The sequence below is a fragment of the Loxodonta africana genome, chromosome 22 (assembly GCF_030014295.1).
Source record: "Loxodonta africana isolate mLoxAfr1 chromosome 22, mLoxAfr1.hap2, whole genome shotgun sequence".
Classification (NCBI taxonomy): domain Eukaryota; kingdom Metazoa; phylum Chordata; class Mammalia; order Proboscidea; family Elephantidae; genus Loxodonta; species Loxodonta africana.
The window spans coordinates 23,864,893-24,009,071 of record NC_087363.1 but is presented as its reverse complement, the minus strand read 5'-3'; the positions used below and the strand labels follow the sequence as shown (position 1 = coordinate 24,009,071).

Sequence of the window (144,179 nt, the reverse complement as noted above, 5' to 3'; positions counted from 1 at the left end):
TCCGGACTCCTATTCAGATAGGGGTTCAGATGCTGGGTCCTAAAGTATCAATGGATATGGGGTCCCCAAAAGTCTGAGAGTCCCAGAGTTAAGCTTTTGGTAGGTCTGGAGTCCTCAGAGTTGGCAGTGAAGGCCCTGGTCTCTTGTGGGCGGTTCCAAGTCTTGGGGTCCCAGTCTCGTGAGTCTGGGGTCTCAGGGTCAGGTTCTCAAACTTCCTGTGTGCTGGAGGTGCCGGCCTCGAGTTCCAGAGGGCCTGGGTTCCCTGGGGTCCCGGGGTCGGTTCCGCGGACCTGTGATGGGGCTCAGTCTCTGGGCTGCTGACGCTGGGCGGAGGAGGGGCACACTCACCTGCAGGCGGCGCAGGTAGGCGGGTGGCACGTAACCCGTCTCGCCGCTGCGCGCTCGCGCCGCCAACCACCAGTGCGCGCTGCTGCGCTCCAGCACCAGGAAGGTCTCGCCCGCGGAGAATGGCAGAGCGTTGGGCTCCGCCGAGCGGAAGGCGTAAAGCGCGCGGTACATGGGGCCGGGCTGGGTCGTGCCGTGCCGGGGTAGGTTAGGTGGCGAAGGTTGCACGGCCAAGACGCCAGGCCCGGAGCGCCCCGCCGCGCCCGCTCCACCCCGCCCCGTGACACCACGCGTGCGCGCGCGCGCCCGCCGCAGCCCCGCCCCAAGAGTGTGTCGACTTACGCGCGGGAGCGCGGCGCCCCCTGGCGGCCCCAAGCGGCGTGGCGCGGCCGGGCTCCAGACTCTGCCGCCCCCTCAGCACCGGACCTCCCGGACCCCCAGCATCCTCCCCTCGAAACCCTGGCCTCCCAGACCCTCTACTCTCTTCTCCCGTTCAAGTTCAGGCGCTTGGCCTTGATAAAACAGCTTTCCCCACGCAGTCCCAACGGCACGCGTACTCGAGCGCGCCTCTGTCGCCCCAGACCCACTAACAGAACAGCGACCTCGACAGGACGGTCCCATTGTTGGATTCAGATGATCCGACATTTGTAGGCCCCGGAGGGGGCCCGGTCTCCTTGGCATCTCTAGGTCTCTGCACCCTTCTTCAACACGTTCTTACTCGGGCCTGCCTCCCGTGGTGGGCAGTAGGGAGAAAGAGCCCGGGAAAGGAGGCTAAAAACAGAAACCAGGTCGGGCCATTCCCAGACTCAAACTTCTTCCATCCTTTTAGGGCCCCTCATCCTCCCTTCAGAGGAGCTCTGGTGGCCCAGTGGTTCAGCGCTTGGCTGCTAACCTAAAGGTTGGTGATTAGAACCCACCAGCGACTCTGTGGGAGAAGGATGTGGCAGTCTGCTTCTCTAAAGATTACAGCCTTGAAAACCCTGGGGCAGTTCTACTCTGTCCTGTAGGGTCGCTATGAGTCAGAATCCACTCGATGGCAACGGGTTTCATTTGTTTGGTATCCTCCCTTCAATCGCTGGCTTCTCACTCTCCCTCTCTATCCTGGAGCCTTTGTGTATTGTTCCCAAGGCCTGGGACACTTCCTCTCCCTCCCTCGTAGCATTCAGTCACTCACCCTTCCTTAACATAGTCATTCTCACATTGTTACTTTATTGCCTTTGTTTTTTCTTCTGAGGGCAGACAGGAGGGCTTATGAAGGGTGGGGAGTGGGGTGCCACATGGCAGGTAGACCATGGTTGGCCAGTCCATATTTCCAGTTGTGTCTTGACCTCCAGGTCTTTGACAGCCCTGGATCTAGAGGGTGTCTGGGGGCCTTCCCTTTGTGTATGTTCAGCCACACTCCCACTGGAAGACTGGGCCCAGGGAGCAGGGGGTGTGAGAATGGCCAGGCTCGTGTATGCAGTTGGCCTGTTTTGGGACACAGTGGCCACAGGCATAGTGGGCCTTAGGGAGGAGGCTCTGGGAAGGTCTGAGACAGAAGCGGCTGGGGAGTAGGGCTGCTAGAACTGGACCACTTAGACCTTGCCCTCTCTGCACAGGGTCTGCGGTCCTCCTCGGGTTACTTACTGGCTCTGTTCAAGACTTACTTACTGGCGGTTCGAGACCTCTCACCACCCTCTCTCCTCCTGGACCTGAGGTAGTTTCTTGAGGGCTTGTGAAGGATGAGATCAGTGTAGCTGCAGCCATGCCCAGAATGGTGTGGTAGCAGGGACAGGTGGTATAGCCAACAGGTGGTATAACCAAGACCACCACCCTGCCCAAACATCCCCTCTCCTTGAGATCCACCCTTCTGGGTCCTTTCACCACAGCCTGGAAGCTACAAGGCCCGAGCATTGGCTCCTGGATATCTCACATCACAATGTCCAGCCAATTAGCAGCTGCTAGAACAGGGGAGCCCTGGTGGCGCAGTGGTTAGGCGCTCCGGCTGCTAAACAGACGACCAGCAGTTTGAATCCACCAGCCGCTCCTTGGAAATCCCATGGGCAGCTCTACTGTCCTCTAGGGTCACTATGACTTGGAACCAACTTGATGGCAACAAGTTATTTTTGTTTGGTACAGCAGGAGCCATTAAAAGCTGAACTTGGGATTTGGAACACCCACTGCCCAACTCTGGCTTAAGGTGCATGGGGCCAGGGGGAGACCTGTATCACGTGGGGTTCTTTGGGTAGAGGGCCCTGGATGCTAAGTCCGAACAGACCTCAGAAGGGTCTAGCTGTTGTGTGTGTAGAGGTGCTTTTTAGGTGACCTCAGGGTACTAGGTTGGGGTACCTCAGGGTGTTGGGTTGAGAGATTAAGGATCAAGCCAAGAGGCTATGAAGTTTTGGGGTCTGGGCGGGGAAGTGGTGGCCAGGAGAACCTTGTGTTCAGCTAGGCATGGGTGGAGATCCCAGCAGGTGGTGAGGCTTCTGAGGGTTGGGGGTAGGAGAGGCTGCCTGCCCCGGCAAGAATGACAGCAGTACTATATACAATTAACAAAAAGATTTGTATTGGAACATTTACACTCAGGGAAGAAAGAGGTATCTGTATCATCAAATGTGGAATGTTGAAGAAATAGTTAAAATAAATAAAGATTCCGAGGGTGGGTGGGGCCTCTGCGGGTCAGCTCCAGGCTGCAGAGGCAACCGCCTGGCCATACTGGCCTCCTCCGCTTCTCCCTGACACAGCACAGCTGTGCCTGGGACATAAAGTCTCTCAGGTGCCGGTGCAGACAGCAGACTCACTCTCCACTTTCCTCGCTTATTTCTGTGACAATGTCTATCAGGCTCTGGAGCCCAAAGATATAGCCAGCGTCCTGTCCCTCATGTACCACGCTGTCCTCGCCATATAGCCTGCAGGTGGTGTGTGCAAAGTCAATCATGCGCACATCCACTGAGCTAGTGCCGATGGGCTTGTAGGCATAGGCACCAGCAGACTCGTCGGCTGACTCCTCTGACAGGTCCTCCAAGTCCTCAGCATCTGAGTCCAGAGCCACCTCCGGCCGCTCCTTACCATCATAGATGACCAGCAGGGAGCTTGAGTAGAAGCGGTAGGATTCCTGTCGCTCTAACACTGCCTTGAGCTCAGCCAGCTTCTTGAGCACAGGGCCCAGGAGCTCTCGGCGCAGGTATCGCCCATTGTGGAAGAACTGGAAAAGTGCCTCCTTGAAGCCCTGCACTGACAGCTTCCGCCCATGATACTTGTTCATAAACATGAGCTGCCCGCTGCCTGCCTGGTACACCTGTGGGAAGAAGACCAGCAGGTCAGGTGCTGAGGGTGGTTTCAGAGCCTGGACACTGGAGATGGCAGAGAGGAAAGGGAGGCAATGTGGCAGCCCTGGATCAGATTCTTTAACTTGTCAAGTACAAAAGCTACACATGAGCCACTGTCCTCCCCGATCACCACCCTCCTGGGATGCAGCCCTCTGATCTGGGCTCCATCACTGTGCACCAGCCCTCTGGCTGGCATGTGGGTCAGTGGTGAGGGCCTAACCCTTTCCTTCCTCCCCACTCATGTCCACAGACTCTCTGGACTTAGCAGCAACAGCAGCCCCACAGGGGATTGTGCAGGTGTGCGTATCTTTTCTAACGAAAAAGTGAGACTAAAGAGTGTGAAACCTAGAATCTTTTGAGAAAACAAGCCTGTCAGGGCAGGGGAGTGGCAGCCACTGGATGCCCTGGTCAGCCCATGCCATGCGCCAGCACACCCCTCACCTGCATGCCACACACGCGCACCCCGATGACTGCAGATGTGCTCTGCTGGCATTTGCGGATCTGGTTGGCTGCCTTCTCCTCTGAAGCATCATCACCATGCTGGCGTGTACCCATCTTGAGGTCCAGGACACAAGGTACCTCATAGCGAGAGGTCAGGTTCTCCAGTAAAATAAATTCTGAGTGGTTAAGGACAATCCCCGCCAAGAGGAAGTGCTGCTATACGGGGACTTGGCACTCCTGGGGCACAATGCCTGCACATAGTGTCCCAAAGAAGCTGGGCCCACAGGGCTTCATGATGGCCAGCTTAAGAGGGCCGCATCAGTCCTACTGTCTCCCAGGGAGGAAACCCAAGGCTGGCTAGAGAACTAAGAGTACCTTCACCTCTCTTCCTGTCCCCTTCCCCCAGGAGACACATAATTCCCTGAACTCAGCCAGGGGTAGGACTAGGTCCAGCAGCATATTGTCCTCAATTACAAACAGAATATCAAATAAGTTCAGTGAATCCCGAAGTACTATATGTGAACTGAAGTATCGGTATGAATTCAGGAAAATACTTTTCTTTAGAATAAATGTGTATTTCCTAGCTGTGTCCACTGAAAAGGCCTAGAAACAATGACGAGGAGGAACACCCCTAACACCCAGACTGTGCCCTTCCCATTTCCCATTAAAAGAAACCAGGGATCCTTACAGAAGGGATTGGCGAGCTACAGTCTATTGCCTGTTGGATACTCTGTAAGCTAGGCATGGTTTTTACATTTTTAAATGGGGGAAAAAAATAAGAAAAATAAAATTTCATGGTACATGAAAATTATATCAAAAATTTCAATGACCATAAATAAAGTATTACTGGAACACAACTATGCTTATTTGCTTATATTACTGTCTATGGCTGCTTTCATGCTACCACAGCAGAGCTGTGGCAGAGACAGTATGGCCTGGAAAGCCTAAAATATTTACTATTTGGCCCTTTACCCAAAAGTCTCCCAAGAGTCTTAGCTCAGATCTGAGGCAGGAAATATACACGACCTTGGGAGCATGTTTTCATACCAGAAAGCAAGATAGCTATCACAGACTACCATGGTTATATCAAAATGACTTAGGAGCCTATCTGAAGAGGCTCTTGCTAGCCTTAGATGGCATGATGTGAGCATCATTAAGGACAACTGCAGTGGACACATTGAATGTATTTAAATCCATGCACTTATAATGATGCTAAAACACTCACTGGTCATCTTTGGATGATGTTGGGAACACTCAGGAAACGCTGGTGGTGTAGTGGTTAAGAGCTACAGCTGCTAACCAAAAGGTCGGCAGTTTGAATCCACCAGGCTCTCCTTGGAAACTCTGTGGGGCAGTTCTATTTTGTCCTATAGGGTCGCTATGAGTCGGAATTGACTTGACGGCTGTGGTGGGTGATGGGTGGTGGGTGGGAACACTCATACTCCAAGTATCTAGTAAATGAAGGAAAGTGAACATTTAACCTACTCTTTCCTATATGGACTATACCTCAGGATAACCACATAGTTGAGGAGGGAAAGCTTCTCTTTACAGGATTCTATAAGGAATGATGGATTCTAATGACTGAAGAATATGACAGAATTAGAAAATCGCCTAATGAAAAATGGAGCTAAGACAATGATGATGCAAAGAGAAAGACAACTAAACACTGTGCTTCTCGCTAGACATGCACAATACCATTTATGAAAGACTGTTGCCCCCACCCCAAAATTAAACTGAATCTGATCAAGCCTTCAGATCCAATTATCAGCTTACTAGAAACACAGGGGACAGAGAAACCACAGGGGTTCAGTCAGCAAAACCCAGACTGTGGGAAACTCTACAACACCTGGTTTTTCTGACATCTCCAAGGAGAAAAAACGAGGCATCTAAAAAGACTTGAATCCTTTGAACTCATGCAACGAGATGAGTGTGAACTTCATTGGGATTCCCATTGAAACAAGCCATCAATAAAAGCATTTATGAGACAATCAGGAAAATGTGGGCACAAACTCAGATACCTGACATTAAAGAATTACTGTCCACTTTCTAAGGAATGATAATATTTGTTTTAAAAATCCTTATTTTTTAATACATGCTGAGGTACACACAGACTTAATAATATACCTGAGCTCTGCTTTAAAAATAATCCAGCTGGGGGGTGCTGGGTGTATACAGATGGCAATGACATGAGACTCATTACATGGGTCATGGGTACTTATGAGTTCAACATTCTAGTCTATTTTTAATGTGTTTATTAAATTTTCCCCTAGTAAAAAAAAAAAAAAAAGTCTTCAATTTTATCTGAGACACATTCCCCTCCGTGTTAGACAATTAAAAAAAAAAAAATCTAAACAAAAGAAGCATAGCTTAATGGGTGAGAGGGAAAAAAGAAGAAGGGCCCTGGTGCTTTCCTCATGCACTGCCCATCTCCTGGTCTGGTGAACCAGGACCTAAACGATAGTCACGCCCCTGGCCTTGGCAGGTGAGCACTGAGCAGGGACCCCTTCAAGAGTCTGACAACAGGGACCAGTCCCTTGCCCTCTTCCTCTAGGCTACCCAGGCTTACCCAATGCAGACTGGCCCCTTCATGAGGTACCCCTCACCTTCCTTACCACCTATACTCCTATGCCAGCCCCCAGCCCTGAAGGAGGGGAGATTTGCCCATGGTTATCACACAGGGTGTCCTGGCACAATCCTAATAGAGAAGGAAAATTGTTACTAAAAAATCTACCTCTCCGGGTTCCAAGAGCCTTCCTCACTATTCCCCCCACACCCCCAAGACAGGGATGCTCTGTGAACAAAGGATACTGTACTGGTTCCGATGTTTCACGTTCTCCTTCATTCGCTGTAACTGTTGCTGGTGACACTTCATGCTCCAAGGGTTAGAGTGTTTAAGCTGTGAACTCACGTTTCCCTTTTTTTCTACACTGTAGTATAAGACTTCAGATTTCTTTAACCATTCAAATTCTTCTTCCAACTTATGGCTATAAAGAGATAAGGATAATAAATCACTATGTTTTATCAACATTAATAATGGCCAAAGAGGTACAAAGGAACTTTCTGGAGTGATGAGAAGTTTGGTATCTTGCTGTGGTGGTATTTATAGTGTATATATCTGCAAAACTCATTAAACTGAATAGCTCAACTGGGTGCATTCTATTGAATGTATATTACACCTCAATAAAGTTTATTTCAAAAAAATAATTAAGGAGGCAGCCCATTGTTTTCTACAGCAAGGAGAGCCTAAGATGCAAGAACAGCCTCTAGCCTCATCTCCCCCACTTTCCCTATGGGCAGACAGGCAGCCTCCACTGCCCTATTTTAGCCAGCACCACCCCAGCTTGTGGTATATCCAGGGTCCTCTGCCTCTGAACGCTGGAGGCTGGGAAAATCTAAATTGAAATTCCATGGGAATAAGTCAACTTGCTTAGCTACATTATAGATACTTCACTGTATATATACTACCTATATTTCACAAGTTCTGCCAAGGTGCAACACTTTGAAGGACCTGTTTTGGCAGACCCCCAAATTTCAGCAAGACTGTTCCATCCTCCGCTATCTCTGAGCAACCTAAGGTACAGGGATGGCTCCTGTCTTGGTCAGTGCTACACTCCAGGACATAGCAGAGGGCCTGGCACAGGGCAGTAACTGAAGGAATGAGCAGCTGAATCTTGTTTACAGCTGTTGCAGCAGCCATTTCCCCAGAATGGAATGATCTAATTAGGGAGGAGCTGGGCAGACATGCCATGTGAGAACAGCCACTGAGTGATGAGGCACCTACTAAGACCATCCTGTGAGTCCTTGGCTCCGGGGGGCCAGGCCCTGACCAAGACCCCTCCCACAGACCCCATGGTCCCCCTCTCAGTCTACACCCACCTCTTCATCTTCTCCTCCTTCCGGTGCTGGCGCACCCAGTCCTTGGGAGTCTTTTCAGTTTCTAGAACATGATGTTTTTTGTTTGTCCATCTTAGGAGCTTACTTTTTGGTTCACAGTCTGAATTGTCTATACTGTCCACAGTTCCATGGTCCCCTTTTAACGGATACGCTATTAAACACAAATTCCTGTCTTCATCTTCTTCAAAGCACACAGACACCACACCTGGAAGGGGGTGAGGAGCAAGCAGACTTTTAATTCTACAGGAAGATGCGTTCTAAATAACATGATTGTAACATTTTTTTTTTTTCTTACCCTGTTCCTTAGTCTCTCTGTTGCCAGAGGCCCCAAACTCATCTGCAAACCTAACAAATATCAAAACAGCTAGAAAAGATGACACCATACAAGACAAGCGATTAGGGAGCAAACATGGTTGAGAGTCTTCCTCTCTGATGCACTCAACAAGGCAAAAGCCAAAGAATTACAAGACACATTTTTCCATCATTGAAAATGTTTATTAATTTTTGTGGAACCCTTCTAATCCTGAGAGAGACGGAAAACATTTGCTCTTTATATCCCTAAAAAGCAATACCAATGGCCTCATGGCTTGCTTTGAAGAAGAGCTGGAAATTCGTGGGGGACACGGATTTGCCTCGGGGGTTAAGAAGCATCCAAGGGGTAAGGGAAGACTGTGCAAGCAAAGCAAAATAAATGGGCAAACAAAACAAACCACACAGCACAAGAGACATCCTAGAAAGGCTTCCCACAGCACCCCCACCTGGGTGGGGGGGTGGGTGTCCCATGCCTTCTGTCCTTCTCCAACATGTCACTTTATTGGTCTTTGCGGTCTCATGTCACAAAAGAAAATGAACACAAGAAGATGGGGTTGGGCAGGGAGCACAGACGCATGGTGGCCTCGAAAGCAGCTCTCCCTCTGGAGTCTCTAGAACCTGCCAGGTGTAATTAAACAGTCTTTGAGGGGGGCTGTCAGGTGGGAGCATTTCAGCAGGTGCCGACGAGTGTGCCCTTACAACCGATTAGCTGAACGCCTTTCCTCCCAGGCCTCTCTGCCTGGGATCACTCAATCTGCTCAGTCCTTGCTGCCTGCCCGCTCCTGCAGGGGAATGCGTTCTCAGAGAGAGACGACACTTCTGAAGTGGCCCCCAGTTCTGGGTGCAGAAGAGCCAGGGTGGGAAATTCAGGGGACCACACTTCCCTGTGGCCATGGGGTAAAGAACCAGGGGAAAAAAGGGGGCAGGGGCTAACAAGGGGCCTTTGGCTTTGTCCTGGAAAAAACAAAGAAGGACCAAGTGAGGGTCCCCAACTCCCCCAGCCCCACCACAAACACACATACACATTCAGACTACAGAGAGAGGTGCCCAGTACATTCCGGCTTTAAAAACCGTTCAACAGTCCCAGAAGAACCTAGTTGTTTCAGAGTCTTTTGTACAACCAGGCAATGCAAATTTAAATTTCCTTAATAGGCTCTTCCTTGATTTATGAAGGATCTGACCCCCACCCCCAGGGAAGGCCACACCATGCCTGTGGCTGCTGATGTTCCCAAAAAACTTATCGTAAAAAGAAAAAGCCACCTTATGTGAATCAAAGGGGTTCTTCAGATAACAATTGCAGGGACATTCTGTGATAGCAAAGGGCTTCAGCTAATCAGCACAGCCTCCCACTCCTGCATTCCATCTGACTCAGTCAACCCTGCTCCCAGCCTACCTAATCACCCGGACTTCTGATTTTCTGTAGGACAAAGCAAAGGCGGCAAGTATTCTGGGTAAAACCCTCCCAAAGTCTTCTCCTGCTGTTCCCCCCACGGGAAACTATGGGTTACTGCCATCAAGAGACACCTGAACATAAAACACATCTACACTTCCACCAAAAACAAACTAAAAACAAATCCACAAAACAGAAGAGAATTGAGCAATCTTACCAGGGCTTGAAAACTGAGGGTGTAAGGTGCTGGGCAGAGGGCCAAGGGTAGGAGGAGGGAAAACACCGTGAGTGGGAGGGGGCGAGGGTTCCCGGAAAGGCTGCGCAGGCCTTCGCAACCCCTTGTGTCTCCTCCGCCTGGCCCGGCACGCTGGGGGCTCACCTTTGTACTGGGGAGTGAATTTGCGCATCTCAGCCGGGAGGGTCTCGTAGAACTGATGCTCTCTCGGGACCAGAGGCTTGCACAGGGTCGTCTCGTTGAAGCGGAGCACGCACGAGTGCCCCCCGACCTGGTGGACAAAGGGCTCCAGCAGGACGCCCTTGGTGCGGGGCTCCACGTCCATGGCCCTGAAGGCTGGGCTCATCCTCCGGGCGCAGGCGGTGGGGAGGCAGCGGAGTCCAGCGGCCAGCGCGTCCTCCGTCTGTCTTCTCTCTGTGTGTCCCTTTGTCTGGCCTCAGCTCCTCAGCTTGCACGGGCCAGGACGCTCTGCCAGAAGCAAACACAGCGACACGGGGGTTGGAAGCGGCCTGGGAACCGCCTTAGAGCTGCTCGCCTCCTCCAGCTGCAGAAAGACAAACAGCCGGTGCACTGGAAGGACCAGGCTTGAAGGACCAGGCTTCGCCCCGCCTCACCTCCAGCAGAAACACAAACACTCGGGGCGGGGCCGGGTGTGGAGAGGCAGGGCCAGTGCTCCAGGGGCACCCAAACAGCCAGCACCTCCCACTATGGCATGAGAAAACTGCCACAGCAAGGAAAAGGCGAAAAAAAAAAAAAAAAGCCACCCATTATTTCGATTAAATCTTGCCACTTTCTATTAAGATTGTCAAGCTTAAGGTGATGATGCCCAAGTCTCTGTTGCTTTTATAAAATACATTTAAATACTGGAAAAACCTGCATAGGTACCATTTACCAAGATTAGCTCACCAAGGCGTCCACACACACCGTCTCAGCCCAAGGCCAAAGACAAGCTCCATTAACCCTATTAGCAGTGGAGCTTGGGCCCAGCTTTAATGATTAACATCTCTATCTAACAATTGATCAGGCTGGCTAATTCGGTTAAAAAGACACACGCTGTTCTACATCAGTATTTTTATCCGTTCTATACTGAGCACCAAAAGCTGGGGCACATTTTCAAAAACAAAGTTGGGCTCCTGGAGCTACACACTGGAACTTAGCAAAGCACACCTCTGCTTGTACCTCTTTTAACCGTTTCAGGGCATGTCAAGCTGTGTTCTGTCACAGGAAAACAGGAAAGACCAGGCTACAAGTTTCTATTAGCACTCCTACAGGGCTTACCACCACCTGGCAGTTTGTGTGTTGCTACAATGCTGAAGCTAGGCCACAAGTATTTCAAATACCAGGAGGGTCACCCATGGTGGACAGGTTCCACTGGAGCTTCCAGACTGACAGGCTAGGAAGAAAGGCCTGGTGATCTACTTCTGAAAATTAGCCAATGAAAACCCTATGGATCACAACAGAATATTGTCCCATGTAAGTGCTGGAAGATGACCCCCTAGGTTGGAAGGTATTCAGAATACACAGTGGATGCAACAATGGACTTGAGCATACCAACAATTGTGAAGATGGTGCAGGACTGGGGAATGTTTTGTTCTGCTGTACACGGGGTCACCAAAAGTCGAAGCCAACTGGACAGCAGCTAACAACAGGGCTTAAACTACATTTTAACTCCTAGGGTTCCCAGAACACTTATGTGAGATGGTGTGGTGAGGATGAGTCTGCTGGAGATGAGCCCTCTGCCCTCTAACATGGGTAAAGATCCTATTATGTGCCATACTCATAGGAATTGATCTCATTTGATCCTAACAGTACTTTCTATGAGGTAGACACTACTCTCCCTGTTGCAAATGATGATGCCAAGATTCTGGGAAGTGAGGAAACTTGTCCAGGGCCATAGACACTAAGCCACAGCTCTCAAGTGAACCCCAATGTGCTGGGTGCCAAGCCTCCCTCCACAGAGCCCCACAGTCTCTGTCACCCCTGCCTTGGTACAGCACTCCTACTATGCACACGAGACATTTAGCTTATCTCATGGTAAAAGTGCTTTCACCATGTATTTATATTTTTCTATTATAAAGTAGCCTCTTTAAAGAGTTTAAACTAGTGTTACTCTTCTTTTCAGAGAGAATCTGATTCTAGGCCTCCATATGACTCAAAGATTAGGAATCAGTAAGTTTTCCTACATACAAAGAGCAGCGAACAAAAGGTCCTGATTTCTCACCTGGCATTGCCTTCTCATCACTACAGACAGAAGCATGTGCTAAGAGTCCCAAGACACAACACAGGCAACTGGCTCCTTAGCACATTCCAGACATTCTGTACCCTATCCAGAAGGTGGAGCTCTGAAATGCCTGGCCACACATGCCCCTTTTGTAGGGCTACAAAGACCAGTTCATGCTAGTCAACTGAAAAAACCTCTTGAGTAAGAGCAATACCAGAAGAAAGCTACTGCTTCATGGTCTGCCTGCCAGTATACCAAAGCACTAGTCAGGTAAAACTATTAAATTGTGAAAGCATGAGATGCTCCTCCCGGTCCAGGTTTTAGAAACACACATTCCAAAGCTTTCACAAAGGTGCAAAGCTGCTTTTGCTATCAGAGCAATGCTAGCAATGATGTGAATCTCCTGTGATCCTCACAGTACTTTCTATGTGGTAGACACTGCTTTCCCTGTTGGAACTTGTTCAAGATTACTTAAATGTACTCAGTTAAGTAGAAAAACACTTCTTTTCAGGTATCTCTTTTACCCACCCCTACCTCCAATCAAAAATCTAAAACAAGACAAAAACTGGTCCTTCATGCCTAAATGGCAGCCCTCTCAGGTCTCCGGGGTGTTCATTAGCTGCTGGGCATGTGGTGGCACCTTGCCACACTCCTCCCCAGCACCCAACTTTAGCAGTCCAATGGATGTCACTCCCTGGGGAAGAATCATCCTCAGTTATAAAGGTAGCACAAATAAGGCTTACTCTTGACCAAACCAAGTCTAATGACAGAGAAACTCCCAAATGTGAGGAAGAATTAGGGAGACAACTGATGAGCCTACAGTTAGGTGGAGCGGGCAAGACGAGTCAGATTCTAGTCCCATTTCTGCCACTCAGTTGCTTGGAGAAAGACTCCAAGTCCCTGGCTCCCTTTGGGTTTCAGTTTTCTGGATTATAAAATAGGGGAAACACGCTTGGAGTAGCTCCCTCCTCTGTGGGTTGTTGGGTAACCAAATCATTGGGTGGTAACCAGTAGATTTTTTTAATCAAATGAGAAAACAGAAAATATCTATGCATTGCACATAGTAAAAAAAAACATTGCTGACAAGTCAATTCCGACTCATAGTGACAGTATAGGACAGAGCAGATCTGCCTCCTAGGGTTTCCAAGGAGAGGCTGGTGGATTTGAACTGCCTACCTTTTGGTCAGCAGCTGGAGCTCTTAACCACTGTGCCACCAGGGCTCCACATATAGTACATAAGTACTATTTTGTGACCATTTCAATTATGTTCATTCTCTCCAATATGAACTCTCAATATGGCTTCACCGTACTATGACATACTTTTCACTTTCGGGGTTGCAGACAAAGAAGTGTAAAAGTTTCTGTTCTAGGGTCCTTTACAGGCCCCATCCCTACAGGAAAATGAAGGACCAATTTCCCAAAGACTATGCAGATTAGCTTCCTCCCCAGGGGCCTAAACCAAGATCAGCAGAAAGAAAAGTCTGGCCCCAAGGCAACTGCTATCCCTGTTCCACCTGCTACTCTCTGTTCCACATGTGGCTTTAACAATGGGATTTCTTACCGGTTTTTAAACATCAGCAGATCCCGGTTTCCCAGGGATCCTGTAGTATTAACAAATGTTGTATAGCCAATGCAATGTGCTGACCCTGTACCTAGGGAGACAGGAAATAACCACAAAATAATGACTTCAGATTTTTTAGCTTTCCGCTTTGCCTAACATTTGTCCACGAAACTAAGAACAGGTAAGGAACACAGAACTTATGCAGATGATCTATCCCAGGACATAGCTTTCCCATACAGTCTCCCCCAAAATTCATCTAATTGGTTTAATGATCCCTTGGAAACAATGTCTTTATGTTCTTAAGTATTGCAAATAAAACACTTATGACTCATGATAGCTCCTGGGCCCTTAGCTCAGTCAGGTCACTGAGAATTTAGATAGTTAATGAAGTACAAATCGGATCCCCTGGGGCCACTTACTCTGCCTCAAGAAAGCCCCTGGGTCAGGCAGCCACAGGGGATGGCTTGAGGCATACTAGCCTGACGGTGAAAAAACAACCCTCACCATCTGTACCTTATCCCCATGAAGCCAAGAGCCACCCCCTAGTCTGTGCCTGGCATCTGCACACATCTGTACATACCACCCACAATCACAGCACCAGGGTCAGTCACCAAGCTGCCAGACACCAGCTTGCCAGGGCTCTCGTGGCTTCTAAAACTCTGATGCAGACCTTCCTCTGTGGTGGCAGGTCCACACACTTTTCTGTTCAGAACGCTTTCCTGCCAGCACTGCCAGAAAGTGGCTACCAGACACTATAGCTCAGGGAGGGACATGAGGCCTGTTCTAATTCTGGGCACCACAATGGCTCTCATCAACGACCAAAGATTAAAAATGATTTGTACAGAAAGTCCTACTTTGGAAACAAACTAAATGTCCAAATATGGGTTAAAGGGTAAATAAAATATGGTACCTCTAGCTGGTAAAGGTTAAAACATCTAAAATAGCATCAACGATATTAAATACTTGGGGAGAAATTTGGAAAACTGTGTACAAACCTGAAAGTGAAAACCACAAAAAACTGTAGAGAAAAAGACCTAAGTGAATGTAGCCACATACTGTGTTCAAGAATCAGAAGACTCAATTTTGTTAACATGTTAATTCTCCCCAGATTGACCTACAGATTCAATGCAATCCCAATGAAAATCCCAGCAGACTTTTTTGGTAGAAATCGACAAGGTAATTACAAAACTTACCTAGAAATACAAAGAGCCTATTAGAATAGCCAACATGATTTTTAAAAAGGAGAACAAATTTGGAGGAGGTACCCTACTGATTTCTAGGCTTATTATAATGCTACATAATTAGGACAGTACAGTATTGGCATGAGAATAAGCATATAGATCAATGAAGCAGAACAGAGTCCAGAAATAGATCCACACTGATCTGACCAATTAATTTTCAACCAAGGCCTGTAGTGGATTGAATTAACCAAATCCACTGCCATGGAGTCAATTCCAACTCACAGTGACCCTATAGGACAGATAAGAACTACTGCACTACAGGGTTTCCAAAGGTGTACTCTTTACGGAAGCAGAGGCACATCTCTCCTGAGGGGTGGCCACTGACCTTTTGGTTGGCAGCCAAGCGCTCCACCGCTGTGCCACCAAGGCTCCTTTGTGGGTTGAATAAACCAAAAAACTAAACCCACTGCCGTCGAGTCGATTCTGACTCATAGCAACCCTATAGGACACAGTCGAACTGCCCCATAGAGTTTCCAAGGAGCGCCTAGCGGATTTGAACTGCTGACCTCTTGGTTAGCAGCCATAGCACTTAACCACTGCACCACCAGGGTTTCCGGATAGAGTCCCCAAAATTCATGCCCACCTAGAACCTCAGAATGTGACTTTATTTGGAATAAGGGTCTTTACAGAAGTAATTAGTTAAGGAACTTGAGATGAAAGCATCCTGGATTTAGGTAGGCCCTAAATCCAATGGCTTGTGTCCCTTTAAGAGAAGACACAGAGAAAGACACACAGAGAAGGCCATATATGAAGATGGAGGCAGAGCTTAGAGTTCTGCTGTCACAAACCAAGGAACGCCAGGGGCCACGAGAAGCTGGAAGAGGCAAGGAAGGGTTCTTCCCTAGAGTCTTCAGAGGAAGCATAGCCTTGCTGACACTTTGATTTCAGACTTCTAGCCTCCAAAACTGTGAGAGAATAAATGCCTGCGGTCTTAAATCATCCAGTTTGTGAAAATTTGTTATGGTAGCCCTAGGAAACTACTAGAGCCACCAAGGCAATTCAGCAGAGAAATAATTGTTTTAAGCAAATATGTTAGAATAACTGGATATTCATATGCAAAAAAGTGAATACTGACTCACCTCACACCCGATACAAAAAGTAACTGGAAATGTAAGACCTAAATATAAGAGCTCAAACTGTAAAACTTCTAGAACAGGAGAAAAATTTTTTAACCATGGTTTTGGCAAAAATTTCTTAGGACACAAAAAATTACAAACTGAAATAAATTGAAACAATGAACTTCATCAAAATTCATTAAAAGAAAAAAAAAAAGACTGCTCTTCAAAGGAAAATGAAAAGGTAAGCCACAGACTGGAAGAAAAATATTTGCAAAACATGTATTTGACAAAGGACTTGTATCTGTGGGAAAAAAAAAAAATTCAAAAAAAAAAAAAAAATCCAACTCAATAATAAGACAAACAACCCAATAAGAAAATGGGCAAAAATCTGAACTGACACTCTACCGAAACCAAACCAAAAACCAAACCCATTGCCATCAAGTCAATTCCGACTCATAGCGACCCTATAGGACAGAGTAGAGCTGTCCCATAAGGTTTCCAAGGAGCGCCTGGTAGATCTGAACTGCCGACCTTCTGGTTAGCAGCCATAGCTCTTAACCAGCACGCCAGCAGGGTTTCCACCCTACCAAAGGAGGTATCTAAATGGCCATGGGAAGCACATAAAAAGACGCTCAACATCATTAATCAGTCTCCTGTTGCAGTCGAGTTGATTCTGACTCATAGTGACCCTATAGGATAGAGCAGAACTGCTCCACAGGGCTTCCAAGACTGTAATCTTTAAGAAAGCAGGCTGCTACATCTTTCTTCAGCAGAGCAGCTAGTGGGTTCGAACCACTGACCTTTTGGTTAGGAGCTGAGCACTTAACCTCTGTGCCACCAAGGCTCCTTTCATTAATTACTATAGAAATACAAATTAAAACCACTGAAGATACCTAGACACCCATCAAACCCACTGCCATGGAGTCAATTCTGACTCATGGCGATCCCATGTGTTACAGAGTAATAAGGTTTTCTTGGCTATAATCTTTATGGAAGCAGTTGCTAGGCCTTTCTTCTGCAGAGTGAGTTTGAACCACCAACCTTTAGGTAAGCAGTAGAGTGAAGACAGTTTACTCAACCCAGGAACCCTAGACACCCACCAGTATGATGCAACTGAACTCTCAAACACTGCTGGTAGGAATGAAAAAAAGAAAAGTACAGCCACTTTGAAACAGTTTGGCAGTTTCTTAAAAAGTTAAACATACACTTACTTAACTATATGACCCAGCAATCCCACTCTTATGAATTTACCTAAGTACATCCTAGGCAACCCTGGTGGCATAGTGGTTAAGAGCTAAGGCTGCTAACCGAAAGGTCAGCAGTTTGAATCTACCAGGCGCTCCCTAGAAACCGTATGGGGCAGTTCTACCCTGTCCTATAGGGTCAATAGGAGTTGGAATCGACTCCATGGCAGGTTGTTTTTTTTTTAAAGTACATCCTATATATGTCCAAAGATGTGCACATGAATATTCACAGCAGCATTATTCACAAGAGCCAAAAAAGGGAAACAATCCAAATGTCCATCAACTGGGTGAACGGATAAACAAATTTTGGTATATCCATACAATGGAATATTATTCAGCAATAAAAAGGAATGTACTGATACATGTGACAACAGAGATGAATCACAAAAGGATTATGCTAAGTAAAATAAGTCAGTAATAAATTACTACATACTGTATGATTCCACTTACATAAAATTCTAGAAAAGGAAAAACTATAGTGGCAGAAAGCAGATAAGCAGTTGTCAGGGGGCACAAGTGGGGGGACATGACTGACTGACAAGCAGCATAAAAGAACTTTATTTGGTGATAGAAATGCCCTATATTGTGACTGGGATGTGACAGCTGACTGTGTACATTTGTCAAAGGTCTTCAAATATAAACTTAAAATTGATGAACCATTGTATTTATAAATTATATTTCAATAAAAGGATTTTTTCTTTACCCTTTTTAATTTACAAATTTCATGAGTATATATTATTATTATAATCAGAGAAGTTTATACTTTAAATGATCATACTGGTCCCAACCCACCTGGAGCAAAGGAGAATGAAGAACATCAAAGACACAAGGAAAATATGAGCCAAAGTGACAGAAGGGGCCATATAAGCCAGAGACTCCATCAGCCTGAGACTGGAACAACTAGATGGTGCCTGGCTACCACCAATGACTGTCCTGACAGGGAACACAACAGAGAGTCCCTGGTGGAGTAGGAGAAAAGTGGGGTACAGAACTCAAATCCTAGTAAAAAGACCAGACTTAATGGTCTGACTGAGACTAGAAGGACCCCAGAAGACATGGCCCCCAGACTCTCTGTTAGCTCAAAACTAAAACCATTCCCCAAGCCAACTCTTCAGACAAACATTAGACTGGACTATAAGAATACTCGTGAGGAGTATGCTTCTTAGCTCAAGTAGATACATGAGACTAAATGGGCAGCTCCTTTCTGGAGGCAAGATGAGAAGCCAGAAAGGGACAGAAGCTGATTAAATGGACACAGGAATCTGGAGTGGAAAGGAAGAATGTCCTGTCACATTATAGGGAGAGCAACTAGGGTCACATAACAATGTACATATAAATTTTTGTATGAGAAACTAACTTGAACTGTAAACTTTCACTTAAAGCACACACACACAAAAAGATCATATTAGCTGATAAATAGCTTCTAAATGCAAATGCACTGGCTGATATTTACCTTCCCATCCATTCTAAATTGGCTTATTTGCCTCACACAGAGCATCCTGAGTCACTCATGCCAAGGTCAGCCTAGATGGTCACCTTGGTCAAAGTAAGGCTTCTTCCTGACTACAGTGAAGGTATCCCCTGATGGCACAGACTTTCAGGGGTCAGCTGTGTTCCTAGATAAATCCATGACACCCACGGCTAATACCAACACATTCTAAAACCATCTGCTCACTCTGAAAGCCTAATTTTTATCAGCTGTCAACACAAGCAGACTTCTATCAGTTGCATGGCTATCTTCTTCTCAATTCTTGTAAAGCCAAAGGAGAAGCATCCTTCACACCAAAATGTGCAGAACAGAACATAAAAGTCTTAAGCCTTTCCCTAAAACTGCCATCCATTAGGAAAGAAAAATCGACATCAAATCTGCTTGCTATCTCTCAAGCATGCCTGGCACATACTACCTCAAGGCCTTTACAGTTATCCTTCCCTCTGCTTGATATACTCTTTTCCCCAGGCATAACCTTGGCTCATTCGCTTTCAGCCCTTTATACAAATATTACCTCTTTAATGCGGTCTCGCTTGGCCACCCTATCTAAAAATGTCACACCTCCCTCTCCACACTCTTCACACCCCTGCTTTTTCTCCTTAGCACTTACCACCATCTAACATACTGTGTTTTGTTGTTTATTGTGTCTTCCCTACCCTACTCCCCACCAGGAAGCAAGCTCCACGAAGTCAGAGGTTTCTGACTACTCTGTTCACTGCTTAGTCTCAGGAGTCCAAAAGAACATCAGCACAGAGTGGGTGTTCTATAGAATGTGCCTCAAATTGCTACTGTACTGTGAGCACCTGCTGCACACAGATCAGCAGAGAACTCAAAAGGCACCACTGCAGGTACCATCCAAACCCAAACCAATTACAGAGTGAGTAGAGTTAACCAAAATGACGCATGCCACACACTTTACAAAACACACAAAGGGGCACTGACTGTGTTTGTTTTGCATTTATTATCATCTGCCTTATCAAGTCTGCATTAAATGGGAAGTATAACTGAAGGATTCTGCACAACACTCACTGGGAACTTGCTGCTGCAGAACATTTTACGTAAACAAAGCCCAAGATCTTAATGTGATGACAACCAACCTCCTGGAAATTCTCTTATAGAAAATCAGGCGAGAAAAGACTGGTCACTGAAGAGCAGACTTTAAAAATGTGGCTATGAGAAGATTAAAATCCTATTATATTTTAAAACAAATATACTAACTGTTGATGTTGGGTGCTGTCAAGTAGGTTCCAACTCATAGCAACCCTATGTACAACAGAACAAAACACTGCCTGGTCCTGTGCCATTCTCATGATCGTTGTTATGCCTGAGCCCTTGTTGCAGCCACTGTCTCAATCTATCTGGTTCAGGATCTTCCTCTTCTCTGCTGACCCTCTACCAAGCATATCCTTCCCAAGGGACTGGTCCCTCCTGACAACATGTCCAAGTACATGGGACAAAGTCTCGCCATCCTCGGTTCTAAAGAACATTCTGATTGCACTTCATCCGAGACAGATTTGCTTGTTCTTCTGGCAGTCCGTGGTTGTAATGGATTAAATTGTGTCCCCCAAAAACATGTGTCAACTTGGTTAGGCCATGATTCCCAGTATTATGCGGCTGTCCTCCATTTTATGATTTTTCTGTGTGTTATAAATCATCATCTCTGCCTGTGGTTAAAGAGGATCAGGGTGGGAGGAAACTCCCTTGCTCAGGTCACATCCCTGATCCAATGTAAAGGGAGTTTCCGCGGGGTGTGGTTTGCACCACCTTTTATCTTACAAGAGATAAAAGGGAAGCAAGCAGAGAGCTGGGGACCTCATACCAAGGAAGCAGTGCTGGGAGCTACGATCGACTCGATGGCACTGGGTTAGTGCTGGGAGCAGAGTGCATCCTTTGGACCCAGGATTCCTGAGTGGAGAAGCTCCTGGTTCAGGGGAAGACTGACATGAAAGACCTTCCTCCAGAGCCGATACAGACAGAGAAAGCCTTCCCCTGGAGGCGACACCCTGAATCTGGACTTCCAGCCTACTAGACTGTAAGAAAACAAATTTCTCTTTTTAAAGCCACCCACTTGTGGTATTTCTGTTACAGCAGCACTAGATGACTAAGACAATGGTATATTCAATATTCTTCGCCAAAACTGTAATTCAAATGCATCAATTATTCTTTGGTCTTCCTTATTCATTGTCCAGCTTTCGCATTCATATGCGGCCATTGAGAACACCATGGCTTCGGTCAGGTACACCTCAGTCCTCAAAGTGACATCTCTGCTTCAGTATTAACTATGACACCAGGGATCCAATATACTAACTAGCATTCAGAAATTCTATGTTGGTGTTGAGTGCAAATCTCAAAGACCCAAGGCTTTCAAGCTGCTGAATGACCACCAAAAGATGAATTATCTCCATGTTTTGCAGGCAAAGCAAAAAAAAAAAAAGCCACGAGGTGGCCCCTGAGTAGAGGTCGGAGGCCTCTTCAACAATGCTGATGGCCTGCCGTCCAGCCTTAACCAAGGTGTCTCAGCAAAATAATAAGATGATGCCAAAGGAAAACAATTTCCTCTCATGGCCTGGACTCCCAGTGAAGCTGGGCAACAAATGAGGCAAAACCCCTAGTAACAAATATACAGGAAGGAGTTTTTTTTTTTTTAATAATAATTTTTATTGTGCTTTAAGTGTAAGTTTACAAATCAAGTCAGTCTCTCACATAAAAACTTACACACACCTTCCTACATACTCCCAATTACTCTCCCCTTAATGAGACAGCCTTCTCTCTCCCTCCACTCTCTCTCATTTCGTGTCCATTTCACTAGCTTCTAACCCCCTCTACACCCTCTCATCTACCCTCCAGGCAGGAGATGATAACATAGTCTCAAGTGTCCACCTGATCCAAGAAACTCACTCCTCATCAACATCCCTCTCCAACCCACTGTCCAATTCATGCCTGAAGAGTTGGCTTCGGGGATGGTTCCTCTCTTGGGCCAAAAGAAGGTCTGGGGGCCATGACTACCAGGGTCCTTCCAGTCTCAGTCAAACCATTAATCTGGTCTTTTGATGAGAATTTGAGGTCTGCATCCCACTGCTCTCCTGCTCCCTCAGGGGTTCTCTGCTGTGTTCCCCGTCAGGGGAGTCATTGGTTGTAGCCAGGCACCATCTAGTCCTTCTGGTCTCAGGATGATGCAGTCTCTGGTTCATGTGGCCCTTTCTGTCTCTTGGGCTCGTAATTACCTTGTGTCCTTCATTTTCCTTTGATTACAGGAAGGAGTTTTAACAAAATAAAGCCAGGAAGGAAAGAGAAATGTTGTCAATCTTTGACTCAGGGAGGTTGCCTTGTGGGAGCACCAAGAACAGCAGCTGACCAGACTGACCCATGTAGGCATATATGGCATGAAACTAGCACTAACCTCAGGAAAACTCCCTCCACTGCTGAATATATCAAGTCCTGGCAGGACACCTCTTAATCCCTCATCAGGAACACACTCACTTCCACAGCCAGCCAAAGGAGAGGAGTGAAACAAAAATTTGCTTGTTTGTTCAATTGTATGATGGACAATTAGGATATCATAAAAAGCGTGCTTATCAATTTTACAGTTTTTAACAATTTGAGAAAACGCTTATGATATACTCTTTAAGTGAAAGACTCAAGATATATGTCATAGATTGAATTATGTTCCCCCTACAAATGTGTGTATTAACTCGGTTGGGCCATGATTCCCAGTATTCTGTGGTTGTCCTCCATTTTGTGATTGTAATTTTAAGTTAAAAAGAATCCAGGTGGGATTGTAACACCCTTTCGAGGTCATATCCCTGATCCAATATAAAGTGAGTTTCTCTGGGGTGTGGCCTGTACCACCTTTTATCTCAAGAGATAAAAGGAAAAGGAAATAGGTAGAGTTGGGAACCTCATACCACCAAGAAAGCAGCGCTGGGAGTGGAGCAAGTACTTTAGACCTGAGGTTCCTGCACTGAGATGCTCCCACACCAAGCGAAGACTGAAAATGAGGACCTTCCTCCAGAACTGAGAGACAGCAAGACTTCCCCCGGAGCTCGTGCTCTAAATACAGAGGTTTACCCTACTGGACTGTGAGAGAATAAACTTCTCTTTGTTAAAGCCATCTACTTGTGGTATTTCTGTTATAGCACCACTAGATAACTAAGACAATACACAATTGTATAATCAATACTGTTGCAACTATGTATGCATATCCAAAGGCCTGCAAAGAAAAACACTAGCAAAAAGTACCTGCTACTACTCACAGTGGTCATGGCTGCCCGCTCCCTTCCAAGGCCCTGCAGTTTCTGCTTAAGAAACTCTGAATGCCACATGTGAAACAAACTTGATAGAAGTGTCCCAAAATTTTTAATTTTCATTGTGCTCTAAATGAAAGTTCATCATCCTTGATGAACTTTCACTTAGAGCACAATAAAAATTAAAAGAAAAAAAATGTTTTTTTAATTTTTATTGTGCTCTTAGTGAAAGTTCATTAAGGACGGCACTGGGTAAGTCAAAGTTTACAAACCAAGTCAGTCTCTCACACAAAAACTTATATACACCTTGCTACACACTCCTTTTTTTTTTTTTTATACACTCCTAGTTGCTTTCCCTCTGAGACAGCATACTCCTTCCCTCCACTCTATTTTTGTGTCCATTCGGCCAGCTTCTACCCCGCTCTGCCCTCTCATCTCTTCTCTAGACAGGATCTGCCCACATAGCCTCATGTGTCTACTTAATCCAAGAAGCTAACTCTTCACCAGTATCATTTTCTATCCCATAGTCCAGTCCAATCCCTATCTGAAGAGCTGGCTTTGGGAATGGTTCCTGTCTCAGGCTAACAGAAGGTCTGGGGACCATGACCTCCAGGGTCCTTCTAGTCTCAGTCAGACCATTAAGTCTGGTCTTTTTATGAGAATTTGAGGTCTGTATCCCACTGTTCTCCTGCTCCCTCAGGGGTTCTCTGTTGTGTTCCCTGCCAGGGCAGTCATCGGTTGTAGCTGGGCACCATCTAGTTATTCTGGTCTCAGGCTGACGTAGTCTCTGGTTTATGTGGCCTTTTCTGTTTCTTGGGCTCATAATTACCTTGTGTCTTAGGTATTCTTCATTCTCCTTTGCTCCAGGTGGGCTGAGACCAATTGATACATCTTAGATGACCACCTGCTAGCGTTTAAGACCCCAGATGCCACCCTCCAAGGTGGGATGCAGAATGTTTTCTTAATAGATTTTATTATGCCAACTGACTTAGATGTCCCCTGAAACCATGGTCCCTAAGCCCCCACCCCTGCTACACTGGCCTTTGGAAGCATTCAGTTTACTCAGGAAACTTCTTTGCTTTTGGTTTAGTCCAGTTGTGCTGACCTCTCCTGTATCGTGTCTTTCCCTTCACCTAAAATTGTTCTTATCTACTATCTAATTAGTGAAAACCCCTCTCCCTCCCTCCCTGCTCTCATAACCATCAAAGAATATTTTCTTCTCTGTTTAAACTATTTTTCAGTTCTTATAATAGTGGTCTCAAACAATATTTGTCCTTTTGCAGCTGCCTAATTTCACTCAGCATGATGCCTTCCAGATTCCTCCACGTTATGAAATGTTTGACGGATTCATCACTGTTCTTTATCGATGTGTAGTACTCCATTGTGTGAATATACCATTCATCCGTTGATATGCACCTTGGTTGCTTGAATCTTTTTGCTATTGTAAACAATGCTGCAATGAACATGGGTATGCATACATCTGTTCGTGTAAAGGCTCTTATTTCTCTAGGATATATTCCAAGGAGTGGGATTGCTGGACCATATGGTAGCTCTATTTCTAGCTTTTTAAGGAAGCGCCAAATTGACTTCTATCTAAAGTGTTTGTACCATTTTACATTCCCACCAGCAGAGTATAAGTGTTCCAGTCTCTCTACAACTTCTCCAACATTTATTATTTTGTGTTTTTTGGATTAATGCCAGCCTTGTTGGGGTGAGATGGAATTTCATTTTAGTTTTGATTTGCATTTCTCTAATGGCTAATGATGGTGAGCATTTCCTCATGTATCTATTAGCTACCTGAATGTAGAAGTGTTCCAAATTTGACAATAATCCTAAAAATTCCCATGACATGATGAGTTGTAAAGCTGAAAGAAACTTTTCTAAATTTTCTACAGAAAAAAGCAGATGAGGATTAACCATCCTAGAGAAGTGACTGTGTGATCTTTCCATTCTCTCTATAGAAAAATTATGAAATTGCTGTCATATAAAAAGGCGGTCAAAATGCTACCCAAAAATGTAGGGAAAAAAGTATTACAGTTGTGCTATTTGTCTTTTTAAAATGTGTGACTTTTTGTGATTTCTTTTTTCAGTATAAACAAACCTTCACTCTTACCTAATTATATTTTAATAATCGTGCATCCTTTTACTTAAATATGATCTTCACATTATATAAACCTGATATACCATGAAAGAAGCTCTGGTGATGCAATGGTTAAGCGCTCAGCTGCTAACCAAAAGGTCAGCCGTCTGAACCCACCAGTGGCTCCGGGGAAGAAAAGACCTGGCAATTGGCTTTCATAAAGATTTAGCCTAGGAAACCCTACGGAGCGATTCTACTCCGTCTTACAGGGTCGCTGTGAGTCGAATTCCACTGGACCACACACAAGAACAGGTGGTTAAGATCATTATTCCCTTCTTTTCAGTTTTCTGAATGTTCCCAACCTAAACTCTGAGCATACGTTACCTTTATAATTGGAAGGGAAAATATCAGGGTGAAAAATAAGAACTCACTGACACAAATAGGAAAAGCAGCTCTTGAAAGTTTGAAATCCAACCACAAACAAATGCTTATTGAACCTATGCTGCGTACTGAGAGCTCCTTCCACAGTGGTGACCCTGGGAAATGGACCACAGGCAAACAAGGAAGGATAACAACCCAACACATCCTGCCCCTAGGCTACATACAAGGCACTGGAAGGTCAGAAGAGGTGACTCTTCAACCTTCAATGACAATGGGATATGACAGAGCCAAAAACAAGAGCTCTTATTTTATTAGGCACTTACTCTTTGCTCTCCCATCAGCCCTCTGGAGTAGATACTGATTATCTCCCTTACTAATGAGCACACTGAAGCACCACAAGGTTACCAAGTTGCCTAGGCCTCATTACAGAAAACAAAAGGTACCTGAGATGAAAGAGTCATTGTTAAGGATGATGGAATCACAGCCCTCGCCTCAACAGAGCTGCAGCTTGGCCAGCTGAGGTGACCACAATGCCACAGCAGGTGCTGGACTGCCAAAGCAGGAGAAGTTACCAGAGGGACAAGACAAAAAAAAAAAACCCCTGCATTGATCTGATACAGATGCCTGGGCTCCAACACCAGGTGTTCATTTTCGCCATCAACAGCATTTTACTCTAGTTTTAATAAAGACGAAAGAAGAAAAGAAAAAAACCACAAGTTATAACTGGAACAATGTCATGAAAGTCATGCAATAATGCAGATCCTTCTCCTAACTCTGAGGGATGAATAAAACAGCAGATTCTGTTCCAAAAATCTAGACATGCTGTTCTCGAAGGGAAATGGCAGCCTCTCAGCTGCTTCTCCTCTCTAGAAACACCAGAATGGCATGAGGATCCTGCATCCTGGGCTTACAGTCCTCCCTGGCCTCCCAATCTAGGCATATCATCTTGACCAACCCGTAACGTCCTCCAGCATGAGCCCTTGGGAGGAGGTTGTAGAGTTCCATGAAGCCCAGCACAGGCTCTACACAGGGCAGGGGCAGCCCAAAGGACCTGAAAACAGACACTTGTGTTCTCATACTCAGAAATGCACACTGAGCAAGAAAAACCCAAACTCTCAGCGATGAGGCTGCAACCAGCCCTACTGTTCTTCCTCCAGATGCACTTGGCTTGAACAGACACTGTGGAAGGACACCTTTCACTGCCTTCCATGTAAAGCCTCTATTTATAATAGAAGAAAAACTGAAAATGTTAAAAAGAATCAACTAATTTAGGAAGAAAGGATCTATCTCAGTAACATGCAAATAGGTGGTTTAACAGTTACTGTTGTACGTTTTTCCTGTCAGGTTGCAAAAACCCATAAAAACGTACATCCTTCGGTCAATCATCTACCCACCTCCCTTCCTCCTCTTTGTTCATTGGTTACTCTGGGCAATTTCTCAGGGAGACAGCCCGATTTTGTTCAGGACCAGAGCCAATCAGAACTAGGTCTACACACCAGCACAGGGCACCCCATAAAAAAAAGCTGAGCTCTGAACTCCGCAAAAGAACTGTGAACTTCCTCATGAGACACATGAGGGAGTCATGGCACTTTATATGGCTTTTCTCGCCACGGTCTTGTAACTCCCACCAAATGAGTGGATGGGACTATGCAGATAAGATGCTTGTGGCCCACCAAGGGGACTGGGCAGCTTGCTAATAATGCAAATAAGGTGCATGGCACCCTTGTGGGGAGTGGGACCATGCAAATAAAGTGTATGGAACCCTAACGAAGGGCTTGGTTAGTTTTACCATCCCACTAGGCTTAAAATGAGCCAACCCAGAGGTAGAAAGGGGGGGCTTGACTAGCACCAAGAAAGAAGAGCAGAGAGCAGACTGCATCCTTTGGACCTGGGATGCCTGTGCTGAGAACCTCCTAGACCCAGGAGACAACAAGAGATAGCAAGAGGCAGAGAAACGGCAGAAAGAGAGGCAGCAAAACCAGGAGCCCGGTATGAAAACGCTGTGGTGGGGCTCGCTAACCCATGGAGCTAGAGAGCTGAGCACCTTAGGGCCGAGCCTTACTGATGGAGCAGGGTGACTCTGGGCAATTATCGGTGGAGCTAAAGAGTTTTGTAATACTTGCCCGAGCAAGGCAGGCTGGGCCAGGCCAGAAAAGGCCAAGACGCTGAGGGCCAGGGAAAGGCCGGCCTGCAGACATGGCCAAGCTGCTGTCCTGACTGAAGAACTGTATCCTGAGTTGTTTCTCATCCTGAATGAAACCTGCTACTTCCCTAATAAATCCCATAATCACAAGCGTTATCAGTGAGTTCTGTGCGGCCATTGCAACGGATTATCGAACCCAGCAGAGACGTAGAGAGGGCCATAGGAGGGACAGTTTGGTGTCAGAATTGGTAAAAAGTTTGGAGAAAGGCATATCCAACCCCCACTTCACAGGAATCAGCTTTGGGCTGATGTTGATCTCGATTCTCTCTCCTTCCCCTCCTGAAGTTAGTGGAGGTCAGATACCCACGTGCCGCCTTTGTTTTTTTTTTTTTGTGTGTGTGCTTTAAATGAAAGTTTGCAATTCAAGGCAGTTTTCATACAAAATCTTACACACATTGTTACGTACCCCTAGTTGCTCTCCCTACAATGTGAAAACATATTCCTTCTCTCTACCCTGTATTTCCAGCGTCCATTCAGCCAACTCCTGTTCCCCTCTGCCTTCTCATCTCGCCTCCAGACAGGAGCTGCCCACATAGTCTCAAGTGTCTACTTGAGCTAAGAACCACACTCCTCACCAGTATCATTTTATGACTTATAGTCCAGTCTAATCTTTGTCTAAGAGTTGGCTTCAGGAATGGTTTTAGTTTTGGGCTAGCAGAGAGTCTGGGGACTATGACCTTTGGGGTCCCTCTAGTCTCAGTCAGACCATTAAGTCTGGTCTTTTTACTAGAATTTGAGATCTGCAACCCACTCTTCTCCTGCTCCATCAGGGATTCTCTGTTGTGTTCGTTGTCAGACGTGCCACCATTTTTTAAAGCACCCCATAAAGAAGCTGAACGTGAACTCCACAGAAGTTTAACATTACTCCCTGCATGTGAGACATGAGCAAAGAGCCATGGACCAGTCCACAGACATCAAGTTTAAAGCACACCTGAACAAATGGACATCAGAATGAAAGCTGGCAGGTTTAGAGCTAGGTTCGTTCTAAGACAAATGCTGCTGCAGCCTCAACACTGAATTTGAGCGACCCGGGATATCAAGCACAGATTGGGGCAGATGAGAATCTGGACAGAAAGGAGAGTTACAGTGAAACTGTATCTCCAATGTTTGTAAGACAAAATAATCTGTTTCTCTTTATAAAACAAGCATTGAAAAGATACAGTATTCCCCCAAAACGCTGAGAAGAGCTCCTAAGCCTATGGGGTGCCTCATTTCTGAGTGTGCAGCTACGGTTGGGGAAAGCTATTGGCCCTGGAGCAGCCCAAACTAAAAGAGGAACACAAGAGTCAAGTAAAGGAACTGGGGTGGGTGGAGCCCTCTAAGAGGCGGGGTTAAGGTACAGCAATGTGGCCTGGGGGACTAAGGGCACACGGCACCCTGGGGCTAGCCTTAGCAAGGCAGCAACCATCCACAAACCCAACCTGGTGGGATGCAGCCCAGGTACCACGTGGGCACATTCTCACAAACTACGTGCAGAAACACCAACACTAGAGACAGGTGTTTTGCTGCCTGGTCTCTATCACATCTTAGCCCATTAAAAGAAAAGTTACTCTTCCTTAGGCTTAGGCTGAACACCCAATTTCTAAAACACATATGAGTGTCCCAAGCAAGGGAAACAGACGCATAAACAACACCAAATGATCTCCCATTTTGGTCAACTATGAGTGTCAGCTAAGTATATTCACAAAAAGAGTTACGGAAAACCCACAATGTGAAGAAAATTTTGTGAGTTCTCCAAGACAGAAAGCAGGTAGAAGAGGCCTGGGCTGACTGCAGCTGCCTCGAGGGGCTTGAGGTAGCAGTTACCGGGGCTCTATCCCCAAGTCACAAGGGTTTCAAGAAAATCCAGTCTTTCGTCCCCAATCCAGAGTGGGATGGACACTTCTGATCGCTGCAGAGTTGCCAGAAGTGAGAAGGAGAACACTAGGGGAAGGGTCCAGCACAGTGAGGGTTCTGTGAACTGCAGGTGTTTGTATTTTATTGGGAGGGGGGTAGGGTGCTATAGGTCCTGACCACATCACTCCAGCAATAGCTACATCTCACTAATATTTAAAATCAAAGCATAACTTTTCTGTTGTGGCCAAGTACTTGTTTCTCCTACTTGTTCTGACCTGGAAACCACATTTAGAAGCTACCATCCTCCCTACCATTTCAGCCTGAACTAAGCGGCAAAAAATTCTTTCTCGTTACTAGAATGTTAACTTTTGGCTACCATGTACTCGTAATGTTGGTGAAGTCAATGGGAGAGGTGACACCCACCTGCCTTCTGTAGTGTACTTCTTACCTGTAAGACTGAATTAGCATAACTTCAATTGGAAAAGAACCCTATTAATGAAATTTTACATTAAAAAATACATATACAACCTTGAAAAGGACTGGAGAAAATATCAAAACAGAAATCTGAATCCAAGGTGCATCTGAGCAGGATATGGGCCATGGCTGGGGCCAATAAACTCATGCTAAATAAGCTGAACCAATTCTTCACCCTCACAAACCACCCATGTGGAAATCCACAATCTGCTGCAGCCTCACTGGCCACAGTGCTACTGCCTGCGGGACACATCCCCACACTGACAGCAGGGTGAGCTGGTAGCATAGGCCGCTTCCCCCTCCATTCTTGGGGCTGGGCGATGGTGGGACTGAATCCATGTGTTTTGGCCCCTGGGTTCTCATTTAATGTCTCTAAAACCAAGTACTGGTGTCCTTTTAAAACATGTCAGCATGAAAGGAGTTTCAGGAAGACTGATGGACCAGTGTGCGTATGTTTGGGCTAATACAGGAGTAGGAGCACCCCATGGCAGAGTGAGCAGTCAAAAGGGTGCCGCTGCCGAGTCTGGGCACAAGGCAACGGCAAGACAGTGATGATGCAACACATACATTTAGAAAAGAGTCGGCCTCACTGATAATGCTGAACATATTTTGCTAACCCTTAAAACTTTTAGCATTTGTGGATATACGGCTGTTTGCTGTATTAGTCTTCACACTTAAAAAAATTCTATTGTGGTAAAATATATATAACAAAAAATTTGCCATTTTAACCATTTTTAAAAGTACAATTCAATGACATTAATTATATTCACCATGCTGTGCAGCCATCGCTGCTATCTATGTCTAAAAGTTTTTCACAGCCCCACAGAGAAACTCACTACCCCTGAGGCAGCCCATTCCCCACTCCCCCTTTCCCAGCCCCTGGTAACCACTAATCTACTTTTACCTCTATGCATCTGCCTATTCTAGATATTTCATGTAAGTGGAATCATACAATATTTGTCCTTTTGTGTCTGACTTATTTCACTCAGCATAATGTTTTCAAGGTCCATCCATGTCCTAGTGTACTTTTTTTAATAATAATAAAAAAGAAAAAACCCGTTGCTGTCGAGTCGACTCCAACTCACAGTGACCCTATAGGTCAGAGAACTGCCCCATAGGGTTGCAAGGAGCACCTGGTGGATTTAAACTGCTGACCTTTTGGTTAGCAGCTGTAGCACTGAACCACTACACCACAACTTACGAATGTTATAATTCATATGAAATAGCAAAAATTACAAGGCTACAAAAACTAAACAAACAGTACTGAAAAACACCGCCTGGCCCCAGAGGCTGCATGGCCCCAGGAGACAGAAAGTGGCCAATGACTTTGCAATCAGACCAGACCTAAGGCACAGAGGTGGCCTTCCCTTGGCCACTGTCTTCTCCTTCAAAACAATGTGAAATTACGAACATGAATTCCAACAGAACAGAAATAATGAGTCCTGTCAAAGGTCAACAGGACCACAAGGACTTTCCGCAAGCCACAGGGCTTTTTGCTCAATTCACCCCTCAGAACAGATGGAGCAGCTCAATATGGGTCCTTAAAAAATCTTTCATGTTATGGGGCACTCTTTCTTAAAAAAAAAAATTTTATTGTGTTTTTGGTGAACATTTATACAGGAAATTAGGTTCTCATTTAACAATTCTATACTATTATTCAGGGACATTGGTTATGTTCTTCACGATATGTCAGCATTCTTGTTATTTCCATTTTGGTTGCTCTGTTTCCATTAATCTAGCTTCCCTATCCCCCCAGCCTTCTTGTCTTTGGTCTAGGGTAAATGTTAACCATTTGGTTTCATCTAGATGATTATTTTGAGGAGCACAGTACTCATGGGTGACATTATTTATTTTATGGGACAATCTGTCATTTGGCTGAAAGGTGGCCTCTGAGAGTGGTTTCACTTCCAAGTTTAAAGACTATCTCAGGGCGATAGTGTTGGGGTTCATCTAGTCTCTACTGCTCCAGTAAGTCTGACCTTTTTTTGTTTTAAACGAATCTGAGTTTTGGCCTACATTTTTCTCCCATTCTATCTGGGACCATCCATTGAGTCCCTGGTCAGAATACGGGGCACTCTTAACAACTTCATTCTAAATAGCACAGCAGCCTTTGGGCCTGAGACTATTTCACTCAGGGCTGGTTTAGAGTGCCCACAATTATCACCTGATGGATTCAGCGAAGACAAAAAAATCTAACACGGATCCTGGAATTATTCCTGGGAATATAACTCAGGAATATATCCGGCACAGGGGTAAATTCTGGATTTTGATATAAACAAGTCCCTTAAACATGACTTTAAAAAGCAACACTGGCAGAACAGAAATTAATAGAGAATTGAAAAAAAAAAATTCAACAAAAAAGTCGGTCCTTTGAAGAAAAAAATCAACAAAATTGACAAATCTTTAGATAGATGACCAAGAAGACAGAAGACTCAAATTATTGAAATTAGGACTCAAAGAGTAGATATTTCTACCAATCTTACAGAAATAAAAGGAATTTTAGGAGAATACTATGAACAATTATACACCAACAAATTAGATGATTTAGATGAAATGGAAAAATTCTTAGGAAGACACAAAGTACCAAAAATAACTCAAGAAGAAACAAAATCGGAAAAACTTATATAACGAGTAAAGAGATTCATTTCATAGGACTGCCATAACATGTACCATAAACTGGGTGGTTTACAACGACAGAAATTTATTGTCTCCAGAAGTTAGAAGTCCAAAACCAAGGTGTCAACAGGACCACGCTTTCTCTGGAATCTGTAGGGGAGAATCCTTCCTTGACTCTTCTACCTTTTGCTGATTGTTGGCAATCTTTGGAGTTCCTTAACTTGTAGATGCATCACTCCAACCTCTACCTCTGTCTTCACATGGCTTTATTCTCTGTGTGTCTATGTTCAAATATTTCTCTTCTTATAAGGACACCAGTCGTATTGTCTTTAGCGCCCACCCTAAATCTTAACTAATTACATCTGCAAAGACCCTATTCCAAATAAGGTCACAGTCACATGTGTGAGGGGTTAGGACTTCAACGTATCTTCTGGAAGGACACAATTTAACTCACAACAATTATTAATCAAAAACTACAAAGAAAACCCCACACCCAGATGGCTTCAGAGATACAGTCTACCAAACATTTAAAGAAATAAAATCAATTCTTCGTAAATTCTTCCCAAAAAGAGAGCAGGTGGGAACACTTCCCAACTTATTTTAGGAGACAATATTAATCTGATACGAAAACCAGACAACGACATCACAAGGAGACAAAACTACAGACTACTATCTCCCATGAACATAGACACAAAAATCCTCAGCAAAATACTTGCAAACCAAATCCAGCAACATATAAAAATCCACCAGGACCATGTGACATTTATCCCAGAAAGGTAAGGTTGGTTTAACATCTGAAAATCAATTAATGTAGTACCCCATATTAATAAAGAAAAACCACATGATCATATCAATAGACACGGAAAAAGCAACACCTCTTCATAATTAAAAACACTTAAACTAAAAATAGGAGAGAGCTTCCTTAACCTGATAAAAGGCATCTACAAAAAAAATCCACAGCTAACATCACACTTACTGGTAAAAGACTGAAATTTTTCCTCCTAAGATTAGGGGAACAAGGATGTCTCCTCTCACCACTTTTAGTTAACACTGTACTAGAGATTCTTGCCAGGGAAATTAGGCAAGGAAAGAAAATAAGAGCCATCCAGATGGGGGGAGGGGGCAGATGTAAAATTATCTCTATTTGCAAATGACATAACCTTGTATGTAGGAAATCCTAAGGAATCCACTAAGAAAACTATTAGAACTAATATCTAGGTTGCAGGATACAAGATCAACATGCAAAAATCAATTGTACGATCTGAATATGTAATGAAGAAAACAATTTCATTCATCATAGCATCAAAAATAAAATTCTTAGGAATGCTTTTTAGAGTTGGCTTGTCAGTACCAGGTTTGTCACGGATTCAACTGTGTCCCCCCTAAATATCTGTCAAATTGGCTATGCCATGATTCCCAGTATTGTGTGACTGTCCACCATTTTGTCATCTCATATGATTTTGCTATGTATTGTAAATCCTATCTCTATGATGTTAATGAGATAGGATTAGAGGCAGTTATGTTAAAAAGGCAGGATTCAATTTACAAGATTAGTTTGTGTCTTCGATTTCAAGGGCAAGCAGAGACATGGAGTGCTAAGGGACGTGCTGCTTAGCCCTTAAAAAAAAAAAAAACTGTGATTTTTCTTTTACTGATTATAAATGTGATAAAATGACCATCATTATTAGTTGAGATCTCTTCAATCCTCCAGATTTTCTTTCATGCATTTTTTTCTATTTTTTTACATAAATCGGATCATGCCTATACATGCTGCTCTGCCATTTTTCCCCCACGAAATTATACGCCTTAGACATCATGCCACCTCTCCACATGTATTATTCCTTTTAAACGCTGCATAATATTCATAGAGGAGTCCCTAGGTGGTGTAAATGATTAAGCACTTCAGCTACTAGCTAAAAGGTTAGAGGTTCAAACCCACCCAGAGGTGCCTCCGAAAGGTCACAGCCTTGAAAACCCTATGGAACAGTTATATTCTGCACACGTGGGGTCATTATCAAAATCGACTGGGCAGCAACTAACAACAATATTCACATATAATCATAATGTATTTACTTCTTTACTGACAGTTTTCTGTGCTGTTTCCAGTTCTCTTTTTGTTACAAACAATAATGCAATGAGCACCCTTCTATTTGTGTTTTCGCGTACTTGTGGAAGTATGCTGGGATAGAGCATATATTAAAAAGGTTGCACCCATTTTCACTCTGACCTATAATGTATGTGAGATACTGCAGATTCTGGAGCAGGGTGGTGACATTTTATCTTAGGAAAATTAACCAGGTGGAGAGAAAAAGGAAAACCCAGCTTCATGGGGGTCCTGAAGGTCACTGCTGCGATGACACGGTCAGAGAGACAGGGGCAGCAGGCACTGTCAGGTGCCATCAAGTCGGTTCTGACTCACAGCGACCCCCTGCACAACAGAATGAAACACTGCCCGGTCCTGCGCCATCCTTACAATCGTTGTTATGCTTGAGCTCATTGTTGCAGCCACTGTGTAAATCCACCCCGTTGAGGGCCTTCCTCTTTTCTGCTGACCCTGTACTTTGCCAAGCATGATGTCCTTCTCCAGGGACTGATCCCTCCTGACAACGTGTCCAAAGTGTGTAAGACGCAGTCTCGGTATCCTTGCTTCTAAGGAGCACTCTGGTAGTAATTCTTCCAAGGCAGATTTGTTCGTTCTTTTGGCAGTCCATGGTATATTCAATTTTTCGCCAGCACCACAATTCAAAGACGTCCGTTCTTCGGTCTTCCTTATTCGCTGTCCAGCTTTCACATGCATATAATATGACTGAAAATACCATGGCTTGGGTCAGGCACACGCACCTTAGTCTTCAAGGCGACACCTTTGCTTTTCAACACTTTAAAGAGGTCCTTTCAGCAGATTTACCCAATGCAATGTGTCGTTTGATTTCTTGACTGCTGCTCCCATGGCTGTCGACTGTGGATCCAAGTAAAATGAGATGGCAGCAGGAGCCAGCATTTATTGGGAGCATTCTCTGTGCTACCAGCCTTCTTTGCCTGTACTAGCTTATTTAAGGAGCAAACAGAGATATAATTCCTGCACATAGAGAAACACGTAAAATGGGGGATTTTGAGAGAAGAAAATCTAAAAATCAAGCTTGTTAGTTTCATACCATAAAAATGCTTTCAGTAGCCTAGCTGCCTCATGAATTTATACTATTTGGATACTTGAAGATGTCAAAAACAAAGGTGGAACGGAAGGAGGCAATACTGCCCTCATTGTCCTGAGCCTGGGAGTTTTCTGGAGGAAGTAGATGATAGCAGGAGCAACCCTGCCAGAGCCACAACCCCTGAAGGCCATCAGGACCAGAACCAAACTGACCTCTCTCTCCATCTGCCCCCAGCCTGGACTTCCTTCTCTCCCTCTTCAGACCCCTACATACCCCTCTCACTAAACTCTTCATACAATCTGAGGGGTAGAGGGTGGCAGCCGTGGACCATATCTTCAGAACCCCTGACTCAGGGAATCAAACTAGAGAGATGAGTCAGATAGCGGGCCTTCATTTATCAGAACAAAGATGTTTTATTCACGAAGTAAGGAAGAGTTAAGAAGAAAAGATACTGAGTTGAGCTGCAGATACTTAAATATAAAGGGATGGTCAAACACTCAAGAAGAAATTTCAGCAGCCAGTTGGGAACAGTGGAATTGAGGTTTGAGTAAATCTAATTTGAAAACAGCTTTAGGAATTACCTACAAATGAAAGACAGAAAACACCCCAAGAATAACGTGCAAAGAACGAAGAGTGTGGGGTCAATGCCTCCATACTGTGAACAGCCTGTGGGCATCTGGCACTACTGTCAGTTTAAGAGGAAGCCTGGAAATTGACACACAGGCAGAACATCCACACATCCCCCACCCCACCCATGGAGGCCAAGGGTAAGGATCCCCTCCCAGTCCCACAGGGAATAACCAGGGCTCAGGCATCTTAGACAACATGGCACAGAGGGAGAAGGGTCCCACATTGTGTACCCCTTTAGGGCCCTGAAAGCCTTTAGGGGCTTGGGGCTCATTTTTTACTCAATCTTGGCAGTTCCTCCTGAACAGCATCACTAAAAAGAAACCCTAAACCACCACCTAGGAGTGACCCTTTCACACTCAGCCACCAGAGTAAAAAGGTATCATGTGCAGGAAGTGATTGGCAAAAGCTAGTATATGGGAAACTACAGGACAAATGACAGCTGGCTCAACAAATTAATTACAAGAAAATAGGGTGAGCAAATAGATATAAATTGAGATAAAAAAACCCACCTCAATGAAATGCAAGTAAGAGCTTATTTGGATCCAGATTCGAAAAAATCAACTATTACTTAAAAAAAAAAAAAAAGAAAAAGATGAGACAATAGGAAACATTTGAGCAACTAATATTTAATTAAATTAAAGTATTATCATTGTGACAAGCAACCCAATCACAAAATGGGCAAAGGACATGAACAGTCACTTCACCAAAGAGGAATTCAGGCAGCCAACAAATACATGAAAAGATGCTCTGGGGATTTATTAGCCAATAGAGAGATGCAAATCAAAACCACAATGTGATACCATCTCACCACTGCAAGAATGGCACTAATCAAAAATTCAGAAAACAATAAACGCTGGTGAGGTTGTGGGGAGACTGGAAATCTCATACACTGCTGGTGGGAATATAAAATGGTACAACCACTATGGAAAACAATATGGCACTTCCTTAAAAAGCTAGAAATACAAATACCACACGATCCAGGAATCCCACTCCTGGGAATATATCCTAAAGAAACAAGAGCCATCACACAAATAGACATATGCATGCTCATGTTCACTGCAACATTATTCACAATAGGGAAAAGATAAAAACAACCCAACCGCTCATCAAAAGATGAACAGATAAACAAATTATGGTACATACACACAATGGACTACTACGAAATGATAACGATGAATCCGGAAACATCTTACAACATGGATGAATCTGGAGGGCATTATGCTAAGTGAAATAAATCAATCAAAAAGGACAAACATTATATACAACCACTACTATAAAAACTCAAGAAAAGAAAAGGTTTACACACAGAAAAAAACAATCTTTGATGGTTATGAGGGGGGTGAAGTGTGGAGGGGAAAACACTAACTAAATAGTAGATAAGTGTTAACTTTGGTGAAGGGAAAGATAATACACAATATAGGGGAAGTCTGCACAACTTGACCAAGGCAAAGGAAGACACTTAGAGGAACACGAGGAAAACAAACTAAAAAGGCAATAAGTATTACAACACATACAACCCTACAACAACAGTAAAAACAAATAACTTGCAAGCAGATACACAGGCAGATACGGATGCTGAACAGGGAGAGACGATAGTACACCCACGTACATATATAGCTTAGGCTGTGGATATTTTTACATATGTATTTGTACGTACAGTGTATATATATATTCACATTTATAACAGAACACAACGGAGGTAGTTATAGAAGCTTCCTAGACACAACCAAGCAACTTGAGAGACCAAGTAACTGGGGCTGAGGGCTAGCGACCACGGTCTCAGGTAACATTTAGGTCAACTGGCATAACAGTCATAAAGAAAATGTTCTACATCCTACTTTGGTGAGTAGCGTTTGGGCTTTTAAAAGCTTGAGAGTGGCCGTCTAAGATACATCTACTAGTTCCACTCTGTTCAGAGCAAAGGAGGATGAAGATAACCAAAGACACAAAGGAAAATATTAGTCCAAAGGACTAATGGACCACATGAACCACAGCCTCCACCAGCCTGAGCCCAGAAGAACTAGATGGCATCTGCCTACCACCTACCACCACCACCGACCGACTGCTCTGACAGGGATCACAATAGAGGGTCCTGGACAGAGTTGAAGAAAAATGTAAAACAAAACTCAAATTCACAAAAAAGACCAGACTTACTGGTCTGACATAGACTGGAGGAATCCAGAGACTATGGCCCCAGGAAACTCTTCTAACTCAGAAGTGAAGCCACTCCCAAAGTCTACCTTTCAGCCAAAAATTAGACAGGCCTATAAAACAAACAGTAACACACAGGAATATGCTTCTTAGATCAATCAAGTATACAAGACTAAATGGGCAACACCTGCCCAAAAACAAAGACAAGAAGTCAGAAAGGGACAGGAAAACTGGATGAATGGACATTGGGACCCTGGAATGGAAAGGGCAGAATGATGACACACTGCGGGGATTGCAACCAATGTTACAAAAGAATCTATGTATAAATTTTTGAATGAAAAACTAATTTGCTCCGTAAACTTTCACCTAAAGCACATTAAAAAAGAAGTATTATCGCTGTTTTTCGGCAGGATAATTGTAGGTATTGTGGCTACCTCCTTCTCTCTTAGAGATGAAAAAAACACTGAAAAAAATGACACTTCTGGGATATGCTTCAAAAAATAATCCAGCTTTTTTTTTTTTTTTTAATAGTATAGACGAGGCAAGTTGGTAACTGCTGAAGCTGCTGATGGGTGACAATCTAAAACCAACTGTATGTCATCTTTGGAGACTGTCTTCCTTCCAACTCTGAGGAGGATGCTGAATTTCAATTTTTTGGGAAAAGTATCTCCCTTGGCCACCAGAATATACTGCAAAACAGTACTACTACTTGTTACTTTTATCACACAGTATGAAAACAGGCAAGATTATAATTTACAAAAAGCATGTACATAAAACATTTACTTACATGCTGTAAAATGTAATCACATAAGAGTCATCACCTGCTCACTTTTTACTATACAAATATGTGTTCAAATTGCTTCTTAAGGTAAGATAACGTCAAGGGAAAAATTCTTCCCTAGCGCATCCTCTTCAAGAGCCAAACAATGGAAAATTTTCACCTTTGAAAGCTGGCCTCAGGGAAGCTCAGGCTCATTCAGTTGCCTGGATACCAGTGACATCTCCAGTGCTTACAGAAGGCTCCAGCACCCTTCTGCAAGGAGACTGGCTGAGGTTTATCACGCAGCGGTTGCTCCTTCCTCACACACTCCACTGCTCAGACACAGGGCTGGTATACAGTGTACCTGTCTGTCACCTACTAAGTCCTGAAGCACAAAAGAAGTTTATTACATCTGCTAAGTTGGCTTCTACAACTATATCAATTCTCATCCACTTGATTTCTAATAATTTCTACAAATTCTACTCTAAAATCACAAAGCAGGTAAAGCAACTGGAACGACACTTCAACTGACTTTCTCTCCAAAGAAAAAAGTTACTAAGTGATCAACTGGCCTACTATGTCAAATATGATAAAGTACTCATTTTGCCAGGTTTCTAAATCAGACTGTGGCTAAAGTTAAAAAACAACACCCAAAACTTCTCTTTAAATACTTAACGCCAGGTTATAGGATACAATTATACAAATCCCACAGCAACAACCTTATGTAAATAAGCATCTGGTTCACTTAAAACGTTATGCTGTCACATGCTAAAAATGCAAATGCAGCAAATACTTTAAATACAAGAAATCATCAAAATTACTGTAATAATGGTCCTTTATAAAAAACATAAAGCTGGTGATCAGCAATATTTTTGTAACCACTTTCCAAAAGTTTCAGTACTTTTTCTTAAAACTTTATTCTTCCAAATAATTTTTTTTTATTCTTGTTTTATGTTCAGTTTGCTACCAAAATGTTTGATTCAAGACAGTGACCAGTTCTATTTCCCCTGGTATTTTAGAGCACTAGATTTTACTGGTTTCTGCATTTTGACAACATTACGACTCATTTTTCGGCTGGTGCAGCTTTCTTACTATATGAGACGTGATAAAATCCTAAAATAAAATAAATCATTCTATGTGAAAGACAAAAGCAGTCTGTAATCAAATGTGAAAGAAGTGAAAGCTCTATCCATGGTGAAAAAGCCACTATAAAAAAGGCGTTCTCTGATCGATCCATTTTAAAACGTTCTTTCTGTAAGGTTAGTAGTTCTCCACCAAACGCCAGATGACGGGTCCAACTGGCATTCAATACCCAAAATGGCTGCACACCTGCGGACCCCAGGTAACAGTACCTAAGGTGATGGGCTGAACCCTCCACCCAAAGACCCTGAGAGAAGCCCCTCTCAATGATCCTGTTCCCCCAAAACTCGGGGGACCTTCTCAATGACTGGAGGGATCCTGTCCCTTCAAAACCCAGCAGCTAACCCCAATGACCCCAGAATATTCTGTCCCTCAGAATATTCTGTCCCTCAAAACTAGGACAGATCTCCTCTTCCCAATAGCCTGGATAAATGCTTCCTCTCCCAAACGACCCAGTGAAATCCGGCCCCACAAAGACCCGGGGATACATCCCTCCCAATAATTCGGGGAGGCCCCCAATGCCCAGAGACCTCACCCCCAAAAGGCCCGGAAAAACTCTCCCTAAAAGCCCCCGGGACAGCAGGGCCACTCGGCCCAACTAGGCTGGCGTTACCTGCGGCCCCGGCCCGCTCCAGCGGCGCTTCCGTCCTATTGTTTCTCTCCCATCAAGATGGCGGCGGTCGTGCCGAGACCCGCCCCCCGCGCCTCGCTCCCGGTGCCCCTCGCTATTGGCTCGCCCGGAGAGCCTCGCTGGCGGACTGGACAGCCCGAAAGGCGCTGTTGCTAGGGCGCAGAGATTCGCTGGAGCAGCTTCCGGAAGGGGCGCGGCCGTATGGGGCGTGGTCAGATGGCAGGGCGGAGCCTCCTCCACACCCTATAGTGTCCGAGGTACTGGGGGCTGGTGGCCGAGATGTCAGGTGAGTAAAAGGGTGGACAGACGGGCTGCGAACCGATGAGTGGACCGCGGGATGCCTCGGGGACAGATGAACCAACCGGCCGTCCGGGTTTGCGTGAGACTGAGAGGTTTCTCCGGGATGCGGAACTTCCAGTGCTAATATTGAGACAAAAACCAAGCCCAGTGCCATCGAGTGGATAACGACTCATAGCGACCCTATAGGACAGAGTAGAACTGCCCCATAGAGTTTCCAAGGAGCGCCTAACGGATTCGAACTGCCGACCCATTGGTTAGCATCTGTAGCACTTAACCACTACGCCACCAGGATTTCCAATAATGAGACAGAGTATTGGATATAGATGGGAAGAAAGATGGACAGAAGAGTGGCTGTAGTCGGTGGACAGAGGAGTGGATGTAGATGGATGGACAGGAGAAGCTGTAGACTGTGGACAGAAGAGTGATGGTACATGAGTAGATAAAGGAATAGTTATATAGACGGGTGGACAGATGACCTGGATGTAGAAGGGTGTACAGCGGAGTGGCTGTAGACTCCTCTGCAGATGGGTGGATAACCCAGTGCTTGACTACGGTCTCACCAAGCTCCATACCACGTGGCTTGTATAAGGCTTATTTGACCTAGGTCCTCTGCTGGCCAAAGGGGCTCCCACCTGAGCAACTGTCAGTGTGGCTGGGAGAAGGAAGAGAGGAGGCAAGTGCTGCTGAGAGTAGACAGAACCTTCTACCTGATCTCCACTCTCTGCACAGGAGGGCAATGTCGAAGCCCTGTGTGCTGGCTGTTTTGCAAAGGTGTGAATTCATGCATGTACTCATTCACTGAACAAATATTTATTGGGCACCTACACTGTGCTGTTAAGGAGCCCTGGTGGTGCAATGGTTAAGCACTCGGCTGCTAACTGAAGGGTTGGCCGTTCTAATCCACCCACCCACCCATTGCATGAGAGCTTTGTGAGGTGTGGATCTGTATTTTATTCATGGGTGTATCCTCAGCACCTAAAACACCAATTAAGCTCCAGAAATACCTATTCACTGACTAGATAAACAGAATGCCAGATAGTAAAATTTTGCCAAAGATAATTCAAATGTAGTTGCAACAATACATCAACAGGGAACTGTCAGAAATTCAAGCCGGATTCAGAAGAGGATGTAGAATGAAAGATATCATTGCTGATGTCAGATGGAATTTGGGTGAAAGCAGAGAATACCAGAAAGATGTTTATCTGTATTTTATTGACTATGAAAAGACATTCAACTGTGCGGATCATAACAAATTATGGATAACATTGCAAAGAATGGGAATTCCAGAACACTTAATTGTGCTCACGAGGAACCTATACATAGACCAAGAGGCAGTTGTTCCAACAGAGCAAGGGGATACTGCATGTTTTAAAATCAGGAAAGGTGTGTGTCAGGGTTGTATCCTTTCACTATACCTATTCAATCTGTATAAAAGAAAAATTTTTTTTTCAATCTGTATACTGAGCATATAATCTGAGAAGCTGGACTATATGAAGAACAGGGCATCAGGATTGGAGAAAGACTCATTAACAACCTGAGTTACGCAGATGACACAATCTTGCCTGCTGAAAGCGAAGAGAACTCGAAGCACTTACTGATGAAGATCAAAGACTACAGCCTTCAGTATGGATTACACCTCAACATAAAGAGGACAAAAATCCTCACAACTGGACCACTAAGCAACATCATGATAAACGGAGAAAAGATTGAAGTTGTCAAGGATTTCATTTTACTTGGATCCACAATCAACAACCATGAAAGCAGCAGTCAAGAAATCAAAAGACGCATTGCATTGTGCCACCAGGGCTCACTAACAATGAAAAAAAAAAAAAAAAACAATGAAAAGACCTACTAAATTCATGGTGTAGTATATAGTCCAGCTTTCAGCTTTCAGTTGAGTCTCTCTCTGGGAATGGTCCTTGGCAGAAAGGCAACCATCTTACCCAAGGTTGACCACCCCACTCACCCTGAAGGCAACTTCATAACCTCCTAGTTACTACCACCCCTACAGAGGTAACCACTATTTTGACTTCTGTTACCAGAGATAAATTTCACCCATTAAAAAATTTCTGGACAGCCTAGTGGAGAAGTTGAGTAGCAGTGGGATATGCAGCTCAGGAGATTGTCGCAGCTGGAGGTATCAATCTGGAGTGAGCAGCAGCATAGAGATGACACCCATGGCCACACTGTTCCAGACCAAATCCCCCAGGAAGGGGGAAAAGAGAGCCCAGTGTAGAATCCTGAGTCACTCCAGCATTTAACCGGAGCCTCAATTAAAGCTGGTAAGAGATGAGAATGACCATGTGAGGATCCAGGCAGAAGAAAACCAGGAAGGCTGGATGTCTCCTGAGAAGAAAGTCTCTGAAGCAGGAAGGAGGAGGAGTCAATGGTGGTGAATCCTGCTGAGATTGGAAAGAGCCAGCACATGCATCAGCTTTGTCTGTGGAAATCACTGAGGACTGCAGGTGTGAGCTGTGACTAGAGTGGGAGGTGAGAAGGGGCATGACAACCACAGGCAAGTCTCAAAGCTTTTGCCATGAAGGGAGCAGTACAACGGGGCAGGAGCTGGAGGAGGGTGTGAGGGCAGAGAAAGAGCCCAGGATTATTAGTATTTTTTTTTTAATTTATTTATTGTGCTTTAGGTGAAAGTTTACAAATCAAGTCAGTCTCATACAAAAAGCCATACACATCCCGCTGTGCACTCCCAGCTGCTCTCCCCTTAATGAGACAACACATTCGTCCTCTGTACCCTGTATTCCCCATGCCCGTTCAACAAGCTCCTGTCTCCCTCTTCCTTCTCATCTCACCACCCGCAGGAGTCGCTCACATAGTCTCATGTGTCTACTTGAGCAACGAAGTTTACTCTTCACCAGCATCATCGTCTATCTTGTAGTCCAGGCCAATCCCTGTTTGTAGAGTTGGTTTCAGGAATGGTTCCAATCTTGAGAGCTCAGGATTTCTGACCTGTCCCTTCTGTTTTCCCCCCAACCACAAAGCGAGGTTACTGTTGAGGGGACAGGGCACAAGAGATCAGAGGACATAGCCAAGTCGAGGGCCAGGCAGGAAGCACCGTGAAAGGGCCTGGTTGGAGGATGGTAAGGAGATCCTAAGTAGAGATCTCACCTCAGGGATGATAGTCCACAAGAGATCATCCAAAGGTGGAGGTGGGGAGAGTGGTGAGAGAAGGTCCAGGGGGAGCCTCAGCATAAGAGATAATAAATGGGGAGTCCAGGCGCCCGTGTTCGGGGGGGTTGGCTGCAGCTTCTCCGTCCTTTATTCTGTCTTCCCACACAGGGCCCTGGCGGAAGATTGAGAACAGTGGCAGTCTTCCTCTCCTGTGGGCCAGGAGGCAGGGGGAGAGTAGTTCTGTGATCAGACATCAGTCTGAATCCCCCCTTCCACTCCTGTTCCTTAAACCCAGATGGCAGCCCACCTGGGCGATTTCGCTCAACCCCCCCACCGCCACCCTACTCTGGCCTGGAGTCCGTCCAGAGCCACCGGTGTTCCAGGGTTGGATGTGCGACCCCGGGTATGCGCTGTTGTCACTCAGAGGGGTGAAGCTTGCTCCGTGTCCCCGCCCCTGAATCCCAGACGACGCCCTCCAGCACCCACAGCCCTGAGACGTGGACCATGCAGGGAGGTGCTTGCTGCGAATTATTCCTAGGATTTTCTTCTAGCACAAAAGGCAGGGAAATTACCAAGAAGAGGGTCCAGCAGAGACAGGGCGGCTCCCAGCAGGTCCAGGACGCTCACATCCTGTCCCCAGCTCGGCTAGGCCTCATAGAGCCGGAGGGGCCGACCGAGAAATTCCTGCTGTGCTGGAAGCCCGCCCGGTCTCATTGGGCCCCACCTTGCCACTCTTAGTATGCCCTTGCCTGCACGCTGTCAACCTGGCCCTCAAACCAGTTCTGGGTTGCTGGGTTAGCCCTCCCTGGTTATGGAGTGTGGGTTATAAAAGCTAGCTTTATCCAACTATCAGATATGAGGTGTGCCCTCCCGGGTTTTCCAGTGTCAGGCCAGCTGTCAGGGAGTGGGGTTCTGCTTTTGCTGCAAACCAGAGATCCGTGACTTGAAGTGAGCCCAAGGGCAAAGACTACACCATCGGCTGAACCCTATGTTGTCCTCTAACCAGCCGCCTGCTGTAGTTGGGCCTGTGCCCAGCCCAGGCAAGTAAGGGACCAGGGCTGGAATCCCTCTGGGCTACCGCCGAACCCGTGGGCAAAGCGAAGAGCAGCGGTGTTGGGCGCTCTTCCACAAGTCAGCCAGGATCCTCCCTTACGGAGGGATAAGCCAGTGCCCAGGAAGAGGGCTCCAACCCATCCTCCACTGGCTGGCTTCAGCGAGGTGCTGCAAACCCGGTGGACCCACCTCGAATTCCGAGAGGTGGGGCTGTAGGAGCGGCGCGGGGGTGCCCTGAGCTCGGAGTGTGGGAACCACTTGCCCTCTGTTCCACCGAGCCAGGCCCTAGTGGAGAGAGAGCTCTGGCTCCCAGCTGCAAGGGCCTCGGATCCCTGGAGAACAGCCCCTCCTCATCGGGGAACAGCCTGCCCCCTGCCACCTGAAGTGGCAAACTGCAGCACCGCTCACGCGCGGTCCCCACGAACTCCTGGGCTTGACGCGCTCCCAGGCCATGGAGAGAAGCCTCTTCCCGGGCCGCCCAGCAGGCTCAGCATCAGGGCCCCAACTGCTCCAGCTACCCGGGCTTTGCGCACACCAGGCACGGGAGTGTGGAGGTGTAATGCAGGTGTCACCTCATGCCCAAGCCAGCAGTTTTAGAATGAAAATGTCCAGTTTTAAACATGCTTGGGCGTTAAGCTGGAAAATGCTTGTGGTGGTTCTGGACTTCAGCTCTTCCTCCTTTTTACATTTGCTACCCAAGAAACAACTGCATACCCTTGCCAGCTGGTTCTGGGGGTTCGAAGACCTGGCCAGCAAGGAGATTGCTGGATTCTTGCTTCCAGCAGAGGAAAGTACACAGCAGAGTCTGGCTGGTCCATAGGAGCAGTTTTACCCCTTGGCTCAGTTCACTTCTGCAGAGGGCTGAAAGGGTGGGCCCAGGGCCAAGAAGGACACGGGATATTTGGCTGGTACCATTTGTTTCCACTGCCTTCCCCAAAAGTTGAATGGAGAATGCTTTTTCTTTTACCTGTCAGGATGGCAAAGAGTTAGGTTGTGCTGGTTTTCCTAGCGTCTGGGGTAGTTCCCAGTCACACTCCAGTCTGGCCAGCCTCCAGACCTGGGGTCTCCATGTGGGCTTCACACTGACTTTATATACTCAAAGACAAGCCAGATAACTAGTTTTATAGAATAAAAAGAAGTGCCCATGGGATCAAGGATCCTCGTTGGGAAGAAGTGAAAGGCGGAGGGGTAGAAACGTTACACAAAACACACACCTTCAGAAAAAATTGATTCTTAGCACCGTCATCACAGGAAACAACCTCGATCAGAAAAGGCATCTCTGGCCAACCTTCATTGTGATGTTTAGAATGATTATCATGAAGACAATTTTTGAGGAGTCCCTACCTGGGGGGAGTCCTCCTTCAAATCATAAATCTAGGCCTTCTCTTTCCACAGCTCCTCCAGGATGTTTTGTAACCAGAATCTCATGATGGGAGTTAGAGTAGTGAGGGGCATCACATCATTGTGTGTCCAGACCACTCACTTTACAAAAAGGCAATGGCATCCCAGAGAAAAACAGAGAAGAGCAGCATGACCAAGGACAATGACAGCACTGAGAGCATAATTATCCCTGAAAGGGGAGTCTGGGGCTGCTGTCTACTGAGTCCAGAAATGTAAACTCCATCAGCACTAGAGGAAAGGCCCAGGAATCCCCTGGCAGACTTCAGCACCATTACTGTTGCTAGATTCTGGGGTTTAAACAACATTGTCAGGAATGTCTACAACTGGTCATTAGGGTTTGTTCAATGAATAAACAAACTAAGTCAGACCAAATTTCTGATATTCTAATTTGGAACCTGGATAATGCTTCTGTTCATTTCCTAGTGCCAATGTAGCAAGGTACCACAAACTGGGTGGCTTAAAACAACATAAATTTATTTTCTCATGCTTCTGGAGGCCACAAGTCCGTATTCAGGACACTGGCAGGGCCAGGCTCTTTCAGAAGGCTCTAGAGGAAGATCTTCCCTTGTTTATTCCAGCTACTGGTAGCTCCAATCTCTACCTCCTTCTTCACATGACTGTCTTCCCTCTGTTTCTCTATTTCTGTATCTCTTCTTATGAGGACACTAGATTAGATCAAAGTTCACCCTATGCCAGTATCATCTCATGTTAACTAATTACACCTGCAAAGATGCTCTTTCCAAATAAGGTCATTCACAGGTACTGGGAGTTAGGACTTTAATTTATCTTCTTTGGGGACACAAATCAACCCACAAAAATAGTCATGTAACATTTATAACTGATTAGTCAGTATGTTCCTGGACAACATTCTGAATTTTATCTGGATATCCAAACGTAATCAGTTAATAGTACGTATTGTTGGCCATTAATCTGTGAGAGGGCATTTGTAGAGGATGGGTAAAAGATGGCAAAATTCGAACTTAGCACGATGCCCTGTGAAATGATCCCAATTTCCTTAGCCACATTACAAATAATACCGTTTTAATTCTGTTAGAAAATAAAGTGATTCACCAAGATCAATGAGGATATATTCAAGTAACGTTAATAGGACTAATTTTTGGCTTCCTGTTAGAACATACAGAAAGCAAAGTCTTCACGCATTCCCTCTTAAAGGCTGAGACGGGATGATATGATCTTGACATTGTCCTGGAACTTTTTTTGGGGGAAAACATACACAACAAAATCTACTCCCATTTGACAGTTTCTAGACATAATAATCAGTGACATTGATTACATTCTTCACATTGTGTCAACATTCTAGTTATTTCTGTTCTAGTTGTTTCACCTCCATTTACTTAATCTCCCTGACTCCCAACTTTCTCTTCTATGCTTTAAAATAGCTGCTGACCCTTTGGTCTTATTTAGGTAATTTTTTTTTTTTCTTAAATGCAATACTCAAGGGTGGCAATCTTATTCTTTGGGCTAAACTGTTACTTTATTTATTTTTAAAATATTGTGTTTTCCGTGAGAGTTTACACAGCAAATTAGATCCCCATTTAACAATTTTTACACAAATCATTCAGTGACGTCAGTTACATATTTCACAATGTAATCATTCTCATTAATTCCATTCTGGTTGTTTCCAGTAATCTGGTTTCCCTGTACTCTTACCTTCTCATACCTGCTTTAGGGTAATTGTTGCCATTTGGTCTCATATAGATGATTTTTTAAAGGAGTGCAGTACTCACTGGTTATATTCTTTATTTTATGAGCCACTCTGTTATTTAGCTAAAAGGTACCCTCAGGATAGTTTCAGTTCAAGGTTTAAAGAATATCTCAGGGCAATAATCCCAGGAGTCCTCCAGTCTCAACTGGTCCAGTAAGTTTGGACTTTTTAAGAATTTGAGTTCTGTTCTACTTTTTCTCCCATTTTATCAGGATGGATCTACTGTGGCCGTGATTAGAATGGTGGGTAGTAGTAGCCAGACACTGTCTAGTTCTTCTGGTCTTAGGGTAGATGAGGCTGTGGTTCATGTAGATTATTAGTCCTGTAGACGAGTTTCTTCTCTGAGTCTTTGGCTTCCTTCTTTTTCTTTTGCTGCGGAGGAGTAGAGACCAACAATTATATCTAAGATGGCTGCTCACAAGCTTTTAAGACCCCAGACACTACTCATCAAACTAGGATATAGAACATAAACTTTTGAACTATATTATGCCATTTGACCAAATTGTCCCAGGAGACTATGGTCCTAAGCCTTCAAACCCAGAAAACCAAACTCATGAAGTATTTGGTTATGTCTAAGAAATATCGGTAACCGTTCCCCCATGTGCTTTATTATATATATGAATATATGTGCATGCACACACATGCCTTTTTAAACATATACATACAGATATGTCTACGTGTGTATATATATATACACACACACACCCATATACACATATTTTACCTACATATATAACCACACACATTTTCTTTTGGTTGTTGTTGGTGTTGTTGCAAAATTATACGTCTTATTTTTTACCAAAAATGACCTTTTCTCTTGTGTATTTCTTCTTGTTTAAATTGTGCATTAGATGAAAGTTTACAGAGCAAATTAGATTCCCATTCGATACATAAAGGGTTTCATGGCCTTGGTTTCATTCCCCACAATGTGTCAGCACTCTCCCCATTTCCACCCTGGGCTCCCCATTTTCTTTTGTCCTGATTTTCTACCCTCTCCTGCCTTCTCATCTTTGCTTTTGGGCAAATATCGCCCTTTTGATCTGGTATAATTCATTATTCTAAGGAGCACGTTTCTCTCAGGTGTTATTGTTTATTTTATGGGCTTGTCTATTGTTTGGCTAGAAGGAAGGTGGTCTCCGGGAATGGCTTCAGTTTCAGGTCAGAAGGGTGTCTTAGGGCCATAGTCTTGGGCATTCCTCCAGTCTCTGTCAGACCAGTAAATCTGATCTTTTTTGTGAATTTGATTTTTTGTTCTGCGTTTTTTCCTGCTCTATTCGGGACCCTCTGTTGTGATCCTAGTCAGAGCAGTCGGCAGTGGTAGCTGGGCACCATCTAGTTCTTCCGATCTTAGGGTCATGTAGGCTGTGGTTCATGTAGTCCGTTAGTCCTTTGGACTAATTGCTTCCTTGAGTCTTTGGTTTTCTTCACTCTTCTTTGCTCTGGATGGGAAAAGGCCAATAGTTGTATCTTAGTTGGCTGCTTACAAGTTTTTAAGACCCCAGACACTACTCACCAAAGCAGGATGCAGAACACATTTTTTATGAACTATGCTGTGACAATTGACACAGATGTCCCCCAAGTCTATGGTCCTTTGCCTTTGAGCCTAGGAGGTATTTGGTTATGTCTAAGAGGTTTCCCTGACCCTGTCTCTTGTGTGCTTTATTGTCTATATAAATATATGAGGAGCACCTACAGGCACGTATACAGAAACATCCACCACCAAACCTGTATCTGCTGGGGGGTGTGCTCCCTTACACCCTTCCACACCTCTTGGTAAATCTATCTACCTATGTATCCATCTGTAAATTATTACTTGTTAATACTATTGTTGCAGGATTGTCTATGCTATAGTAGTGTCATGGATTGAATTGTATCCCCCAAAAATGTGTATCAACTTGGCTAGGCCATGATTCCCAGTATTATAATTGTCCACCATTTTGTCATCTGATGTGATTTTCCCGTGTTGTAAATTCTATCTCTGTGATGTTGATCAGAAACCCGGTTGAATTAGTGGTTAAGTGCTATGGCTGCTAACTAAAAGATCAGCAGTTTGAATCCACCAAGCACTCCTTGGAGACTCTATGGGGCAGCTCTACTCTGTCCTATAGGGTCGCTATGAGTCAGAATCGACTGGAAGGCAATAGTTTTGGTTTTTATGATGTTGATGAGGTGGGATTAGCAGCAGTTATGTTAATGAGGCAGGACTCAATCTATAAGATTAGGTTATGTCTTAAGTCAATCTCTTTTGGAATATAAAAAGACAGAAGCGAGCAGAGAGACAGGGGGACCTCATACGACCAAGAAACAAGAGCCAGGAGAATAGCCTGTCCTTTGGACCCAGGGTCCCTGTGCTGAGAAGCTCCTTGACCAGGGAAGATTGATGACAAGGACCTTCCTCCAGGGCCAACAGAGAAAGCCTCCCCTGAAGTTGGAAACAGACTTCTAGTTTCGTAGACTGTGAGAGAATAAATTTCTCTTTGTTGAAGCCATCTACTTCTGATATTTCTGTTACAGCAGCAATAGATAACTAAGGTAAGTACTTACCATAAAAAAAAAAGAAGTTGCCCTTTATTCCTGTGTTGCTGTTGGAGTCTTCTTTTGGCTTGTTATGTTGTGCCGACTTCTCCCATGTTGAGTATTACTGTTCCCTTCACCAGTATCTTCTCTTTGGTAACCCCCCCCCACACTATCTCTGGTAACCACCAAAAAATGTTTCTTTTTTTCTGTGTGTAAACATTTTGTTGTTACAATAGTCTCATATAATATTTGTTCTTTTGTGATTTACTTATTTCACTCAGCATAATGTCCTCCAAATTCATCCATGTTGTGAAATGTTTCGCAGATTCATTATTGTTGCGTAGTATTCTATTGTGTGAATGTACCACAGTTTGTTAATCCATTCATCTGCTGATGGACACTTAGGTTGTTTCCATCTTTTTGCTATTGTGAATAATGGTGCAATGAACGTGGGTGTGCATATGTCTATTCATGTCACAGCTTTTATTTCTTTAGGGTATATACCTAGGAGTGGGTTTGCTGGATCATATGGTATTTCTATTTCTAGCATTTTGAGGAAGCACCATACCATTTCCCATAGTGATTATAGCATTTTACATTCCCACCAGCAGTGTATAAGAGTTCCAATCTTCCCACAACCTTGCCAACATTTTATTCATCAGCACCAGTAATATAGGAGTGAGGTTGTATCTCATCATAGTTTTGATCTGCATCTAATTGCTAATGATCGCATTTCTTCATGTGTTAGCTGCCTGAATGTCTTCTTTGGTGAAGTGTCTGTTCATATCCTTTGCCCATTTTTAAACTGGGTTGTCTTTTTATTGTGGAGGTGTTGAAGTTTTCTATAAATTTTAGAGATTAGACCCTTGTTGGATATATTGTAGCCAAAAAATTTTTCCCAATCCATAGGTTCCCTTTTTACTCTTTGGAGAAGTCTTGTTGAGCATAAATGTTTATCTAGTTCATCTTCTGCTGTGTGTGCATTTTCAGTTATGTTTGGGATCTCTTGTTTTCTTAGTGGCATCATTTACCTTGGTCAAGCTGTTGTGCACTTCACCCACATGCCGTGCTTTTCCATCACCAAAAATGTGACTTAAAGGTGACTTCAGGCAAGTTTCAATTCAAGGTTTGAAGAGCAATTCAAAGCCATAGTCTTGGGGACTTCTCCAGCCTCAACAGGTTCAGTAAGTCTGGGTTCTTTAAGAACTTGAAGTCCTGTTCCATGTTTTACTCCTTTTTTTTTTTTTTTAATCAGGATTCATCTATTGTGTTCCTGATCAGAATGTTCAATACTGGTAGATGAACACCATCTAGTTCTTCTGATCTCAAGGTGGAAGAGGCAGTGGTTCATGTAGATAATTAGTCTTATAGTCCAGTTCTTCTCTAATTCTTGGGTTTCCTTCTTTCTCTTTTGTTCCAGAGGAATAAAGACCAATAGTTTTGTCTTAGATAGCCACTAGTAAGCTTTTAAAACCCCAGACACTACTCATCCTACTGGGAGATAGAACATAAACTTTAATAACTGTAGTATGTCAACTGACTAGATTGTCCTACAAGACCATGGCCCCAAGCCCCCAAACCAAGAGAATTAATCTCATGCAGTGATTGGTTATGTCTAATTAGTATCAGCGTCTGTACCTCTCCCTTTCTTTATTATTGCAAAACCATATGCAACTTAGCATTTACCCATTTATCCCTTTCTTTGTACAGCTTATTGACATCAGTTACATCTGTCATACTGTGCAAACTTCACCCATATTTGGTGCCACTTTTCCCACTGCTATAAACTGAAAGTGACTACTATCTAGAGAGTATGTCTGCTTCTCCGCCCTCCCCCGACTCCTGGTAACCACTAGTGAACATTAGTTTCTGTATATTTACCTGTTCATGCCATTTCATAAAAGCGATAAAATGCAATATTTGTTTTTTTGTGACTGACTTATTTCACTCAACATAATGTCCTCAAGTTTCATCCACATTGTAAGATGTTTCAGGAACTCATTTTTCTTTATTGCTGAGTAGTATTCCATTTATGTACGTACCATGTTTCACTTATTCATTCATCCATCAATGGGCACTTAGGTTGCTTTCACCTTTATGCTATGGTGAATAGTGCTGCAATGAACATAGGTGTGCATGTGCCTGTTTATGTTACTTCTATTAGATCCCTAGGGTATTACCTAGGAGCGGAATTGCTGGGTCATATGGCAGCTCTACCTCTAGTTTTTTGAGGAATCGCCAGGCTGTTTTTCACAACACCTGTATCATTTTGGATTCCCACCAACAGTGGATGAGGGCTCCAATTTTTCCACATCCCCTCCAACACTTGTTATTTCCCATTTTTTAAAAAAAATCTTAGCCATCCTAGTGGGAATGGAATGGTATCTCACTGTGGTTTTGGTTTGTATTTCTCTGATGGCTAATGATGCTGAGCATCTTTTCACGTGCCTGCCAGTTATCTGAATATCCTTTTTGGTGAAGTGTCTGTTCATATTCTCTGTCCTGTTTTTGAGTGATGTCCGGGATTTCCTGAGGTCACAGCAATACTACCACAAAAACTATAAAAGTTTAAAAACATTTAACTTTTAGAGTCTCAAAACAAGGCCAATTTAGCTTGGACTGGGTTTAGGTACCAGTTTCTTGGGCCCAGGACATATTTTTATATGCTTACCCACCCACTCAGTCCTTTTGTACAGACAGACGTCTCTGCTCGGGTGACAAGCAAGATTACACTGGAACATGGTTTTGCCTGTAGAATGAGTTTCCTTTGGTCACCTGGAAATAAACTGCAGATACAGCAGGCTGTTGTAGAGTCCTTGCTGGTTTTGGTTTTAGCCATGCTACACTGAAGGAAGTGGTATAAGTAATACTGTCAGACAGGAGATGTTTTCTGCTGGGCCTCATCCCATGGCAAAGGATGTACTGAATGCCCTTGTATACCACCCCAACAACTCAAATACCATGCCTAGGCAGCCTCCTTAATTTTTAAGGGTCATACCCAATCCCAACTGTATATAGGTCAGATGAGTGCTATGATGGCCTGGAGCCCCGAAATGAGAGGACAGACACACAACACAAGCTGCACTGCAAAGTCAGACATGATTTGTCAGCCTTTATTAACCAAGAGTGAAGCCGAGCCCTAGAGTTTCCTTTTAAAAAACCCAACCTTATGGCAAACAATGGTTCAATTCTTAATGACTTTTAATTATATGTTCAATACTACAGAGCAAGAATCGATCACTTTTCAATCACTTATTCTTCTGAGATTAAAATACAAATGTAAAACAGGTTAAAATAAGATTCTCCCCAATGATTTAAAAAATAATTCCAATTGAAAGACATTTCAAACACTATGTGTAGAACTCAGGACCAAAAAAGACCTTAAAACATTTTTGCCTTTGAGGTAGCACAATGATGCTGAATTAGATTTTTTATTACAATGAGCTTAAGAAAACAATGAAGAATCTACCTTTTGCTCAAGGTGGGCTAAATGGTTTTCTGCAAATCCCCCATGAGGTTAGTGACAGTTTTCTCCCTCTTTTTTTTTTTTTAATTTTTTTTTTTTTTTTAGTATAAAGATAGCCCTGCAGTGTGTAAAAGGAAACCCGTGGGAAGGCTGCTTCCCATAAAATAGACATTAGAATCACTGAGGAACGTCAGCAGTCAAGACAGGAGGAACAAGAGGTAACTATAGTAAAAAACCACAACAACTTGTACCTTGGCGAGTTTGGGTTACAAGTGCATATCAAAACAAAAATTCCAACATCAGTCAACTGAAAACAAAAGATGAAAGATGACATTCATGCGTCTTTTTCCTTTTTCTCTGCGCAAATCTGCTTTTTCCCTTTTTCCAAATGACAGAAGATTGTACACTGTTACATGACATGGAAATGCTGTGGGCTCAGGCTGCTGCCAGGCACCAGCGACACCTCTCATCTACTTCTTCACTGTTGTGAGCAGAGAATCCGGGCAGTCAGAGGATGAGCATGACCTCTCCTGGCTTGCCCACTTTGCTGCTGAGTTCGCTCATTAAACTGCTCAAAGAAAAGCTTGGAGAATCCATAACAATGATATATAACACAATTATATGTAAAAGGACCACTGGCTAAGAGGACAAAAGCACAAGAACCCTTCCTTCAGAGAATACAACCAAGAGAAGAGAGTGGATAGGATAAGCTGGGGCCAGAAGGAAGAACAACACAGTGGGTTAGATCTCAAGGCTCTCAGGAACATTCTCCACCATCCAAAATAAACAGCAAAGCCAAAAAAAAAAAAAAAAAAAAACGGGTATGGAGCTCTAACCCACAGAAGAAAACAATATAAAACAAAGGGCTCTATTCCCAACACATACTCCTCTCTGTGAGGCTCAACCATTGGTGCAGGGCTTGCCTGACACTATGTGGACACCACAGCTGAGTTGAACTTGGCCAGGCTCTTGAAACCCTAGTAATGGCTGTGTCCTATTTCACTCATACTGGTCCCTCTGAAGTCTCCCTTTCTCAAGCGAGACCTGCTGGGGGCCCTGTATGCAGTGAGGGTCTGGACTGCTGATCCATGTGTCAATCTATAGTTGCAGCAGAAGGATTCAAACCTGACTCTACTATGGAAAACAGCAATCATCAGTGAGGCAGGGGTGTCAAGGAGGGCTCCGTCAAGGGAAAGACTAGACTGGGAAGTGTGAGAGGGTGGGATGAAAAGGCCCATCCCTAGCAGCCTGCTGGAGTGACACAGGCACAGAGTCACAGCCAGCCCTAATTAATGCTGGTATGTGAGGTGGGGAAGGGACATCTGCTCGACATTCAAACAGAGGCCGTACTAAGTCTGGGGCTGGAACTCTGTGTTACTCCTGAAACCCAATGTACCTTTGCAAAAAACAGGTGTGGTTCTTACCTGTTAAATTCCAAGATCTTCTTTCTGGGTTTAGTTGATAATAAAATGACACTATAGAAAAGAAGAGCCTTGGGAAAATGTGTGATTACCACATGGTCTTTCCCAGTGCTAGCTGCCTGTTTTGGAGTTACTAGTCATAACCTTTCACAATTCACATTGCAGTAGCTGCAATGTAGGCTGCTCAGGGCAGTCTAAAAAGGGTCCTCCTGCTTTACCTTCACAGAGCACAAGAAAAGGTAGAGTTACCAAGGTTGGGGTGGGCCACCCACTCTGGAAATTTCTCAGCCATTGTGTTCGTAGCAAAAGCAGAAGGTCTAGCTTATGTGGACGCTGGAAGGCGACCATGTGAACTCTGTCATTATCTACAACAGAATGACTCAAGCCCCAGTACGTAATCTCTTAGGGATTTATTCAGTTATACAAGTAAAAAATCATATTGGAAAGGGCTTTTGGATTTAATATAAACTTGGCCGTGACATCCAAATTTATCTTTATGCAAATTTTACAGTCCTCCTAGGATCTCTTGCAGCATCTTATTCTAAGTCATTCTGAAGAAGAAAAAAAAACTTCCGTTCTGAAATATAACTAGCTAATTAATTCATCAGAATTCTACCTGGTATAAACAAAAGGTTAAAAAGAACTTTAAATACAAGCTAAATTACCTTCCTCTGGGATTAACAACTGGAACCCCAAATATCCCAACATTTCAATTATAAAAGCCTTTGCAGTAATTCTATGACATTGTAAATGATGCCACTTTTTGAAAACTAACAGATATAGTTGATCTTCAGGATGAATGCTGAGTCAGTTGACAAACTCCACATATATGAATATGTCCAAGGGGAATTCCCTAAACAGAGAAATATTTTTTTCATAATTAAAAAAAAATAGGCTTTCTCTTCACAGAGTTTAAAAATTGATGGTTCAACAGCAAAACAATGCAACAACTCTGGACCAGAAGGAAAGGGCTCTTTTTGTAGCACAACTTCTTGCTGGCACACTGCCATTAGCTGGTAGGGGCAACTGGAAACAAGAGATGGCAGGAGTTGCCCCGGAAAGTATTTGGGTTGGATAAAGTGATGGCACCACCAGACCCTGGCTCCTCATAAACAGACAGCAATTAATTCATGCAAACTGCACAGAGGTTAAAAAAACAAAGCAAAACAAAATCTGCCAACCAACCAAACAAACAAAAAAACCTAAAATACCCAACCCAGAAAACCCTTCCTGGCTCTCTGCTATCTGTAAAATATGCCAAATCCAAATTTTCTGCTCTAACATGAGTCCCACTGATGGATCAGTTTGCTCTGGGGTGCTGACCTTCTGAGTTCTACGTGGGCAAGGCCTCTCCCTAAACATCACTGTGGGTTTGGAGTGATCACTGGAGATCAGCTACACATATCTGGAGACAGGTGTACATAGCAGACATCACAAGGCCACAGGACCACAGGCCTCCATCACATCTGCCACCATTTTCTACTGTAAAAGCAAAAGCTATAATTGTGACCAAATGTGGTCTTTCTCAAAGGACAAATGAAGAGATCCAAGGTTACCAACATTTCCTCCCTTGAGAAAGGTTGGGGGAGGGTGTCTACAGTTGCTCCACAGGTTTCTGCAGACTTTGTGGTAACTTCCAAAAGCAATAATAGCAGCAAGAGAGGGAAAGGAGGATGTTTACACTTTGGACTTTGTATCAGGCACTTAAATTGTTGGAGAGACATGCCATCCTGAACCAAAGATGTGAAAATAGGGTTGGAATAATCATTACAAATAGTCTAATAATGGACTTTCCAAAGCAAAGTGGAGGTGTGGGTTGAACCTGTGCTCATCCTTTAGTGCTGACTTTCAAGTTTTCTAAATGCCCATGGCCACAGCAAGGCAGCAGTGGCAGCAACAGCAGGAACGATTCTGTCGTGTCTGTTTTCTGTGGCTGACCAGAGGGTTTTCGTGTCACACTGAGAAGGCTCTGGGGTATGGCACACCTACTGCGTGGGGTCGCTCAGATCCACGCTGGAGCCAAACATCTTCACCAGCTGTTCCTCATAGTGTGAGATGTTCCTCTTCATGATGTCCATGCAGGGCCCCAGCAGTCTCTCAAATGCTTGTACATCCATAACTGCATTGTAAAAAGAGCAACAATTCAAGTCATTTCTCTCATGCAAACCTTTTCCTAAATATAACCATTCATGTGAAAGTAGATTAGACTTTGGGACACTCAGTACTTAGAAAAAGGAAGGCTGATTCTCCATGAATACAGCAGGGCTGTGTCATCTTAGGTTTTCAAGGACCTGTGAGAAACTGTGCAGAGTCCAGCAGTACCTGTTCTCCCTCATCCCCCACAGTCCTAGGCACCTGCCTCATTACTGCTTTTCTCACATGGCCAGGAGGCCTGTATGCCTGTCTTGCTCACAGGCTATAGTCAATGCTCAGGAATGTTTGCTAAAAGAATACATTTCTGGTTGGCCACACAAACTGTCCAGACTGAAATGTGAGTGAGAGCTGGCAGAATAAGTCAAGGCTTGCTGATTAAGAAAAAATACTGCTAGAGAAAAAAAGTATTAATGCATAAAAAAATTTTCTTACCTAAGCATTTGACATCTCCCACTGCATAAGCTGAAGCAGCTCTGGGTTTGTTGGTAACCAGTGCAAGCTCTCCAAAGTACTGCCCCTTATGACAGCGGGCAATCTCGACCTCCTGGTTCCCACCATCCTTGTTTGCTTTAGTCTAGAGAAAGAAGAGAACGTGACCTGGGCTGACTCCAGAATCATAGCTGAGCAAGTCCAGTTGCACACACATGTATTCTCTTCTCAGTACATGCAGCATAATTCACTTTACAGAGGCTCTAACTGTACCTTCTAAACTGCATGGGGTAGCCTCAGTGATCTGGTTTAATCAGAGAAGTTGGCCTGTACCTGGGGCTTCACCTGAGTCCTAACGCTTTTCAGGTAATGCCTAAGGTGAGGTACAGGCCATTTTCTCTGGAAGATTTTATAAATATAACATTCTTGTGTTTTAGGAGATGCCAACCTCTGAGGTACAGAGGAAAAGACAAGGTCTTTTACTATTTCTTTGTAAATAACATCAAAGCTTCTCTTAGGTCATGAGTCACAACCCTGGGATACTTCTCTTTGGTTTGGGACTGTGCCTTTTTCAGGCAGCACGTCATAGTAACACATTTTTAAAAAAAGCATTACATGCATCTTTCCGTGTTAAATAATATCTGGAGTTTGTTATTATTTTACAAATCCATCTGCTAAACTAAGTAATAATTTAAGTAAAAAATTATTTCAGATTTAGTAACAAGAATTATTCTGTCTCTAAGCACCACTTTGTTATAAGCAGCAGATAGTGAAAAAAATCAAGCTATCTTATAGATATAGTAATCATATTTCTCTTATCATTCTTATAAACTTTTACTAAATACATTCTGCAAAAGGCTTCATACCAGGTTGATTTAGTATTATATATTACTCACTATTTTAACAAACTCTACATTCTCCAAAAAAATCTGAAACAAGGATGATGGATTTACTGGTGAGAACCACTCCTTCCACATATAGGTCATCAGCTTGTAGGCCCCCCTAGCCATCAGATGGCCATAATATTAACTGTCCTAGAGTCATGCCTTGGCAGTACTTGGAAAAGGAAGCTGTTTTCATTTTTACTGGCCATCTGTATTTTATTATTATGTGCTTTCCCCACTTTATATTAGACTGTGTATCTTTTTCTTATTGATTTGTAGACCAATATTTTTCATACCATTAATTAAATTATCTGAGTAACAAAAGCAAAGGGAGTTGGAACAAGAAAAAATACACTAAATCCGTATCAAAGGATGGGCTTAAACAAATATGGTCTTTGTCAGTCACCTATCTCACATAGCAGTGATGGTTTTGGTACATCAAACACACTTCGCATCATTTAAAGCAAACGGTTACTTTTTGTACATATACCTGGCATCTGGATCTCCACTGGCATAAGTGACACCATCACACATAAACTTACCTTGCTTTTAATCAAGATGCTCACTTCACCGGACTCTATGATGTAAAAGCTATCAGCCTTTTCACCCTGAAAGGGGAGAGGAGGTGAGTTCAGAGACATACGAGTATATTGAAGAGGGACACAAAAACATACGGTTTTCTCACTGCCTAAGCTCTGATTTGTATTTATTTTCCAACTCTACAGATGAATTGAGTGGCTAACAAATCCAGAACTAAACGAGAGGATCCTGAACACAGGGGATGACAGCCCAACTATAACTGACACACATCTCTCATCTCCTAATATGGAATATTCACAGTTATTTCTACGAATGTGCCCAGGCTGCCTACTGCACAGGCCTCATGTTGGTCTGCTATGGATAACCCAATGACGGGACCAGTAATCAAACCTGCTGCAGACAGTGTTAAGGTGACTCTTGGCTGCCCCTGGGGCACAGGGTCCAGGAACAATCTTGACAATCAAAGGCAGCCCTTGAGAGGGCAGAGTAGATCTGGAGAAGGTTGTGCTTGGTGAGGGAGAAGAGCTGATGTAGGTTGATGCCACCCTTATAAGCCTCAGGCTTTTCTTTTGTTTATTTTGATTTTAAACCACCTGGCTGAACCTGTCATTCAGGTAATTTGACAAATAATTTATTAAGTACTTACTTTTTTTTATGTACTATGTGGAAACCCTGGTGGCGTAGTGGTTAAGTGCTACAGCTGCCAACCAAAGGGTCGGCAGTTCGAATCCACCAGGCGCTCCTTGGAAACTCTATGGGGCAGTTCTTCTCTGTCCTATAGGGTCGCTATGAGTCGGAATCGACTCGATGGCACTGGGTTTGGGAGGTACTGTGCACTATTCTAGGCATGTGATATAGGTCAGTGGGCAAAACAAACATCCTTGTCCTGTGGAACTTACAGTCTAGTAGGATAAACAAACTGTAAACAACATAATGAATCAAGTAAATTATACCGTGGTGTTGGATATGGTAAGTGCTACAGGAAAAAGTGGGGTAGGGAGTGTGAGATCTGGAGTGCTGGCGGGTGGTGACAGTGTACGATAGGGCTTCACTGAGAAAGAAGGTGGGATGTGAGCATAGGCTGGAAGGTGAGTTAAGCAAGCAGATACGGAAGAAAAGATTTTAGGCATACTTCAGTCTCTCACCCCTCACTCTCAGCTTCTGAAGCAAAGACTACCTACGCTGGATAATTCAACACTAATCATGTGCTCTTGTTCCCTGTGGGTCTTGTGTCTCCGGTGAGAATCTGCAGTTCTTTTGAGCATGGATAAGATTTCATGTCCTTTGACCATCACACAGAGTTCCAAGTGGGCAGCCATACATAGCTGAGGCTGATGTTCCTGATTTAATCTAGTCCAGATCACCATGTTACAAAAAAATAAGGGCTCATACACAGCAATGATCGTGAGGATGGCACAGGACTGGGCAGTGTTTCCTTCCGTTGTATACAGGGTGGCTCTGAGTTGGAACTGACTCGATGGAACCTAACACGTAAGTATACATAAGTCTATGCATCTGTATATATTCAAATATACAATAAAACACATGGGGGCACAAACACAGATACCTCTTAGACTTAACCAAATATCTCGTGGAATTGGTTTATGGGGTCTGAAGGCTTAGGACCATAGTCTCGTGGGACAACTCAGTCAATTGGCATAATACAGTACATAAAGTTTATGTTCTACATCTTAGTGTAGTGAGTAGCATATGGGGTCTTAAAGCTTATGAGCGGGCATCTAAGATACAACTATTGGTCTCTACGCGTCTGGAATAAAAGAGAAAGAAGGAAACCAAAGACTCAGAGAAGAAACTAATCCATAAGACTATTGTCTACAGGAACCATGGCCTCACCTACTCTGAGACCAGAACTACATTGTGTCTGGCTACCGCTAATGACTGTTCTGGTCAGAAACAAAAGAGTTGGATCCTGGTAGAATGGGAACGAAATATGGAACAGAATTCAAATTCTTAAAAATCCAGACTTACTGGACTGGTTGAGACCGGAGAACTCCCTGAGACTACTGCCCTGAGATACTCTTTAAACCTTGAAACAAAACTATTCCATGAGGTCTTTTTAGCTAAATAAGAGATTGGCTCATAAAATAAGCAATATCATCCATGAATACCTGTGGTGAAATGAGTTCCTTTATGTGGTCTTTTGCCTGGGTTCTTTGGAAAAATAGCTTGAGAGATTTTTTTCAGCTAAGCTCTGAAGATTTACCTTTGCCCTATTTTTCTACCTCAGAGGATGTGTTACGCTTGTCCAGGTTGATTGAGATTTCCTGGGTAAGCTGTAAACAAGTTGGTTTTGATACTTTTCGTCTGGTCTGAGGCTGTAGCCTGCCTTGTGATTGGTATGCACCTTGTAGGAATTGGTCTATAGACTATGCAGGTGGGAGTGGCTATGCCTTGAAACTGACAAGGAGTTTGTGTATTTAAGCAGCCAGCCCCACAGAGGTTTATGAGTCAGAAAGAAGTAGAAAGAGAAGGAGGAGGAAGAAGCAAAAGGAAGGAAGAAGTTATGGCAAAAAGAGCTGTAATATACGTCAAGGGCTATAAAACTTAAGACAGAGAGGCCTGGAAGGGGCCCAGCAGCAGAGCAGAGCCGGTGGCAACAGGCCTGGAAAGAGCCTAGCAGGAGTGCTGGTGGCGACAGGCCCCAAAGGGGCCCACAGGCAGGGCCAAAAGGAGCCTGTCCTCAGGGTGCCAAGAGAGTCTGTCCTCATGGGGCTGAGGAGAAGCCTGCATGGTCTTGAGGAGCTGAGAGAACTGTCCTGCACTGAAGAAGGGAGACTTTGCCTACATGATATTTGATTCTGTTGATCCTGACCCTGAGTTGTACCCTGTTCCTTATAAACCATTTAACTGTAAGTATGGCCTATAAGTTCTGTGTGGCCACTGCAATGGATTATCAAACCTAGAAAAGAAGTAGAGAATGCTGTGGGAGGGATGGATGGCTTCAGAATTGGTAAAAAGGGTTGGAGAGTGGGGGTATGGCTGACCTCCACCTCATAGGGATCAGCTTTGGGCTGATCATGAGTCACATTACCCCCCCACCAAAGTTAGACAGGTTTGGATGATACTATTACTACTACTTAGGTTTTATAGTACTATGCTCCTTAAAAAAAATCATCTGTATGGGACTAAATGGTCAACATTTACTCAAAAATAAAGACAAGAAGGCAAGGAGGTAGGGAAACTAGATTACTGTAAACGGAACAATCAGAACAAAAATAATGAGAAAGATGACACACTGTGAAAAATGTAATCAAGGTCACTGAACAAATTGTATAGAAACTATTAAATGGGAACTTAATTTGCTGTGTAAACTTTCACCAAAAACACTGTATTTTAATAAAAAAATACTTTGAGAAAAATGAAAATGAAGACACAACATACCAAAATGTATTAGATATAGCTAAAGCAGTACTGAGATAGACATTTCTAGCTGTAAATGTCTATCTTAAGAAAGAAGAAAGATCTCAAATCAATAACCTAGTCTTCTACTTTAAGACACTGGAAAAAAAAGAGCAAACTAAACCTAAAGCAAATAAAAGAAAGGGAATAATAAAGACTAGAGAAGAAATTAAAATTAATGAAATAAAGAATAGAAAAACTACACAGAAAATCAATGGAACCAAAAGCTGGTTCTTGAAGATCGGCAAAATTGACAAACCTTTAGGTAGAATGAAAAATGAAAAAAGAGAAGACTCAAATTACTAGAACCAGAAATGGAAGAGGAGGCATTATTACTTACCCTACAGAAATAAAAGGGACTATAAAAGAATACTATGAACAATTATATGCCAACAAATTAGATAGATTAAAACAAAAATGGACAAATTCCTAGAAAGACACAAACTACTTAAACTGACTCAGAAGACCCAGATTATGTGAACAGACCTATACAACAAGTGAGGAGATTGAAGAAATAATAATAAAAAAAAACTACCCACAGAAAACCACACTGAGGTATGAACAGGGAAGAATGTCTTTCTTTGCAAACTCATGCCTTGTACCTTCCCAGGCTGCCTGGTTGACCTGCTGATCCTAAAGTGCCAGGCTAACCAAATGGAGATCTGTGCCCTGGTGCTGAGGCACCTGCCTGCCCAAAAGTTATACTTCTTCGTGGGCTACAGTGAAACTCTGTCACACTTTTACAGGTGTCCTGTGTGTCTGCACCTCCAAACCGTGCTCTCAAAGTGGTATATGAGTGCATCTAGATGATCCCCTTTTTTGTATCAAGCTCTAGCCTACAAAGGACAGAAAGGAATGAAGTAAAACATGGAGAAATACATCCTGTCAGAATACTGAGGCATTGTTTCCAAAGCTGTTGTTGATAAAGCCCTCTGTTATTTAAAAAAAAAACCAAAAAACTACCCACAAAGAAAATCCGAAGCCCAAATGGCTACACTGCTGAATTCTATATTTAAAGAGAACTTAATGCCAATTCATAATAAATTCATCCAAAAAATAAGTATTCTGAATGCAAGAGCATTATAAAGCTTCAGAATAGTCTAGAGCAGCGGTTCTCAAACCTTAGTAAATATCAAAATTACCTGGAGGTTGTTGATAGCAAAACCAGACAAAGACATCGCAAGGAGAGAAAACTACGGACCAATATCTCTCATGAACAAATGTAAAAACTCTTCATAAAATTTCAGCAAATAAAATCCAGTTAATATATAAAAAAGGTAATACATCATGACCAATTGGGGTTCATCCCAGGATGCAGGACATTAAAGAAATCAATCAATGTAAATTCACCATACTAACAACTAAAAAATAAAAACCATATAAACATTTCAATAGATGCAGCAAAACCATTTGTCAAAATTCAGTACCCTTTCATAATATAAAAACTCTCAGCAAACTAGGAATGGAAGGGACACTCCCTGACCTGTTAGGGGCATTTATAAAAAACCTACAGCTGACATCGTACTTGATGGTGAAAGACTGAATGCTTTCTCTAAGATCGAGAATAAGACAAGGAATACTGCTATCACTACTTCTACTCAACACTGTACTAGAGGTCTTAGCCAAAGCAATAAGGCAAGAAAAAAAAAAGGCATATGGATTAGAAAGGAAGTCTTTGTTCGTAGATAAAAAGACAGTCTATGTAGAAAATCCCAAGAGCACTATAAAAAAGCTACTACGACTAATAATTCAGGTTAGCAAGATTGTAAAATATCACAAGATCAGCGTACAAAATTCAACTGTATTTCTAAACATTAGCAAAAAAATCAGAAATTGAAATAAAAAAATACTTTTTACAATTGCATCAAAAATATGAAATATATAGGAATAAATTTAACCAAAATGCTCAAGACCTGAAAACTACAAAATATTAGAAATTAAAGAAGACCTAAATAAATGGAGATACATCATGCTTGTGAGTCTGAAGAACTGAATCACTATTGTTTGGATTCAATTCTTCCCAACCTGAGGTATGGATTTCACACAATCCCAATCAAAAATCCCAGCAGGCTTTTTTTTTTTTTTAAATAGAAGTTGATAAGCTGATCCTAAAATTTATATAGATGCAAAGGAGAAAGAATAGACATAACAATTATGAAAAAAAGCACAAATTTGGAAGGTTTAAACTACCTGGTTTCAAAACTTATTAGAAAGCTACAATAACCAAGGCAGTGTGGTACTGGAATAGTGACACACATATAGATCAATGAAACAGAAAACACACCAAAAATAGATCCACACATATATGGTCAATTGATTTTCAATAGAGTTGTCAAGGCAATAAGGAAAGAATAATCTCTTCAACAAATGGTGCTGGAACAATTGCATATCCCTATGTGAAACCCTAGCACCACATACAAAAATTAACTCAAAATGGATAATAGACCTAGTTTTAAGAGGTAATTATGAAACCTCTAAACTGCACTGTTCAATACGGTAACCACTAGCCACATGTGGTTATTGAGCACTTGAAATGTGGCTACTAAAAGTTGAAATGTGTTTTAAGTGTAAAACAACACACCAGATTTCAAAGACTTGGTACAAAAAGAAAAAAGAATGCAAGACTAATAAATCTTTAAATCAATTACATGCTGAAATGGTAATATTTCTGATGTTGTTGTTAGATGCCGTTGACTGGGTTTTGAGTCATAGTGACCCTATGTACAACAGAATGAAACACTGCCTGGTCCTGAGCCATCCTCATGACTGTTGTTATGCTTGAGCCCACTGCTGTAGCCTCTGTCTCAATCCATCTCATTGAAGGTCTTTCTCTTTTTTGCTGACCCTCTACTTTACCAAGCATGATGTCCCTCTCCAAGGACTGATCCCTCCTGATAACATGTCCAAAGTATATGAGACAAAGTCTTGCCATCCTTACTTCTAAGGAGCATTCTGGCTGTACTTTTTCCAAGACAGATTTGTTTGTTCTTTTAGCAATCTGGAAACCCTGGTGGCATAGTGGTTAAGTGCTACGGCTGCTAACCAAAGGGTTGGCAGTTCGAATCTGCCAGGCGCTCCTTGGAAACTCTATGGGGCAGTTCTGCTCTGTCCTATAGGGTTGCTATGAGTCTGAATTGACTTGATGGCACTGGGTTTGTTTTTTTTTGGTTTGGCAATCTAGGGTATATTCAATATTCTTCACCAACACCATAATTCAAAGGCATCAATTCTTCTTTGGTCTTCCTTATTTGTCGTCCAGCTTTCGCATGCATATGAGGCAATTGAAAACACCATGGCTTGGGTCAGGTGCACCTTAGTCCTTAAAGTGACATCTTTGCTTTTTAACATTTTCAAGAGGTCTTTTGCAGCAGATTTGTCCAATGCAATGCGTTGTTTGATTTCTTGACTGCTGCTTTCGTGGGTGTTGATTGTGGATACAAGTAAAATGAAATCCTTGACAACCTCAATCTTTTCTCTGTTTATCATGATGTAGCTTATTGGTCTAGTTGTGAGGATTTTTATGTTGTGTAATCCATACTGAAGGCTGTGGTCTTTGATTTTCATCAGTAAGTGCTTCAAGTCCTCTTCACTTTTGGCAAGCAAGGATGTGTCATCTGTACAACGCTGATATTGTTAATGAGTCTTCCTCTAATCCTGATGCCCTGTTCTTCTTCATATAGTTCAGCTTCTTGAATTATTTGCTCAGCATACAGACTGAATAAGTAAGGTGAAAGGACACACACCTTTCCTGATTTTAAACCATGCAGTATCCCCTTTTTCTGTTGGAATGACAGCCTTTTGATCTACATACAGGTTCCTCATGAGCATAATTAAGTGTTCTGCAATTCCCATTCTTTGCAATGTTACCTGTATTTTAGATATACTGGTAAAATACATTATTAAAATTAAGTGCACTGTAATCGGTATACAACTTGCCTAATATAACTGATATCACTAAGTTGTACACCAGAAAAAGGGTGAAATGGCAAATGTTGTATTATATATAATTTACAACAGCAGCAACCAAAAAAAAAGGCAGGGTGGGGGGAGGATATAGTTGCTGGTTCTTGTTTGGTACAACCAAACATCTCATGGGATTAGTTCTCTTGGTTCCAAGGCTAAGTGTCATAGCTTCATGGGACTATCCAGTCAAATGCCCTTATACTGTTTTGGGAGTTTCTGATCTACTCCTCAATTCAGTGAGTAGTGCCAGAAATCTGAAAAGCTTGTGAGCAGCCATCCAAGATAGAACAATTGGTTTATATTCGCCTGGAGCAGCAGAGGAAGAAGGAGACACAGAAACCAGAAAAGGAACTGGACTGCAGATCTAGTTGCCTCCATAAACCAAAAGAACTGGATGTGGTCTGGCTGCCATTACTGAATGTTTCCATCAAGGACTCAATAGCTGAGTCCTGATCAAAGGGAGGAAATGTGGAACAGAACTTAAAATTTCTTACAGAATCCAGATTTACTGGACCCACTGAGGCTGGAGGAACCCTTGAATCTCTTGCCCTGAGATTTTTGAACCTTGAACTAAAACAATCCTCTAAAGTTATATTCAAACTAAACAACAGTTTAGCTGGATTAGTAAAGAATATTCTCCTTGAGGACTGTGCTTTTTAAAAGAATTATCTCTATCAGATCAAACTGACTAGAGTAACTCTAAAGCACAGGTAAGTAGTTTATGGGGCAGTGATTCTAAGTCAATGGTGTTGAAATAATGTAGGAAATAGCAAGAACGGTGACACAATGTGAAGAATGTAACCTATGTCACTGAACTGCACATGCAGAAATTATTGAATAGGTGTATGATCTGCGGTGTGTATTTTCACACAAAAACAATTAAGTTCACTTGTTTCCTTTTACATTTAAGAACTTTTGTGCTTTATCTTGTTATTGCTGTTGAGCATATATACACAGCAAAACATACACCAATTCAACAGTTTCTACATTTACAATTCACTGACATTGAGTTTTACAATCATTCTCACCCTTCTTTTCTGAGTTGTCTCTCCCCCATTATCAGAAGCTCATTGCCCCCTAAGGTTCCTATCTAATCTTTTGAGTTGCTGTTGTCAATTTGATCTTATACAGATATTTCTTAAAGGAACATAATGCTCAAGGCAGACATTATTTACTAGTTAAACTAAACTATCATTTGGTTTTAAGAAGACTTCAGGGGATATTTTTGGTTTAAGGTTTAAAGATTATTTCAGGGCAACAGTTTGAGGGGTTCATTGAGCCTCCGTGATTCCAGAAAGTCTGGAGTCTTTGAGAATTTGAAATTCTATTCTACATTTTCCCCTTTTTAATCAGGATTCCTCTATAAAATCTTTGATCAAAATGTTCAGTAATGGTAACCAGGCACCATCCAGTTCTGGTGTCATGGCAAAAGAGGCAGTTGTTCATAGAGGCAATTGGTCACATATTCCATATCCTCCCCTCCTATTCCTGACTCACATTCCTCTATTGCTCCAGGTGAATAGAGATCAATTGTTGTGCTTTAGATGGCTGCTTGCAAGCTTTTAAGAGGCTGGGCAGTATGCAATGAGCTAGAGGGTAGAATAGAGGCACTAAACAAGTTATTAGGCTAATTAACTGGGATGTCCCATGAAATCATGACCCTAAACCTTCAAACCAAGGAACCAAATCCCATGAGATGTTTGGTTGTACATAAGTAGCCTCAGTAGCTACTCTTTCCCTTTTTTTTTTTTTGATCACTTATAAATATATCTATCACACAACTTTTGCCAATTTAACTTTTTACAGGTGTACAATTTCTAGAGAAATGCAAATTAGAACCAAAATGAGATACCACTTCACACTTACTAGAATGGCTAAAATTTCAAAGCCTGTTAATACTAAGCCTTGATGAGGATGCAGAGCAACTGGAACTCTCACCTACTGCCGGTAGGAATGGCAATGGTACAGCCATTTAAAAAAACAGTTTGGCAGTTTCTTAGGTAGTTAAACATACATTTGCCTGACTCAGCAATTCCACTTCAAGGTATTTACCCTAGAGCAAATAAAATCATATGTCTACACAAAGACTTACATGCGAATTTCATAGCAGCATCACTCATAATTGCGAAAGACTGGAAAGATACTAATTGTCCCTCCACTGGTGAATCTTACTAACAAACCATGGTACAGCCATACAATGAAATACTACCCAACAATAAAAAGGAACGTTCCACTGGTACACACAACAACATGGTTGACTCTCAAAAACATGGTAAGATATGGGATCAAATTGACAACAGCAACTTGAAAGATTAGACAGGAAACTTAGGGGGCAATATGTTTATGTTAATGGGGAAGGAACAACTCAGAAAAGGAGGGTGAGAATGACTGCACAACTTGAAGAACGTTATCAGCGTCACTGAATTCTACAACTAGAAACTGCTGAATTGCTGTATGTTTTGCTATGTATATTCTCAGCAACAAGAACAATAAAAGATTTTTAAAAAAATGCTAAAAGAAGCCAGACATAAAGTATACATTATATGATTTTACTTATATGAAATTCTAGAAAAGGAATTTCTATTCCCTCCTGAAGTGATAAAAAGCAGATCAGTGGCTGCCAGGAGTGAGGGATTAGGGGAAGGCATTGACTACAAATGCAAACAAGGGAACTTTTAGGGGTGATAGAAATGCTTGTGGGGGTGGTTACAAAACCCTTCAAATTGTACGCTTAACCAGGGTAATTTTATTGTACACAAAATATATATTAATAAAGCTGACCAAAGCAAACAAAACAGTTTCTGATACAGTAGGTATGGAGTTGGGCCCATGAACTTGCTTCTTGCTTTTAACAAGCTCCCAGATGATGCTAATACTGTAGGTCCTGAGACCTCACTTTGAGAATCCTTGGTCTAGAGACACTGCCAAAAGGGGCCTATAATAAGGTGGGTTTTTTATCTTAATTTGTGTCCATTCTGCAGTCCCTCTACCACTCTATCATCAAGAACACAGACACCCCAGGAAACACTGTGGCTTCTCATGCCTCCTGAAAACCTAGTGTGAGGAGCATGGGCCTTGGGCCTACAGGATGAAGTTGAGGTCCTATGGGGGTAACTTGAAACGCCCAAGGTTCAGGGCAAATGTGGTCAGTTAACATCTCCCATTCTTGCAACTCAGGCCTACATTCTTACCATACCAGGATAGCTGTCCTAGAACACAGCTCACATCCTCAGGCCTTTGCTCATCTTGTTCTCTTGCCCGGAAAAACCTTTCCCAGACCGAAACTGCTGAATCTGAGCCCAGCTCAAATGCCATTTCCTCCATGAAGCCATATAGATTACTTCCTTTTTCTGTGTTCTCATTGTTATTCATATCCACTTTCATTATAGTATTTACTATATTTGGCCCTACGTGTGTATCTTAATAAATGTAGACTCAAACCAATTTCTAATTAAAGGAATTATTAAGAGTAAAGGCATCTAGAAAACAAAGACATTTTAGAGATGCCACTTAGAGAAGACATAGTTTTGTTTTTTAATTGTGGTAAAATAAACATTAAATTTACCATTTTAACCATTTTTAAGTGTACAAGTCAGTGGGATTAATCACAGACAGAGTGTTGGGCCATCATCATCACAGTTTGTTTCCAAAACTTTTTCATCATCCCAAACAAAAACTTTGTACGCATTAAACAATAACTCCCATTTCTCCCTCTCCACAGTCCCTGGTAACCGCTAGTCTACTTTCTGTCTCTATGAATTTGACTATTCTAGATAGCTCATGGAGTCCCTAGATGGTGCAAATGGTTAATGCGCTTGGCTGCTAATTGAAAGGCTGGAGGTTCGAGTCTACCCAGAGGTACCTGAGAAGAAAGGGCTGGTGATCTACTTCTGAAAAATCAGCCATTGAAAAACCTATGGAGCACAGTTCAATTCTGACACACATGGGGTCACCACGAGTCAGAGGTGACTCTACAGCAAATGGCAGTGGTGGCAGATAGCTCATATAGATGGAATCATACAACATTGGTCTTTCTGTCTGGCTAATTATACTTAGCATAATGTTTCCAAGGTTCACCAATGCTATAGCATGCATCAGAATTTCATTCTTTTTTCTGGCTGAACATATTCCACTGTGAGGTGGACTTGAAGCACTTACTGATGAAGACCAAAGACTACAGCCTTCAGTAGGGATTATACCTCAACAGAAAGAAAACAAAAATCCTTATAACTGGACCAATAAGCAACATCATGATAAACAGAGAAAAGATTGAGGTTGCCAAGGATTTCATTTTACTTGGGTCCACAATCAACACCTATGGATACAGCAGTCCAGAAATCAAATGATGTACTGCATTGGGCAAATCTGCTGCAAAAAACCTCTTTGAAGTGTTAAAAGCAAAGATGTCACTTTGCAGAATAAGGTGCGCCTGACCCAAGCCATGATATCTTCAATTACCTCATATGCATGCGAAAGTTGGACAATGAATAAGGAAGACCGGAAGAGAAATGATGCCTTTGAATTATGGTGTTGGCAAAGAATATTGAATACACCATGCAGAATGAATAAGTCCTCCTTGGAAGAAGTATAGCCAGAGTGCTCCTTGGAAGTGACGATGGCAAGACTTAGTCTCATGTCCTTTGGACATGTTATCAGGAGGGACCAGTCCCTGGAGAAGGACATCATGCTTGGTAGGGTAGAGGGTCAGTAAAAAAGAGGAAGACCCTCAATGAGATGGGTTGACATAGTGGCTGCAACAATGGGCCCAAACTTAGCAATGATTGTGAGGATGGTGCAGCACCAGGCAATATTTCATTCCGTTGTATGTAACGTTGCTGTGAGATGGAACCGATTCAACAGCACCCAACAACATATTCCAATGTATATGTATACCACATTTTGTTTATTCTTTTGTCTGTTGATAGGCAGTTCCTCTCTCTTTCTTTGATAAGCCTAATTATATGTTGTGGTTCTGGTGTGGCCAATTCCACCCATAGGTCCCAGGGGTGGGTCCAGGACCCAGGCCTGACCAATTTGATCTTTCTCCTAGTGCCAGCACTGAGTTCAGGGATGAGCACATCACCTAACCAAGACCAACCAGATATATTCCCAGCACTCTTGCCAGAACCATGGCCAAAGAAGCTTATACCAGAAAAGCCCCTAATATTCTTTACATATAATTAAAAATGCAAACTGATTAGACAGGAAAATGTACTATACAGTCCACTGTGTGATGATCCTTACTGCAGGCAAAAACAACATGAAAAAAAAGGTACAAAGGAAATACTAAAGACATCTTACAAATCTGATCAGTCACTGAAGACTAAGGACTCTGGTTTGTGTTGGATTAGCTGAGAGGGTACCTTTGTGCCAATGAAGACAGAAGGTAGAGGGCACAACCCTCCTACCTTCTCCAGGTTTTAATAGCAATGAATGAAGCTTATTCAGGATTAAAAGAAAATGCCATCCTAAAGAACACACACTAGAAGCCGAGGAAAGGTGAATGGAGTCATGAGATTTGGATATGTCAGTGAGTGGACATCAAAGACTCTGTAGGACTCTGCAGGAAGTGTGACCTAGTACCTCGCAGCCTGAGCTCCTAACAGTGGGAGAACATGAAAGTTTTGTGAGACAAACAATGTACTAGTTCTTCGGGTGGAAATTCCAGGAAAGCAGCTGTACAAGGTCCCTGCTCACCTGAGTGATAATGCGCTCTCCATCCTTATAGACCTTCTCTCCTATTACGTCCACAATCTTCATTCGTTCTGACACCTGAAAAAATGGACACACTCAACAATTATAAGGAAAAGACTTCAACTGACAGTCACAGAAACAGGTTAGAATAGCTTGTTTTGAAAATCTAACAAAAGTTTTAACAGTTTTTCCTCAATCCCCATAACCACATTCTTATTCAAATAGACTTTACCTCTAGTGATTTAAGGAGGGGCACAGATTCAATAAATGATTCAAACATCTTCCTCTTTTTTGCATTGTTTTTCACTATGATTCTTCTAAAAGTCACCCGATCCTTCAAGAAAAAAACATGAAAAATTTGGTAAATGCCTGTGCAAGACAATGTCCATGGTTTAATTAACTGGACTACTACAAAATTAGAGGACTATGGAAGGCACTCTGTCAACTGAGTGCTTAAAATAATGAGATTTCAGTCTTAGAGTCATGACTGGGAGAAAAAGACCTAAAGCTTGAGCCACACAGATGCCCCACATGGTGTCACTTGCTGTCATGTGTACGATGAGAGCCACCTATTGGCCATAAATACAATAAAAAATAAAAACTCCCCCAAATTTGTGAGCTCAGGGTCACTGTTCAATGTCAAAAGATGGACCTTCCAAAAAAAGAAAAAAAATCAGATGGTTCCTGTCCTCAAAGAGTTTACAATCTCAATGAGGAGACAAGAAAAAATACATAGGAATAAAAAATTTACAGAAAAACAACAAAAAAACCCAATCAGAAAATGGGCAAAGGACTTGAAGAGACATATATAAATGGCCAATAAGCACATAAAAAGAAGTAACACCATTAGTCATTAGGAAAATGCAAATGAAAATCAAAATGAGGTACCACATGCACTAGGATGGCTATTATTGAAAAACAAACAAACAAAACCCAGAAAATAACCATTGTTGGCAAAGATATGGGACAACTGGACTTCTCCTGCATTGCTGGGAATGTAAAATGGTATAGTCACTACTGTGGAAAACCGTTTGGTACAAGTATTCATCATTATACTCAAAATGGTAAAGCATGTGGAAAAAAGTTCAACATGGAATTACCATATGGCCCAGCAATTGCACTCAAACAGATGCTTGTACACCAGTGTTCACTATTTACAATAGCCAAAAGGTGGCAACAACCCAAGTGTCCACCAGGAGATGAACAGATCAACAAAATATGATACATACATACAATAGAATATTACTCGGGCATAAAAAGGAATGAAGTTCTGATACAAGTTACAGTATGGATAAACCTTAAAAACATTATGCTGAGTGAAATACGTCAGATGCAAAAGGACAAATATTGTATAATTCCACTTGATGAAATATGTAGAATAGGCAAATTTATACAGACAGAAAATAGATGCAAGGTTACCACAGGCTGAGGGGACAGGGAAGTTGAGATTTATTGCTTAATGAGAAGAAAAAGTTATGTTTTGCTTGGTCATCCTTTTCTTGGGGCTGTTTTTGTCTATATTTGTTGGAAATTCTGGGCTGCAGGCTCTTCCAGCACCCCATCTGGAATATATGGGAAGCCATAAGGGAAAACCAGAGAACTCACTGCTGTGTCCTTCTTCAAGTCCTGGGCTTCCTAGCCAGTCCACCTTCTTTCTACCTTTCAGAGTCTTTGTATGCTTGTTTGTTGTATTATGTTCAGAGTTTTTTAGTTTAGGATTAGTAAGGAATGGGGCTATTCCATCTTGGCCTGAACCAGTAATTGACATAAATATATTTTAAAACAGAACTTATTTTCCCCCATTATTTATTTATTTATTGAACATTTTATTGTGCTTTAGGTGAAAGTTTACAGTCCCCCATTATTTATTGACCTGTACTTGAGTTTTTCAATTGCCAGATCTCTAAGTGTGTGATCTATCTCCTTAAACCATTGTATCTCCCATCTCCCAGGAGCACTTGTTTTTTTGGGGGGAGAGGGGGAGGTTACATGAGTGTTCGTTTTACTATTTACTTATTTTTCAGTGTATTTAAAGTACTTCATAATAAAAATATGAATTAGTTAAATTTAAAACAATATAACCACATAGTTTCCATTTACATAGTAGTTTGACAGAGAATGAAAACTGAGCAAAATCAAATGAGGAAAGTTTCCTCTCTAAAATTAAATTTTTCTAAAACCATTTGACAAAAAATTGGGTCCACTCTTCAACAACTAAATCACTTTACATTTTCCCACACATCCTTTTAGAATGAATTCCTAATCTCTTTCTCCTCCTTGTTATAGTTATACAATTCTTTGTATTTTTTCTTTCATAGTACCCTGGCCCTTCAATTCTTCTCAATAATTTCTTCATAAAAAAACAAAAACCCCAAACATCAAAATAGTAAACCTGTATTAAAGAAACATATTTTTACAACTTTAAAAAAGCAAGTTTGGGGATTTCCTAAAGCACTGTACTCTATCAGAGAACTTCTGAATTAATTCATCAAGTTCTAAAGCATTCACTGGAGTTTTGATTGGAAGTACTTATGTATTTAGGGAAATTATTTCTGGTTAATTTTTATTTCAGTATTAAGCATGAAATAATCTTTGTAACATTTGAAGTGTGTGTGTAGTCTGTTTAATTTAAAGATTCTAGTTCCAGGACCAAAATACTATTTCTGCTCTTTCAAGCCTGGCCACAGACAATTGCAAGGGTTCGCCTGGCAGTACACTGCAGTTTTCTAGAGAGAGTTGCAGTCAAGGACTCAGCCCTCACGTCTCACTGAGACCTCCTTATCGGGGCCTTGGCTAAGGTAGTTTTCTCCACTTTGGCTCAGTACCTTTCCACTCCTAGCCCTCCCCTTGGTCCACCAGTCCATGAACAGGCAGGAGCTTTTTTCTGGGGTGCCTTGGCATGAGACAATTACACTTCCCCCATCTGCACTGTATCCACCTGACCCTTGTCCAGGGCTCCTCCATGGGAAAAAATGGAACACTGGGGAGCAAATGCCCATTTCTGCTTTCACTGGTGCATCAAGTGAATAAGGGTTTGATAACCGCAACACCTGACTGCTTAACAGTACCCAACGCTTAAACTGATCTTTTAATTATAATTAAACTGATCTTTTAATTATAATATTTTAATATTTTTCTAGTTTATTTTCTTGGGTTTCCTGTTGAGAAAAACACTCCAATCGCCCAGAGGTAATTATTATATTGCTTCTCCTATTCTAATATGTATACCTCATTTCTTTTTTCTTGTATCTGCATGCTTTAGCATTTTGAGTACAATGATGAATAATACCTGTGGTGGTGTATATTCCAAAATACACATCATGATGTTAAGGAAAATATCAGAATTTGTTTACTCCTAATATTTTATTTTTATTTCTGATACAATTTTTAAAACTAATTATATTTTTTGTTGTTGAGAATATACAGCATAGAACATACACCAATCCAACAATTTCTACATGTACCATTCAGTGATACTGATTACATTATTCAGGTTGTGTAACCATTTTCCCTTTCCTCTTCAGAACTGTTTCTCTTCTTTTAACATAGACTCACTGCTTCCTAAATTTCCTGTCTGATCTTTTGAGTTGCTGCTGTCACTTTGTTCCCATTTATATAGTTTTCAAAGGAGCATAATGCTCAAAGCAGACATTCTAGGCTAAATTATTATTTGGTTTTTCAGGGGATATTTTTGGTTTAAGGTTTAAAGATTATCTCAGATCAATAGTTTTGGGGTTTATCCAGCCTCCATGCCTCTAGAAATTCTGGATTCCATGAGAATTTGAAATTCTGTTCTGCATTTTTCTCTTTTTGATCTGGATTCTTCTATAGAATCTTTGATCAAAACATTCAGTGATGGTAGGCAGGCACCATCCAGTTCTGATCTCATGGCAAAGGAGACAGTTGTTCCTGGAGGGAATTAGCCACTCATTCCATATCCTCTTCCAATTCCTGACTCTACTTCTTCCCTGTTGCTTCCCAGGAGCATTTTTAATTCCACATTACTATGTCACAGTAAAGTGCTCTTTTATGTCTTTAAATTATGATTTTCTTGTCTTTACAATGTGATTTATTTTGAGGAAATAAATGTTGTTGTTCTATGGTATAAAATTTAATTCTGCTTATATAAAGGCAAATGGAAACTACTACATATGTCAACAAACACTGTGTTTTTAATACTGAACCATTTCCCTCACTCACCAGTCCCCAAAGGGAGCCTTCTGAGGTGGCGACGATGGTAGCAGCTCTCGGGGTATTGTACATCAGAGCAAGTTCTCCAAAACTTCCATGGTTGTCATATTGACCAACAGAGCGAGTTTGATTATCTTTTGTTACTAAAATGTCATAGGTTCCCCTGGAAGAACGACAAGAAACAATTTCATTAATTACTTCTAATAATTAAAAAATGTAAGAATTGGCAAGTAGTACATGAATAGAAGGTACATATGATACAAACGTTGTCATAGGAAATTCCCAGCTCATTTTTGCTAGTATATAGAAATACAATTGAGTTTTGTATTTTGACCTTATATTCTGTGACCCTACCAAACTCAGTTATTAGTTCTAGTAGATTTTTTATAGTACATTCTTGGGATTTTTCTACATAGAGATTGATCATATCATCTGCAAACAGTATTCCTTGTCCCTTTCCAAATTGTATGCCTGCATTCATTCATTTATGTCTTATCGCACTGGCTGGGACCTTCAGTACAATGATGAATAGACGTGGTGAGAGCAGACATCCTTGTGTCTTAGGGGAAAAGCATTCAGTCTTTCATCAGTATGACATTAGCTGCAGGTTTTTTATAAATGCTCTTAATCAGGTTGGGGAAGGTCCTGTCTAATTCTACTTTGCTGAGAATTTTTATCATGAAAGGGAGTTGAATTTTGTAAAATGATTTTGCTGCAGGTATTGAGATGATGGTATGGATTTTCCTTTTCAGTCTGTTGAAAATCAGGATGTAAAACATTAAAATAAAGAAAGGGTACAATTTTCTACATATTGATTGGTTGTTGTTGCTATTAGTTGCCATTGAGTTGGCTCCAACTCATGGCGATGTTACGTACAACAGAAAGAAATGGTGCCTGGTCCTGTGCCATCACCATGACTGTTGGTATGTCTGAGTCCACTGTTGTGGTTACTATGTCAATCCATCTCATTGAGGGGTTCCCTCATTTTTACTGACCCTTCACTTTACCAAACATGATGTTCTTTTCTAGCAATTGGTCTTTCCTGATGATGTGTATGAAGAAGCAAGCTGAAGTCTTGCCATCCACACTTCTAAGGAGTATCCTGGTTGTATTTCTTCTAAGACTGATTTGTTTGTTCTTTTGGCAGTCCTTGTTATTTTCAATATTCTTTGCCAACATGGCAATTTTCATGCATCAATTCTTCTTCTGTCTTCCTTTTTCATTGACAAGCGTTTACATGGATATGAGGTAATTAAAAAGACAACAGCTTGGGTCAGACACTTTAGTCATCCAAGTGACATCTCTGCTTTTTAAAACTCTATAGAGGTCTTTTGCAGCAGATTTGCCCAATGTAACACATCATTTGATTTCCTGACTGCTGCTTCCATGGACATTAACTGTTGATACAAGTAGACTGAAATAACTGACAATTTCAATTTTTTTCTCCATTTATCATGATGTGGTTTATTGGTCCATACTGAGTATAATGAATGCCAAAGAATAATATTCAGAACTGGCAAGCACTTGGGGAAACAGGCATTCTCAACATACCACCAAGGCAAACATAAGCCTTTCAAAGTGTTTGTAGGATAATCAGCAATATATAGCAAATGCCTTACAGAGGCCCTTTGACACAGCACTTCCATTTTTAGGCATTCCAAAGGAAGTAATCAAAGATACCAAAAATGATTTAACTACAGGGATGCTTTAACACATTTACAGCAGCAAAACATTAAAACAATGAAATCTAAACTAGACGATAGGTTAAATATGTTTAGATTCTTATTATACAGTCATTAAAAATGATGACATAGAATAATATTATATTCCATGGCAAAATGTTTAAAATAGATTAAAAAAATTAAAATCAATGTAAAAATCTACATATGTAAATTTGATAGTCTAACTCCGTTTTTTATGTTTGACTGCGGACAGTTTTCAAGCCCCACCATTCCAGTTTCTATTCTTCTGCCCATATCTGAATTAGCTGAGAAGAAAGCTTGGGTGCTTCCTCCTTGGAGCCAGAAGCACAAACAACAAAAGTCCTGGCCCATGTGCAAAAAATCCCTCACCCCCTAACCACCATAAAACCTCAAGCCAGTTGTCCCTCCCTGTTCTCTAAAGCCATTTTGGAGCTGCTTGGGAGCCTGCCCTGTTCTCCCCAGAAAGTTTCATTATGTAAGTAATAAACTTTTCTAACCCCTTAGTGTGTGTGTGGCATCATCAGACTCAAAGTCTGAACCAGATTTTGTGTTGGGGAAGTCCATCCCGTCTCTATGGAGTGACCACAACAGTAAAGCAAGGAAAAAATAATGGAAGGGTATACTCTGGTAATGAGATTATGGCTAAATTATTTTCTTTCCTGTTCTTTTTGGTATTTTCTAAATTTCCTACAAAAAGCCTCCATTTGTCTGATAAAATCAGTAAGTATCACAAAAAACAGAGAATAAATCCAATCACTCGAATATCAGTTACATGGCACCAATGCTACTCCCAGGCGAGCTCACCAGTCAATAGGGAGGCCTACCTGTACCAGGCCTGCTGAACACAGCAAAAGTAGCAAGCCCGCAAATGGGAAACATGGAATTCAGAATAATTCCATTTAAGTGTTTTTAAATCTCTCTTCTAGGAGACACTAGCTACTCAACTTTGAGAATGACACATGCCATTTCAGGCAGCAGCATTACAGAGAACATCTTCTGCCCTCTGGTACTTAGGCTCTCTTCCCAATAATGGGACACATTTTTTCCATTGCTGTTACCACTATATAATGTAATTATTATCTACTTAAAGGTCTGTCTTCCCCCCTAGACAATGAGCTTTTTGATGTCAGGAACTGTATCTTTTTACTGTATCCTTCTTATCTGTTAATCATAACTTTCACTGCATACTAAGGATAACCCCCCTTGGTTACACATGTCACAAGCCATTCCCTTTGCAGACAGTCATTTCAGTCTGTAAGCTGTGGATATGTCAGGTGGATGCTTATCTTCCAGACTGCAGACGCCTGTTGGGAACCCTGTCGTGGTGGTGGCGGAGATGGTTTACACCACAGGTCAAGGAGAAAAGGTAGCTACTGGAGGCTTTGATATAACTTTAAAAAATTATTCTGTCATTACTTACAGAATTTCTATGTAGGGAGCATTGGCCTAACAGATGAAGGTAAAAACATTTTTTTTTTTTTAGAGAAGATAGTATTTGCATCATCTTTACTCTTTAAATATTTCTTCTAATTTTAATAATTAGTCACAGGTTTCAAGGGCCCAAAGGTTACACAGGGAGTGAGAGTGTTTCCTGTTCAAGAACCTGAATAAGCAGAGGCTCAGCAAGAAAGGGGATCAATTGAATCTGGAACAGCTACTTGATGGAGATTAAAAGAACCTCAAAAATCAGGAAAACAATTGGAAAAATTTGAATAAGGTACATCAGATAACAGTACTATACCAATGTTAAGTTCTGATTGTTGTGCTGTTCTGTGCTTACGTATGAGAATGTCCTTATTTTTAGGAAATACATACTGAGGAATTCAGAGATAGAGGCATTATTATATCTGCAACGTACTCTCAAAATGATTTGATAAAGCAAATGTGGTAAAATGTTAACATATGGGAATTCTCGGATATATGAGAATTCTTTATACAGTTTGTGCTACTTTTCCGTAAGTCTGAAAAAAACAAAAAAATTAATGGAAGATATTGGGTGAAAACATTTACTGATCTTGAACTCTGGTAAGGGTATTCTTCCAGGACTGAGAAGGGTCAAGAGGTACAGATACAGTAAGGCAAGCAGACCAAACCCACGTATTTCATTTCTCCCAACGTAGCTTATACCTGGGACAAAGTTAGAAGGGCCTGGGGACATGGAAATTGGGGTAGGATATTCATGTGTTAAAACAGGCTGGGATTGAAAGATCCAGATGACAATATAGAACCATGGCTATTTTTCAATCAATTCATATGAACACCAGCAAATATCATGTTTATATATAAAGCACATTCTGCCTACCTCACCTAACTGTAAAGGAGACTTTTTACTACAGTGGCTCCACAAGTACAAGATGTACTGAGGACTCAAGACAGCAGTAGACAGAGAGGGGCAGGTTGTGGCCCCTCATGAGGATTTGGGAAGCTTGATCACCTGCCCCTAAATTCTCTCTGGGCTGAACATATCAGGGGATAAAGATTTGCCCTGAATCCTGAATGTGACTGAGTAGAGTCATACAGCTGAAAAGCTCAATCTCTTACCGTTCTATGACATAAAAGTTGTCTCCATCATCTCCTTGGTCAATGACATGCTCATCAACTTGCACTATTCTTTCAAACATGGCATCGAGGACTTGAGAAAGCTGTTCCTGCAGGGTACACACAAGGAGCAAAGATGGCGTTTACATTTGCTGAAAAAAAAGTAATGACTATGTTTATCTCTAGGAGGCCTAGTGGCACGGTGGTTAAGCGCTCGGCTGCTAACCGAAAGATCAGCGGTTCAAACCCACTAGCCGCTCTGCAGGAGAAAGATGTGGCAGTCTGTTTCTGTAAAGATTAGTTTTGGAAACCCTACTGGGACAGTTCTACTGTCACTATGAGTCGGAACTGACTCAACGGCAGTGGGTTTTATGCTTATCTCACTTTGTGGCCACGTGATGAAGTCCCCACACCAGACTGTTGCCTACATTCAAAGAGAAACCTAGGTGCTGTTTGAAATAAATGTTTTCCTGGGACCATTCCACTTTGCACCTTCATGTACCTCAGTACACAGCACAATTGGCAAATCTTTTAAGGCAGTACTGGTTTTTAAAAATCCCATAATTTACACAAAAATAGGTAATCTAAATCATAGTCCCTGTTCTTCCAGCCACACCCACATGCCTGTTACCTGTCTTTATGGTTCTACTATGTCACAAGTAATGCCATGTGATGCCACCTTCCTAGAGGAGTTGACCTTAACAGGATCACCAAATCTAAACAGCTGGGAATGCCTGGAAGTTATCTCACAGAGGAGCACTGGTGTCATGTGAAAAACCACAGCCTCTAACCAGCCAAGGGAGCAATTTTACTGCTGCGTAATTCCATGTTTTGTCAGTTCAACTGTGCTACTTAATATTATCGTGTATCTTTGGCTCTGCTGTTCCACGTATGTTGAGTACTGTGCAAACTGACAAGGACTAAAAGGGATGGCTTGCTCCTCACATGCCATTCACAGTCAAGTGGAATGTGGGTCCAGTATTACAGAAATCTCATGCTTTTTAAACACTGGCAACCAATTTAATTTTTCACATATGATAGACAGCAAATACACACATCTGTGCCTGGCTGTACCTGGCCTGTGGGCTGTCAGCTTCTTGTTCTGACAACTTTCTTCTCTTGGCCTGGACTCTTCAAAAACACCAGTGTCATGAGATATAGAATAGGCAGGAGAAGGCAATTGCAGGTTAAAAACCCATTGCCGTCAAGCTGACGTCACAACTGTGATGCCATCAAGGTAGCATCACATGGCATCACAGTGACCCTACAGGACAGAGTAGAACTGCCCCATAGGGTTTCCAAGGGTATAATCTTTACTGAACCAGACTGCCACATCTTTCTCCCACAGAGGCTGGTGGGTTTGAATCGCTGCCCTTTCGGTTAGCAGATGAGCGCTTAACCACTGTGCCAACATGGTTAAGCAATTTTGCCCTCAGGTATTTTACCAAAGAGAAACGAAAAAACACAAAACAACAAAAAACAGTTCACATAAATACTTGTACAAAATGTTCACAGTAGTTTCATTCATAATAGCTAAAAACTAAAAACAGACCAGATGTTCATCAGTGGAAGAATGAATAAACAAACTGGCATTATCATACAATGGAATACTGTTGTTGGGTGACATTGAGTTGTTTTCGACTCATCTATTCTATGTGAGAGTAGAGCTGTCCCATAGGGTTTTCTTGTCTGTAATCTTTATGGAAGCAGATCGCCAGGTCTTTTTTGTTATTGCAGCAAAACGTACATCAACAGTTTTCACATGTACAATTCGGTGACATTGATTACATTCTTTGAGTTGTGCAACCATCCTCATCCTTCTTTTCTGAGTTGTTCCCCTTCATTAACATAAACTCACTGCCCCTAAGGTTCCTATCTAATCTTTCAAGTTGTTGTCAATTTGATCCCATACAGACAGACTTTAAAAGAGCATAATGCTCACATCAGACATTTACTAGTTAAGCTAAGCTGCTCTTTGGTTTGGAAACCCTGGTGGCGTAGTGGTTAAGTGCTATGGCTGCTCACCAAAGGGTCAGCAGTTCAAATCCACCAGGCACTCCTTGGAAACTCTATGGGGCAGTTCTACTCTATCCTATAAGGTCTCTATGAGTTGGAATCGACTCGATGGCACTGGGTTTGGTTTTTTTTTTTTTGGTATTGTTTGATTTTAAGAAGACTTCAGAGGGTATTTTTGGTTTAAAGTTGAAAGATTATCTTAAGGCAATAGTTTTGGGGGTTCATCCAGCTTCCATGGCTCCAGAAAGTCTGGATTTCATGAGAATTTGAAATTCTGTTCTGCATTTTTCCTCTTTTTAATCTGGATCCTTCTATAGAATCTTTGATCAAAATGTTCAGTAATGGGATTAGTTAGTAGATAAGAACTACTTTAGGTGAAGGGAAGGACAATACTCAATACACGGAAGGTCAGCTCAACTGGACTGGACCAAAAGCAAAGAAGTTTCTGGGATAAACTGAATGCTTCAAAGGTCAGTGGAGCAAGGGCGGGGGTTTGGGGACTATGGCTTAAGGGGACTTCTAGGTCAATTGGCAAAATAATACTATTATGAAAACATTCTGCATCCCACTTTGAAATGTGGCATGTGGGGTCTTAAATGCTAATAAGCGGCCATCTAAGATGCATCAATTGGTCTCAACCCACCTGGATCAAAGGAGAATGAAGAACACCAAGGCCACACGACAACTATGAGCCCAAGAGACAGAAAGGGCCACATGAACCAGAGATTTACATCGTCCTGAGACCAGAAGAACTAGATGGTGCCCGGCCACAACCGATGACTGCCCTGACAGGGAGGACAACGGAGAACCCCTGAGGGAGCAGGAGATCAGTGGGATGCAGACCCCAAATTCTCATAAAAGACCAGACCTAATGGTCTGACTGAGACTAGAGGAATCCCGGTGGTCATGGTCCCCAAACCTTCTGTTGGCCCAGGACAGGAACCATTCCCAAAGACAACTCATTAGACATGGAAGGGACTGGGCAATGGGTAGGAGAGAGATGATGATGAAGAGTGAGCTACTTGTATCAGGTGGACACTTGAGACTGTGTTGGCATCTCCTGTCTGGAGGAGAGATAGGAGGGTAGAGAGGGTTAGAAACTGGCAAAATTGTCACAAAAGGAGAGACTGGAAGGGCTGACTAATTAGGGGGAGACTAAGTGTGAGTATGGAGTAAGGTGTATATAAGCTTATATGTGACAGACTGACTTGATTTGTAAACGTTCACTTAAAGCTCAATAAAAATTATTATTAAAAAAAAAAATGTTCAGTAATGGTAGCCGGGCACCATCCAGTTCTTCTGGTCTCATGGCAGAGGAGGCAGTTGTTCATGCAGGCAATTAGCCACACATCAATTTCCTCCTCCTATTCCTGACTCTCCTTCTTCCTTTGTTACTCCAGGTGAATACAGATCAATTCATGTGCCTTGGATGGTTACTTGCAAGCTTTTAAGACCCCAGAACTATGCAACAAACTAGAGGGTAGAACGGAAGCACTAAACACGTTATTAAGCCAATTAACTGGGATATCCCATGAAACCATGACAGTAAACCTCCAAATCAAGGAGCCAAATTTCATGAGGTGTTTGGTTGTATATAAGCATAAGCAGCCTCTGCAGCTAACACTTTTTTTTTTTGTCATTGTTGTAAATATATCCATCATGCAACTTTGCCAATTTAACTTTTTACAGGTGTACAACTTATTGACAGTGATTAATCAGCTGTGCAATGCTACCCTTAATCAATGCGGTTTTTCCATCACTGTAAACCAAAACTCAGTACTCCATAAGCAATAACTCCACTCTACTTTCCCCCTCCCTCCCACCCCTGGTAAACACTAGTAAACTTTAGTCTCTATATATTTGCCTCTTCTTGTCTTTTCATATAAGTGAGTTCATACAATATTTGCCCTTTTGTGATTGACTTATTTCATTCAGCATAATGTCTTCAAGCTCCATCCATACTGTAGCATGTATCAGACTTCATTTCTCTTACTGGCTGAGTAGTATTCCACATTTTGTTTATCCATTCATCTCTGGATGGGCATTTAGGTTGTTTCCACCTTTTGGCTATTATGAATAGTTCTGCAATGAACAGTGGTATACAAGTCTCTGTTTGAGTCTGCTTCCAAGACTTTTGGGTATATACCTAGGAGTGGAATTGCTGGGTCATATAATAGTTCCATTTTTAGTTTTTTGAGAACTGCCACAGTGTTTTCCACAGTGGCTGTACCACTATGCATTCCCACCAGCAATGGATAAGGGTTCCAATTTCCTCAAATCCTTACCAACATTTGTTACTATCTTTTTTTTATCTTAGCCACCCTAAAAAAACCTGTTGCTGTCAAGTCTATTCCAACTCATAGCAACCCTACAGGACAGAGTAGAACTGTCCCATAGGCTTTCAAAGTAGCCCCTGGTAGATTCAAACTATTGGCCTTTTGGTTAGCAGCCATAGCTCTTAACCACTACGACACCAGGGTTTCCTAGCCACCCTAGTGGGAGTGAAGTGGTATCTCATTGTGGATTTGATTTGCATCTCTCTGATGGCTAATGATGTTGAACGTTTTTTCACGTTTGGTGGCCATCTGAACGTTCTCTTTGGTGAAATGTCTTTTTTTAAATAATATTTTATTGTGTTTTTGGTGATAGTTTACACAGCAAATTAGGTTCCCATTTAAGAATTTCTACACAAATTGTTCAGTGACATGGGCTACATTTTTCACAATGTATCAACATTCTCATTAATTCCATACTAGTTTTTCCGTTTGGAGTAATTTAGTCTACTGCCCCCTTACCTTCTCATCTTTGCTTTAGAGCAACTGTTGACCGTTTGGTCTTATATAGATGAATTTTTAAAGAAGCACAGTACTCACAGGTGATATTCTTTATATGAGCCAATCAGTTATTTAGCTAAAGTGTGACCTCAGAGAATAGTTTTGGTTCAAGTTTTAAAAAGTATCTCAGAGTGATAGTCTCAGGGAGTTCTCTCATCTAAACTGGTCCAGTAAGTCTGAACTTTTTAAGAATTTGTGTTGTGTTCTACATTCCTCTCTCATTCTATCATGATCCATTTATTGTGGCCCTGATCAGAATGGCTGGTAGTTGTGATGGTTAAGGTTGTCTGTCATCTTGGCTTGATCATGATTCTCAGTGGCTTGGCAGTTATGAAATGATGTAATTTGGCAGTTATGTAATGATGTAGTCATCCTCCATGACGTGATCTGATGTGATCGGCCAGTCAGTCATAAGGGGAGCTTTCTTGAGGGTGTGGCCCACATCAAATGTATGTATGGACATCCTGGCAAAGCTCACTTTCTTGCATCCAGCTCATCATCATCTGACCTACAGTTCTTGGGACTTAAGCCAGAGGCCTGCTGTACTGCCTAACGATCCTGGGATTTGTTGGCCAGCAGCCTGCAGTCTTACCTGCTGATCTTGGGTTCATCAGCCCCTGCATCTACGTGAGTCAGGAGAAGCCTCCAGGCAGACTCCTAACACACGGACTTGGGACTTGCCAGCCTCTACAACTGCATGAGCCATTTCCTTGAGATAAATCTCTCTCTCTCACTCTCTACCCACCTATCTTCTATTTGTTGGTTTTCTTTCTCTAGAGAACTCTTACCCCCAAGACAGTAGTGGTAGCTGGGCATCATCTAGGTCTTCTGGTCTCAGGGTAGATGAGGCTGTAGATTCATGTAGACTGTTAGCCCTGCAGACTAGTTCTTCTCTTAGCCTTTGGCTTCCTTCTCTTTTGCTTCTCATGAGTAGAGATCAATAGTTTTATCGTAGATGGCTGCTCACAAGTTTTTAAGGCCCCAGACACTACTCTTGTGTACTTCTTTTTTCTTAATTTTTAGTGTGCTTTAAGTGAAAGTTTACAAATTAAGTCAGTCTCTCACATAAAAACTTATATATACCTTAGTACTTACTCCCATTTACTCTCCCCTCAATAAGACAGCCCGCTCCCTCCTTCCAGTCTCTCTTTTCGTGACAATCTTGCCAACTTCTAACCCCCTCTACCCTCTCATCTCCCCTCCATACAGGAGATGCCAACATAGTATCAAGTGTCCACCTGATGCAAGTAGCTCACTCCTCATCAGCATCTCTCTCCAACCACTGTCCAGTCCAATCCATGTCTGATGAGTTGGCTTCGGGAATGGTTCCTGTCCTGGGCCAACAGAAGGTTTGGGGACCATGACCATCGGAGTCCTTCTAGGCTCAGTCAGACCATTAAGTCTGGTCTTTTTATGAGAATTTGGGGTCTGCTGTTCTCCTGCTCCCTCAGGAGTTCTCTGTTGTGTTTCCTGTCAGGGCAGTCATCGGTTGTGGCTGGGCACCATCTAGTTCTTCTGGTCTCAGGATGATGTAGTCTCTGCTTCATGTAGCCCTTTCTATCCCTTGGGCTCGTAATTACCTTGTGTCCTTGTTGTTCTTCATTCTCCTTTGATCCAGGTGGGTTGAGACTCACTGACGCATCTTAGATGGCCGCTTGCTAGCGTTTAAGACCCCAGACGCCACTCTTCAAAGTGGGATGCAGAATGTTTTCTTAATAGATTTTATTATGCCAATTGACTTAGATGTCCCCGGAAACCATGGCCCCCGAACCCCTGCCCCTGCTTCGCTGACCTTCGAAGCATTTGGTTTATTTAGGAATCTTGTGTATTTCTTAATGACATCATTTACCTTGTTCAAGCTGTGTGAACTTCTCCCACATTTGGTGCTACCTTTTCCCATTACCAAAAATAACAAGTGTCTATTATCCAGAGAGTGATTCCTTCCCCCTCATCCCTAGTAACCACCAATGAACGTTGGCCACTGTGTATATACCTTTTCTTGTCTTCTGATAAAAATGAAAGGATATAGTATTTGTCACTCAGCATAATGTCCTCCAGATTCATCCACATTATAAAATATTTTGAGAACTTATCATTAACCTTCGTGGCTGTGTAGTATTCCACTATATGTATGTATCATATTTTGTTTTTCCATTCATCCAATGACAGCCACTTAGGTTGTTTCCATTTTTTTGCTGATCGCCATGTCTTTTTCCTGCAGAGTGGCTTGGTGAGTTTGAACTGCCCATCTTTAAATTAGCAGCTGAGTGTTTAACCATTTGTGCCACCAGGACTCTCTACTGGAATACTAGTCAGTAATAAAAAGGCGTGAACTAACATCACGAGTAACAAGACACACACACACACTCTTTTTATTGCGCTTCACTTTGTTGCACTTTGCAGATATGAATTTTTGGTAAATTGAAAGTTTGCAGCAACCCTGTGTCAAGCAAGTCTATTGGCACCATTTTTCCAACAGCACATGTTTGCTTTGTGTCTCTGTGTCTATTTTGGTAAATCTCACAATATATTAAATTTTTTCATTATTATATCTGTTATGGTAATCTGTGATCAGAGTCTCTGATGTTACTACTATAATTGGGGGTGCCATGAACCACGCCCTTATGAGAGGGCAGACCTAACTGATAAACATATGTGTTCTGACTGCTCCACCAACTGGCCGTTCCCCCATCTCTCTCACTTTACTTGGGCCTCCCTATTCCCTGAGATATGACAATATTGAAATTAGGCCAATTAATAACTCTACAATGGCCTCTAAGTGTTCAAAAGCTAGAAATGATTAAGCTTAGTGAGGAAGGCATGTTGAAAGCTAAGAAAGGTCGAAAGCTAGGCCTTTTGTGCCAAACAGTTAAGCCAAGTTGTGAATGCAAAAGAAAAATTCTTGAAGGAAATTAACAGTGCTACTCAAGTGAACACTCGAATGATTAAGACAGTGAAAGAGCCTTATTGCTGATATGGAGAAAGTTTTAGTGGTCTGGGTGGAAGATCAAACCAGCCACAACATTCTCTTAAGTCAAAGCCTAATCCAGAGGAAAGCCCTAGCTCTCTTCAATCCTATGAAGGCTGACAGAGGTGAGGAAGCTGCAGAAGAAAAGTCTGAAGCTAAGAGAGGTTGGTTCATAAGGTTTAAGGGAAGAAGCTACCTCCATAACATAAAAGTGCATGGTGAAGCAGTGCTGATTGTTATTTTCATGCCTGCTAACACAACATCCATTCTGTTGCCCATGGATCAAGGAATAATTTCGATTTTCAGGTCTTATTATTTAAGAAATACATTTCATAAGGCTATAGCTGCCATAGACAGTGATTTCTCTGATGGATCTGGGCAAAGTAAATTGAAAACCTTCTGGACAGGATTCACCATTCTAGATGCCATTAAAGACATTCATGATTCACAGGAGGAGGTCAAAATATCAACTTTAACAGGAGCTTGGAAGAAGTTAATTCCCACCCTCCTGGATAACTTTGAGGGGTTCAAGACTTCAGTGGAGGAAATAACTGCAGATGTGGTAGAAACTGCAAGAGAACTAGAATTAGAAGTGGAGCCTGAAGATGGTTGAATTACTGTAAGCTCATGATAAAACTTTAACAGATGAGGAATTGCTTCTTATGGGTGAGAAAAGAAGTGGTTTCTACTCCTGGTGAAGATGGAATATACTCCTGGTGAAGATGCTGTGAACATTGTTGAAATGACAACAAAGGATTTAGAATATTATATAAACTCAGTTGATAAAGTAGTGGCAGTGTTTGAGAGGACTGATTCAATTTTGAAAGAAGTTTACTGTGGGTAAAATGCTATCAAACAGCATCGCATGCTACAGAGAAATTGCTCATAAAAGAGTCAATCGATGCAGCAAACTTCCTTGTTATCTAAAAAAATTGCCACACGTCTGGGGTCTTAAATGCTAACAAGTGGCCATCTAAGATGCATCAATTAGTCTCAACCCACCTGGATCAAAGGAGAATGAAGAACACCAAGGTCACACGATAACTAAGAGCCCAAGAGACAGAAAGGGCCACATGAACCAGAGACCTACATCATCCTGAGACCAGAAGAACTAGTTGGTGCCCGGCCACAATCGATGACTGCCCTGACAGGGAGCACAATAGAGAACCCATGAGGGAGCAGGAAATCAGTGGGATGCAGACCCCAAATTCTCATAAAAAGACCAGACTTAATGGTCTGACTGAGACTAGAGGAATCCCAGCGGTCATGGTCCCCAAACCTTCTGTTGGCCCAGGATAGGAACCATTCCCAAAGACAACTCATCAGACATGAAAGGGACTGGACAACAGGTAGGAGAGAGATGCTGATGAAGAGTGAGCTAATTATATCAGGTGGACACTTGAGACTGTGTTGGCATCTCCTGTCTGGAGGGGGGGATGGGAGGATAGAGAGAGTTGGAAGCTGGCAAAATTGTCACGAAAGGAGAGACTGGAAGGGCTGACTCATTAGGGGGAGAGCAAGTGGGACTGTCACGTATAAGTTTATATACACCTTACGGAGTAAGTATACGTGACAGTCTGACTTGATTTGTAAACGTTCACTTGAAGCTCAATAAAAGTTAAAATAAAAAAATAATTAAAAAAAAAAAATTGCCACAGCACGCCAACTTTCAGCAACCACTACCCTAATCAGTCAGCAGCCATCAACACCGAGGCAAGACCTTCCACCAGCAAAAAGATTATGACTCGCTGAAGGCTCAGATGATGGTTAGCATTTTTTAGAAATAAAGAATTTTTTAATTAAGGTATGTACATCATTTTTTAGACATAATGCTATTGTACACTTAGTAGACTGTACAGTATAAACATAACTTTTATATGTGTGACTTGCTTTATAGTGATTTTCACTTTATTGAGGTGTTCTGGAACCGAACTCATAGTATCCTCGAAGTATGCCTGTACTGTGGTGAAATGAGTTCCTTTATGTGGCCTTTTGCCTTGGTTTTTTCGAAAAACAACTTGAGAGATCTTCCCCCTATGATCTGAGGAGTTACCTTTGCCCTAGTTTTCTATCCCAGAGGGTTTGTTACTTTCATCCAGGTTGACTGACATTTCCTAGGTAAGCTGTGAACAATTCGTGGTTTGATACTTTTTGTTTGGCCCTGGGCTGCAACCTGCCGTGATTGGTATGCATCTTGCAGCGATTGGTCAATACACTATGTAAATGAAGTGACTATAAAAAAGTGACTATGGACTATATAAATGAGATGACTATAGCTTACTATACAAATGAAGTGTCTCTGGTCTACCAAGAAGAGATTGGTCAGTTTGTGGCCCCCCACTGGGAGGGGGGCATACCTTGAAATTGACAAGGAGTTTGTGTAAATATGCAGCTAACCCCATAGAGGTTTTTCAGACAGAAAGAAACAGGAGACAGCAAAGTGGGAAGAAGCAGAAAGGAGAAAAGGTAAGAGAGGAGAAGCAGAAGAGGAGGTTCTCTAGAGAAGCAAAACCAGTGAAGCGTATACATGTATGTAAACATATATAGACAGATTTATCTCAAGGAAATGGCTCATGTGGAGGCTAGCAAGTCCCAAATCCATGGGTCAGGCATCAGGCTAGAGACTTCTCCTGACTCACATGGTTGCAGGGGTTGATGAACCCCAGATCGGCAGGTCAGGCATCAGCCTGCTGCTTCACCAGGTTGCAAGTGCCGGCAAATCCCAAGATCTGCAGACAGGCAGTAGGCTGCTAGTTTACATCCCAAGAACTGGAGGTCAGAGGATGACAAGCTTTGCCAGAACATCCATATATTGGACGTAAGCCACACTTCCAAGATGTGCCTTTCAACTGATTGGCTGGCTGCTCATGTCAGATCACAAAATGGAGGATGATTATATAATATCTGCCAAACCACTGACAATCATGGCCTAGCCAAGTTGACACTAACCTTAACCATCGTAAGAGGCAAGGAACCTCCTAAAAGAGCTATAACATGGGTCAAGGGCTGTAACACTGAACATGGCAACAGGTCCGGTAGGGGCCCAATGGCAAGAGTAGGTAATGACAAATGGCAGGGCCAAGAAGAGCCTGTCTTGAAGGGGCCAGGAGGAGCCTGTCCTGAGGGTGCTAAGAGGAGGCCTGCTTCGCTGAGAGAACTGTCCTGCACTGAAGAAGGGAGAGTGCCTACATGCTTCCTGATACTAATTCCAAGTTGTAGTCTATTGATCCTGATCCCAAGTTGTACCCTGTTGCTTCCTTAATAAACCACTTAACTGTAAATATGGTCTGTGAGTTTTGTGTGGCTACTGCAACAGATTATTGAACCCGGAAGAGAAATAGAGAGTTCTGTGGGAGGAACAACTGGTGTCAAAACTGGTAAAAAGGTGGGAGAGTAGAGGTATGTCTGACCTCCATCTCATAGAGATCAGCCTTGGACTGATCTTGATTCACATTACTTCCCTGTACTTAGGTTCTGATGCTACTACCCTTGCCATTTTATACATACTAACATCACGAATACTTTGGCATGATGCTCTGAGAAGGACACAGCATAATTTCTGTGGTATTCTGGCACAATCATGGGGAAACATCAGACAAACTCAAATTGAAGGACTTGCTATTAAGTAACTGATCATTACTCTTCAAAATGGCAAAATAATGAAAGACAAAGAAAGACTGAATATTGCCACAGATTAGAGGAGACTAAGGAGAAATACCAACTAAATGCAACATGGGATCCGGGATTAGATCCCTGACCAGAAAAAGGATATTAATGAGAAAACTGGTGCAACTTGCATAAGATTTGCAGTTTAATTAATAGGACTGCAACTGTGTTCATTTTCTGGTTTTGATAATTATACTGTGGCTATGCAAGATGTTAATATTAGAGTAAGCTGCATGAAGGGTATATGGGAACTCTATTATTTTTGCAACATTTTAGTGAGTATAAAATTAGTCCAAAATAAAAAGAAAAAAGAATGAGTTGCTGATACATGCAACAACATGGATGAACCTCAAAAGTGCAGTGCTGAGTCAAAGAAGCCTCACACAAAAATAGTACATAGTATACAATTCAACTTATATGAAATTCTAAAACAGGCAAAACGAATATATTGTAGAGTAAAACAAAACAACAGTTGTCTCTGGGCTGAGAGCAGGAATAACTTTTTGGGCAATGGCAATATTCTATATCTTGATAGGGGTTTGAAGTTATCTAAGTGTATATATTTGTCAAACCTCAGCTAATGTACACTTAAGGTTTGTGCATTTTACTATATACAAAACTATAAACAAATATCAAACTCTGGTTCATGAAATCCATGCCATAGAATTTAAGGAGATGTATACCGATATCTTGGAGCCCTGGTGGCACAGTGGTTAGAGCCACTTGGCTGCTAACAGAGAGGCCGGCAGTTCAAACCCATCAGCCACTCCGCAGGAGAAAGATGTGGCTGTCTCCTCTCGTAAAGATTTACAGCCTTGGAAACCCTATAATAGGGCAGTTCTCCTTTGTCCTATAGGGTCACTAGGAGTCGAAACCGACTCAATGGCAGTAGGTTTTGTGTTTTTGGTATAATGATATCTGTGATATATCTGTGATATAAGCTGTAATGCAACAAAAAAAAAAAATAAGAAATTGCCGCCAATTTTTGTGTAACATTTTATTGGAACATACCCACACCCTTTCATTTATGGATTTTCTATCACTGCTTTCCCACTACAAAGGCAGGGCTGAGCAGTTGTGACAGAAATATTTACCATCTGGCTCTTTAAGAAAAAGTTTGCTGGAGGTGAGGCCAAGATGGTGGAATAGCCAGATGCTTCCTGAGAGCCCCCTTACAACAAAGACCCAAAAAAACAAGTGCAACGATTATATTTATGAGAAGCTAGGAGCCCTGAATATCAAATGCAAAGTTAGAAAATGGACTGAGTGGCAGGGGGAGGGAGAGACAGTTCAGAAGCAGAGAGGAGTTACCTGACCTCAATCGCTGGGATCCCTCCGACACCATTCCCGGGAGCGGCTGCGGCAGGCCGGTGGTAGTGTTCAGCTGCAGTTTCCTCAGGGAGAAGCAGCCAGCCACATAGCCTACTCACACCTCCGGAACCAGAGAAGAACGGCACTCTCGGCAAAAGCTAAGTACTTGCGTATATTTTACTGCACTCCCAGCCCCCAAGCCAGCCTCTGTGGCTGTTGGTTTCCCTGGGCCTGAGACAGGCCGTGTAGAGCATCCGGAGCCATCATCCTGGCCTTGGAGTAGGAATAAATTCACAAATGGAGGAAAAGATAATTTACCAGCTCCACTAATCAAGGGAGCTCAGGACAGATGCTCCTGTCCAGGCATAAACAGTCCATGGACTTTGAATACCTTTCCCCCTTGCATGGACCTCTGTGGGCCTATTTCAGGAGAATAGGCCGTTGTTGGCGGACTGCAACCATTTCAGCTGTGCGGTGAAGTGGTGGGTATTTGATATTTGACACCGCTTTGCTGGGTTTTTTTTTTTGCCTATTAAATAGGTTCCTCACCTACCCACATCAGGCACATAAGGACTGAGGCCCCACTCAGGTCACCAAGCCACCAGTGACAAGGGTCCAAGGATAACTGGTACCTCCCAGTCCTTAAAAACAAAAGCATTGGGTGCCCATGGTCCAGCTGCAGAACCCACCCACCTATACACTCTAGGGAACAGGGACGTGCTTTCCTCACAGACATTCAGGGGATGGTTCTCAGCCCCCTGCCTTCTTCAGAGAGTGACCCCTGCTGCAACCAGATACTGCTACCTACACGAATCACCCTTGCCCTTCTAAGACTATAGGACAGAGCCTGTAACCACACACTTGATGATCAGCAGCTACCTGGACACCTGAGCTGAATTCATACAAGAAAAGTGAATTGACTCCTAGACTGGTGACAGGATGTCAGAATTTCAAAGGTGAAAATAATCAAGCTAGCTCACTCAAGCAACCCATTTGGGCATATCAAAACAGAACAAAGCAAGAAGTTAGGATACAGTAAGCAAACATAAACCAATACAATAAGTTATAGACGGCTCAGAGACAAGTGTCAATATCAAGTCACATAAAGAAACAGACCATGATTGCCTCAACAAGCTCTCAAAACAAAGAATCAATCCACTTTCTTGATGAAGGTGCCTTCCTGGAATTACCGGATGCAGAACTCAAAAGATTAATATACAGAACTCTTCAAGACATCAGGGACAAAATTAGGAAGGAGATCAGGCAATATGCAGAACAAGCCAAGAAACACAGAGATAAAGCAGCTGAAGAAATTAAAAAGGCTATTCAAGAACGTAATGAAAAATTTAATAAGCTGCAAGAATCCATAGACAGCAATCAGAAATTCAGAAGATGAACAATAAAAAATTACAGAATTAGACAACTCAGTAGAAAGTCAGAGGAGCAGAACCAAGCAAGCAGAAGGGAAAACTGGTGAGCTTGAAGATAAAGCACTTCACACCAATATATTTGAAGAAATATCCGATAAAAGAATTAAAAAAAATGAAGAAACCTTAAGAATCATGTGGGACTCTATCAAGAAAAATAACCTACAAGTGATTGGAGTACCAGTACAGGGAGGGATAATAGAAAATACAGAGAGAACCGCTGAAGATTTGTTGGCAGAAAACTTCCCTGATATCATGAAAGATGAGAAGATATCTATCCAAGATACTCACTGAACTCCACATAAGGTAGATTCTAAAAAAAAGTCACCAAGACATATTATAATCAAACTTGCTAAAACCAAAGATAAAGAGAGTATTTTAAGAGCAGCTAGGGATAAACAAAAAGTCACCTACAAAGGAGAGTCAATAAGGGTAAGCTCGGACTACTTGGCAGAAACCACGCAGGCAAGAAGGCAATGAGATGACTTATATAAAGCGCTGAAGGAAAAAAATTGCCAGCCAAGAATCATATATCCAGCAAATCTGTCTCTCAAATATGAAGGTGAAATTAGGACATTTCCAGATAAACAGAAGTTTAGGGAATTCGTAAAAACCAAACCAAAACTATAAGAAATACCAAGCGGAGTTCTTTGGGTAAAAGATCAATAATATCAGGTACCAACCCAAGACTAGAACACTGGACAGAGCAATCAGATGTCAACCCAGACAGGGAAATCACAAACATAAATCAAGATAAAAAAACACTCACAACAGGGAAACAGCCATGTTATTATGTAAAAGAAGACAACATTAAAACAATAAAGTGGGACTAAGAAATGGAGTCTCTTACAGGCAGCATATAGATGGATCGTGTTTTTTAATCCATTCTGCCACTCTCTGTGTCTTTATTGGTGTATTTAGTCCATTTACATTCAGCGTAATTATAAATAGGTTTATGAGTTTAGTGCTGTCATTTTGATGTCTTTTTTTGTGTGTTGACAGTTTCTTTGTCCCACTTAATTTTTTGTGCAGGAGAGGAAGACAAGGCAATATAAAGAAATAAAAGTTAGGTTTAAACTTAGAAAACTAGGGGTAAATATTAAGATAACCAAAAAGAAGACTATCCTGCTCATCAAAATAAAATGCAAGAAAAAAAATACTCAGCAGAAACAAAATCAACAACAATGAATAAGAGGAAAAGACAATATATAAACTACTCAACACAAAAAATTAAGTAGGACAAAGAAACTGCCAGCAACACACAAAAAAAGACATCAAAATGACAGCACTAAACTCACACCTATCCATACTCATGCTGAATGTAAGTGGACTTAATGCACCAATGAAGAGACAGAGAGTGGCAGAATGGATTAAAAAAAACACAATCTGTCGATCTGTCTATATGCTGCCTACAAGAGGCATAACTCAGACTTAGAGACACAAACAAACTAAAACTCAAAGGATGGGAAAAAATACATCAAGCAACCAACAATCAAAAAAAGAGCAGGAGTGGCAGTATTAACTTCTGACAAGATAGACTTTAAAGTTAAATCCACCCCAAAGGACAAGGAAGGGCACTATATAATGACTAAAGGGACAATACACCAGGAGGATATAACCATATTAAATATTTATGCACCCAATGACAAGGCTGCAAGATACATAAAACAAACTCTAACAGCACTGAAAAGTGAGATAGACAGCTCCACAATAATAGTAGGAGACTTTAACACACCACTTTTGATGAAGGACAGGACATCCAGAAAGAAGCTCAATAAAGACATGGAAGATCTAAACGCCACAATCAACCAACTTTACCTCATAGACATATATAGAACACTTCACCCAACAGCAGCCAAGTATATTTTCTTTTTTAGTGCACGTGAAACATTCTCTAGAATAGACCACATGTTAGTCATAAAGCAAGCCTTAGCAGAATGCAAAACACTGAAATACTACAAAGCATCTTTTCTGACCAGAAAGCCATAAAAGTAGAAATCGATAACAGAAAAAGCAGGGAAAAGAAATCAAACACTTGGAAACTGAACAATACCCTCCTCAGAAAAGACTGGATTATAGAAGACATTAAGGTTGGAATAAAGAAATTCACACAATCCAATGAGAAAGAAAACACTTCCTATCAGAACCTTTGGATCACAGAGAAAGCAGTGCTCAGGGTTCAGTTTATATCAATAAATGCACACATACAAAAACAAACGGCTAAAATCAAAGAATTATCCCTACAACTTGAACAAATAGAAAGAGAGCAACAAGAGGAACCCTCAGGCACCAGAAGAAAGCAAATAATAAAAATTAGAGCAGAATTAAACGAAATAGAAAACAGAAAAACAATTGAAAGAGTTAAGAAGACCAAAAGCTGGTTCTCTGAAAAAATTAACAAAATTGATAAACCATTGGCCAAACTGACAAAAGAAAAACAGGAGAGGAAGCAAATAATCCAAATAAGAAATGAGATGGGTGATATTACAAAAAACCCAACTGAAATTAAAAGAATCATATCAGATTACTATGAAAACCTGTATGAAAAACAAATTTGAAAACCTAGAAGAAATGAATTAATTTCTAGAAACATACTACCTACCTAAACTAACACAAACAGAGGTAAAACAACTATAGCAAAAGAAGAGATTGAAAAAGTAATCAAAAAACTCCCAACAAAAAAAGCCCTGGCCCTGACGGCTTCACTGCAGAGTTTTGCCAAACTTTCAGAGAAGAGTTAACACCACTACTACTAAAGGTATTTCAGAGTATGGAAAAGGATGGAATACTTCCAAACTCATTCTATGAAGCCAGCATATCCCTGATACCAAAACCAGGTAAAGACACCACAAAAAAAGAAAATTACAGACCTATACTCCTCATGAACTTAGATGCAAAAATCTTCAACAAAATTCTAGCCAATAGAATTCACCATGACCAAGAGGGATTCATACCAGGTATGCAGCGATGATTCAACATTAGAAAAACAATTAATGTAATCCATCATATAAATAAAACTAAAGACAAGAACCACATGATTTTATCAATTGATGCAGAAAAGGCATTTGACAAAGTTCAGCACCCATTCATGATAAAAACTCTCAGCAAAATTGGAATAGAAGGAAAATTCCTCAACATAATAAAGGGCATCTGTACACAAAGCCAACAGCCAACATTGTCCTAAATGGAGAAAGTCTGAAAGCATTCCCCTTGAGATCAGGAATCAGACAAGGATGCTCTTTATCACCACTCTTATTTAACATCATCCTGGAGGTCCTAGCCAGAACAATTAGGCTAGACAAAGAAATAAAGGGCATACAGATTGGCAAGGAAGAAGTAAAAGTACCTCTATTTGCAGATGACATGATCTTATACACAGAAAACCCTAAAGAATCCTCAGGAAAACTACTGAAAATAATAGAAGAGTTCAAAAGAGTATCAGGATACAAGATAAACATACAAAAATCAGTTGGATTCCTCTACACCAACAGAAAGAACATCGAGGAGGAAATCACCAAATCAATACCATTTACAGTAGCCACCAAGAAGATAAAACACTTAGGAATAAATCTTACCAGAGATGTAAAAGACCTATACAAAGAAAACTACAAGACACCACTACAAGAAACCAAAAGAGACCTACATAAGTGGAAAAAGATACCTTGCTCATGGATAGGAGGACTTAACATTGTAAAAATGTCTATTCTACCAAAACTCATCTATAGATACAATGCAATTCCAATCCAAATTCCAATGACATTTTTTTAATGAGACGGAGAAACAAATTACCAACTTCATATGGAAGGGAAAGAGGCCCTGGATAAGTAAAGCATTACTGAAAAAGAACAAAGTGGGAGGCCTCATTCTACCTGATTTTAGAACCTATTACACAGCCACAGTAGTCAAAACAGCCTGGTACTGGTACAAAAACAGATACATAGACCAATGGAACAGAACTGAAAATCCAGACATAAATCCATCCACATATGAGCAGCTGATATTTGACAAAGACCCAACATCAGTTAAATGGGGCAAAGACAGTCTCTTCAACAAATGGTGCTGGCATAACTGGATACCCATCTGCAAAAAAATGAAGCAAGACCCATATCTCACACCATGCACAAAAACTAACTCAAAATGGATCAAAGGCCTAAAATAAAATCTGAAACGATACAGATTATGGAAGAAAAAATAGGGACAATGCTAGAAACCCTAACACGTAGTATAAACAGTATATGAAAAATTATTAACGATGAAGGAGAGAAACTAGATAACTGGGAGCTCCTAAAAATCAAACATCTATGCTCATGCAAAGACTTCGCCAAAAGAGTAAGATTACAGAATGGGAAAATGTTTTTAGCTATGACATTTCTGATCTGCATCTGATCTCTAAAATCTGCACGATGCTGCAAAAACTGAACTACGAAAAGACAAATAACCCAACTAAAAAATGGGCAAAAGATATGAACAGGCACTTCACTAAAGAAGCAGCTCAGGTGACGAACACATACATGAGGAAATGCTCGCAATCATCAGCCATTAGAGAAATGCAGATGAAAACTACAATGGATTCCATTCCATCTCACTCCTACAGAGCTAGCATTAATCCACAAAAGACAAAATGATAAATGCTGGAGAGGTTGTGGAGAGACTAGAACACTTACTTATATACTGCTTGTGGGAATGTAAAATGGTACAGCCACTTTGGAAATCGATTTAGCGCTTCCTTAAAAAACTAAAAATAGAGTTATCATACGACCCAGCAATCGCACTCACTGGAATATATCCTAGAGAACTAAGAGCCTTTACACGAACATATACACACTCAAGTTCACTCCAGCACTGTTTACAATAGCGAAAAGATGGAAGCAACCAAGGTGCCCATCAACGGATGAATGGATTAATAAATATGGCATATCCACACAATGGAATATTACGCATTGATAAAGAACAGTGATGAATCCGTGAAAGATTTCATAACATGGAGGAATCTGGAAGGCATTATGCTGAGTGAAATTAGTCAGCTGCAAAAGCACAAATACTGTATAAGACCACTATTATAATAACTGGAGAAAGAGTTTAAACAGAGAAGAAAGTATTCTTTGATGGTTACTAGAGGGGGGAGGGAAGGAAGCAGGGAGAGGGGTTTTCACTAATTAGGTAGTAGATAAGAATTATTTTAGGTGAAGGGAAAGACAACACAATACAGAAGAGGTCAGCACAACTGGGCTAAACTAAAAAGCAAAGAAGCTTTCTGAATAAACTGAACGCTTTGAAGACCAGCATAGCAGGGGCAGGGGTTTGGGAACCATGGTTTCAGGGGACATCTAAGTCAACTGGCATAATAAAATCTATTGAGAAAACATTCTGCATCCCACTTTGGAGAGTGGCTGCTGGGGTCTTGAATGCTAGCAAGCAGCCATCTAAGGTGTATCAATGGATCTCAACCCACCTGGAGCAAAGGAGAATGAAGAACACCAAAGACACAAGGTAATTATGAGCCCAAGGGACAGAAAGGACCACATAAGCCAGAGACTCCATCAGCCTGAGACCAGAAGAACTAGAAGGTGCCCGGCTACAACTGATGACTGCCCTGACAGGGAACACAACAGAAGAACCCTTGAGGGAGCAGGAGAGCAGTGGGATGCAGACCCCAAATTCTCATAAATAGACCAGATTTAATGGTCTGACTGAGACTAGAATGACCCCGGAGGTCATGGTCCCCAGGCCTTCTGTTAGCCCAAGATAGGAACCATTCCCAAAGCCAACTCTTCAGACAGGGATTGGACTGGCCTATGGGATAGAAAATGACAATGGTGAAGGGTGAGCTTCTTGGATCAAGTAGACACATGAGACTATGTTGGCATCTCCTGTCTGGAGGGGAGATGAGAGGGCAGAGGGCGTCAGAAGCGGCCGAAGGGACATGAAAAGAGAGAGTGGAGGGAAGGAGTGTGCTGTCCTATTAGGGGGAGAGCAATTAGGAGTATATAGCAAGATGTATACAAATTTTTGTATGAGAGACTGACTTGATTTGTAAACTTTCACTTAAAGCACAAGAAAAATTTTTAAAAAAGAAAAGAAAAAGTTTGCTCACCCCTTTGTTGAAGGTTGAACCCAGAAAACCCAGTGCTGTCGTGTCGATTCTGACTCATAGCGACCCTATAGGACAGAGTAGAACTGCCACATAGAGTTTCCAAGGAGAGCCTAGCTGATTTGAACTGCCGACCCTTTGGTTAGCAGCCATAGCACTTAACCACTACGCCACCAGGGTTTCCAAAGGTTGAACAGATAGTACATATTTGCTGACCCCTTTGTGAGGGAGGGTTAGATGGCATATGATATCACAAGCAGAGTAATATGTTCATATTAGAATCTAGGCAGTGGATTTATGGGTGTTCCTGTAAAATTCTTTTAACTTTGCTCTATACTCGAATATTTTCACGATAAAATATTAGAAAAAATGAAATTGAATCTGAAAAATCACAGTCATAATGTTTCAATACCAAAATGGTAAGTCTCCTCCAAGACTAAGAAAACTCTGAATATTATATTGATACAGCAACTTCTCTTAGAGCAACTCTGATGGTAAAAACTTACAATAAGCTTTATTAAGGGTACATGAACAAGAGAATTCCTTTCCCTTTGATACTGATAGGTCTTCTGGGGAAAACAACTGACAAACCAGTTTTCTTAAAACCAGTCTTTCCTTGAGCTCATTATCCTTGTTTTATTCAGCCTCAGACTAACAAGCTCTGAGGAAAGTTCTGGCTATTTCTGTAAACTACAAAGCCGCTGAATGGACTGGTTTACAGGTAACAGGGATGGCTGATTCCCTTGACTGATGGATCACAGGCTCATGTCTGACCAGTCACATTCCCAGGAAAGGCTGTGGGGATGTCTTCAGGAACCATACTTGCAGGAGGTGAATAGTAGGGGAAGTCTAGTCTCATCCTTCCCATCTCTGCACATTCTGGGATTCATTCCCCAGCAGGCCCAACACATCAGCCACTCAGCTTTAACGTGTGGGCTTCAAAGTTGAGGGAAAACAGGAAATCTGAAGATTCCCTGTCCCCAGGAGGTAGCCTTTGCTCTCCACCATGAGAAGAACAGACTCCAGGCCATAGATCCTATGCCAGAGCTTTGTAGACACACACTCACATGAAGTGCTTCATCCCTGAGGTCTTCATCGAGAAGCAGTCACACACTTCTAGAGGGTGAAATGCTGCCCAATGAAGATACTGTCACACAGGTATCCTCTGAGAAACCAAATTATTTGCAGCATAAATCCAGATACTTCAAACTAAGCCAGGGTCATGTATAGCTGAGCATTCCCTTGCAAAGACCAAATTGCATGGTCATAAATGGTATTTACTTTCACTTGTCTTGGAGGAAGCACCAAAACAGCCCAGAAAAATACTAAAAGTCTTCTAAAAAGCTCACATCTGGGTTATGGCAGTCAACAGAATGAAAACATTTGTTAAGTAAGATGCGACTAAAGTTTTATGCCTATTTGATTGTGGCTAAAATGCTAAAAATTGTTTAAGTGACAAATGGGAAAAAAGCTAAAAGACCATTACGGCAAAAATGTTTTAAAAGTCAGAGTTACCGGATCAAGATTTTTGAAGAGAAGAATATCTTTGCAAGCTTCCTGAAGTCTGCATCTCTGTTCATCAGTTTTGGGATGAACCACCTGTCAATCCAAATGAAACCAGGGAAATTTTTTTTATTCCATTTTAATATTACTCACTTATAAATTGGTATATTTCTTTCTCCTAAAAAGTAGGAAAAGTAAAAGCATTTTTTACTATAATTTTAATTTTACCCAAATCCCAAGCAGTGCCCTGGACATGGAAAGGGAGTCTGATATGGGGGTGAAGAGTGCCAACCTGGGAGTCATCTGCTGTGTGGCTGGCAGCAGGTGAGCTACCCCTTGGGAGCCTCAGGGCCTTTATGGGAAAAAAGGGTGCTAGATTTGTTCATTCAATAAATATTGAGCACCTACTAGGTGACAGGCACTGTTCTAGCTCTGGGAACATAACAGTGAATCTATAGACAAAAACATCTGCCCTCACATTGAGTAAATACATAAAATATGTTGGAAAGTGATATAAGAAGTGTATGTGTGTGTCTCTAGGTGAGGCAACCCTGAGAAGGTGATATTTGTGTAAAGATCTGAAGTAAGGCTGGCCAATGGAACAAGTCATGTGGGTATGTCTGTATGAAGAGCACTCTAAGCAGAGGGAACAGGAAGGGAAAACAATGCCTTACGGTGGGAGCCTGAGTAGCATGTTTGTGAAATACCCAGGAGGCCAGTGTGGCTGTGTAGAGTGAAGGTAAGAGATCAAGGTGGAGAAGAGGTTGGGGATGGGGTATGGGTAAGAACAAATCACAGAGGGCATTGTAAGTCATGGAAGAACAGGACTTTTCTCTAGTGACATGTGGGCCATTGGAGGATTTTGACTGAGGAAAGAAAGAGACCTGATTCATGTTTTAAAAGGATCATACTGGTTGCTGAATGAAGAACAGCCTGGAGAGAGGCAAAAATGAAAGCTAGAAGGCTACTGTGATTATTCCAGTGACAGATGGCGGTGGTTCAGACCAGGGTCGTTGCAATGGAGGTACTGAGAAGTAGTGGAATACTGGATGTTTGAAGATAGTGCCCATTGGATTTGCTGAATGATTGGATGTGGGTATCAAAGAATAAGAGGAGCTGAGGGTGACCCCAAAGTTTTAGACCTGAGCAACTGAAAGGATGGAGCTGTCATGAATTGAGCTGGGAATGACTGTGGGAGGAGAAGAACATTTAAAGGCAAATAATCAAGAGCTCACGTTAAGTCTTGCGTTGCCTAGTGACTTTTAAGTGGAGATGGTAACTGGTACTTATGAATTAGTTGTCATGAGGAATAAATGAGTTAACATGCAGGCTGTTTTGAACAGTTTATGACATTTAGTAGGTGCTCAAAACTATTATTATTATTCCTATTGTTACAGATATTCCATAACTGTTTATTGAATTAGAAAAAATAATTATTGCCAAATATTGCTGTCATAATTGAGAGACCTTTCAAGTTCCTTCCCAAGTTTCATCTTCACTCTAAAAAAAGATATTTCATCTGATAAGAAATAACATGTCAAAAATGTTACATATTTTAAATTTAATATAAAAAAATTAGCAAAAACTGTGTTTTAACTTCTAAAAGTCATCAAGAATTTTATAATAGCTAGAATAAAAAATGTCTTAATCTACATGTCTATTATATTCACACAATGGTAGCATTTTATTTTTAGAATGCCTCAGAAATCTTTCATAGGTTATTCATTTTAAGGCATACATGACAAATCATTAAAGTTTCTTTTATAATACCAAGTTTTAAAAAATGATGGTTTGTATTTGCTTTTATAAAAGTAATTCACGTCAATTATATAGAAGTTTAAAAAAACTGAGTTAAAAAAAATCAGCCTTAGTCCTGTCACAACCACTGTTGACCTCTGGGGTTTATGCTTCCAGATACAATTCTCTTACATACATACAAATAAACAGATAAATATATTTAAAAAATTTTTTTTTATTTCTTTCACAAAACGCTGGAAAAGAGGAACCTCACACAAACACCATTCCATGTCATTAACCCTAGATCTGTAGAATCATTTTCAATACCATAATTTAACCCCTGACAATCCTGACTTTGGATCATTTGTTTCCATTTTTCACTATTACAATACTGCAATGATCCCTGTTTATACATCCTTGGGAAAGATCCAATTGTTAGAGATGAATTTTCATTCAGTGAACTGCTGAGTGGATTGGCTTGACTATGTTTAAGGTTTCTGAAGGCTACAGCTAGGCAATCCTTCTCATTCTTCTTAATATTGTCAATCTATTCAATAAAAAATCTCATCTCGTTAACATTTTAATTTGTATTTATTTGATTATTAGCATGATTAGATTTTGGTATGGGGGAGGGAAGGAGTTAGTGGAGAATAACACCTCTGCTGTAGTTCTTACCCTTGGATCAGTATCTTCTTCTTCCTCATCAGGGTTGTAGGACTCAGCACAGACTAAATTGAGAGAAAGAGGAAAATGTATTAAACAGAAGTGTGTTTTTTACTGGACAAATAGGAAGTAGCATAATTTCCTTTTATTCGCTGTTTTCTAAGGAAAGCTGTTATGATCTTTTTTATTCCTTTTTTCAGTTAACAAATATATTAAATACCCACTAGTGACAGGCATTCTGTTAAGTGCTGAAAACCCAGCTCTCTAGGGATTGGTGGTCCCAAATCAGAGGGAGACAAGAAAATATATCACCTACTAAATTCTATGGTAGTGGCAAGGACAAACAAGTATAGGTGTTGCCTCTGCTGAGTTACGAGGGCAGGGGAGAAAAACTATTAAGTACAACATATGGAAACCCTGGTGGTGTAGTGGTTAAGTGCTATGGCTGCTAACCAAAGGGTCAGCAGTTCGAATCCACCAGGTGCTCCTTGGAAACTCTATGTAGCAGTTCTACTCTGTCCTATAGGGTCGCTATGAGTCGGAATCGACTCGACGGCACTGGGTTTGTTTTTTTTTTATGTAATATAAGCTTAGTGATAAGGAGTCATTAAAATAGTTCAGTTATGTGCATGTATAACTTAAAAATATGAATGAATTTGAAAACAAAACAAATACTATGGATCAGGGTCTGTTCCAGGTACATAATAAGAGAGATCTAAAGCTAACCTGATTTACTTTATAAGTAACCTGTGTTTGTGGCTAGATGCCTACAGGACTTGTCTTTGTTCTTATAATCAAAGATTTTTAAAATACTGATTTTGTCATTATTTGTATAGCAAAATATCAAAATGACATAAGTACACATTTGAATAATACAGCTATAAGAATTAAGAGAGTTAAGAAAAAAAGCATGGTGTACAAGAGAATACAATATGCTATCCTTTCCATACTAAAGGACTTCCATGAGGAAAAAGAAGTAAGAATGAGGGGAAAATAAATATATGGACGCATATTTTTCCAAAAGGAAATAAGGGAAGGATAAACCAGATAGTAATGAAATTGTTTTCCTAGTGTATTTTCTAGAGTGTAAGTAAAAGCAAAAAAAAATTTTTTTTTTTTTAAAGTAAAAGCAAGAAAGGATAGTAAAAGGAGCTAAATTTCTCTGAGCAACGGTCTTATATAGTTTTGAAGTTTTAAACACCTATTGCTGTTGAGTCATTTCTGACTCATAGCGACCCAATAAGACAGAGCAGAACTGGGTTTCCAAAGCTGTAATCTTTATGGAAGCACATTGCTTCGTCTTTCTTCAGAGGAGAGGAGCGACCGGTGGGTTTCACCTCCCTACCTTTCGGTTAGCAGTTCAGCGCTTAACTACTGTGCCACCTGGGCTCCTTCTTGATGTTTTACATATTTAAAAAATTAAATTGATAAGGGTAGGAGGATCCTAAAACTGAATACAAAGAGAAGCATGTAAACCTAACCATGCATCAGACTGATAACATAACCACAGAGAAAGAAAGCAGAATTATTCTAAGTAGCTTCTAAGCATAGTACTATGTTCACTCTCAGTGGGATACAGTCCAAGGGCAAAGAGGAACTGCTATTGGTAGCAATCCTAGTACAGCAATTCCAAAACTCTTTTGTGCACAGTACAGTAGTGAGTAAATAAGTAAATAGATGTTTTTCGGGAACCAGGCTTCTTACTGGATAGAAGGGGGATACAAAGATGGAGCGGATGAAGGATGAGAATAGGAAGTGTCAGTACAAGTCATGATTTTCAAATCTTACCCTTAGGCTTTAGTGGCAAAAGACAATGAATCATCCAGTGAATAAAATGGGTTTTGTATCTACTGATAAAACTGTTTTGCCAGGAATGGTCTAGATACGATCACTGGTATTACTCAGAAAGTTGCAAACTTGTTCCTTCTTCACAGTACAGGTCATTGCAGCTTGAGAAAGTTTTCTTCTAATAAATGCTCAATTATTTGCATTAGCTGTGTGACCTGGGGTGATTTACCGCAACTCTTCACCTTCTCTTCTGCACACGAGGGCTGACGGTAGTGGGTACCCTCTGAAGATGGTCATAAGGATTCAAGTAGACAATGTACTTGGAATGCAGTAAATGCCAACTCCTTGAACTATTCCTATTAAATTACTGAAGCAAAATTTGGTAGAATGTGAAAGTTAGAAACGAAGAAGAATGAACAGTAGTTGGAAAATATGACCTTAGTGATAGAAACAATGCTGGAGATTGCATGATAGAATTTTCCAAGACCAACGACTTCTTCATTGCAAATACCTTTTTTCAGCAACATAAACAGCGACTATACATGTGGACCTTGCCGACCGAATACACAGGAATCAAATCTACTACATCTTTGGAAAGAGATGATGGGAAAGCTCAATATAATCAGTCAGAACAAGGCTAGAGGCTGACCGTGGAAGAGACCATCAATTGTTCATAGGCAAGTTCAAGATAAAGCTGAAGAAAATTAGAACAAGTCCACAAAAGTATACCCCACCTGAATTTAGAGATCATCTCAGGAATAGATCTGATGCACTGAACACTAATGACCAAAGAACAGACAAGCTGTAGGATAACATCAAGGACATCATACATGAAGAAAGCAAGAGGTCATTAAAAAGACAGCAAAGAAAGAAAAGACCCAAATGGATGTCAGAAGAGACTCTGCAACTTGCTCTTGAACACTGAATAGCTAAAGCGAAAGGAAGAAATGATGACGTAAAAGAGCTGAACAGAAGATTTCAAAGGGCAGCTTGAAAAGACAAAGTATTATAATGAAATGTGCAAAGACCTGGAGTTACAAACCCAAAAAGGAAGAAAATGCTCGGCATTTCTCAAGCTGAAAAAACTGAAGAAAATATTCAAGCCTTGAGTTGCAATACTAAAGGATTCTATGGGGAAAATACTAAACAACACAGGAAGCGTCAAAAAGAAGACGAAAGGAGTACACAGTGTCACTTTACCAAAACTGTGTGTTGAAATTCTAGCCCCTACACATGTGAATATAATCCCATTTGGGAAGAGCATTTTCTTTGTTACGTTAGTGAGGTCATATCAGTGTAAGATGTGTTTTAAACCCAATCGCCTTTGAGATATAAAAAGAACAGATTAGGAACAAAGATAAGTAAGCATAAAAGGAGTATAAACATCACATGGAGATCACCAAGGAACTTAAAAATGCCGAGAAGAATGCTGGAGAAGCTGAGACAAGTATTTTACCCCAGAGAGAAAAGCAAGTCTTCCCCTAGATCTGGTACCCTGAATTCAGACTTCTACCCTTCTGAACTGTGAGCAAAATAAGATTCTGTTCATTAAAGCCACCCACTTACAGTACTGCTATTACAGCAGCACTAAGAAACTAAGACAGTGACCTTTATGCAGCCTATTTCAATTGTTACCCCTTGATCTACGACTTTAAAATGTCTACTTAGAACAATGCGTTTAAAAAGCTTTCACTTTGGAAGATAAAGATAGATGGGTACACGGGTGTTGTTATTTTTTTTTCTATTTTCCTGTATTATAAAAAATTCCTTTTAAAAAAAGTGAAAAAAAAAAAAGCCATAAATCGTAAGGCTAATAGGATTTTACTAATAAGTACACTTAGTCTTGGGCTAACCTATTTCCAGGCTTGCTGTGCTTCTGATTTTGGAGCAAAGAACTTCAGCAACTAGCTCAATTTTAGACATTAATATAACTGAGGCAGCAAATGTTAAATTACAGTCTTCATGTCTAAAGATACATAACTATGACTTAAACAAAAGGAGCCATTTTCATTAAAATTATTTGTATGCTTTCTATTTGTGAAAAAGCCTTATGCCTTAATTTTTCAAAACTGGTTTTGAATTTTCTTTTCTCTTCAACTCCAGACTTAGTTCCCTTTGCCTTCTTCCTCTAGTCCTGGTCCCAAATTACTTCCTTCATTTTCTCTGTAAAAATCTATTTTTATGACTACTTTGGTGCCCCTTGTGGTTTTGCACATCAAGGAGCTCGTCTCAGTGCAGGAGTTACATGGGGGTAGGCCCAGGATCCTTGTGATTCCCTAAAGCCTCGGGAACAACATTGTGTGTCAGGAGGTGCTTCAGAACTACTTACTGAAAATGCAGACTAAAGAACAGCACAGACTCTTATTAAAAAGTTTATTTTGCTTCAGTTCTCCAGCAGATGTCACTAGTCAGTAATATGAAACTGTACAAAATGACAACAAAATAGATTATCAAGCATAATTTCTCCTTCCAAATTCTAATTGGTGCTTCCTTCATCCAGAAACGTGAATCATTAAAATGTGTTTGCGAGAAAAAAATCCTTTCATTTCTACCAAAAAAAGAGAGAACAATCAACCAGGAAGTTTTTCTATTAAAAATTTCAAAAAGTTAAAAAAAAATGATAGAAAGTTTACTCAAGTTTATTTTTAAAAAATCTAGGCCATAATAGATAAATGAGCAAAATATTATCAAATTAGTCCCATAGAAGAAAGTACAAATACATGTTCCATATTTTGAAAACATTCATTTTTGTTAATAATCAAAGGAATGCCAAATAAAACAATCTGAGTTACTATTCCTATTCATATAAAAAAAAAAATTCCTGTTACATCTCCTAAATTAAAGGAGTGGCCGCCTTCCACACTGGTGAGATGGTGGTAGAGAAGAAGCCTATGCAGGGTGCCTTTCTCCCTGAGGCCTATCCTGCAGGCTATCTCTAGAAAGCAACACAGAGAAAAAGCCAAGCACTGTTCAGTCTCTGACCAGAGAATTCCACTCCCAAGACTGTTACTGAGGAAATAATTCAAGTGGCTCAAAGCTGTATGAAAGAAGTTAATGGCAACATAATCTAAAATACAAAAAAAAGATGGGAAGGGTGGGGTGCAAAATGGCCAGTATCCGAGCAATTGTGATATGATATATAAAGCAGTCTTCAAAAACCATAATCATGAACATGAAAAAATATCACTTACATAGATGCAAAGAGAGAAACCACACCTGGTTATAGCAAAATAAAAATATGTACATACATACTCAGCACTTAAAAATGAAAATCAAATGGTGAAACTACAGGTAATTTTACTTGTTCTGTAATGCTGTTAACTTATCTTTTTATTTAAGGGATCAGTTTATTTTTATTTTAAGATAATCTTATCTTAAAATAGCATTTTAGTGGTACATAATGGAAGAGAACACATACCTGATACTCGCCTATTAAATCTGCTAGGAACTGGAACTGCAAATGAAAGAAGAAGCAACATTTAGTCATCGTTGTATCACATGATCCCATTTTTACCCCCTTTTTACAAAGACAACAGAATTAAACACCTCAATACCAAGTAGTGGGTGAGTTCATACTTTTTCATGGTTGTCGTTGATGTTGTTGTTAGGTTCCAACTCACAGCGTAGAACTGCCCCATAGGGTTTCCAAAGAGCGGCTGGTTCATTTTGAACTGCCAACCTTTTGGTTAGCAGCCAAGCTCTTGACCATTATACCACCAGGGCTCCATACTCAACCATAAATAGTTGTTCAATATGATCATATAAAGGCAAAACTGAAAATAAAGTATCTCTTTGAAAACAAGGTCTCCATAACTTCAACATATTCAAAGTGGCAAGTTTGTTATTCACATCTATGTTCCATCTAAGTGGTGTCATACCAAACAAGAAGTCTACCGAATTTATTGTAATAACAGAAATAAATAGTAACTAAGTTTCCTTCTTTAATGATAATCTCCAGATTTCATAGATAAATCACTTGAATTTCATTTTAAATCACTTAATGAGTATTACACTAAAATGGGAGCGGAACTGCCCCCATAGGGTTTCCAAGAAGTGGCTGGTAGATCTGAACTACCAACCTTTTGGCTAGCAGCCAAGCTCTTCACCACTGCACCACCAGGGCTCCTTGTGGAGGTGAGACCATGCAAATAAAGTACATGGAACCCTTGTAGGGGATTAATCAGTTTTGCCATCCTGCCAGGCTTAAAAGGCGCCAATCCCGGAGGTTGGAGGGGGGACCTCACTACCATCAAGAAGAAGAGCTAGGAGCAGAGCATTCTTTGGACCCGGGGTACCTGCAGTGAGAACCTCCTAGACCCAGGAGACAGCTCTAACACCAGAGACAGCAAGGGACGGTGAGTATCAGCAGCAAGCACGGCATAGTCCAGTGGAAGAAAAACAGTGGCAGCAGAACCAGAAGGCCAGAGTGAGATGTCATGGTGGGCTTCCCAACCCATGGAGTGAGGTGGTTACAGTGGGCTCACCAACCCACAGGGCAAGAGAGAACTGACACCTTCAGGCAGGAAGCTTCCTGACAAAGTGGAGTGCCTCTGAGTACTTACTGGTGGAGCTAAAGAGCTTTGTAACACTTGCCTGAGTGGGGACCTGGGTCGAGAGCAAGGGGCCAGGCTAAGAGCAAGAGGCCACACCTGAGCAGGGCCTGAAAGCAGAGGCCTGCCTGCTGGCACAGCCGGAGACGGAGCTGTCCTGATCATGAGTTGTTCCTGTTACTTCCCTAATAAATACCCATAATCTTGAGTATGGTCTGTGAGTTGTGTGTGGCCACTGCAACAAATTATCGAACCCAACAGAGAAGTAGACAGTGATGTGGAAAGGACAGCTGGTGTGAGAATAGGTAAAAAGGGCTGGAAGTTAGAGGTATGTCTGATCTCCAACTCATAGGAATCAGCTTTGGGCTGACATTGATCATGTTGATTATCCTCCCCCCTTGTGAAGCTAGGCAAGGTTTGACACCACGCCATTCTTACAAGGAAACAATGCCAAGAACACTCTCATTTTTCTATCATAAATATTGACAGGGAACAGAAAGACTTAAAATTTAGATTGTTGTTGTGTGCCATCGAGTTGATTCCAACTCATAGTGACCCCATAGGACAGAGAGAACTGCTCCATAACGTTTCCAACGCTGTAGTCTTTATGGAAGCACTGCCACATCTTTCTCTTGAGGAGCAGGTTCAAACCACTGACCTTTTGGTTAGCAGCTGAGCACTTAACCACTGTGCCAAGTTTAGTTTACCTGATCTGAAACATGTGCCTTGAAAATATAATGCAATTTCAAAAGAAACAAAAATTACTTTATTACTCCTGAGTGCCTTAAAGGCTGACACGTCCTGATAATTAAAACACGGTTTTTAAGCAGGAAAAGAGTATTACGTGTGGTAAGTATCACATTAGTATGTCGGAGACTTCCATCATCACAAAGCTCCTTTGTGCTACTTCTTTATAACTACACCCACCTAGACATCTTTGCTTTGTTCCCAATCTTAGGGGAAAAGCATTCAGGCTTTCATCATCAAATATGATGTTAGCTGTAGAATTTTTGTGGATGCTCTTTATCAAGTTGAGGAATGGCTCCTCTATTCCTTGTCTGTTGAAAATTTTTTATCATGAATAGGTGATGGATTTGGTCAAATGTATTTTCTACATCAATTGATATGACCATGTTATTTCTCTTCTTTAGTCTGTTGATATTGTTGATTACATTGATTTTTTAAATCAGTAGCCTTTATTTTTTAGAGCAGTTTTAGGCTTACAGAAAAACTGAGCAGAAAGTACAGCGAGCTACTATTACCCCCCTCCCTCCAGTTTCCCCCATTATTAACACCTTGCATTAGTGTGTGTAAAAATGGTGTGGGGGCAGTGTCTGACCTCCTCTAACTTCACAAGGGGGAAGGAAAATCAAGATCAATAGGCTAAAGCTGATTCCTTCTCTCTCCACCATCTTTACCAACTCTGACACCAACCATCCTTCCCTTGGCACTCTCTAGTTCTCTGCTGGGTTCAGTAATTCACTGTAATTGCCACACAGAACTCACAGACCATACTCACAATTACGGGGTTTATTACGGAAGTAACAGGTTAAAATTCAGACTCAAGGACACTCAAGGATACAGTTTTTCCATCAGGACAGCATCTTCCCAGCTGTGCTCACAGGCATGCCTCTCCCTGGCCCTAGGCCTCTGCTCAAAGGCACTCAGCTTTCTCTCTCTGTGGGCTGGGACACCTACCACACCATCTTCAGCTGCTGGGTCTCTCCTGTCACTGCTTCTCATTATCTTCAGGGTTACAGCTGCTCTCTTTCTCGGTCTCCTGCTTCCAGGAGTTTCCCAGCACAGGAATCCCAGGTCCAAAGGGTATGCTGGCTCCCAGCTGTTCTTCCTTGGTGGTGGTGGGATTCTCCTTTTTCCTGCCTCTGGGGTGGCTCATTTCAAGCCCAGCGGGATGGCAAAACTGACCAATCCATTTGGTGGGCCACAATGACCCTATCACACAGTCCTGCCCAATCACTGGGGTGGGAGTTATAAGACCACGGCTGGAAGGGCCATAATTAGTAATTCCCGGCACAGCAGTGTGGTACATTCGTTACAACTGATGAATGAATACTCATACATTTTTACTAACTGAAGTCCATAGTTTACAATAGGGTTCACTCTTTTTGTTGTACACGTCTACGGGTTTTTGACAAATGTATGACAGTATCCACCATTACAGTATCATACCAAATAGTTTTATTACCCTAAAAAGCTCCTGTGATCCACATATTTGTCTCGCTCTGTCCCCTCAGCCCCTGACAACCACTGAATGTTTTATTGTCTTTAGAGTTTTGCCTTTTCCAGAATGCCATATAGTTGGAATTCTATAGTATGTCGCCTTTTTAGATGGGTTTCTTTCTCTTGGAAATATACATTTAAGGTTCCTCAATATTTTTTCACAGCTTGATAGCTTATTCCTTTTTATTGCTGAATAATATTCTATTTTATGGATATATCACAGTTTGTTTGCTCAGTCACCTATTAAAGGACATCTTGGTTGTTTTGGCAATTATGAATAAAACTGCTATAAACATTCATGCTCAGGTATTTGTGTGGATATAAGTTTTGTTATGATGGAAGTGTCCTGTATATTGAGTGAGGTGATGATTACACAAATCTACATATGTGATAGAATTGCATAAGCATGCACAAAGGAGTGAATGTATAACTGGTAAAACCCAATCTCTATGGACTATAAACCAAACCCACTGCCGTCGAGTCGATTCCAACTCATAGCAACCCTACAGTACAGAGCAGAACTGTTTGATAGAGTTTCCACGGAGCACCCTGCAGATTTGAGCTGCCAAGCTCTTGGTTAGCAGCTGTAGCACTTAACCACTACGCCACCAGGGTTTCCTCTATGGACTATACCAATGTCAATTTCCTTGTTTCGATATTTACTATATTTACTCAAGACATTACTTTTGGGGAAACAAGGTAAATGGTACATCCATACATATTTTTTGCAACTTCCTCTGAATCTATAATTATTTCGAAATAAATAGTAAAAATAACTTATGTAATAAACTCACTTAATCCTAAAAAAAAAAAAAGGCAGAAGGAATAATCCAGGAAACAACGAAGTTTATTATCTATCAGATGTGATGGTGGGGAATGAAGTGGAAGGAATAAAAGAAGTGAAATTTCTCTGAGTATATTTCTTTGTATAGTTTGACTTTTGGAAGCAGGTTAATTTTATACATATTAGAAAAATAAAATTAAAGCAGTAAGGAACAGTACAGAAGAAAAACAAATGGAAATCAAATAAAAACAAACAAACCTAACTGTGCTTCACATGAATACCAGGACCAAACTGAAGAAGGGATGAAATAAGCAAAGAAATTTCACTCTAACCCTCAGTCTGGAGTGGTACTGAAGGCCAAGAGAACGGCAAACAAATACTGAACTCTTTCTACTAGGTTTTTTTGTAGTGTTATGGAAAAGACAATGTTAAAAATCAGGTATAATGAGGGCCTTGTGTTTGGTAGACCAATATAGCATAGCACAATACTGTAAATATCAAAAGTGGGATATGAAGCTTTTAGTCAGGCCCATAAGAGTGGTCACTCATAATGAGGGGGGTAGCCAGGAAGGGCTGCCATTAAAGCTTAGCAGGTGTACCAGGGTCCCATAGGCCAGGGAATGAAAGAGCACCTGTAGGCAAATGAAATAGCCTCAGAGAAGCCCCATCAGCAAGAAAAGTCTTTGGGGAAGTGTAAAAGTCCCAGGGTGGCTGGAAACATAGGTGAGGGAGGGGCTGGGTATCAAGAAGGACCATTCAATGAAGTGGGAAAAGCCCCCCAAAAAACTGCTGAGCAACCCATTTGGGGTTCTGAGACTCAGTGAACCAGAGGGCTCACTGTTGGCTCACAAGAAAAAAGAAAAAAGATGAAAAAAACCATTCACCATAAACTCACATACAAATTCTTTCTGCCTTCTGTGGTCAGAAGAGGCAAAGAGTGCTGCTATTCCTTCTTCACTTTTTCTTTCTATACAGTCTTATGCTGGTTAAACTAGGTAAGTAGTCTTCGAAGCTTAATGAAAAAGTTCAAATGGGGTTTTTGCTTTGGAAGAGCAGTTTCTTTCTTTTTATAATTTTCACTTTTTATCATTTTTTGCTGTTGTTGTTGAGATATACACAACAGAACAGACACCAATTCAACAATTTCTACACGTACAATCCAGTGCCACTGATTACATTCTTCCAGTTGTGCAATCATTCTTACCCTCCTTTTCTGAGTTGTTCCTCTGCCATTAACATAAACTCATTGCCCCTAAGTTTCCTATCTAATCTTCGGAGGTTGCTGTCATCAATTTAATCCCATATAGACAGATCTTAAAATAACACAAAGCTCAGGGCAGACATTCTTTATTAGTTAAGCTAAACTATTGTTTTGTTTTAAGAAGACTTCAGGGGATATTTTTGGTTTAAGGTTTAAAGATTATCTCAGGGCAATAGTTTCAGGGTTTCATCTAGTCTCCATGGCTCAAAGTCTGGATCCCATGAAATTTGAAATTCTGTTCTGCATTCCTCCCCCGCCCCCCTTTTGATCAGGACTCTTTTATAGAATCTTTGATCGAAATGTTCAGTAATGGTAGCCAGGTATCATCCAGTTTTTCTCATGGCAAAGGGTGCAGCTGTTAATGGAGTCAATTAGCCACACCTGAAATGGCAGTTTCTGCTGGTACAAATGAAATGAAGGTATCCTAACAATGAAACCTACCTCACTGAGTCTTGCCCATTTGTCTGTCTAGTATTTTATATCCCTCTTATTTGACTCTTATTTGACCTTTTTAGAGCCTCTCGCTATAAGATTCACATAGCTTCCCTTAAACACCAAACTTCTCAAATAAGCTCTCTTGTGGGCTGACTTGTCAAATAGCTTGCTCTAAAATCACGATTTTCTTCTACATTATTTCTTCTGTATGAATTCCTCTATCTTTGAATTAAATAAAAGTCATTCAATACAGTTGTTGGCAAATACATATTCATTCAACCATTCAACAAATAGTTACTGAGCCCCTCCTATGACCGGCACTATGCTATCCAGTAGGGAAATAAAGGTGATTCAGATATGGGTCCTGCCTACAAGGATCTTAGGATCTAGTGGGGGAGTGAACAAAAAAACTGAAAAACACATTACAGCTATTACAACAGAGGCAAATGCAGAGTGCTCTGGGAGCATACAGGAAGAGGGAGAGAAGGAAAGTACCTGGTCTAGAGAAAGCAAGCTCTAAGCACCGGCGGGCTGGAAGGTAAGCAAGCTTGTTAATTCCAATCAAATGAAAATCTATCTCCATAATTATCAAAGACATATTCTTCAACATGGACATCCTTCAATATGTAAATAAGGGTATTGTCATGGAGTCCAAAAACATAAAACGTCAGAGCTGCAAAGTATCTATGAATTCATCTAGTCTGGCCACGGCAAGCAGGTTTCATCTCAAGTGGCAATTCTAACTGATATCACTGGTCCCTCAGAGTCATCCTTGACTCCTTCCACTCACTACTCACATCTACTTCATTAATAATTCCATCTGTTTTCCTTGCCATTTTATCTCTCCAATCAGTCTATTTTTCTCGATCTCCAGATCTGTCATCTTAGTCCAAAGTACATCATTTCTTGCTTGTATGATCGCAACAGTCTTTGATCCTGGCTTCCCACTGCCAATCTTGCTTCTTAACAATCTGTTCTCCGCACACGATCCTAAAATTTTGGAAGACAATTTGGCAGTCTCTGTTAAAATTTTAAATATGAACTGTCTTAGATCTAGTAATTCTAGGAATGTGTTTTCAACAAAACTCACACACCGGCCCATAAACAAACAAACAAAACAAAAACCCACTGCTGTTGAGTCGAATCCGACTCATAGTGACCCTACAGGGCCTAGCAGAACTGGCCCATAGGGTTTCCAAGGAGCAGCTGGTAGATTCGAACTGCCAGCCTTTTAGATAGCAGACAAACTCTTAACCACTAGTCCACCAGGGATCTTAGGGGCCCACAGATATAAATTAATACAATCACTACAGTATTGTATGTAATATTAAAAAAAAAAAAAGGTATCTAGCCCTAGAAAAATAAAGAAAATATTGGTACAGCTAGCATATGAACCTCTATGCAACCATAAAAATGGACACAACAGACCTATATGAACTGACATGGGAAAAACCTTCAAGATACACTGTTATGTGAAAGAAGGTGCACAACCACAGTACAATACAATTCCAACTTTCTAAAAAATGTTTTAATCAAACTAAATAAATATTATAGATTTAAAGCCAAATAGTACTATATGGCTTAAAACCAAGAAAACAAAAACAACAACAAAACACAGCAGTCCTTTAGCCTATCTCTCCCTACTCCCAGTCCTGCTCTCCAGAGGCAACCACATCAACTCTTTTGGCTACTTACTTTATAATTTTAAATAATGTGGTTATACTGCAACTTCTCTATTTTAGTTTTAGATATTATCTTTTGACTTCTGACTCTAGAGGACAGTAGAAATAAGGCTGTCAGAGTAGCAGGATAGGAGGGCCTGGATCCCTGACTTCACAATGCTCCCTACTGGCCCTGGACTGCTCAACTTCAAACTTCCTTTAAGGTGTTATTATTCTGGATTTTTTGCCCCTCACAACCAAACTTAATCCTAATCAATACAGAAGTCAAAAGCAAACTCTATCAAGATAACAAAGACTACAACAAATTGTGGAGATGGAATAACAATAACAATAACTACCAATTATGTGCTAGAACCTGGCCTAACACTTTATTATTTAAAAAAAAAAAAAAAAAAACCTGTTGCCACTGAGTCAATTCTGACTCGTAGTGACCCTATAGGACCAATTAGAACGGCCCATAGGAGCAGCTAGAGGATTCAAACTGTCGACCCTCTGGTTAGCAGCTGTACCTCACTGTGTCTCTTAACTACTGTGCCACCAGGGTTCCTTATAAGTATTATAACATTTAATTCTCACACAAACCTTATGAGGTCCTACTCAATACATAAAGAAACTAAGGCAAAAGAGGTTTTGTTTATTCTTTATTCTACTAACAAAGGTGGAACTAGGACTAGGGGTGGGCAGTCTCAGCTTCAGAGCCCATGCTTTCAAGCATACAACTAGGTGACTATGGAAAGATAACATTCAGAAACAACCCTGCAGACGCTGGTTGGGGGTCCAAACCTGGGCAACGCTGACATCCATGCAACTTTGTAAAAGTACCTTCTCTTTCTTGAAATTCCTAAAATGCCTTTAAAAAATGAAGCTAAAAGCCACATTATAAATTTGTCCCTGGAATCCTGACTGAATATTTTCTGAGAATAGCTCCATTTATCAAATATCAGTACTCTCAAACTAATCAAAATTTATTGACGAACCTGGTCTACAACTGGGTACTTTTCTAAGATAAGCTTTAACTTTTTTTTTAAACTGCCTTTTTAAAACGACAGCTTTATTGAGATATAATTCACATATTATACAGTTTATCCATTTATAATTCAATGGCTTTTAGTACATTCACAGAGCTGTGCAACCATCACTAAAATCAATTTCAGAACATTTTCATTATCCCAAAAAGAAACCCCATATTCTTTAGCTATTATCCTCTAAACACCCCATTCCCCCTGCCCTAAGGAACCACTAATCTACTTTTTTCTCTACAGATTTGTCTATCCTGGATGTTTCATATAAATGAAATCACACAAAATGTGGTCCTTTGTGAATGACTTCTTTTACTTAGCATAATGTTTTCAAGATTCATCTATGTTGTACCATGTATGTATCAGTACTTAATTTCTGAATAACATCCCACTGCATGAATGTATTTTCTTTACCTAGCATTTGATAGACATTTGGGTTGTTTCTACCTTTTGGCTATCATGAATAATGCTGCTATGAACATGTGTACGTAAGTTTTTGTGCGGACATACGTTTTCACTTCTGTTGGGTGTGTACCTAGGAGTGGCACTGCTGGGTCATCTGGTAACGCTAAGTTTAACCTTTTGAGCAATTGCCAGACTGTTTTCCAAAGCAACGACACCATTTTACATTCCCACTAGTAGTGTATGAGGGTTCTAATTTCTCCACACACTTGCCAACACCTGCTATTATCTATCTTTCTTATTATAGAGGGTGTGAAGTGATATCTCATCATGGTTTTAACTTGCATTTCCCTCATGACTAATATAAACTTTTTTAAAAATTACTGTTAAAAAATCCTTATTGTTAAAGAACTAACAGGCTTTATTTTATTCACTGTCATTAAAAAAATCAGCTCTGTACCTCTGTGATCTGATACTGAAAAACAATTCTCACGTCTCTGATCTGTAAGCCAGTGTAGATTTTCACAATCATTGTTCTCTTGTCAGCCTTGGATGCTATGCATTCCTGTTCTTCAAAGGGTTATCAGTTGTAATAACTGATAACAAGCAGGAAGTTGCGTTAACCATAAAGACTGACTACTGGCATTACATTTTTTGTTAACCTATTAGTGAAGATGTCTGAGTATGCATATTCATTAATTATCACTGGTTAAATAAAGGTTTATCCTGGACATATTTGCTTTGAAAACTGTATTAGATCTCAAGTAGAATCAGAAAAGACAAAACCACCACCTGACAGGTTAAGTGTACAATGTAGTACATTAACCATAATGAACAATTAGCAGTTGTTCAATTGGTTCACAGTTTACACTCTGCTACCAATTCTTTCCATACTTTGAAGGCTAGAGTTATTTAGAACTCCAGAGCAAAACAATAAAAACAATAGTTTAACTGAGCATTATGCTCTTTTAAGAACCTTGTCTATGGAATTAAATTGACAGCAGCAACTCAAAACATTAGCTAGGACTCCTACAGGGCATTGAGTTTGTTAACGGGGGAGGAACAATTTAGAAAAGAAGGGTGAGAATGGCTGCACAACTCCAACGTAATCAAGTTCACTGAACTGTACATGTAAAAACTTGAACTGGTGTACTTTGTTGCTGTGTATAGTCTCAACAACAACAAAAACACTGGACTCTTGAATTTGAATCAGAAATACGACTAATTCAAGTCGCATGGAGCACCCCTATGGTCCAGATTGTGGTTTTTACCATTTTTGCCTAAAAGTAAACAGGATTCCTTAAAGAAACTGCTAATTCCAGGTCTGGAGCTAAAAATGTAACTAGGCTGGAAAATCTTATCCTACATTAATTAGAGAAGCCATAAAAGATTACTAAGATCATGTCAAAAGGAATCAGGAAGCAATTTGAAGGGCTTCTGCTGGACAAAGATGGGATAACATGAGCATCAAATAAGAACAAAACAGCAATGGACTGAAACATGTCATAAATAGTTAAATCCTTGAGTTCATACTGATATTTAGAAAAACGAAAAACGAATAGCTCATTGGTCACTGTCTCAGTTATCTAGGGCTGCTATAACAGAAATAACACTAGTGGATGGCTTTAACAAACAGAAATTTATTCTTTCACAGTTTAGGAGGCTAGAAGTCTGAATTCAGGGCATCAGCTCTAGGGAAGCCTTTTTCTCTCTGTCTTAGAGGAAGGTCCTTGTCATCAACCTTTCGGTGGTCAAGGAGCTTCTCAGCACAGGAACCTCGGGTCCAAAGGACACGCTCTGCTCCAGGCCTTGCTTTCTGGGTGTATGAGGTCCCGCCTTATCTCTCTGTTCACTTCTATCTTTTATATCTCAAAACAGACTGACTCAAGATACAACCTAATCTTGTAGATTGAATCCTGCCTCGTTAACATAATTGCCTCTAATCCTTCCTCATTAATATCATAGAGGCAGAATTTACAACACATAGGAAAATCACATCAGATCACAAAATGGGGAACAATCATAGCCAGGCAAGTTTTGGGAGACAGAATTCAATCCATAACACTCACATTTGGAAGATGTTAAGGAACCAACTTATTCTAGAAATAGGTAAATAAAAGGAAAGCCTCAAGCATTTATCCTACCTTTCCAAAACTCTACGAGGCAGTTTCACTCTGTCCTATAGGGTTGCCATGAGTCAGAATGGACTCATTGTCAGTGGGTTTATCCATCCCCCCGGCCCCGCCCCCCAAAAACTACGCTGTTTGCCGTCAAGTCCATTCTTACTCATAGACAAACCAGTGGAGCTGCTGGTGGGTTCTAACCACTGACCTTTTGGTAAGCAGCCACGAGTTCAACCCTGTGCCACCAGGACTCCTTGAACAAACTATACCACAGGGTACCTGAGTTTATGAGTGGAATTTTTACTTAGAGAAATGTTCCAGAAATGTTCCTGAAGAAGAAATGAAAAAATTAAAACACTGTCATTTGCAACCCCAGTGAATTAATGGATCTAATCTAGGCAAGGATCAACATGACCATCAGCATTGTAAATAACACACCAATCAGCCCTATGTGCCTCCTAAAAAAAAAAAAAAAAAGGAAAGCAGTTATAAAATACAAAAAACTATAAAATAGTTTCAGAAAAAAAATTTCAAGCCTGAATCTGAGCAAGCCTGTAGAGCAATGGTTCTCGAATTTCAGAGTACATCAGAATCACCTCGAGGGCTAGTTACAACACAGGCTTCAGGGCCCTACCCTCAGAGTTTCTAATTCAATAGGCCTGGGGTGGGGCCAAGAATATGTATTTCTAACAAGTTTCCAGGGTGATGCTAACATTGCTGGTCTTGGGACCTTGCATTGAGAACCACTGTTCTAGAGCTTGGCAGTTCGAATCCACTAGCCACTCATTGGAAATTATGGGGCAGTTCTACTTTGTCTTATAGGGTCGCTAGGAGTTGGAACGAACTCAATGGCAATGGGTTTTATGGACTCTAGAGCTAACTAACAATTTAGAGGAAAAACAGCGAACAGAGGAACTTTGATGCAAACATCATGGGGATCCAATTAGCAAACTAGATTGTGGAAAATTCTACAAAATAAACAAGTTTCTTTCTTCTACAAAAAAGCTGCAAGGGTGAAAAAGGAGATGAAGAGAGATCTTATAGATTAAGAGAGACTTCATCGACACAGCAACCAAATGTAATGCATGGACCTTATTTGGAGATGTGGAGAAATTTTAACACAAACTGGATATTTGATATTAAGGAATTATCCAGATGTAACAAGCAATTACATTATATAGATGTAATAAAATTTGTGGGGATATATATATATAAACATTTTATGGATATATACATACACATATACATATTAGAAAAGTGCTTAGAGATATAAACTAAAATACTTATGGATAAAATTATTTCTAGGACTTTTTTAATAATGGGGGTGGGGGGGCAGTTTGACTGGGAATGATTCATGTGCTGAAGCCAGCTAGTACTAGCTCAGGAGAAATGATCTTGAGACTCTTTCCCCAGCTCTGTGTTCTTAAAAAAAAAAAAAAATTATTTATTTTATTATTATTTGTTTTTGTTCTTAGCAGCGTGAAATTGGCCATGGTAGGAGAATTCACCCCAGGAAAATTGGCAAATGCTATAAATCAGAGACGGTTGTTAAACATTTACCATCTTATCACTGGCCATGAGTTAATAATTGAAATTGGGTGATCAGTAGAAGGGGGTTTATTACATTATTCTTTTCACCATTGTCAATGTTTGACATTTTCCATCATAAAAAAGTAGGACAAAAATCCAGCCATCTCAGGGTGTGGGGAACCAGCAGACGGTGATTCTGACACAGGTGTACAGTGATCCACTCTATGCAAATTATGCAAACCACTGCCCTAGCAATTAGATCCAGCCAGCAAACATAGACACTTATTCTCAAACAACCATCACAACCCACCCCTTTCCACATACACAGTAACAGGTTTGACATCTCTCTGCACCTGGAGCTCCCTCTGCCTAAAAAGGTCCCTCTCTACCTCAACCCCGTACTCCAAGACAGCTCCATTCCAAGGGTTGAGCATCTCTTCTCTATCACAGCACATAAAGATTTCACATGTCTATCACATCACACTAAAAGCTTCAAAGGGTTCGGAATGGGGCACTTTCCTGCCACCTTTTGTCTAGTAGAGACTTGGCACATACAGACAGACACTAAATATAAATGGACAGGATGAATGATTGCCTATTACCCAAGCTGGAAAGGACTAAAGGTCGTGTCCCCTTTCTGGTGTATATCCTCTCTCCAACTCACACCTGGCTCTCAGTTTAAGTAGAATTATAATAGGAATATAACACAAACTGCTAAAGCTTTCTAGGCAACTTACAAAAATAAAGACAAACAAAAAAGATATCCAAGACCACAGCTGATTATTCATTTTTTAGATCCCATCCTCAATTACTAGCATTTCAGATAGCACTCATCTACTAGGCTACATACCATTTTTAAAATTTGGTATGCAATTTTTGAGTTAACCATACTTTGAGAATGATCTGGTGATTACTAGGAAAAAACCCAGGAACATCACCAACCAGATAAGACTTCTTTTCTGTGAGCTGAGAAACCAACCCAAAAGTTAAGCATCAGAACCTTGGTCTGGAAATAGCAAAACAAACCACCTGCACTGTTAATGATCATGGAGTCACCAAACCCAAAGCCTTGATAATGTTCCCCCAAAGAATGCTCAAGAACATAATGGCGATAAATATGTCTATTTTCAGCATGAAGTAAACTCCCCAAAGTATTTCTTTAAAAATACTAAATGTCTCAAAAAACAAAAGTGCTTAATTACATTGCAAATCGAACAATAATTCTCCAGCCACTGGTTTATCAATAAAAACTATCTTAATTTCTACATCATTAGTTACTGGCTTCACAGACAATATCTTGTGGGCATTACATATTAAAACTGTTGCTGAAGTAAAACTATTCCTTTTCACAGATGACATGATCTATACATAGAAAACCTCAAAGATTCCACAAGTAAGCTATAACAGCAAATAAATTCATTTAGCTAAGTGGCAGGGTACAAGGTCAACACACAAAAATCAGTCAGGTTCCTACACATCAGCAATGAGCAAGCAGAGAAGGAAATTAATGAAGCGTTATCATTTACAACCGCATCTAGAAGAATAAAGCTGTCGTACGCTGTCGAGTCAATCTGACTCATAGCGTCCCCAAAGGACAGAGCAGAACAGCCCCAGAGTGTTTCCTAGGCTGAAAACTTTAACAGGAGTAGATTACCAGGTTTCTTCTCCCGTGAAATGGCTGGTAGGTTCAAACTACCAATCTTTCACTTAGAAGCCGAGTCTTAACCATTGTGTCACCAGGACTCCTAAAAGAAAAAGTACCTAGGAATAAATTTAACCAGGAAGGTGAAAGACTTGGATACAAGAAACTATAAAACATTACTAAAAGAAATTAAAGATGGCCTAAATAAATTGAAGGATATTTCATGTTTGTGGATTAGAAGGCTTAATATAGTTAAGATGTCAATACTACCCAAAGCAATTATAAATTGAATGCAATTCCCATCAAAATTCCAACAGCCTTCTTTGCAGAAACAGAAAAGATAGTCCTCAAATTTATATGGAAGGTTAAAACCAAAACCAAATCCGTTGCTATCGAGTCAATTCCGACTCTTACCAAAACCAAAAAACCCATTGCCGTCGAGTCAATTCCGACTCATAGCGACACTATAGGACAGAGTAGAACTGCCCCATATGGTTTCCAAGGAGCACCTGGTGGATTCGAACTGCCGACCTTTTGGTTAGCAGCCGTAGCTGTTAACCACAATGCTACCAGGGTTTCCTTTCAACTCTTAGTGACCCAGAGTAGAACTGCCCCACTGAGCTTCCAAGGAGTCTCTGGTGGATTTGAACCGTGACCATTTGGTTGGCAGCTGTAGCACTTAACCACTATGCCACCAGGGTTTCCATATGGAAGGTTAAGGGAGCCCAAATAGCTAAAGCAATCTTGAAGAAGAAAGTAGGAAGACTTGCACTTCCTAATTCAAAACATGCTATAAAGCCACAGTAATTAAAACAGCCTGGCATTGGTATAATAATAGGCATATAGACCAAAGGTGGCATAGTGGTTAAGAGCTACAGCTGCTAACCAAAAGGTCAGCAGTTCAAATCCACCACGCACTCCTTGGAAACTCTATGGGGCAGTTCCACCCTGTTCTACAGGGTCACTATGAGTCGGAATCGACTCGACTGCAACAGGTTTTGGTTTTTGATTTAGACCAATGAAACAGAATTGAGAGTCCAGAAATAAATCCATACATCTACAGTCAACTGATTCTTTTACAAGGGTGCTCAATTCATTCAATGAGGAAGGAAGAGTCTCTTCAGCAAACGATGCTGGAAAAATTGGATTTCCACATGCAGAAGAATCAATCAATATTCATGCCTCTCACCATGCACAGAAACCAATTCAAAATGAATCAAGGACCTAATGTGAAAACTAAAGCCGTAAAATTCTTAGAAGAAAATATAGGGGCATGGCAGTGGGACCTAGTTTTTAATGGTGGATTTATAAATACGACAACAAAAGCAAGGGCATCAAAAGACAAAATCGATAAATGGGACTTCATAAAAATTAAAGACTTTTGTTCATCAAAGGACTTTATCAACAAAGTGAAATGACAACCTACGGGTTGAGAGAAAACTTTCAGGAATCATGTAGCTGTTAAGGGTCTAATACCCAAAGTACATTTTTAAAAAACTTCTACAACTTAACAACGAAACAACAACCCAATCAAAAAATGACCAAAGGACTTGAACAGACATTTCACTAAAGAGGATATTCAAATGGCCAACAAGCACATGAAAAGATGTTCAACATCACTAGTCATTAGAAACACTACTCAAAACCACAATGAGATACCTCCTCACCTCCCCATTAGAATGGCAACAATTATTAAAAAAAAAAAAACAGATGTTGGCAAGATTATAAAGAAAATGGAACCCTCATCCATTGCTAGTGGGAATATAAAATGGTACAGCTGCTATGGAAAACAGTCTGGTGGTTCCACAAAAAGCTGAACACAGAACTACTGTTACACAGCCAGAAGTAAAAGCAGGAATGCAAACAGAAACCTGTACAACAATGTTCAATGCAGCAATATTCACAATGGCGGTGGAAACAATCGAAATGTACATCAACAGATGAATGGATAAACAAAATGTAGTATATACATACAATGAAATACTACTCAGCCATAAAGAGAAATGAAGTCCTGATACATGCCACAACATGGATGAAACTTGAAAATATTATGCTGAACAAAATAAATCAGTTGCAAAAGAACAAATACTGTATGACCTCACTTATATGAAATTAGAAAATACACAGAAACCTAAGATTATTAGTCATTACCACAGAAGGGAGAGAGAGAAAAAGAAGGTGTTTTTGTATAGGAGGCATTACATTTATGTTAATGGTGGTAAAATATTTTGGAAAAGAACAGCGAGAATGATTGTACAACATGAAGAATGTAATCAAGAATTTTATAAGTAGAAATGTTGAATTGGGGAATGTTTTGTTGTGTATAATTTTACCACAATATAAAAACAAAAACCTGTTGCTGACAAATTCCCAGGAAGAAATGGATAAAAACTCTAGCTATCAGTTTTTTAGATGTTAAATTCATTGAAATAAAACCTCAAATGCAAAAGAAATAAGCTGAAAGTTCTAGTTACCAGCCTGTGAACATTTTGACTTTCTTTTTCTTAAATTCCAAAGAGCCATACACTAAATTTTACCTAAACAGGAAAAATTATATGAGAAAAATTTATCATGAATATACGCTATTACAAGAATAGTCCCAACGGGCCACATGTTTTAGAGGCAAAAAATAGCTGTCCCAACACCTATTTTCATTCCTGTAACTACATCTCTATAATTATAACAAAAGGGACTCTTCATAAGCAAAATATTTCCCTTAAATCATTTTTCTGCAAGCTGCTTTCTATTTGAATGGGATGCCCTGATCCATTTTTCGAAGTAAAGATCTAATCTTGACATAATCTCTCACCCTGCAACAGAGCTGTAAATTAAGGCCACTCTTCATCAAAGACAATGAAAACAGGCTCCTCACAAAGTCTCCAATGTAGGCAAGTACATCCAACCTATCCTTCCAAAGATTATGCATCTGTGGTTTGTCCAGAGGCCCCAGATTCATCCTTCGAATGAAGACATTTCAAAAGCTGCGTATTGGTTATTGACAATGTATAAGTGGTGAGCAGCCATCAAAGATATTCCACTGGTCCCACCCTGTCTGGAGCAAGGGAGAATGAAGAAAATTAAAGACACAAGGGAAAGATTAGTCCAAAGGACTAATGGACAATACCACAGCCTCCACTAGACTGAGTCCAGCACAACTAGATAGTGCCCAGCTACCAACACTGGCTGCTCTGACAGAGTTCACAATAGAGGGTCCTGGACAGAGCTGGCAAAAAATGTAGAACTCTAACTCACAAAAAAAGACAAGACTTACTGGTCTGATAGAGGCTGGAGAAACCCTGAGAGTATGGCCCCCAGACACCCTTTTAACTCAGTACTGAAGTCACTCCTGACATTCACCCTTCAGCCAAAGATTAGACAGGCCCATAAAACAAACAATAATAAACATAGCTCAACTACATATATGAGACTAAATGGGCACATCAGCCCTGGCACAAGGATGAGAAGGCAGGAAGGGACAGGAAAGCTAGACGAATGGACATGGAGAACCCAAGGTCGAGAAGAGTGCAGACATGTTGCAGGGATGGCAACCAATGTCACAAAACAATATGTGTATTAATTGTTTAATGAGAAACTAATTTGTTCTGTAAACCTTCATCTAAAGCACAATTAAAAAAAAAAGTATTAATGGAGCTCAGTTGTATTAACGCTAGAGTGAATCCTTTGTTCTGTGAATTCTTACTCTGTGAACAGGCAGCCTCTAATTGTTTTAATAATCATATTTCTTTAAGAAGAGCTACCATACAAAGACAGTCCACCTTTTGTTTTATGTTTGGAAAATTATTTCTTCCACACAGCCTACTTCCATAACCACTCTCAAAAAAGGGCAGGAGAGTTACAAGCTTTACTACCATTGAGCAGTAAAAGCTTAGAAGGCTGCATGTGTTTCAGCGGCACAGGAGAGACATCTGTGGGGAGCAGCAACCCCACATTCTCACACCCAGGAAGCTGAAACTGCCTGCCAGGAGGAGACATGTTAATAATGATATAATGAATCAGTGCTTATACTATCTCTTAGAGAGAAAAACTAGGGAGAGGAGTAGTATGTGTGCTTCACAGTACTATGTAGCTCACTTTTCTCATTGGAGACCGTCTTATTCTTTTTTTTTATAGTAAAATCAGCTTGCAAGCAGATCACTGGGGGACAGCACTCTTTTTCACAAAATTGAAAATATTATTAACAGTAAGTATCAGGTACAGTGCTGAGGAAAAAGCAGGAAATCTTCTGCATTCTCAAATAGGGATCTCTATCAAAAGCAATCCAAGGATAACCAAATGAGTTAACTGCTGATTTTAAGTATCTGGCTACTTTCAGAAACAACAATGTAAAAGTCAGTTACTGGAGCTAATAAATTATGTCATAATAAGCCTGTGGAAAATAATTCAGTCATTATTACAATTACTGCCTACATTTTTATTACACTAAAAACCAAACCCAGTGCCGTCGAGTCGATTCCGACTCACAGTGACCCTATAGGACAGAGTAGAACTGCCCCATAGAGTTTCCAAGGAGTGCCTGGTGGAGTCGAACTGCCGACCCTTTGGTTAGCAGCCACAGCACTTAACCACTATGCCTCCGGGGTTTCCTTTATTACGCTAGTGACCTTTAATTTTTTTTTTTTATTTATTCAAGAAAGTATGAAGTTTGTAAGAAGCAACAAATAAAAAATTGCTACAAATAAAATTTATCCATATGTATAAAACTCATCATTTCTTATCAGATACTGAAGAGTTTTGAGACTTGAAAGAGGTTTCGATAAGTTGCCTTTTCCTTCCTTTCTAGATAAAAGATTTTGTGTAGAGGAAGCTGATACTTTTAAAAAAGAAGAAAACAAACAAACAAAAACCAAAGTCTGACTTACAGAGATCTTTAAATAAATGCATTTGGTTTCCTTCCATGTGTTCACGGCATTCAAAATAGTCAACAGGCAGATAAGCTAGAAAAATCAATAACCTGTTTCAAAGACATAATTTTCTCTTAGCTTCAACATTCACCTCTATGAAATTCAAGTAAAAGAGAAGGTCCTGAATCCATGGCACAGAGAATTAAAACACTAAATTACCCATTTATAAATTAAATAATAAGCTAAAACAAATACCAGTTTCTGAATACGAGATGCCCCTATTTTTACCCTCTGTTCTGCCCACCTACCCATCTAGGACCTTGCTCCATCAGCTGCTACCTCTCCATTGGCTCCTTTCCCTCTGCACATAAACATCCAAAGACTGACTCAAGTAACAAAGCCAAAAACCTTCCCTCAGACCCACTGCTCCTTCAATCTACCACCCTGTCCTTCCTTCACATCTTCAAAGTGTACTACCACCCTGTCCTTCCTTCACATCTTTAAAGTGTACTCCCCCATCCCTTGTCTCTACCTTCTGTAGCCCTGCCTTCCACAGACACAAACTCCCTGACCCACTGCCACCTGATCTCATCTACCACTGCAGCCTCTACCCTTGGAAATCACAACTGGATCCAACCACTCCAACCTTTACCTGCCTTACCTCATTTGACCTCTCCATTGCTTCCAATACCTCTGATTGACCAGTTCCTTCCTTCTCGTCCAACTCTGTGCTACCACAGTGTGCTCTGTGCTACCAGTCTCCAAAATCAGCTTTTCAGTCATTCACCCACTCTTTTACTCAACAACAGCTTTTGAAGCAACAACTATGGGCCAAGCTGTATAATAAGCACAAAGAACAAGGCAGAACAGTACCCATCCTCATAGAGCTTTATGTTCTAATTAGGGAGAGAGAAACAACAAAGAATAAAAGAGAATTATAGGTCACTACTTGGATCCCTGGTGGCGCAGTGGTTAGGAGCTTGGCCGCTAACCAAAAGGTTGGCAGTTCGAATCCACCAGCTGCTTCTTGGAAATCCTATGGGGCAGTTCTTCTCTGTCCTACGGGGTCACTGAGTCAGACTTGACTTGATAGCAACAGGTTTGGTTTTTTACTAGAGCTCTAAGGTAACCAACTGGAGTGTTATAATAGAGAACAGTAAGAGAACCCACTCTAGATATGGCAATGTGGAAAAGCCTCTCTGAGAAGGTAGAATTAAGGTGAGGCCTGAAGAGGAGCTGCTGGCTGGTCAGAGATAGGGGAGAGTGACCAAGGCAAGGCCAGCAGCAACCACAAACTCAGTGGGGAGAGAAAAAGCTTGGTGAGTCAGAAAGAAGCTTAGCAGACAATGGGGTGGTGGGGGGAGGGGAGTGGTATGACGCTGGAGAGAGACACTTAAGAGACAAACAGGAACCAATTCCTGCAGTATGAAAAAGATTCTAGGAAGATAACTAGAATTTATTCTAATTGGAGTGGAGGGATTTCAGGAGAAAGGTGATGTGATCTGATCTCCATTTTTAAAAGATCTCTTTAGCTGCTGGGTGGAGAATAGCTTGAAGGTTAAGGCATCCAAGACAAGAAGCTATGGTGATTGTCCACACAAAGGAAGAGAACAGCTTTAACTACTGGGGGGAGGGTGGGCTGGGTGGGCGTCAGGACACAGAGAAAAGTAGACTGGATATGATAACTAAAGCATAGCAACAAAAGGAAAAAAAAATGGATAAATTGGACTTCATCAAAAATAAGTTGGTGCTTCAAAGGACACAATCAAGAAAATGAAAACACAACTCACAAAATGGGAGAAAATATTTACAAATCATGTATCTAATAAAGGACTTGTATCCAGAATATACAAAGAACTCTTACAATTCAACAATAAAAAGAAAAGCCAATTTAAAAATGGACAAAGGATCTGAACAGACATTTCTTTAAAGAAGAGATACAAATGGCCAACAAGCACATTGAAAGATGACAATGTCATCAGTTATCAGGGAAATGCAAATGAAAACTACAATGAGATACCACTTCACACCTATTTGTTGTTGTTAGCTACCTCAATCCACCCTCCCCTCAACTGGACAAAAAAGCTGCCAGTCCTGTGCCATCCCCATGAGTAGCTGTGGACAGGACCACTGTGATCCACAGGGTTTTCACTGGATGGTTGTTGAAAGTAGGTTGCCACACCTTTCTTCCTAGTCTGTCTTAGTCTGGAGGCTCCAGTGAAACCTGTTCAGCATCGCAGCAGCACACGAGCCATCACTGACAGACCGGTGGTGGCTGTGCGCGAAGTGCATTGGCTAGGAATCCTGGCCAGGTCTCCAGCACAGAAGGCAAGAATTCCACCACTAAACCACAAATGCCGCAATAACACCTACTAGGATGGCTATAATCAAGACGACAATAACAAGTGTTGGCAAGGGTACAGAAAAACTGAAACCCTCCTGAACTGCTGATGGGAATGTAAACTGGCGCAGTCACTTTGAAAAAGTCTGGCAGTTCCTCAAAATGTTAAACATATAGTTACCATATGATCCAGAAATTCTATTCTTAGCTATTTTTCCAAGAGAATTTAAAATATATGCTTACATGAAATTTTGTACACAAGTGTTCATAGCAGCATTGTTTATAATAGCCAAAAAGTAGAAACAACCCAAGATACATGAATTGATGAGTTGTTGTGTGCCATCAAGCTCATTCCGACTCATAGCAACCCTACACGACAGAGCAAAACTGTCGCACAGGGTTTCCTAGGCTGTTATCTTTATGGGAGCAGATCGTCAGACCTTTTGTCCTACAGAGAGGCTGGTGGGTTTGAATCGTTGACCCTTTGATTAGCAGCCGAGCTCTTGACCGCTACTTTCTGTCTCTACGATTTGCCTATTTTGGACATCTTATATAAATGGAATCATATAAAAGTGAAGCTTTTGTACATGGCTTCTTTTGCTTAGCATAACGTTTTCAAGGCTCATCCATGCTGTAGCAAGATCAGTACTTCATTCCTTTATATTGTGCCACCAGGGCTCCTTAACTGAAGAGTTGACGAACAAAATTTGGTGTATCCATACAGTGGAAGAGTATTTAGCCATATAAACAAAGAGCTGATCGTGCTACAACATGGATGAATCTTAAAAACATGCTAAGCAAAAGAAGCCAGAAACAAAAACTTAATTATATAAAACGTCCAAAACAGGCAAATTTATAGACAGAAAGTAGATTAGTGGTTGCCACTTGGTTGGAGAGAGGGCTGTTGTTGTTGTTAGGTGCCATCTAGTCAGCTCTGACTCATTGTAACCCTATGTACAACAGAACAAAACACTGCCTGGTCCTGCACCATCCTCACAAACGTATGACTGAGCCCACTGTTGTAGCCACTGTGTCACTCCATTTCCATGAGGGTCTACCTCTTTTTTGCTAACCCTCTAACTTTAACAAGCATGATGTCCTTTTCCAGGAGCTAATCTCTCCTGATAACACGTCCAAAGTATGTGAGACGAAGTCTCATAATCCTCACTTCTAAGGAGCACTCTGGCTGTACTTCTTCCAAGACAGATTTGTTTTTCTGGCACTCCATGTTATTTCAATATTCTTCACCAACAGCATAATTCACAGACATCAATTCATCTTCAATCTTCCTTATTCATTGTCCAGCTTTCACATGCATATGAGGCAACTGAAAATACCTTTACTGATTTTAAACTGTGCAGTTATCCCCTTGTTCTATTTGAATGGCTGCCTCTTGGTCTATGTACAGGTTCTGCATGAGCACAATTAAGTGTTCTGGAATTCCCATTCACAATGTTATCTATAATTTGTTATGATCCACACAGTCAAAGTTCCTTTTCATAGTCAATAAAATACAGGTAAACATCTTTCTGGTATTCTCTGCTTTTAGCCAAGATCCATCTGACATCAGAAATAATATCCCTGGTTCCACGACCTCTTCTGAAACCGGCCTGAATTTCTGGCAGTTCCCTGTCACTGTACTGCTGCAACCGCTTTTGAATTATCTTCAGCAAAATTTTACTTGCATATGATATTAATGATATTGTTTGATAATTTTCTCATTCTATTGGATCGCCTTTCTTTGAAATGGGCACAAATATGGATCTCTTCCAGTCAGTTGGCCAGGTAGCTGTTTTCCAAATTTCTTGGCACAGACTAGTGAGCGCTTCCAGTGTTGCATCCATTTGCTGAAACATCTCAGTGGGTATTCCATCAATTCCCACAGCCTTGTTTTCACCAATGTCTTCAGTGCAGCTTGGACTTCTTCCTTGAATACCATTGGTTCTTGACCATATGCTACCTCCTGAAATAGTTGAGCCAATTCTTTTTGATACAGTGATTCTGTGTATTCCTTCCATCTTCTTTTGATGCTTCCCAAGTCGTTCAATATTTTGCCCATAGAATCCTTCAATATTGCAACTTGAGGCTTGAATTTTTTCTTAAGTTCTTTCAGCTTGAGAAGTGCTGAGCCTGTTCTTCTCTTTTAGTTTTTTAACTCCAGGTCTCTGCACATTTCATTATAATACTTTGTCTTCTCAAGCCCACCTCTGAAATCTTGTTTAGTTCTTTTACTTCATCATTTCTTCCATTTGCTTTAGCTATTCTGCATTCAAGAGTAAATTTCAGAGTCCCTTCTGACACCTATTTTGGTCTTTTCTTTCTTTCCTGTCTTTGTAATGACCTTTTTGCTTTCTTCATGTATGATGTCCCTGATGTCGTGCCACAACTTGTCTGGTCTTCAGTCATTAGTGGTCAATGCATCAAATCTATTCTCGAGATGGTCTCTAAATTCAGGTGGATATATTCGAGGTTGTATTTTGGCTCTCGTGGGCTTAATTTTCTTCGACTTCAACTTGAACCTGCATATGAGCAACAGATGGTCTGTTCCACAGTTGGCCCCTGGCCTTGTTCTGACTGACGATATTGAGCTTTTCCATAGTCTGTTTCTACAGATTTAGTCAATTTGATTCCTGTGTATTCCATCTGGCAAGGTCCACATGTATAGTCACTGTCTATGTTGTTGAAAAAAGGTATTTGCAATGAAGAAGTCACTGGTCTTGCAAAATTCTGTCATAGGATCTCTGGCATCATTTCTATCACCAAGGCCATATTTTCCAACTACCAATCCTTCTTTGTTTCCAACTTTCGCATCCCAATCACCAGTAATTATCAATGCATCTTGACTGCATGTTTGATTGATTTTGGACTACAAAAGTTGGTAAAAATCTTCAATTGCTTAATCTTTGGCCTTAGTGGTTGGCACATAATTTTGAATAATAGTTGTATTATTTGAATAACAGTTGTATTAACTATTTCTTCTTTTTAGCTACTTTCTTCTTCTTTGTAGGCCTATGGATATTATCCTATCACTGACAGCATTGTACTTTAGGACAGATCTTGAAATGTTCTTTTTGAAGATGAATGCAACACCATTCCTCTTTAATTTTTCATTCCTAGCATAGTAGGCCATATGACCAATAGAGCAATACCAGTCCATTTCAGCTCACTAACGCCTAGGCGATAGATATTTATGCATTCCATTTCATTTTTGACAACTTCCAGTTTTTCTAGATTCATACTTAGTACATTCCTCATTCCTATTATTAATGGAAGTTTGCAGCTGTTTCTCCTCATTCTGAGTTATGCCAGTAAGCAAGATAAGCACAGGTTTACTCGTGCTTACCTTACTAATCTGCAGTGGACAATTTCACATGGGTTTTACCACATCAGTACAGATTAGAAGGTAAGCACGAGTAAACCTGTGCTTAGCTTGCTTACTGGGTCATCCACCCCTGTCAGGGATTGTAAATTTGAAAAGAGGCTTTGATTCAGTAGGGAAGTGCTGTAAGGTTGGGAGAGAGACAGATGTCAGTCACAGGAGAAGAATCTCTGATTTGGTGAAAACATGTGAAATTGTTCACTACAGATGATCTGGTAAGCAAGGTAAGCACTATGCTTACCTTGCTTATTGCATAATCCACCCCTGGCTGGTGGGAATGTAAAATGGTGCAGCCACATAGGAAAACAGTCTGGTAGTTCTCGAAAAGCGAAACACAGAGTTAACATATGATTCAGCAATTCTATTCCTAGGTATATAACCAAGAGAAATGAAAACACATGTCCACACAAAAACTTGTACACTGATGTTCATGGCAACACTATTTACAATAGTCAAAAAGTGGAAACAACCCAAATGTCCATCAAGTGATGAATGGATAAACAAAATGTGGCATATCCATACAACAGAATATTATTCAGTAATGAAAAGGGATCAAGTACTGATACATGGATGAACCTTGAAAACATGGTAAATGAAGGAAGTCAGGTGTGAAAGACTACACATTGTATGATTCCATTTATATGAAATATCCTGAATAGGCAAATCTATGGAGACAGAAAGCAAATTATGATTGTTTAAGCCTGAGAGGAATGGGACACAGGAGGTGATAGCTAAAGAATATGGGGTGTCTTTTTGGGGTGGTGAAAATGTTTTAAAATTGATTGTGGTGACGGTTGCACATATCTGTGGATAAAAATCACTGAATTGTACACTTTAAATGAGGGAATTATATGGAATGTGAATTAAATCTCTAAAAAGCTGTTACAAAAAAATGCTGAGGAGAACCACAAGCATAAAATGTTTTATGGTAATTTCAGAAGTGAATCAAGTCTGAATGCCAATCTACTGTCTTTATGATGCAATCAGAGTAACTTAATAAGTCTGAATTCTTCAGGCCTTCCCAAGAGTTAGATATTCATTTTAATAGTCATATTTTGATATGCTCTTTGATATCTAAGTTGTTACTAAAACAAATAACAGCTAATAAGTTACTTAATTATTTCCTATTTAGCATGCAATTTATAAATGGAAATGATGGTTAGTCATGCCATTATACAGGATCTTACTAAGCAAAGCCTCCTAGCTATACATAGTTCTATAAATAGAACGGGTATATCTGATCTAATTTTAGGTGGTGGGGGCTTATTACTCTAATAACGTGGAATGTATTTTTAATCTATTATTTATAAATAGAAATTCATTTCTTTATGTATAGCTTTTATTTCTATAATTACACATAGTGCAACTACTTAAGACATAAATAAAAAATTTAAACAGCAATAGAGCACAGTGTTACAAAGATTTTACGTCAACTTTTTTTTTTAAGAGCTCAGCTTTTTATTAAACATGTTATAAAAGGGGGTTAGTCAAAAAGACCAAAGCCCATGTTAAATCAACTCAATTTTGAAAAAGATATCAAACATGACAAAGAATAAAGACATAATACAAAAAATGTGAAACTCTTTTACTTAAGGGGGTAGTTTTTAAGATATTCCTCTAATGTTTTGTGTAAATAAAAACTGTGGCAAAACAAGTTACAACTTTGCAATTTACAGAGAATGACAGTGAAAAAAAACCCTGAGTCACTCCTAAAATAAAACTCTTAAACACATCTATCCCTGGAATACTGCTGTCACTGTCCCTATTTTAAAGATAAGTAAATCTAAAATGAAACACATTTGACAATTTGTCCAAAATCACAAAGTAAATCTGTGGGAGAGATTTGGAAAACAACTTCTGATTTCCAGATTTATTATGAAAACCTATAATGTAATGTGCAAAAAGTCAACGGAAACACAGAAGAGTAATTTCTATTCTTTTAGCATGAACAAACTTAGGGACCTTGTCCTGATGCTTACAACCTCCTACAGCAATCAACTCCTTGCTAGCAGTGGGTGGAATGGGGGGCCAGAACTGAACAATGCAGAACTTCAATTCCAAGGCTCTAACTTTGTCTCTCAAGTGTTTTCACCGCTGTTTTTTTTAAATTGTACTTTAGATGAAGGTTTTACAGAGCAAACTAGTTTCTCATTAAACAATGAATACACATTGTTTTGTAACATTGATTGGTTGCCAACCCCACATGTCAACACTCTCCCCTTCTCGACCTGGGGTTCCCCATTATCAGCTTTCCTGTCTCCTCCTGCATTCTCTTCCTTGCCCCTGGACTGGTGTGCCCATTTAGTCTCGTTTTATGGGCCTGCCTAATTGTTATGTTAAATTTTAGCTGTTCAAAAGTAAGATAATTCTATCGTCAAACTGATAAAGCCTATATTGAAGCAACCAAGGAAATGGAATTGCTTCTTGACATCCTCGCTTAAATCAGATGTAAAAGTGTTATCTTTCTTTTCTGCAGCCCACACATTTATCAAGATTTTTACAGTTTATTTTTAAAAACTGATTGTATAACGGCAGAAACTATCAAAAATTTTTTAAACGCAAAGAAGAGACTGTTATTCTGCTCACCCTCATAAAATTAAATTCAATTGTTTTAACCAAATTAAAAAAACATAAATAAAGAATATTTCCAGAGCCTGTATTTTAAAATACATACTCAAGTACGCAGGGGTGAAATAATCTGTCTGGAATTTGCTTTAATATACTTCAACAAAGGCAAAAAAGAAAAAGTACTAGATGAACCATACTGTCAACTGCAGAATCTGGGTGATGGGTATACAGAGGTTTACTTTTTCTCTCTACTTCTGTCCATGCTGCAAGTTTTTCGGAAAATTAATTATAACCAAACAAGGTTACCGTCCAGAAAATCAAATATGAATCACCGATGCTAGTGCTCCTGTCTTCAGAACAAAACGAGACGGGCCTCAAGAAGAGGCGAAGGCTCCTCGGACGAGGCCGGCGCGCGCTCCGCGCCACCACCCGGCTGAAGGCGCGCACGTTTCCTTCACCGCTGAATCTGACAAACCCTTCGGTGCGCTCTACGGTTCTGAGGGCCCTGGAGCTCGATTTGGAACTGGGGCGCGCGAGGTTCACCCTGGCGGCTCCGGGACACCCGAGAAACTCCGTTCCAGACCCCTGAGGTCACTGCCCAGGCGGTCGGTCGGCCCCCGGCGGGACGCCCGGCCCCCGGCGGGACGCCCGGTCCCCGGCGGGACGCCCGGCCCCCGGCGGGACGCCCGGTCCCCGGCGGGACGCCCGGCCCCCCGCGGTCCTCTGCCCTCTAGCGACCCCCTGCACAGCCCCTCGTCCCTCAGCGAACCTCGGCCCCGCCCGCCGCCTACCTTCCAAGTCCTCTTCGTCCTCCGATTCGTCTTCCTCATCGGCGACCGGTTCGGGGCTGGGCTCTGGCCCGTAGGAAACGCGAGTAGGGGCGGCGGCGGGCGGGACGGGGGCCAGGCGGCGGGCCTCACGCAGGCGGGTGAAGTAGTCTACCGCGAAGTCGACGAGGTCGGGCGGCTGCTGCCGCAGCACTTCCACCGTATAGCCCTGCAGCAGCTCCGTGAGCCCTGGCGGGATCTGAATGTGGCTCATGCCGGCGGTGGCCGCGGGGACGGGCGGGTCTGGGCCGCCGGCGGCCACTGCCTCCCGCGCTCCCTGACGCCGGCCCCTCACCTGGCGGCCGCACGGTCTCCTCACGCTCGGCCCCGGTCCGGCCTTCCTCACACCGCGCCGCGCTTCGGCCGGGTCGGCGTTTCCGGGCCGCGCGACCTGCGTTATCTCCCCCGGCCTGGAGCCGCCGCCGCCGCTGTCACTGGGCCGCCACCGCCGCCGCCGCCGCGGAGACCGACGCGCGGGCGGGCAGGGGCGGGGCAGGCTCCCGGGTTGTGACGCACGCGGCCGCGGGCGTGCGCGTCCCCGCCGAGCGCCAGCCCGCAGTGCGCGTGCGCCGCTGGGCAGCTGTCCTCCCCGGGCAGCCAAGGGTCGCGGTGGGGTAGGTCTCCCGCAGCTGCCTCTCGGTTGGGCACCGGCGAATGAAGGAATGAATGGTCTACGTGTGAGGCTGGGCGCTGGCTAATGCCTCTCACCCGGTCATGAAGACCTTTCATTTATGCTCTCAACACACGCTAAGTGCCTCTTGTTTGCTTACTGGGCAGGCAGCAGGGGCAAACACGACTATCGCAGCGCGTGGTTCCCACTATGTTGAAGAGTTAAGAGCCCAATTTAGGGGGTGACATTCAAGCTGCCCGGAGCCCTGAGCAGGATCCAGTCACAGGAAGATCTGGAAGAAAGCCATCTGAGCACACATAACAGTAAGAGCAAAGCCTGGAAGAGTCAGGATCACCCTGGCCTCAGGGTGAAATGGTGGAGTGATCATAGGACGCTTGGGAGGCTGGCAGGAAGTCTGAAATGTCAGAAGGGGAAGGCTTTGTAGGTAGTAGGAGTTTCAGTGAGATAGTAATTTGGGACCTACCTGCAGAGAAATAAGCCTGTAAGAGCTCACTCAGCCAAACAGTAAGAAAAGGGAATAAGGCCCAATGCAAGAGCGACCTCTATGCCAGTTCCTTCTCTTGATGACTCCCACCAGGCTCCCCAGGTCTAGGTCTGCACACCCCTCCCCTCTCTGCACCCTATCCCAGGCCCTTGGCCATCACTGCTTGATGAAGTTGAAAAGACAAGACACTGTTATCCTTTGTACCTGGTGGGGGGACACAGGTAAACTGGAGAGGCTAGGCTATTTCCCAACTTGCCCTTACTCCCACCAGATTGGAAGGCAATAGAAAAAGGTGGAGACCTTCCTGGGATATCCATGCCACAACCTAGGTGCTGACCAAAGGCCCAGTGGGCCTAGGACAGAGTCTTCCTTCTCTTGCAGGACCCAGCCAGGAACTAACTGTAGGCTTGGGAACCTGTAGGGCATTGGGAATGGCTAAGCTCCACCTGGTAATTATCCAGTATTAATTAAAATTCTCACTAGCACCTCCCTTACTGGCTTGGCACACACTCAGCAGATGAATGCTGCTGGGAACTGAGTTCCTGGCAGCAGGAGCACCAGATCCCTGCTGGTGCAGAGGCCAGCCCAGGCTCTAGGCCAGGCAGCCCTGTGATTCCAAACAGCAGTTTATCCCTGGACAAGTTCCTTGGCTCCTGGGAGGAATCTTAGAGGTCATTTACTTTGTGAGAGAAGGGCAGTGTCTGATTTGTTCTCTGTTGGGTTCTTATTTTGCACTCTTGGATAAGGTTTACTGAATGAATGAATGATACATTTCCACACAGCAAGCAAAGCTACTGAAACTGCTCTCCTAACACTGCAGTCTTAGAACTGGAATCCTTTGCTTCAAAGCTGTGCTTCTGCTCAGAATGCGAAGACCTCATTAAGGGTGAGCAGTGAGGAGCTGGAGGAGCTGGGCCCCTCAACTCTTCCCTGCTCTTGGGGAGACTGACCCTCCCAAGTTTTCCGTGCAGAAATGGTCCCCTTGAGGGTCAGCCCTTGACTGATACCCAGAAAACCTAGGTGGGACTCCCACTATACCACCACACCTGGGGATCTGCCCTTGTCAAGCAGTCCTACAGGCAGACTTTTGGAAAGGTAGGTCCACAATTCTGCTATGTAATTTGCCCGTATTGTCGGTTTTTATATGTTTTCAAGGGGAGTGGGCATCTGTATAGTTAGGACTCTGACCTTAATTAGAAAATGGGAGAGGGAGGCTGTGAATGAAAGCAGGAGAGAGGCTACTTCAGGGCTGACAGCAGAGCTGGGTTCCAGTAGGTCCTCCTAATCACTCCAAACAACTCCCATTGGCCTCTGCCAGAAGCAGGCCCATCATCTATCTGGCTTGTTCTCAGATGCCCCACACCTTGGCCATCCACCTCCATCTGTGGGGGGAGTGAGGACCACTACGGAAAGTGGGGAACCACAAGATTGCTCCTCACCTGTCTCCATACACAGAGGAAGGATGGACAGCCAGCCTCTAGGCCCAACCTGGCTCCCCTCCCTTAGCATCTGGTCCCCAGAGAAGGGGTCCATCTCTGCCCCTTCTAGGTAGGCATTGCTTCAGTAGCAAGAGGACCCCCAAGGGCCGTCAGGCATGCCCAGTTGAGCTGTCCAGGGAAGTGAGCCCTGAAGCAGGAGCAAACACCAGGTGCCTGAGCCCTGATTCCTCTACTCTTACCCTCATAGGGCTGCCTGCATTCAAGCCTGTCCAGCTGTACCACTGGGGGTTACCGTGGAAACCAAACCCACAGGCAGCCAGTAGCTGGGAAACAGATGCCAACACCAAGTGACAGTGAGTGGAAAAGGCAAGGAGCTGAAATCCTCAAGAGAAATACAGAGGCCATGGTGGAGAAGAGGCAGCCTCAGAGCCCTAAGGGGTGCTCCACCCAACTCAATCCACCAACATCTGCACAAACTGCCATGCCACCAGCCACAGGCACAGACATGGACACATGGGCCCCAATTCTGAGAGATTTTATAACCATGGAGGCAGCATAACCCAGGTAGAGTCATGTTTAACCTGATAGCGATGGGACTCAGTGAAAATGAACACAGGTAGGGTACAACTATGTTTTCCAGTGAAACAGAGGATTTCATATACTCTTTATGGATTTATTAAGATTTGTTCCCCCCCTCCCTCAGGAAGTATGCCTAAACTCTTTGGGATTCTTCTGGAGGGAGGCCTGCTCTGGGCCCAGAACCCCCAGCTTATACACATCCTGTGCCCTCTCTGATGCTCCCTCCCTGCCGAGGGGGCTCAACCCCAGCACAAACACCTCGCTCTTTCCTGCCCAAAGGAGCCCTTAGCCACTCCAGCCCCCCACATGTCTCCTGGGACCTGCTGGTCACCTGACCACTTCTGTATGCCAGCCCTTCCCTGATCCAGTCCTCTCAGATTACTTAGTACCTAACACCACCAGTTTTTATTTCACCTAGAAGCTTCCAGTGGGCAGGAGGGATTGGGGAAGGGAGTTATGTTCGTCTGCTCTCACCCAAGTTGTCCTTCAGCCCTTGTGGGGCCTCCCCCATGAGGCCATTGCCTTTGGTCTGGGAGGTCTGGTCTATTTTAACAAGTATCCATGCTCCAGGAGCAGTTAATTCCCAAGGCACCTGTTTCTGCACCTGCAAGCCACAACCCCCTTCCTAGGATACTGTGTCCTGAGAAAGTGTCAAAGTCTGCAGTGGACCCAAGGTCTGCCTCTGGCACACCTCAGGGCTAGGACAGAACCTGGGAATCATGAGGGAGCTTGGCTGGGGAGCCAGAGGCCTACATACTGACCATATAGAGAAGGCATAAAAGGGAGCCCAGGGGCCTTCCCAGTGCCTTTGAGACTTGTGTCCTACCCCAAGTGCCTGGGCTTTGATCCCACAGTACACACAGCCCTCCTGGAGCTTAGGTTAAGCAGCCCATAACAATGTCTGATAGCATCACAGGCCTTCTTCAGGCCTATGGATGCCCAGACACTAACACCCATTCTGTTACCAGTTTGCCAATGGCCTTGGCAGATCACTTTACCTGTACGAGCCTTGGCTTCCGTGTCTGTAAAATGAGGATAAAAATCCCCACCCATTGGTCTGGGGACCATGGTTTCAGGGGACATCTAAGTCAATTGGCATAATAAAATCTACTAAGAAAACATTCTGCATCCCACTTTGAAGAGTGGCATCTGGGGTCTTAAACGCTAGCAAGCAGCCATCTAAGATGCATCAGTTGGTTTCAACCCACCTGGACCAAAGGAGAATGAACACCACCAAGGACACAAGGCAATTGCGAGCCCAAGAGACAGAAAGGGCCACATGAACCAGTGACTACATGATCCTGAGACCAGAAAAACTAGATGGTGCCCAGCTACAACCAATGACTGCACTGACAGGGAACATGACAGAGAACCCCTGAGGGAGCAGGAGATCAGTGAGATGCAGACCCCAAATTCTTCTAAGACCAGACTTAATGGTCTGACTGAGACTGGAAGGACCCCAGTGGTCATGGCCCCCAGACCTGTTGACCCAGGACAAGAACCATTCCTGAAGCCAACTCTTCAGACATGGATTGGACTGGACAATGGGTTGGAGAGGGATGCTGGTGAGGAGTGAGCTTCTTGGAACAGGTGGACACTTGAGACTATGTTGGCATCTCCTGCCTGGAGGGGAGATGAGAGGGTGGAGGGGGCTAGAAGCTGGCGAAATGGAAATGAAAAGAGAGAGTGGAGGAAGAGAGCAGGCTGTCTCATTAGGGGGAGAGTAATTGGGAGTGTGTAGCAAGGTGTATATGGGTTTTTGTGTGAGAGACTGACTTGATTTGTAAACTTTCACTTAAAGCACAATAAAAATTAAAAAAAAAAAAAAATCCCCAC

The 144,179-nt window shown here is 41.8% G+C and overlaps 3 protein-coding genes across 7 annotated transcripts in view; all 3 read right to left on the bottom strand.

The window, feature by feature from the left end:
* The window catches only part of NCKIPSD (NCK interacting protein with SH3 domain), a 10,833-nt gene extending 10,234 nt beyond the window's left edge, over positions 1-599 (bottom strand). For 3 of the 4 annotated variants that reach the window (XR_002785677.2, XM_023547749.2, XM_003409676.4), the window contains exon 1: positions 349-599. Coding sequence is in view for 2 of the 4 variants with exons in the window: in XM_023547749.2 (XP_023403517.1) it covers positions 349-519 (171 nt within the window). In the remaining 2 variants the exon portion in view is untranslated. The remainder of the gene's footprint in view (positions 1-348) is intronic. The other variant, XM_064274566.1, reaches the window with a different exon arrangement.
* A 1,650-nt stretch (positions 600-2,249) lies between these two features.
* IP6K2 (inositol hexakisphosphate kinase 2) lies at positions 2,250-41,108 on the bottom strand. 2 transcript variants are annotated; one of them, XM_003409675.4, is made up of 6 exons: positions 41,017-41,108; positions 10,070-10,393; positions 7,971-8,193; positions 6,903-7,078; positions 4,095-4,270; positions 2,250-3,622 (listed from the first exon to the last, which is right to left on the bottom strand). In XM_003409675.4, exons 2-6 carry the CDS (start codon positions 10,269-10,271, stop codon positions 3,122-3,124), a joined length of 1,278 nt encoding a protein of 425 aa, XP_003409723.1. In that variant the 5' UTR covers positions 10,272-10,393; positions 41,017-41,108; the 3' UTR covers positions 2,250-3,121. The 2 variants fall into 2 exon arrangements, with proteins under 2 accessions (XP_003409723.1, XP_010588129.1); XM_010589827.3 differs by lacking the exon at positions 41,017-41,108 and adding an exon at positions 13,708-16,219.
* Positions 41,109-54,684: 13,576 nt separating this feature from the next.
* Positions 54,685-139,488, bottom strand: PRKAR2A (protein kinase cAMP-dependent type II regulatory subunit alpha). Its single transcript, XM_003409883.4, has 11 exons — positions 139,175-139,488; positions 110,983-111,018; positions 105,789-105,841; positions 103,389-103,472; positions 81,564-81,670; positions 77,329-77,482; positions 73,361-73,462; positions 73,132-73,206; positions 60,054-60,119; positions 58,631-58,772; positions 54,685-58,163 (listed from the first exon to the last, which is right to left on the bottom strand). Exons 1-11 carry the CDS (start codon positions 139,422-139,424, stop codon positions 58,030-58,032), a joined length of 1,203 nt encoding a protein of 400 aa, XP_003409931.2. The 5' UTR covers positions 139,425-139,488; the 3' UTR covers positions 54,685-58,029.
* Positions 139,489-144,179: the final 4,691 nt, after the last annotated feature.

What these genes read in the sequence shown, in the direction of transcription:
- PRKAR2A (XM_003409883.4), bottom strand. Translation starts at nt 139,424, where the DNA reads ATGAGCCACATTCAGATCCCGCCAGGGCTCACGGAGCTGCTGCAGGGC. An exon ending in ATTTAATAGGCGAGTATCAG is followed by an intron (nt 105,842 to 110,982) that starts GTATGTGTTCTC and finishes CTCTCAATTTAG; the next exon opens with TCTGTGCTGAGTCCTACAAC. An exon ending in GAGAGCGCATTATCACTCAG is followed by an intron (nt 60,120 to 73,131) that starts GTGAGCAGGGAC and finishes CTCCCCTTTCAG; the next exon opens with GGTGAAAAGGCTGATAGCTT.
- IP6K2 (XM_003409675.4), bottom strand. Translation starts at nt 10,271, where the DNA reads ATGAGCCCAGCCTTCAGGGCCATGGACGTGGAGCCCCGCACCAAGGGC. An exon ending in GAAACATCGGAACCAGTACA is followed by an intron (nt 4,271 to 6,902) that starts GTATCCTTTGTT and finishes TTAACCACTCAG; the next exon opens with AATTTATTTTACTGGAGAAC. An exon ending in TGCGCGTGTGTGGCATGCAG is followed by an intron (nt 3,623 to 4,094) that starts GTGAGGGGTGTG and finishes TTCTTCCCACAG; the next exon opens with GTGTACCAGGCAGGCAGCGG.